At 49.3% G+C, this 121009-nt stretch overlaps 5 protein-coding genes and 1 long non-coding RNA gene across 9 annotated transcripts; 4 read left to right on the top strand and 2 right to left on the bottom strand.

Moving 5' to 3' along the window:
* Positions 1-11202: 11202 nt before the first annotated feature.
* Positions 11203-16728, top strand: FGF22 (fibroblast growth factor 22). The gene is made up of 3 exons (XM_077331926.1): positions 11203-11827; positions 15973-16076; positions 16436-16728. The coding sequence occupies exons 1-3, from the start codon at positions 11560-11562 to the stop codon at positions 16628-16630; spliced, it is 567 nt and encodes a 188-aa protein (XP_077188041.1). The 5' UTR covers positions 11203-11559; the 3' UTR covers positions 16631-16728.
* LOC143834948 (uncharacterized) lies at positions 16629-22991 on the bottom strand. 2 transcript variants are annotated; one of them, XR_013229935.1, is made up of 3 exons: positions 22853-22991; positions 17074-17180; positions 16629-16975 (listed from the first exon to the last, which is right to left on the bottom strand). It is a non-coding gene; the product is annotated as an uncharacterized LOC143834948 (long non-coding RNA). The 2 variants fall into 2 exon arrangements; XR_013229936.1 differs by lacking the exon at positions 22853-22991 and adding an exon at positions 20022-20095.
* A 6055-nt stretch (positions 22992-29046) lies between these two features.
* RNF126 (ring finger protein 126) lies at positions 29047-51663 on the bottom strand. Its single transcript, XM_077331925.1, has 9 exons — positions 51495-51663; positions 43537-43595; positions 42081-42144; positions 40166-40410; positions 36824-36892; positions 36659-36728; positions 33049-33142; positions 32366-32481; positions 29047-29920 (listed from the first exon to the last, which is right to left on the bottom strand). Exons 1-9 carry the CDS (start codon positions 51567-51569, stop codon positions 29762-29764), a joined length of 951 nt encoding a protein of 316 aa, XP_077188040.1. The 5' UTR covers positions 51570-51663; the 3' UTR covers positions 29047-29761.
* A 1933-nt stretch (positions 51664-53596) lies between these two features.
* On the top strand, positions 53597-87806 carry CARD9 (caspase recruitment domain family member 9). Of its 2 annotated transcripts, none has more exons than XM_077331923.1 (13): positions 53597-53614; positions 63527-63785; positions 67118-67255; positions 68845-69170; positions 70233-70412; positions 73842-73994; positions 75764-75889; positions 77890-78081; positions 81016-81057; positions 82475-82523; positions 83179-83249; positions 84119-84195; positions 85972-87806. In XM_077331923.1, exons 2-13 carry the CDS (start codon positions 63530-63532, stop codon positions 86066-86068), a joined length of 1707 nt encoding a protein of 568 aa, XP_077188038.1. In that variant the 5' UTR covers positions 53597-53614; positions 63527-63529; the 3' UTR covers positions 86069-87806. The 2 variants fall into 2 exon arrangements, with proteins under 2 accessions (XP_077188038.1, XP_077188037.1); XM_077331922.1 differs by lacking the exon at positions 53597-53614 and adding an exon at positions 56494-56665.
* A 4184-nt stretch (positions 87807-91990) lies between these two features.
* On the top strand, positions 91991-104148 carry EBI3 (Epstein-Barr virus induced 3). Of its 2 annotated transcripts, none has more exons than XM_077331921.1 (7): positions 91991-92197; positions 92791-92929; positions 93825-94070; positions 94907-95024; positions 97054-97226; positions 98411-98574; positions 100522-104148. In XM_077331921.1, the coding sequence occupies exons 2-7, from the start codon at positions 92845-92847 to the stop codon at positions 100672-100674; spliced, it is 939 nt and encodes a 312-aa protein (XP_077188036.1). In that variant the 5' UTR covers positions 91991-92197; positions 92791-92844; the 3' UTR covers positions 100675-104148. The 2 variants fall into 2 exon arrangements, with proteins under 2 accessions (XP_077188036.1, XP_077188035.1); XM_077331920.1 differs by having other exon boundaries at positions 91992-92197; positions 92733-92929.
* Positions 104149-104331: 183 nt separating this feature from the next.
* Positions 104332-118980, top strand: YJU2 (YJU2 splicing factor homolog). Its single transcript, XM_077331919.1, has 8 exons — positions 104332-105067; positions 106341-106441; positions 108534-108678; positions 109410-109544; positions 114108-114289; positions 115620-115740; positions 116833-116995; positions 118139-118980. The coding sequence occupies exons 1-8, from the start codon at positions 105044-105046 to the stop codon at positions 118261-118263; spliced, it is 996 nt and encodes a 331-aa protein (XP_077188034.1). The 5' UTR covers positions 104332-105043; the 3' UTR covers positions 118264-118980.
* The last annotated feature ends 2029 nt before the right edge of the window (positions 118981-121009 follow it).

Below are 121009 nucleotides of genomic sequence, written 5' to 3'. Positions count from 1 at the left end.
CCTCTGGGTCACCATAGGACGGGCCCTGCTGGCCCCTGCAGTGGGCTGAGGGGACGCAGAAACTTCCCCGTTCCCTTGGCCCAGGGCTTCTGGGGCCTGATCCGTGCCAGGCCCGGGACGAGGAGCACTGCTGTAGGAGCAAGGCGAAGTCTCTGTCAGGCGTGTGATTCACTCTCGGATGAAAACAGAGCCGGTAGGGAAGGGACTGCATCATGTGACTCAGAAAAGGCACGTGATCGGTACAGGCGCTTGGCCCTTGAGCTATCCCAGTGAGGCAACATCTGAGCCAGGCAGACAACCTGAGAAGGCAGATTTCAAAGTCCTCGTGCTTCGGAGCAATGCAATACAGGAAGAGGAAGCAAGGGACGAGGAGAGGACTGGTGCACTGGACAGCCCTGGAGCAAGATGAGAATCCCTTCAATGCTCATTGCAACCAAAACAAGGCAAACCAGCCTCATGCTTGTCCTGCCTCACAAGGCTGGCGTTACAGTCTGAACCTTCTGCCTGGAAGGAAATTGAACAGAGGCTGCCAGACAAAGACAATAGGTGGAAGCAGGCAGAGCAAGAGAGACTGAGGCCCAGGGTGCTGGGGGGGGGGGGGAGAGGAGTAGAAGGGATGGGGGTCTGACAAACGAGAGGAGGAAGGGAAGGAGGCACTTACTAAAGAAAAAACACTAGAGATTTAATGGAGGTTGAACTAATATAGGGGTCACACAGCCTCCCTCGCCGTGCCCTCTGCTGGCTGGCTGTGTTTGTGGGGTTTTTTTTGGGGGGGGGGGCTTATGAATCTGCATTGCCATGTGTAGGTTTTAATTTTTTTTTTAACTGCTAGCCCAACAAACCTCCAAATGGTTGCCTCCATTGATTGACAGATGGAGGAGCGGTGAGTTAAAGAGCATGTTGCTCTCTCTTTTGCTTTTTTTGCAGCTACAAGAAGAAGAAGAAGAAGAAGAAGAAGAAGAGTTGGTTCTTATATGCCGCTTTTCCCTACCCGAAGGAGGCTCAAAGCGGCTTACAGTCGCCTTCCCATTCCTCTCCCCACAAGCTAGTGAGGAGGGGGAAAGACAACATGCAGTGGCAGGAAGGCTTTAAGTGTGGAGGGGGAGAAATGGCGCAATTTACGATCCCGCTATTGCGGATAGGAGACATTGTGTGATTTGAACCTCTGTGCAGAAATGCCCACAAAGATGGTGTGGTGAAATAATGTATTCTAGTCCTGTTCATGAAACCTTGGCCCAGGCTTCAGCCCTGTGAATTTCTCAGTGGGCCACATTAGAAAGGTTTTGCTTCTTTTAGTGCACGAATAGAGTTGCACCTGTCCCCTTGAGAAGTCTAACACTGTCCGTGTATACTAAGGTGACCAGATTTTCAAGGAGGAGGGGGAGGGTCCTCTGGTGCCGCCTGCCCCCCTCGCAGTCAAATCTGTTCCTGCCTCCTCAGCAGCCCAAAACTACCACCAAACAAGTGCGCATGCACATGGGAAGAGGGAGGGGTTTGTTCTGCACATGCGTGGTGCCATGGGAAACCATGCCAAGGGGGAAGCGGGCGTGTTCAGGGTGAGCGTGTGAAGCGGCTGCCAATGCAGCTGTTCCTGCCCATTGCAGCCAGAGCAGGAATGGCTGTATCAGTGGCCGCTTCGCAAAAGTGGGATCCTTCGCAAAAGGACGCCTTGTGACAAATCTTGAAATTTCGGGATTGCCCCGCGGAACCCGGGACACCTGGTTACCTTAGTGTATACTGATAAGACTATTGGCTTTAATTGTTCCCAATTAGCCTGTTATGAAGAGCCTCTTGTGGCGCAGAGTGGTAAGGCAGCCGCCTGAAAGCTTTGCCCATGAGGCTGGGAGTTCAATCCCAGCAGCCGGCTCAAGGTTGACTCAGCCTTCCATCCTTCCGAGGTCGGTAAAATGAGTACCCAGCTTGCTGGCGGGTAAACGGTAATGACTGGGGAAGGCACTGGCAAACCACCCCATATTGAGTCTGCCATGAAAACGCTAGAGGGCGTCACCCCAAGGGTCAGACATGACTTGCTGCTTGCACAGGGGATACCTTTACCTTTACCTTTAGCCTGTTATGAGAACAGGCCTTGAGTTAGGTGAGTCAGCATTATATCACACGCCTTAGGATTGGCTCTTCTACTATGACCCTAGTAACTCCACTGGTTAATTAATAAATTGTTAATTTCTTTTTGATTGGTTTATGTACCCAAAGTACCCAAAGAACAAGCCATAAATGTTTTCAGTTGTAACATCACGTTGTTCAGATTTTGCCCTGTTCAGGTTTTTGTTCTGTTCAGATTTTGGGGAAACCCTTGTCTACAACCTTGTATACCTGCAACCTGTATTATGGACTTTGAAACTCTGTCTTTTAATTTTGCCATTCTTGTGAGAAAATATTGTACAATGTTCTTTTTTTTCTGCTAGTATATTACATACATATGTGTGCCTTAATAAATACAAAATAGTTCTTAAGTCCAAGCCTTGCCTGCCTTACTCATGGTATACTACCAGAAAAACCTTTTTGACTTATGCGTTTTGCCTCTGGATGGAGACAAGTTCCCTGTTAAACCCTGATAGGCCTCAAGACTACCTCTGAGTTTTGAATGTCTAGGGGTGGGCAAACTCTGGCCCTCCAGATGTCTTCTGGCAGGGGCTCATGGAATTGTAGTCCATCTGGAGGACCACAGTTTGCCCACCCCTGGTCTAGGGGACCATTCGGAGGTGTTGGCAGTACAAGGAGGTTGGGTTATCTGCTTCCTTGGGTTTTGTAATTGTTCTGACCCTTCTCCTGGGCCACCCTCTTTTCTGAGGTCTGTGTGGACCTGGCCTTGGGGAAGTGGGGTGTGACCTCAGATGGACATTGCACTTTTATTCTCATGTACTATTGAATAGGGAGCTCAATAAGGCACAGAGTTGCTTGTAGATGGAAACATCGTCTCTTTTTTAAGATCACACCATGGAACTGAACTTGATGGCCCACCACCTGAACTTCTTTACAGTTGGGGTTTCTTGCCAAAGCCCGTGATTGAGCCATGCAAGTCCCCCAGGTATTAATTGATTGGACCCAACGTGAGGACAGATCCTGGAAGCTGAACAATAACTTTAGGAGTCCCCTTCTGTTGATCTGTAGATGCAACATGTACCTTTGATGATTCTGGGTCAGGCAAGTGGACTATAAGCAGTGCGGCAGAGTGCCTCAAGAGAGCTGGAGAAATTAAGGAGCTAGGAGATATATCTTACTTTCTGGGCATACAAACTGGATGGGAGGAAGATGGTTGATTTCTCCTAAACTAGAAACAGAAAATAATTGAACTCTTATGGATGAGGTCTGGACAATGCCATCACAGTGGCAACACCTACGGAAATGGACTTTCTTAAGTCCAAGGGACCAAACCCTATGAAGATAGGTTGAGGGACCTGGGAATGTTCAGCCTGGAGAAAAGGAGGTTGAGAGGGGACATGATAGCCCTCTTTAAGTATTTGAAAGGTTGTCACTTGGAGGAGGGCAGGATGCTATTCCCATTGGCTGCAGAGGAGAGGACACGCAGTAATGGGTTTAAACTTCAAGTACAACGATATAGGCTAGATATCAGGAAAAAGTTTTTCACAGTCAGAGTAGTTCAGCAGTGGAATAGGCTGCCTAAGGAGGTGGTGAGCTCCCCCTCACTGGCAGTCTTCAAGCAAAGGTTGGATACACACTTTTCTTGGATGCTTTAGGATGCTTTGGGATGATCCTGTGTTGAGCAGGGGGTTGGACTAGATGGCCTGTGTGGCCCCTTCCAACTCTATGATTCTATGATTCTAACTGGAATAAGTGAGCCTTTTCATAAAGAGAATCAACACAGAAAGGCCAAAGAAAAACTTCTCTCTCTAAGCACCACTCGCACACTCAATACTGCGACTGGTCCCTGATAGAAAGACCAGTGCATCTTGCAAAAAAAAAAGAGTGGATTGCAGTTATAAAGGTGGCTAGATATCTAATAGGAACTTTTGCCACTAAAATTGCCATCCATCCGTCATCCAAAGCTGGTTAAAGTAAAGGTAAAGGTATCCCCTGTGCAAGCACCGAGTCATGCCTGACCCTTGGGGTGACGCCCTCTAGCGTTTTCATGGCAGACTCAATACGGGGTGGTTTGCCAGTGCCTTCCCCAGTCATAACCGTTTACCCCCCAGCAAGCAAGCCGGGTACTCATTTTACCGACCTCGGAAGGATGGAAGGCTGAGTCAACCCTGAGCCGTCTGCTGGGATCGAACTCCCAGCCTCATGGGCAAAGCTTTCAGACTGCATGACTGCTGCCTTACCACTCTGCGCCACAAGAGGCTCTCCAAAGCTGGTTACATGGCTCTAAACTGAGCAGGAGACAATCCCGACCAGGGGTGGCTAAGCTGTGGCTCTGCAGATGTCCATGGGCTACAGTTCCCATGAGTCTGGCAGGGGTTCATGGGAATTGTAGTCCACGGACATCTGGAGAGCCATCGTTTGGCCACCCTGGCCTAGATTCTGGCTCATTCCAGAATCTCACTGCACATTTTCAGAGCAGAAAACATTTAATCTTGAGTTTGGATTCTGTGCCTGCCTTACACACCATTCTTTTTCCGCCAGTGTTTTTCTTCTGCAGCTATAATTTTAAAAAATGCACTTGGGGTAGAACGTCACTTGTGGCATGTTTGATGTGGCATACAAAGTTTTTAAAAAATTACACAATTGCCCTATCACAGCTGCAGTGTAGCATCCAGAAAGCGCCTTCCATTTAAATCTTCATGCATGCATTATGGCCTTAGTTCGTTGAATTAAAGGGAGCAGAAAGGAACGCTAAAACAGACCAGATCTATTTTGAAACAGCCAAGCAGCTGCCAAGCCCTATTTCCCATATGTAGCTGAGCACTACAGATATTCTGCTGTGTCATCAGCCACTGTGAAAAATAGGAAAGAGTCACACAGTCTCATAATATAGGAACACCTGTTGAGTGTACAGAAGACATTGGCCCAGGCATTGCAAGCTGTGATCAAGCCAATTGCCTCCTCTCCAATGCCCCTTTCAAGTCAATATCAGCTGAGAACTAATCTCACACAGCTCCTTTTAAGTTTCCTTCCTGTCATTTTAATTTTTTTTAATTCAGCGATCTGAGACTAGCTGTAGACTCATATCAATAGACTCATCCTACTTGTAAAGAAAAATATAAAATTTAAAAAAATGAGGGCAAAGTGGAGTTTGCAGACTGATGAAGGGGTGTGTGAGGATCTTCAGTTGCCCAGGAAAGCCACCCTTTGACTTGAACCAAAAGATTTCTTTTATTAAGCAAGTACACTCAGGCATTGTTGAAACTCAGGCAAGTAGCATGAGATACAACATATAACTCCGGACCCCACCCCATGGGAACCTAGGAAAGCAGGAAGACATGAAACAGTCTCAACAATCAGGTAGGGGGATCCCAAGGTTGTATTCTGGAGGGGAATGAGGAGAGAGATACAATGCAGGAAGGAGCATCAGGGTAATAAATGAACATCAGGGCCAATCAGGTTCAGAGCAATTACAGATCTTACAGATCTTACCTAAATAAACAATCCAAAATCATGGCAGAAACTACAGGGTTCTGAAAGGAGGAGAATCATAATATTTTAATATATTCTTTCTGGTGAGTCAGGGCAGGTTACGACAATCAAGCTTACATAAATAAGATAAAATCAATATAGAAAATTAAATTAAATTAATTTAAATCATTAAGTCTTTCAAAAATATTGCCCAATTTTTAATAGAATCACCTTATAGAGTTGGAAGGGTTCATGAGGGTCATCTAGTCCAACCCCCTGCACAGTGCAGGAACTCACAACTACTGCCCACCCACGGTGACCCCAATTTCATGCCCAAATGATCCCTTCACCAAAAATCTCCAGAATCCAGCCTGGCCTGGAGGGAATTTACCTACCCACAGTGGCAATTAGCAATTCCCTGGGAATTCAAGGAAGGGCCACAAGAGACAAACTCTGGCACATCTCTTCCTGCCCACCCACTCACAGTCTGCCTAAGCTCATAAAATCAGTATTTATGTCAGATGACTATCTAGCCTCTGCTTAAAAATGTCCAAAGAAGGAGAACTCATCACCCGAAGAAGCCTTTTCCACTGACGAACCCCTCTAACTATTTTTCCCGATGTGCAGAAATGCCCTTAATATTTACAGCCTTCCACTCTAGCTGCTCAAGGACCAACTGTCAGATAGAGCAAAAGGAGGTCATAAGACTGTTTCGATATTTTGTGGATTTCAGTCGAGAGGTCAGCACTTCCACTTGCCGTTTTGGCCTCAACCAAAGGCATGGTGGAATAGCTCCATTTTACAAGCCCTGCAGAACTGATTAAGGTCTCACAGGGCACTGATCACATTCCAGGCTGGTGGAACTGATTGAGGCCTATTCAAACTTCTTGGATGGCAGAACGACCTTGACATGGGCAGGGAAGTGACTTTCAAAGGGTGACAAAAGGGCAGCAAGGGCAGGGGAAGTCTCTAGCCTTTTGAATCACCTGTGGCTTGGAAGTGAAACAAGAGAAAAATTGACACAATAGCACTCTCAGAAAACCTGGGGAAACAGCAACCAGAAAGTGAACTGAGTGCTGAAGGGCAGAAAATATATGCAGAATGACAAAGACGACGCAATGGACATGTTCAGTGAAAGCAAGGGAAAACATCGATGCGTAATAGGCCTACTATTCACAGGTGGGCAGTTGTTCCTGTTTGGAGGTGAACCAATCTTCTGGGCCTGCAGAAAGCAAGCTACAGTAACTTTGGCTTCCACAGAGTGTGAATCTATAGCAGGGTGGCAGGGTGGGAGCACCCCAGACTGGCTTTCCAGCTGCTGGCAGGGACTCACAGCAACTGTAGTCCATAGACATCTGGGGAGCCACAGTTTGGCCACCACTGCTAAATATAGCATTTGCTGAAGCATGTAGAGAACTGTTGTTGCCAGAGCAGTGACTAAGGGATTTTGGAGTCGATGAACAAAAGCCAACGCAACTTAAAAAGGACAACCAGAGCTGCATTAAGATGACTCAATCAGAAAAATGGCTGCCCACACTAAGCACACTGGGGTGAAATTTCACTTAGTGCAAGACTTGAAAAGAGCATAAGACAGGGCCCTGTTCAAGAGAAAAGATGTGGATAACATCAAACCAAGCCTCTACCAAGAGGCAGATCTGGAAAATTACGAGATAAGCTGGAAATTGAGGACTCTTGCATGCAATCTTAAAAAGGGGTGCTGGATTACCAAAACTCTCCACGCAGGAGGGAAGGGATTAAGAGAATTCTCCCTCTTGAGTAAACTTGGGCCCCCATCCTCTTATTGGTTAGGTGTGGATCCTCTTGGCTTGGTCATGGCTTGCCTTCTGTTTTTTCATCTTACGCAATACGATATACGATACGATAACATTCATTGTATATAGCCCAAGGCCATTACAAAGCACAATTAAAGCAATACAAAGTACAAATACAAATAAAACAATAATTCTCCAATATTACATACATAAAATTGTAAACATGGGCTACTGAGTTATAGTAAGGAAAAAAAAGTGTATCAAGGTGGAAACTCCTGTAAAAATGCTTTGGCTCAGATCTTCCTGGCGGCCAGAGCAAAAAGTGCCACCCGATATGAAATATAGGAGTCGGCATCTGATAACAGATAGGTGATTTTGTCAAAATCAGAAGTGGGGTATGATTTCAGTAATAACTTAGCAAGGAATTTGCCCCTGGGTTCGGAGTGCAGGGGACAAGCCAAAACATAGTGGGGCAGGTCCTCCACAGATGGATTTCCACATATACACAGTCATTGGGCTGTGGGTATTTGGAGATATCGCCCAAAGAGGCATTTTATGCAGAACCTCTCTTCTTCTCTCTTACCTGGGCTTGAAACTATAGCCAGCTAACCTTTGGGAAGTTAATCTGGTCACAATAAGTAAAATGTACCTCCATGACTATGCTGTGTAAGATGTGCTTCTCCTTTTGTAAGTCAAACTTCTTTCTCGTTACCCCCTGTTTGCACAGCATTTCCCCTTAACCGGGGAAGGGCCAGGATCAGGGATGCTGCATCAGGCTTCTGTGCATCCGGGAAGGTGAACTGCAGCGAGGAAGCCCAAAATAGGAGGTGAAATGACTGGTCTCAGCCATTGCCCCATAAAACGTACTCCCTGCTCCTTGGGACTTCAAAGGCACACCCTGCCCCCCTTTTGCCGTTCACTACGTAGAGCCTGATCCAAACCAGAGCGGTGCTTGCTAGAAAGCCAGGCCTGTGAGCTGCACCGCTTCACCCCCGAAACTCTGTCCAAGAAGAGGGAGGCACCCTGTCCACACCCTGTGCTCCTGGCAGTCGAGGAATGACGCTCATGCCAGGCTTTCGGGCACCAGATCCGGATGAGAGTTCAGGGTGGTGGACTGAAGGTTCAAGTCTCCACACCACTACAAAGCACACTAGACCTTACAGGGCTGTCGTGCAGACAGAGGAAGGAAAAAGCACGCTGCCCTGAGCAGTCTGGAGAGAAGGCAGGGGACAAAGAAGTGCCAGCCAAAGGAACTGTGACACTGAAAAAGTACACCAGGCCGAGCTGAAATTAAAAAGTCACAAAAATCCCGAGGCCATGAACAGCTGTTTTTCATACAACAGTTTGTGGGATATATAATTAAAGGTCAAACTGGTGTTATTTGTTTGTAGTTCTAAAAAGAGCCAGGTGCTGGTTTGGGCTAAACATTGGGGCCCGCCCTCCCCACTTTAGACACGAACAGATCCACCCCCTATCCTTTCTCAGGGATGTAGCTAAGCTGGCATCGAGAGAATCCATGGTAATGTGTCTGCAGGATCGCCAGGCTTCAGGTGGGGCAGGGGTGGGCAAACTGTGGCCCTCCAGATGCCCATGGACTACAATTCCCAAGAGCAAATGCTGGCAGGGGCTCATGGGAATTGTAGTCCATGGACATCTGGAGAGCCACAGTTTGCCCACCCCTGAGGTGGGGCCTGAGGATCTCCTGGAATCACAGCTGATCTCCATAGAGGGGTCAGTTCCCCAGGGCAGGAGGGACCAGCGGCTCATAGGGATTGCAGTTCATGGACATCTGGAGCTTCACAGTTTGGCCACCCCTGCTCTAGGGCATCACATCCCTTCCTTTCCCAGGCTCCGCTGCCAAATCTCAGGAACCCTAAAAAGGTGGCATTACTCAACAGATAAATGCCACTTGATATCCAAGCAACAATGGTGTGTGTGTGCTGGGGGATTATTCACAGTGGGAAAGAGAGATGCTCTTTGCGCATGCTCAAAAGACACGGTTGCCAGCACGAACTGCACCAAAGGGAAGTGGCTCTCTCCACCAATTTATGGCATACCAAGAGGAGCGTGGGCTCAGAAGGGTGAGCCAAGGAGACAGACTCATTCAAACCCAGCGGCAACATCCGCACTCCCGATCCTCACACAATATGGAATACATTTGAGGACTACAGTCCAACACCTACTTCCTTGGGATAATCCCCGCGGAAATGAAGAGTCACTTCCTGAATAAATATGCATCCAGTCTTCATTGCATGTGGGCAGGTTAGAGTCGTTCCTGGCACACATCTCTATAGCACGGGTCCCCAACTCTTCTAAGCCTGAAGGCACCATTGGAATTCGGATGCGGCAGGGAGGCAGCTTTGACCAAAGCAAGATTTTTAAAAATCTGCACAGCCAAATAAGCCTCCAGGAGTTCGTCAGACGTTGCACTGAGCAAAACCTTCCAACTTAGAATCATAGAATCACAGAATCATAGAGTTGGAAGGGGCCATTCAAGCCATCTTGTCCAATCCCCTGCCCTACGCAGGATCAGCCCTAAGCTTAGGTCCTCCCACTTTCTAAAAACACTTGGGTGTGTCCCAGGAAAGGCATTGCTGGGTGCTGCGGTGCCCCTTGGCACCCTGTTGGGGACCCCAGCCTATGGACACAGGCCTTGCAGTGAAAGAACCATCTGGGAAATATATATCAGTCTAAGCCACAGGAAATCACAAGGAGCTTTTAAAATATCCCGGTCCATTTTTAACACAAGAAGCCTACTATTCAGAGCGGGTTGGCCTCCTCTCAGCTTTGACGAACACTGAAATGGGCCTGCTGCACTGATACCGCAGGAGCTTCTATAAAAAGAACAGGATTGCGCCTAGTTGCATTTCTCAGTGTTTCTCCTCCCCATAACCAGGGAGGAGGAATGTTGCAAAACACACGGGGAGAGGCTTTCCCCGTGGCATCCTTCGGGGAGCAAACAGGTTCAAAGTTGCCTAAAAATGGCCAAGCGGACTGGAAGGGCCACATTCCAGGCAGGCCAGAGTTGCTGCATTGGACAGAGACTGGCACAGCAGGAAGAATTTCGCTAGGCACCGCTTGTCCGACCACTCCGGCTCTTAGAAGAGAAAAGCTTGTTCATTCAACCAGCAAAGCTCTAAGCTCCCTGACAGAGGAGGTGGCCCACTGTGCTTCTGCAAGATGCCCTTCCCATAGCTTCCTAACCTGCTGGGTAAATCCCACCTCTTCCCTCCATCCCCTCCATGCCAAGCAAGTCAATCACCTTGAAGTAGCAAATCAGCACAGCAATGCTCTCTCAAGGAGGGTGCCTGTTGCATCTCTGCAGATGCCTGATGCCTCATGTTCAAGTTTCACAGGTTGTGTTCAAGTTTCACAGGCTACTCTTTGGGCAAGCTTGCATTCTCCACCTTCCTTCCTCTCCTGGGGGAAACCTCATGACTTAGGAAGGCTTTGGTCTGCCCTCAAAGCAAATCCCCCCCCCTCCTCCCAGTTTGGTCCTCACAATCACAATTTGTGGAGGATAATTTCCCCGTGAGGCATACACACTGAAGAATACATTCCAGTGCACTGAGGGGGTTACATCTGAGTAAACAAGCAGAGTGTTAGGCCCTGAGTTGCCAAATACTACCCCCCCACACACACACACATACACACATACACACACAAACACATTCATTCTTTAGAACTGGAACATCTGATTGTTCAAATAGATTTATGAATGAGGGAGGAAAAAAACCCTTTAGCCCCACCTTTAGAAACCTGCAATTGGCTGAGAAGCAGACTTAGCCAGTCCCTCCCCTTGTGGGCAGGAGGTGAGGAAAAGTAATAAGCCGAGTATATAGCCCCATCTCAATGGCCAGGTCTGTGTGAGGCTGGTGTGTGTCTCTCTCCGGCAGGGCTAGTTCAACTGGCAGTGCTCTTTCATCCCGGCTTTGGCAGCTGCACCAAAGAGCCAGAACTGGAGACGGCCTTGCCGGCTTTGGGTCTGGGGCTGCAAGCGGTTTTGCTTTCACTTGGCTGGGCTGTGCAACACATCACTGGAGATCACTTCTTGGTCTATAGGAAGCTTTTCCACCATGGGACCACGAGCGGCACGTCCATCTCTCTCTGTCGACGGCTCCGCAGCCAGGAGCAAAAGCCACCCACTTTTGTAGGAAGGGGAACGGACTTGGCCAGGTGGCTCTTTGAAACACATGGTTGTCGCTGGGCTGGCTGGCAGCTGGAGGACAGGCTCGGCGTAGCAGCCCGGACTGCTATGGGTCGGCGAGAGCCGCTCTGTAGTTTAGCGGTTTGGTTCCCGCTGGTGCTCTTCCTGCTGGGTGGGTCGGCTCAGAGACACCGGGGCCCAGCCGTGCGTGTGGACAGCCATCGCTGGAAGGCCGGGGGCAACAGGCAGGCCCGGAGCTACCACCACCTGGAAGGGGACATCCGCTGGAGGCGGCTCTACTCCTCCACCCACTTCTTCCTACACATTGACAGCAACGGCAAAGTTGAAGGGACCCGTTGGAAGAAGTGCCCGTACAGTAAGTAGTGCTTGCTGCTCAAAGGGAAAGGCAAGTTTCTCGGCCTCGTTGTCACAAAGCTGTGACTGACAAGATGCCAGGAGAACAAGTAGGGACTCTACAGTTGGAGGGCCTCTTTGAGTCCTGGAAACTGGTGGCAGCAGCTGATTACAAGAGGGAACGAATGCATTCCTGCATGGGCGCATTTTTTGACAATGCCCTTTCACATTTCAGAGCTCAGCATCCCAAACAGATTTTGAAACTGAACGCTGAGTGCTGACCTATTACTTGGCAGCCTTAGGGCCCTAGCTCCCGCCAGCCCTTATGGGTTCCAATGCTACGGTGGAAAATATATCCTTTTCGAAAAAGGGAACTCAGATTCCAAGTAAAAAGAAATCTAAAATTAATCCCAGCCCCCTTCAGCTGATCTCGCTTATCCTGACTTTATGCAACATTTGGATCACATTGCTATGCCAACCTCTTGGCAGGAGAGTCAGCTGGGTGTTTTGCTTCTTCCTGGGCAGGCACAGTAGCCAGCCGTTGGTTCTGGCTCTGCTAATTCAAAAGAAAGAATTGGTAAGGCTAGCAAAATGGGGGGCAGGCTCAGGATGCCATGGAAACAGCCCCCCACCCTCACCCCGAGGCTGCTGTTTTCTCTATGTCTGTAGCCTGTTAGCCGGAATGCTGGGAGATCTTCAGGGCCCACCTGGAGGTTGGCAACCCTAGGGGGAACAGGGGCCCAAAATTCTGAGGTCCTACAAAAAGTCAGGCTTTGCAAAGGAGCCGGGAAGACCTGCCGGGTTCCACGGCTACCTCCCTCACAAGACCATATTGGAAGAAATGGGTGTGCCCACGGAAGCTGAGACCCAGGATGACACTTGGTTGGTCTTCCAGGGCCCCGCCTTGCTTCACAGTCCCAAGGAGCTACTCCTCTCTCTGACACAAGTTCCCTTCTCTTAAGAACTGGGCACTTTTGCAGTGTTACTTGTAGAAAATGAAGGTGCTCAATTTCACAAAGATGCTAAACTGTGTTGTCCAAGCAGTACAGCCCACGTTTGGTAAATAGATATACTTAATTTTTCTCCCAATTTTCAACCCCCTTCCCCAGAAACCCAAGAAAAATGGTGCCCCCTCCCCACAGCATACAAATTTCTAGCTTTACTCTTACTGACCTTTAAGGGTTGTTATTAAGATGACTGTAGAAGAAAGATGATAAGATAAAATGATGAGTGGCGTACAGAAGGCAGACAGAAATATCGCTCTTATAACAACGTAATTCATGGTCACCTCATGAAACTGATTAGTGGCAAATTCAGAACCAAGTTATTCCTTCCCACCTTATGCAAATAGATATTGCCACAGCATAAAGAGTAGCCACCAGTTTAGGGGGCTTTAAAAGAACAGAGGCTATTGGCTAAAAGGAACCTCCATGTTCAGAAGCAATATACCCCTCAATATCAGTGGCTGGTGAGAGTAATGGCTCCTTGACCTCTTGTAAGCTTTCCAGAGCCTGGACAGTGTAAGAAACAGGATGCTGGACTGATTGGACCTTTGGTCTGATCCGGAGAGACTCTCCTGACATTCTTCGTGGGTGATAAATAAACATTAAGATTTTTAATGTTGGTGTTATTAGCTCAGGTTACAAGAAGATGCAAATTTATTTCTCTATGGGACACAGCAGGGCATCTTTTGCGCATTTCTGTCAAGCAAAGGAGTGCCTTCTGCTGAATTTTAGTTTGCTTTTATAAATTTAAAGGGCAACGCTCAAACCTGCTTGAATGTGCGTTTGAAGGCCCCGTGCCTTCATTGCCCCAACTCCGAGCTAAACAAAAACAAAGCAATATAAGCACGCATCCTTAATTTGAATAATTTAGACATGAGTCAGAGTTTGCTTGTTTTGGCTTGAGTTACCATGGCAAGAATAAATGGAGCCTCCATTCACAGAGGCAGTATACCTGTGGACGCTTGGGATAATCTGCCCGGAGTCAGACCTGAACAGGAGCAAATACACCTGGACATGAATTAGGAAGTCTGGCAGCTAGCCTGAGCCCTGTTCTGCTGATTCTTGGCATTCCTCATGGACAACTCCTGGCAATTTTGGGGCAGAGGGATGGTATCGAGGGCATTTCAGCCAGGAGTCAAGGAAGTCAATGGCCACCTGGTGGGGGGTTACCCTCAACAGGCATAAAGGGACAGAGAAAGTGCTTTTCTCATGGAAGCAAAGCCTAGCCCTAAATTCCACCTTGCAAGCCATCAGGGATTGTCTCTAAAGTTGTCACTTCCAAACTGCACCCAGAGAAACATGCAAGAAATGAATGTGTTAAACAGATGAAAATGCCTGGGAGCTCAAAGCACTCATCGTCACCTAAGGGGTGACCGGTGCTTCTCTGCAGGAGTCTTTGCTCTGGACTTGCTTTCCAGACTCCTTGGGAGACAGGGTGCTGGTTCTGCCACGTTTCTGTATATAAGTGGACCATGCGTTAAGCCTATTGCTGTCAGCGGGCTCACAACAGAGTAACTCTGTTTAGGATTGCAGTGCCAAAGTAGATGTGGCAAGTCACCTGTTTTGGGAGGAAACTGTCCATTCGGTCTGAGCTTGACCCTCAGCCACCCACCCTGCCAAAACAGGACTGACTTCTTTTCAGTCCAGTGGCATCTCCAGAACAGTGCCTCATGCAGATCCACAACGGGCAGGCTCTTCCAAGGTCAGGCTGCTTTTGGCTGTGAAAGACCAGGGACCAGAGTCACAAGAAACGTCAGTTTTAATTCACAAAAGCCCTGGTGTCCCAGATAGCAGGCATTTGGGTGTTCTTGGGGTGGCTACACGGCTGACTTCCAAGCCAGGACTCAACTTGGATAACATGCACAAGCAAACCACAGAGAAGAAGTGAGATGGTTGTGGCACACAAGATGATGTGCCACACTGCCTATTGTTCTGACGTGATCAGACACCTCTGCCTAAGAAGTGTGTGTGGGGGGGGGGTCATGGAAGGTCCCAGTGGCACACCTTGGAGGTGCACATGACCTCTTGCTCCCTGTGCCCACAATAACGGGTAGCACATGCATTCAAAAGAAGCTTCCCATGCCCGTTTGAAGGGCATAAGCACCACAGAGGAACTTAAGCACAGCAATTCTAAAGGTCTACCGCAGGGATTCCTGACCTGGCGCCCACTGATTTATTTCTGGGTCCCCGGCAAAACGGGTTGGGGGTCATGCCCAGCAGGGCTTCTGATTGGCCACTGGAGAGACCAAAATAGCATTATTTCAGGGCTTTATCATCTTCTCCTCTTCCTTGTGCAATTTTAAAAACTGCCGCGCTTCTCCCCTGCACATGGGCTTCCTCTAGGCGGGTGGTTCCCCCTCCTGCAGCAGCTGTCTTGTTGTTCTGCCCCCCCCCCCCAAAAAAAAAGGTGCCCACAGTTTGCAAAGTGGATTTGAGCGATTCTTGGAGTAGTTACCAGCAATATCGACTCGGGGATCTAAACCTCTGTTTCTAGTTCTAGGAGGCAACATCAGGGGAAGGCCTCGGCCTCTCTTCCCTGTTGTTGGCTCTCCAGAGGAACCAGTTCGAACTCTATGTGAGAGAGGATGCTGGACTAGATGGACCCTCACTGGTCTGATCCAGCAGGACTCTGTATTTGTTCTTTTGAAGCCTTCTATCTTTATGTCCTATTATTGGCCCTCCAGAGGAACTGGTTGGCCACTGTGCGAAGCAGAAAGCTAGACTAGATGGACCCTCACTGGTCTGATCCAGCTGGGCTCTCCTGCGGTTCTTAATTTAAGAATCTTAAAGGCCACAGACCCCTGGACAGCAACACGGGTGGATGTTTCTTTTGGCCCTCAAAGTACAGAAAGAATCCACTCCTTATCCCCGAGGCCCCCAAACAAACAGGAGTGATTAGCCATTGAGGGCTTCTACCCAGCAATGCTGTGCTTTCCCATCCAAGTTTTAACCCGGTGTGACTGTGCTTAACAGCCAAAGATTAAGCTGGCCTGGGTGGTATTTCTAACAGATGCATATAAACCATATTTTGCTGCTAACAAACGTGATCCAATAAATCCTGCTCTGGGAGATTTTTGACCTGCTGTCCCACTGTCAAAGCTGGCTGAAGTGTCGGCAGAGTGTGGACTTCTTCTTCAGTGTCACTTTCCTCCCCCCTCCGCAGGCATCGTGGAGATCCGCTCGGTGCACGTGGGCGTCGTTGCGATCCGATCCGTCCACAGCGGCTTCTACTTGGCCATGAACAGAAAGGGCAAAATCTACGGGACGGTAACACGGCACCTTTATTCATGCCACTGGGAAGGGCCAGAGGGGCTGGGGGGGTTGGGTTGCCAAGTCTGGGTTGGGAAATTCCTGGAGACCTGAGAGGGTGGGGCTTGTGAAGGGGAGGGAACTTGGTGGGGTACACCTGACAGAGCCCACCCTCCAAAGAAGCCATGTCGTTTAGGGAAGCCTATGGCTGTATTCTGGAGGTCAGCTGCTGTTCTGGGAGATGGACAGCTTCTCCCGGGAGGGAGCCCCTTGTGAAATTTTCTTTTGGTTAGGAAAATATTATGTATTAACCGGCAAAAGGCCCTTGTGCGTTGACACCCCCCCTTTTTTCTCTGTTTTCCATGCCCCTCCTTTAGAAAGTATACAGCCCCAACTGCAAATTTATGGAGCGCATCGAAGAGAACGGCTTCAACACCTATGCCTCCCTGCGCTGGCACCACCAGGGGCGCCAGATGTTCCTCTCCCTCAACGGCAAGGGCGTCCCCCGGCTGGGCACGAAGACCTATCGGCAGCACCTCTCCACCCACTTCCTCCCCATGCTCGTCTCCTGACATGGTCGCTCCCCCATACTGGACTATTTTATGACATGCGTATTTAATTTTATTCCCCTATTTATTATTTTTGTAAAAAAAGAAAAGGAAAACAGGGTGTTAAGCATAAAGGAATAAAGCCAGTCCTGAACGGTACGACGCTGCATTTGCATACTTTCTTGGAGGCTGGTCTTAACGCCCAAATTTTCCCATCTCTGCGCTGAATCAGGATTGCCTGGTCACATGGGGAGATGGTCTCTGAAGCCAGACCCTTGACTTGGATTTTCCTTTCCTCGAGGACAAGCCGACGTCATAGCTGGAGCGTCCTCCGGGACTGATGGAAGGAAGTCCTGTTTGGTTTCATGGCTGAGTTTACAATGCAATGAAGGTTAGTTTTGGAACAACTGAAACATTTTCGGTTGTTACCTCTAATGAAAGCTGTATGTAAAACCCCAGCTCTTCACCTTTAGTCACTCTGTGTATCGCATGGAGAACTGGAATCCAAGATGGATCTCAGGGAGAGTCATCCTAGGGTGGTTTGCATCATAATTAAATATGGATCCACACATAGCTAAAAGAATAAAACCCAATTAAAACATTAAATTGAGAGATGCTCATAAATCATAACCCACCGTCATTGTTGGCCACCATTAGTTGACCAGTACAACTGCCTCTCACTTTCAGGGGAAGAGTTTGTGGAGTTTACAGAGGAGGAGCACCAATTCCCTGTTGTTCTGCTGATCGTTCATTCGTTGGCCCCAATCCAGCGCTTGGTGGAAGAGCTCTGTTTTGCAGGCCCTTCAGAACTGCAAGAGCTCCTGCAGGACCTGCAGCTCGTGCCACCAGGTTAGTGGAACCTTCCAAACCTCATGCCTCCTTCCACGTCCATCATAGCGAAGAGCCTCCCATTATAGGAAAACCCAGATGAATATTTATTACCCCATAGTACAGTGGCACTCCTGCTGGATCAACCACACAGAGCAGTCTTGAGCTTCTCTTGGGCCACGCCCTCCATCTGGGACAGTTGGGTTGGTGCCCTGTAGAGCATAGGCACCAGTCCCCCTGCCTTGGTGGCCAGGTAGGACCTCTGTTTTGAAGCAGAGGAGGTGATGGAACAGCCCCTGTGCTCCAGCCAGCAGGCCAGCAATTGTCTTCCCCAGCAGATTACAGGGACAGATTACAGGGGCAGATCAGATTACAGCTGTAATCAGGGGCAGATTACACCTGAGGAACTCCTAGGTGGAACAATGGGCAGCATGCACCATACTCTTGGAAGCACAGCTATGGGCAAAGACCTCAGACCTACACCAGAATTGAGGAGTGATTAGGCTAAAGTCGGACTTCAGGGGCACCTCCAAGACAACGAAGTTTTATTCTGGGCAGAAGCTTTTGTGTGCAGCCAAACTTCATCAGACACACGAAAGCTTATGCCTTAAATAGCCAGTTTGGTGTAGTGGTTAGGAGTGCGGACTTCTAATCTGGCATGCCAGGTTCGATTCTGCGCTCCCCCACATGCAGCCAGCTGGTCTTTGTTGGTCTTAGAGGTGCCCCTGGACTCAAACTGTGTTCTGCGGCGTCAGTCAAACGTGGTGACCCATCTGAATTAGGGTTGGGCTCTTCGGCAGTCGTAGTGGCCGTTCCAGCCCGAAGCAGCGAGCACCTCGGTGTGGGGGGGAGGCGGTGCTGGTGAGCTAGTTGGCACCCGCATGCAGGCACAGAGCTCTGTCCCGTGGTGCCCGCTGCTTTGGGCTGCAATGGCTGCTTCAGCAGCCGAAGTGCCGAACCCTAATCTGAATCTATCTTCGACGGTCACCTTTTTCAACTTTTTTACTGTTGAGAACGCCCGGAAACATCCTGCAGGCCTTGAGAAGTGGCATGATCATGCAGAATAGGGTTGGGAAGCAGAGCTGTGGACATGCCCAAGCGGGACCCCTCCCCTCCAAGCCCAGCAATGGTCATTTTGAAGGGGTTTTGTAAAAATCAAAATGACTATATATATATATATAGTTATATAACCCAACATTTAAAAAAAAATATATAAAAAACTAATTAACCCTCACTGATTTGGGAAACCCTTCCAGGACCATCAAGAGGCCGCAGGATTCCATGAAACCCTGCTTGAGAAAGCCTGGACTAGGGACTCAGGTTCGAATCCTCACTTTGCCATGGAACCTCGCCTGGTGGCATTGGGACAGTCTAACTCCCTCCGACCTACCTGACAGGGTTGTTGCGTGGATACAACGGAGGAGTCCCTTCTGGGGGAAAGAAGTCGGATAAAACTTCTCGCTTCTTTCTTCAGTATCCAGCATTCTAATCAATGTTTCAAGTCTTTCTGGTGCAGCCTGATTTTTAGGAATGGAAACCAACCGAGAATCTCAGGACAGCTGAGAGACAAATCAGGTTCTGGTGGTCCCAACCTTTGCTTGGGACTCAAAGCGCTCACTGTATCTGCACAACTACCCTGCCAGGTAGGTCAGGCGGAGGGGGATGACTGTCCTAAGGCAACCCAGCCAGCTTGCATGGCAGAGTGATGAGCTGAACCTCTGAGAACCTGGGGAAAACCAAGAGACCAATCAGCTGATGTTGGCCCAGCCTTTGCTATGCTGACAAACAGCCCAGAGGCCAAATGCCAGCTCCCTTTAATGGGTGGCTTAATGGGACACCATTTGCCAGGTGGTGTTATTTACCTCCATACCCTGGAAATATTTGGCTGCCCATTTCCACACGTGCAGCTTCTCTTAAAGGGACAGGAGACTTTTTTCACCCCCAGGCCTGCTGGCAACTCCACGTGCCGTGGGACCCTTTGTCGCCCAGATTTCGGAAGACTCCCATGGCACCTTCTTCAAGAATAGTTTACACCAGGGGTAGTCAAACTGCGGCCCTCCAGACGTCCATGGACTACAATTCCCAGAAGCCCCCTGCCAGCAAATGCTGGCAAATGCTGGCAGGGGGCTCATGGGAATTGTAGTCCATGGACATCTGGAGAGCCGCAGTTTGACTACCTCTGGTTTACACGGACTTCACCTACAGGCATGTGAGCACACACCCCTGGGGTGAAATCCTGTACCCTTTGATTCAGGTGGGTCACGGAGTTCAAGCAGCGTCAAGGAGCACCTCGAAGACCAACAAAGTTTAATTCCGGGTTGAAGCTTTCGTGTGCGTGCACGTTCTTTGAAAACTCCATCTTTGTTCCCAGGGCCTTGGAGTAAGCTGCTACTCTCAGCCTTCACCTGACACACGCCCTGCATCCTAGATACATCACTGGCCCACCTTACAGGGCTCTTGTTAGAGGCCCTTTGAACAACAGCCATGCAAACAGCATGATTACAACGCTGGTCTTCTAAAGCAGGTCAGACCCATTAGCCGGCTTATTATAGGAGCAACCCTAAAGCAGCCCGAGGAAGTGACTCACCCAGGGACGTTTCAGGCCGGCCTTCAGCCAGTCTTCCGTCCCTCACCGACCTCTGATAGAAGCTGCACCTAATGGCTGCCTCTGTGACCCACATAAAGGGCTGGTTCATTAAATCCATCCATCTTAAGTGCTCTTCCCTCCCCAAGCAGTTCCCCTCTTGAGGGCACATCCTGTTTGTTTACATCCAGGCTCCCCAGGAAATGCCCCAGCCCAAGAGCCTGCCTCTCTGGCCCAGCCCCAGTTTTCTCCACCCAGGCAGAGACCTGCCAACCTTTCGAGCTACCACCTGGCTGGAATTTGACCAGCCCCACCAGTTATTGCCTAGCGAGGGTCGAAAACCAGGAAAGGGACAACAGAGCCACAGGCAACTGGGGAGAGGGGTCAGGCGACAATTCCCTATGGGTCTCCTCCCGCTCCGGTTGCAGGGGTGCAATAGCGAGCCTTTGGGAGACACAACTATTGCTGCATTTCTTGTAGGGGAGGGGCATGAGCCCTCCAGTGCACTGGACACAGATGAAAACCGGCCTGTGAATAGGGTTGGCTGGAGAGTACCCAACCGAGGCCAGGCCTCAGAATTCAACTCACCTGGAGAAAATGGCTGCTTTGGAAGGGGGGACTCTGTGGCCCCCTCCCTCCTTAAACCCCGCCCTCAGGATCCAGCCCCTAAATCTTCAGCCATTTTCCAACCCAGAGCCGGCACCCCCACCTCCAGAAACGGGTTTGTTAGCCTTGCAGGCGCACTTAACCTGGTCTTTATTCTTGCCCCCTGATAGTAATTACGATCTAGTAATTATAACGCTCCTGGGACTATGTCTAGGGTTGATTTTTTTCTAAACATTCAAATGTGTGATAGATTGCCCAAAGGGGGCTCAACATGGTGTCCTGCGAGTGTTGGTTTCATTTTTCTCCCACTGCTCCTTCCTGTGCTTTTTATAAACTAAGCTGTTCTCTGTGTACATCTGTGTGTGACTCCGCCTCTTGTGGCAGCCATTTTGTGGTTGGGCCCACCACCCCTTTGTCAGAATTCCAGAGGCACCAACAATCTCCAAAATGTTGGGGACTGCTGGCCTAAATTTAAATTGGGGGCTCACTTCTCACGGGTGGCTTCAACATGGGCAAAACCAGAACCTGGATGACACAGGAGAATGACAGGATATTAGTGACTGAAGGTAGGCTTTACATTAAAAAAAAAAATACCACCCCTCCATTCTTGTTGTTCTGTTTTTCCTGTTTGCAGGAAATATTTGACCACAGGGGGGACGGGAGCACCGCGAAATGCGACCCTCCACATGCAGTTCAAAATGATACCCTCCATTCTCCCTCCTCGTTTCCTGGCATCTGTGATTCAGGAGTACCCGACTCCGGCAGAATGTTTAAGGATTTCAGCCATGCTGCTGGAATGGAGGCCAGCCCAGAGGAACTTTCTACAGGCGATTCCCTTCAAGCAGCCCTGCAGAATTCAATACAAAATAATTTTGCAGAATTGCCACTCTGGGGATGAGTGCCATCACCAATGCCAAGGGATTGTTGACCTTTCCTCAGCCTGCCTTTCCAAGTGGCACTTGGACACCACAAAGGAGGGATGTTCGCTACAAACTGAACTGCCTACCAACCAACCGTTTCAATGGAGACCAGCTGCTTGGGCCACTGTCTTTCCCTCGACACCTTATAGGAGCCCTTGTAGCTCCACTGTTGTTATACTTCCCCCCCTTTTCCTCCTTTGTGTCGCCTTTCCGGAGATGCCAGCCTCCAGGTTAGACCAGGGGATCCTCTGGAACAGACTTTCTCAACCCTTTTTACTGTTGAGAGACCCCTGAAACATTCAAAAACCTCATAGGAAAAGCATCTGGATTATGAGAAGAATCCAAACTACAGGCTCTGGTAGGTATAAAAGGGAAGCAGCAACAGCCTAAATCAGGGGTAGTCAAACTGCGGCCCTCCAGATGTCCATGGTCTACAATTCCCATGAGCCCCTGCCAGCAAATGCTGGCAGGGGCTCATGGGAATTGTAGTCCATGGACATCTGGAGGGCCGCAGTTTGACTACCTCTGGCCTAAAGGTTGTCCCCGCTACTTCTTTACAAATCCACAGTCCAGACATTAATATATTTCTGGCCAAAAATCAATGGTTACCTTTAAGCAAAGTTTGTACGATCCCATAAAGATAGTAAAGTTATTTCAAATTGCAACATACCCAATAACCTACCTTTTTCCTCCCCCAAAATATTTAACACAACAAATTCCCCCCCAAAGCAGCCCTCCATAAAGAAAACCAACCAGCTACAAAAGCTCTTTGCCACAGATCTTAAGAACCAAGAAGTGAAAATTAGCCCTAAGTGGAGTGTAGACATCCCATGAAAAGATAATAATCCCTTCAGCAGGCTGTCACGAGGTTCCTTCCCCAGAGATCATCCCAGCAGATAATTTCAAGAGGGGTTTGCTGTGGCTTCATGGGACACCTCAGCCCCCATTAAGTGAAAACCCCAGATGTGCACCCATGTCAGTCTGTAACAGAAAAGAAAAACACAGCCTCGTAGAACCTAAAGACTAACAGAATGTATTCTGGCATAAGTCTCCAGCAGAGCAATGATTGTGGGGTTTTAAAGCAGGGCCATTTGAAGCATGGCCCAATCTAGGAATCAATGCACTCAGAATGGGAGAGGCTCTCCCAACAGGTGCTGGCGGAAAGTGCTGTTAAGTGGCCACCAAATGGGGTGGCCAAACTGGGGCCCTGGGGGCTCATGGGAATTGTAGTCCATGGACATGTGGAGAGCCACAGTTCGACCATCCCTGCTAGGTTTTTTGAGACAGAGACTAACAGAGGTGGCTCACCATTGCCTTCCTCTGCACAAGAACCCCTGACTTCCTTGGTACTCTCCCCTCCAAGTATTCACTGCTTGGCTTCCAAAATCTGACAAGTTCAGACCACCCGGGTCAGGGCATCTAAATGTGGTTAGAAGAGCCGGAACTAGAACAGGGTGACATGAGGAAAGGAGATACAGCAGGCAATTAAGCCGGTATGGTGGAAGTAATTAACATCTGCAAAGACATGTGAATGCAATAAATAAGGAAGTATTGGTCTCAGCACAACAGCATGGATATATATATCTGACGTTATAAAAATGACAATGTTCCAAAAGGCAGCGGGAAAACATTTTAATCTTCCAGAACATTTGTTGATGATCTGAAAGTTACAGTTCCCTTACAAGTCTGAGGAGATCTGATAACCATCTTTAATTATTTAAAAAGGCTGCCATGTAGAGGATGGAGCAGAGTTGTTCTCTCTTGCCCCAAAGGGACAGACCAGAATGAATGGGATGAAATTAATGCAAAGGAAATTCTGTCTAAACCTCCAGAAGAAGCTCCTGACAGTCAGAGCGGTTTCTCAGTGGAACAGGCTTCCTCGGGAGGTGGTGGGTTCTCCATTTTGGAGATTTTTAAACAGAGGCTAGATAGCCATCTGACGGAGAGGCTGATTCTGTGAAGGTTCAAAGGCGTGGCAGGTTACAGTGGATGAGCGATAGGGTTGTGAGTGTCCTGCATAGTGCCAGGGGTTGGACTAGATGACCCATGAGGTCCCTTCCAACTCTATGATTCTAAATATACTTCAGATACACTTCAGACAGCTTGGGGGGTTAAGAGTGGCGGCTTCTATCTGGTGAGCTGGGTTTGCTCCTCCTCTTCCTGCAGCCAGCTGGGTGACCCTCTCAGCCCCACCTACCTTGCAGTGGGAAAGGAAGAACAGGGTATAAAAACCAGTTCTTCTTTGTCTCCCACTTGTACTAAAACACTCAAGACTATGAGCCAGGCTTAGTGGCCACCTGGGATTCCTAATTCACTAGAGGTGCTAACCTAGAGCTTGCATTTCCCACCCCTTGCCGAATGCGCCAATTTAGTTTATCTGCTTCTCATTCCATTCTGTACCAGGTTTCACATTATGCCTCTTTAACAAAACCTCCCACCCCAAAGTGGGTTCTCCTTCCAACTTTTCAGAGTGTCGCTGGACTCTTGGTTTTATTCTTTTAAACAGTCCTACACAACATGTCGAGACAAGGTTTAACCTCCAAGAAGTGTTCTAGAGCAAGGGTCCCCAAGCTTTTTGAGATTTGGGGTACATTTGCAGTTCCAATGCAGCATGGTGTCATGAACGCCAAATGGCTCCTGCAGCTTCCCTTCAGCAGAGAGCCTTATGTGGTGGTAGCAGCTGCTACGAAAAGGTTTTTAGAACTCTACACAACCAATCAAATCTCCACTGGCCAATCAGAAGCCTTGCTGGGCAAAAGCTCTACCTGATCCCCCCTACCTTCTGAAAACAGTTGGGGGGAGTCTGGAAAAGTGTGAGCCCCCCCCCCATTCTACAGGTTGACCGTAGATAACCTTCCCATGGAATCAACAGGTGGGAAGAGCGTTCCACTCAAAGGGGAGTAGGAGGAAGATCCACAAACTCCTCTGCTGTGCTTCATCTGCCATTCTTACTCCTGGCAAAACTCCTTCCCTTTCTGTTGCTGTAAGGGCGAAGAAGCAGAAGGCCCCCCCCTGAATGCCATTTATTGCTCTGGCTCACTTTGAGCAGCGCACTCCATGCTCCTGCAGAAGAATCCAGCGGGCTGCACCTTTCAGATGTTGAAACTGGTCAGAGAACGGGCTTTGAGAACACCAAGACAGCAGCAGCAAACTTGGCTTCCAGGCGCTGGACCTGCTTAAGCAATCCCAGCGACCCAGTTCCCTCGGCACCTGTACCTGCATGTGGGGAAAATGCTATGGGGACTTGAGATACGCTGTGCCAGATTGCTCATCAAGGCACGAAAGAAACAGGCTTTCCTGGCGGATGGTCAGCAGGCGCATTCCAGAGAATTCTGTGCCTCCCGATTGCTTCACAAACAATTTAGTTCAGTTTCTACAGATGAGTCACTGCACGGAGTGCCCAGACTGTGGCTCTCCAGATGTCCATGGCAGGGGCTCATGGGAAATGTAGCCCAAGGACATCTGGAGAGCCACAGTCTGGCCACTGCTGCCGTAGGGGAAGGCAGTATCTAGCCCCAAGACTGTGGGATCGGGCTAAGAGTGGTCTAGAATCAGACTCAGAAGACCTTTATTGGCATACCAGAGCCCGGCCCCATTTTTATCCCATTCTTTGAAAACCTCCCATCATAACCGCAAGCATTTCACTCATGGGGGAGGCTACAAAGGCTGACTCATCCAGGGTCACCCACAGTGGCATGGGGATTTGCCCCAGTATTTTTCCTCCTTTCACCACAGAGTACTCTGAAGCCCTTCCTCCCGATCCTGGAGACAGACAGATGGCCGCTGAATCTGGATGTTTCCTTGGGCCGCCAACCATTGCGATGACTTTCCGCTGTGCTCGCACCACTGCTGAAGCCGCCGGAGTTAGGGATGCTGGGCTGCATTGTGTGGCCCCAAATACAGTTAGTGAAGCAGCATCCTCCTGAAGCAGCCAGACCATAACTGTGCAGCTGATGCAGCCCTGCAAAGCAAGTCGAGCCACACGCTACTGCAGTGGCCGGAGAGTGGTGGCTTCATTCGCCCCTCCACCTCCACACAGCCAGCTGGGTGACCTTGGGCTTGTCTCAGCCCTGTTAGAAGCTGCTCTAACAGAGTATGAATCTCAGGGCTCTCTCAGGCTCACCTCCCTCACAGGGTGTCTGTTGTGGGGAGATGAAATTGAAGGCGAATGTAAGCCACTTGAAGAAGAAGAATTGGTTCTTATATGCTGCTTTTCTCTACCCGAAGGAGTCTCAAAGCAGCTTCCAATCTCCTTTCCTTTCCTCTCCCCACAAGAGACAACCTGTGAAGGAGGTGAGGCTGAGGGAGCCCTGATATTCCTGCTCGGTCAGAACAGTTTTATCAGTGCCGTGGCGAGCCCAAGGTCACCCAGCTGGCTGCATGTGGAGGAGGAGCGCAGAATCGAACCCGGCATGCCTGATTAGAAGTCCGCACTCCTAACCACTACACCAAACCGGCTCTCTGTTGCCTCAATAGGAAACAATAGCTCAGCCTGGAATATGTAGTATGTACTACTACTAGTCACACCCTTAGTAAATACTCTAGGTCAGGGAGTGGCCAAACTGTGGCTCTCCAAGTGTCGATGGACTACAATTCCCATGAGCCCCTGCCAGGATATCAGCAGGGGCTCATGGTGGTTGTAGTCCATGGACATCTGGAGAGCCTGTTTAGCCACCCCTGCCTAGGTACTGTAGCCAACCTGCATGGGAGCTATACTGAAAAGCCCGTCTGAAATATAAAAGCTTTCTGTGAGATTGGTAGATTAAAATATGAAAATAAGCATCTTTTAAATCGGGTATTACAAACCTCAGTCAGGGAAGAAAGCAAAACCATTCTGAACTCAAGCTTTTAAGATCCAAAATGCTATCATGGATCCTCTTTTTGTCTACTAAGGAAAATCTTGAGTGGAAACCATCAGAGCCCCTGGGATAGCCCCCCCCCCCCCCAGTGGTAACTAGGTGACAAGGGGCCGGGACCACAAACTCTAGCCTTGATCCTTTTTTTTGGGGGGGGGGGTCTCATCCACAGTGTACTCTTTTCTTTGGCAAACTGAAACGGTCACTAAAGGCCTGTGAAGGCCTGCTGGTGGAACCACCTCTGACCCCTACACCTATATAAAGAGTTGGAAGGGACCTCCAGGGTCATCTAGTCCAACCCCCTGGCACAATGCAGGAACTCAGAACTACCTGCCTACCCACAGTGACCCCAATTTCATGCCTAAATGATCCTGCCTCCCCCCCCCACACCATATGTGGAAATTAAGTGCAGAGGAAGAGTATAATTTTCCTGCCCTAAGTGTCCAATCAAGTGGCCCGCTCTCTCTATTGTGAGGTGTGTCTTGGAGGCTGGGTTTTGCCGTACCAGAGCTGCGAGGTCAGATAAGCCCTCCGAGATAGAAAATGCCGCTAAACCAGAGAGATGCTCAGCATGCGGTCTTCTGGACAGTTGTCCAAACTAGCTGTGTCAATATCAAGGGCTCCTGCCATTCCTCGTATTAGTGGCGGTCTCCATTTCGAGATACCATGGATTGCTTACCTTATCATCGTGCAATGGGGCTGAAATGCAATGAAGGGCTTTTTCTTCTGTTTTTCGGTACGAGATGTGGAACGGAACCATCGCAGAACGGCCCTCTGCGCAGCCCCTTGTACTGCGGGCGTGATATTCCACCAACTTAAGTAAGGTGGGGTGAAGTGATGGAGTGGGCCTGCTAGTTGCCATGTCAAAGGGACCCCCCCCCCCTTCCCCAAGTCCAATGGTAGAGGCTGTCTGGCAGGGATGCTAGGCTGGTCTTCATCTACCTCGGAGAAGGAAGCTGTAAATGAGGGTAAGGGACGGAATATGAGGAAGAACCAAAACAATATGGCGAGTTGGGAGCGGACTCTGTCTCGTCTGTGTTTTGACCTCTTGTGCTTCTCTGCAGGAGGTTCTGTGAGATAGGACCGTAGCAGAGATCCTGGGGAAGGTGAACACGGCCGTCTAGTGTCTCCAGGGTGATCGAACAAGCCTTCTTTGGAGGAAGCAGGGAAGCTGGTACCAAGCGGACTGAAGGGGTGCAGAATGCAGTTTGACAGGCGGAGCCGGAGGAGTCAGGCCCAAGCCCGTCGATCCTGAGCTTGGAAGCATTTGAGATGCAACAGGGGAGGACAGATGCAACAGGGGAAGATGCAACAGGGGAGGACAGATGCAACAGGGGAAGATGCAACAGGGGAGGAAGTTGAGATGCAACTTCCAGGGGGCAGTTTTTAGTCTAGAGCAGCTTTCTTCAACCTTTTGACCATGGAGGTGCACTGGCATTTTTTCAGGCTTTGAGGTACCAGGAAGTGATGTCAGCTGGCCACGCCTCCCTGCCACACCACCTGCAAGCGAGAGGAGCCTTGGCTGGAAAAGGCTTCAGTGGCGAGGGGCCCTTCGCTCCCCACCCCCTCCAGGCCCATCACTGACCACTCCGGGAGGGGCTGGGCTAACATGCCCAACTCAATAATAATAATAATAATAATAATGTTTTATAACCCGCTTTTCACTGCCCAATCTCAAAGTGGCTTACTATCACCTTCCCTTCCTCTCCCTACAGCAGACGTCCTGTGAGGAAGGGAGGGGCTCAGAGTGACTGGCCCAAGGTTACCTAGCTGGTTGCATGTGGAGGAGCGGGGAATCAAACCCAACTCTCCACATTAGAAGCTGCCGCACTTCACCACTCCATCTGACTGGCTCCAGACGGTAGTTTTGTTTTGTTAAAATCAAAACCTTTTTCTTTCCTTTTTGCTCAGGGCCAGAAATGGCAGGCCCAGGGTGGGAGGGCTCTTCTCAGACACCATTTGCACAATCCTCCGGCCGTGGGTACCACTGAGGGGCCTTGCAAGTACCATACGGTGCCGCGGCACTGCGGTTGGGAAACCCTGGTCTAGAAGCTCTACCTGATCAAGCCTTTGGGGTTAAGTGGTGGCAAATCAGACAAGCTCCAACATTATGGACTTCTGAACCTGAGCTACTGGATATCACAGCGAGCCGTCTTCGTTCCAGACTTGGAACACTTTGTGAATCATGCCTGGGACGCTATAATCAAGGACCATAAGCACAAACAGTCCAGGAAGGGGATGGAGGGGCTTTCCTCCCGACAAAGAGAGACTTCCAAAGCCTGCACAATCTATCTCTGAGGAACAGGAGTTAGTCCGTCTTTCCTTTTTCTGAAATGACGAATAAACAACGGCGCATGCTATAAACGTTTCCTACCTTTGCGGCAGCGAAAATGGAACGGTGGGAAGGGGGGGTGCCGGCTGTTGGAGCCCGTGAGGTGCTGGGGGGGGAATCCCATGGAAATGCCAGCTCTGAAACGGCCCTCAAAGCTCCTTTGGGAGTTTTGGGGGAGAAACAAAAACGCCTGTGGCCGGTCTGTGCAGGCGCAGCCCCAGTGGGAGGCTGCACAAGAAGGCGGAAGACAAAGGTCCCCTTCTCCAAGGATCTTGCTTTGCTTTGCCGGCATAAAACCAAGACATCACATTCACTGAGCTGAAACGTCCATTTCTTTAATAGCGGTAATAATTTAAAATTATAAAAAACCCTTTTCTCAGTATCGAATTACCCAAAGGATGGTGTTAACTGAAAAGGGGTGGGGGGAGGGGAAGGGGGGAGAAGAGAAGTCAACGCTCAACAGGGACAGGAAGCTGGGGAGGGGGCGGGGCAGATTCCTTCGAGCTCAGGTCTCTTTTCCTGTGGTGCCTTGCTAAAAGATTCAGCAGCCCCTCCCCGTGGGAAACCCGTAAGAGGAGGGAACAGGGCGGGGCTGGGTGACACCGCCGTTTTCAAGGCTTAGAAACATTGAAGCATAAAGAACTGAGGTGGAACAGAGGAAAGAAGGGACAGGGGGGAAGGGTTAAGACTTGCCAAAAACCCAACCCCATCCTTACGAACCACCTTCCGTTGGGAACTGTGGCCTCTCTCTGTGCCCAGCCACTCTGCACCAGGGCCGATCTCAGGCCTTCTCTGGGCCGGGCGTTCCCCCTTGCCCCGTTCTTGAGACTGTGACATCACTAAGCACCCGGGAGGCAAGAGGCCCTTCGTGTCACAATGGAAAAGTATCGGGGCTCCCGTTCTCCCCACCCCCGCTGCTTTGTTCTGGGGGGGAACCTTCCCCCATCGCCCCAGGGGGAAGTGGGGGAGGGCAGCGACATTAGAGAAGGGAATGAGGATGTCAACTTATATTGGTTTTTCTTAAAAGACTCATGAGTTGTTTGCAGAATTTTCGTTACTCGGTGAGCTGGAGGAAGAGGAGGACGAGGAGGACGAGGAAGAAGCAAAACTCATTGCCGAGAGTCCCGGGGGGTTTGTGGCCGTGTTCTGTCCGCTCAGGCTTTTCCGGCACACCGGGCAGGTGTCGTGCTTTGGAGAGAAAACAAGCAGATGGAGAACACAATCAAGATGGGCAAGTGAGGGGAGAAGAAAGCAGAAGGAAAGGCTCGTCTTCTGAACTGCAATGGAGACTTGCAACAGTAACCTGGCCAGCCAACTTATTGGAGAAGATTCACAGGTGGAGTGCTCAAAAGCAGCACAGAAAATATTATCAACTCAGTTTATCAGCTACCAGCTGTTCTCTCCAATCTGTTAATTAGTGGCATTCCTGAAGACAACTTATTTTGATCTGCGTCCTGCAGCCATATGCCAAAAGAAGTCAAAATGGAAAACCATGCCACCTGAACAATATTTGAAGCTCACACTGCTCCAGGATCTATCTACAAACATTAGCAGAATTTGCACCCCAAATGAATAAAGGTAAAGGTATCCCCTGTGCAAGCACCAAGTCACATCTGACCCTTGGGGTGATGCCCTCTAGCGTTTTCATGGCAGACTCAATACGGGGTGGTTTGCCAGTGCCTTCCCCAGTCATTACCCTTTACCCCCCAGCAAGCTGGGTACTCATTTTACCAACCTCGGAAGGCTGAGTCAACCTTGAGCCGGCTGCTGGGATCAAACTTCCAGCCTCATGGTCAGAGCTTCAGGCAGCATGTCGGCTGCCTTACCACCCTGCGCCACAAGAAGCTCATTCCCAAATGAGTACAACGTCGCTAAAAGGTCTAACTGCCCAAAGCTTCCCAGAAGAATGGAAATGTTTTCAACTACTTCATTAAGCAGGGACCACAGCAGCCTTTGGGGGATCCAAGTTAATGGAAACTATTGGTGAGACATTATTGACAGTTAGTTTAGGTTTCAGTGCCAAGCCAATCACAGGCAACTGGTGTACCTGCAGGGCTAGATCACAAGTTCTTCACAATTGGGAGACTCCAGTTAAGGGCAAGGGAACGAAACTGGGTGTCCTAAGTGAATAGCAGGGACAGCCAACAGCAGCGTCCTTCGGGGGGGGGGGGGTGACACACCATTCACAGACAGTGCCCTGTCGACTGTGGGATGGCACCTTGTGGCATGCAGCAAAGGGACCCCTTTGTGAGCAGTCTGGCTCCTAAAATAAGTGGTGGCATGTTGAGGCTAACAGCGTCCACACACTCAACAGGGTCTGGCTGAGGCACCAGGGTGGAAGCAGAGTGTCGCTCTGGGGCAGCCGGGAGAAAAAACACTTTGCTCTCTTTCCCATCACTATTGGAAGAAGGATCACATTTATTCTCTCGCAAAACACACCCGGATACTTTGACGTGTTCTCCTAAAACTGATTTTCTCCACCCGCAGTGATCTTCGTCCCTCTCCTACACACACATCCAATTTGCCTCCCCCCCCCCTCCAGAGAGCAGCATACAGACCGGGACAGAGCAAGCCAGAGGAGGTCTGACTAGCACAGAACTTTTCAGTTCTTGCAATTTGTACCCTTTAGGATTAACGCAGCTGAAGTGATGCAAGACGCCTTGGGAACGCTGGGTAGACTGCACACGGTTGCATAATGACTCTGGAGTTCCAAATGATATAATGTAGACTATACCATATTGTATAATCTTTCCCTCTTAATAAAGCAGTAAGAGGGATTGGGGTGGGCTGAGTCCATGATCAAAACTCACGGATTTGGGCCTTGCCCTCAGACTGACACATGGAGAGGCCAATTGGGAGGCGCTTTGCGCCTCCCAATTGGCCTCTCCGCGTGTCAGTCCACCCCTCGCTTCCCTATTGGACGGCGCGCAAAGTGCATCGCCCGAACCCACCCTTGCACTCACCGTTGGCGTGGAGCACCGCCTCCCCCGCCATCACCCCAAATGCGCGGCCGCCTCCCCCACGCCCCCCCCCACGGCCTGGCTCCCTCAAGGTGCCTCCCCACACGCCTAGTGGACCCTACCTTCTTCCGGGGATCGCCGCCACTGCTCCCTCTGGCCGTGTCCCTGCTTTCCTCACCGCCCCATTCTCGCACCCACCATCGTCGCGGAGCCCTGACGCGCCCAGCCACCAGCCCAAACGCACCGCCACCTGTGTGGCTGCCTCCCCTGTGCCCCCCCCATGGTCCTGCAGCGAAGACCCCACCTTAGTCCGGGGATCGCCCGAGGATTGCTGCCGCCCCGCTCGCAGCTCCCTCTGGCCGTGTCCCCGCCGCTCCAACATGCGGCCACACCTGGCCCCAACTTCGCCACCCCTGCCTGCCACCACCAGGACTTGTCAGGTACGCATCCAAGCTGCGCTACCATCCCTCTCCTCCCCAACGGCTTCCCTCTCCTCTCCGGCAGCAGCCCCTCACCGGGGGCTGGGGGGGGCTGCCTGCCCCGGCCCCTTTCATCCCCCTGCTAGCGCCCATTGCATTTCAAAGTGCAATGGGCTATATTTCGAGTGTAGATTATATTGTAGATTATCCCTTCACATTGTTAAAATCTGGATTTTTGCCCTTGGGTTACTCACCTGTTCCAGCCAGGGGACTATACAACCATCGTGGAATAAATGGTTGCAGGGCAACTGCCGCACACTCTCGCCAGCTTCGTAATCTTCCTTGCAGACAGGGCACTCCAGCCCAGAACCTGGCATTGCAGGAGACACAACTCAGAACGTGGGCGGACGCCTACCCCGCCCCACCCGCTGGTGGTGCCTGAGGCAAGATCTGTGACTCATGGGTGAGGGGAAAGCTCTGCCCTTCGCAGAACACATCCATGGACCCAACCAGGAAACTGCAAACGCTTTCCGAACAAAAAAATCCCAGATCCTGGCACAATTTCACCAGGCAGGGCTGCAGCAGGCAGCCTCCCCCTCCAATGGGGGATGTTAGGCTCTCAGAAACCGTGGGGGAATTCAGTTCTCACAAGGCACCACCAGTTCCCTCTCAGCACACAACCATCGCCAGGTACAAAGCCCGGAATCAGTGGCTCAGAGAAGCAAGCCAAAGGGTAGTCAAACTGCGGCCCTCCAGATGTCCATGAAGTGGTCACTGGCAGGGGCTCCTGGGAATTGTAGTCCATGGACATCTGGAGGGCCGCAGTTTGACTACCCCTGGACTACACGGACTGGATAAAATAAGATGCGGGCAGTGCCAGGAGGACTCAAGAGTCGCCTGGCTGGGGGGTGGGGCCAGATGCCAGCAAGAGTCTTACCTACGTGTTCTTCTGTTACGTGGATAGTCGGCAGGGCCTGGATCTTCTCTTTGTCTGCAGGAGGAGGCCCCGTGTTTTCAAACTGATTCAGTAGCTGAAAAGAGAAGCGGGTATCAGTGAGAGGGTTTGGCCGCGCCTCATGCCAAGGGCCAGGGTGGTGCAGTGGGGCAAGCAGACATGTGGAATTTTAAGCCCTCACCGATGGCAAAGTGCAGCCAGCAGCCCAAGGCAACTTGCTCCTGACGCTTGCCACAGATCAAACTGGTAACGCTCTGGTAATTCGCACCTTCATTTGGAACTCGTCAAATGAGACATACAAACCCAGAAGAATTGGGGCCTTTTAAAACCAGAAGGAGCAGTTCCACATCTCGAGGGTTTCTGCTTGGTAAGGTGTTTGTTATTCTATGGACAGGGTTCAATCATTGTGGCCAGTGGAAGGTGAGGTTATGAGGAAGGAGAAGGGAAGTAGATAATTCTCTGGCCTCTCACATTAGCACAGACTGTGCTTGCGGACGGGGAGAAAGTGTGTTTGTGTGTGGGGGCTGGACGGGACGGACCCTCACTGGCCTGATCCACCAGGGCTCTGCTCGTTTTTTTAATTACACAGCAGCAGGCATCCATTGCTTTATAGGGTAGTGGTGGTCTGGGGGTGTCTGAGGCCTGTGATGCTGGGAGAGTGACAGAAATGGAGCAACAGGCTCTTTCGGGGCTTCTTCGTTCAGCTGCAGGGAGCATGGGAAGCCACTGAAGTCGGAAACAGCCTACCAAAAAGGCAACATTTGAGGAAGAGCCTAGCCCCCACCCCCATCAAGGGGGGCTGAGGGAAGAATAATACTGAAAAGGCCTTGCTGTGCAGAGATCACCCCCCAGCCCCTGACTGCGAGGGCCTGGGACCCTCCTCCTCCCTGACCCTCCTGAGGCTGCATCGACACTTCTTAGGGACACCAGACCATTTCCTTGGCAAGTGTATTGCCCACCTTTCAGTTCATCATAATGGGAGAAGCTTCTCAAGACACATAATGCAACAGCAATAGAAGCTAGATTTTTTCTTTTTTGGAACAAAACTGCAGTGGCTGAAATCACAGTAAAAACTGAGTCCGACAGCACCTTTAAGACCCACAAGAATTATTGCTGTGCTTCTTCAGACCAGCACGGCTGCCCACTTGACTTTATCTTTATCATGGCTAAAAGCAGTTCAGGCCATAGATGCAAAGAAGCCTGCTTAAAGATTAGAAAAAGAGCTGGGTTTTATACCCCACTTTTCATTACCCAAAGGAGTCTCAAAGCGGCTTAAAATCGCCTTCCCTTCCTCTTCTCACAATAGAGAGGTAGGTGGGGCTGAGAGAACTGAACAGCTCTAACAGGACTGTGACTAGCCAAGGTCACCCAGCTGGCTGCATGTGGAGGAGTGGGAAAATTAAACCCAGCTCTCCAGATTAGAGGCTGCTTAACCACTTAACCACTACACCAATCTAGCTCTTGGCCCATAAGGTCCAAAATTTGCCAAATTTCAAAAAGACAACCCAATCTGCAATTTGGGCTACACTACCAAGAAAGCCAGGAGGCACGCATAAGAATCTGTTAAATCCAAATTAATCTTCCTGAACAAGACCACTACCAACTCTGGTTTCGTAGTCAGAATCACCACACCCATTTCAGAAGACCAAAGCCAGATGACCCCGGGTCACTTGCTGACATTGGAGTGTGTGTGTGTGTGTGTGTGTGTGTGTGTGTGTGTGTGTTATGAACTGGCCAGGGCACCCTGCCAGTCACAGCACCACCTTGTGGACTTTTGAAGTAACTACACCACAGAGCCAACACCAGTGGTGCATTCCCAAATCAGCCCCTGCAGACATTCTAAAAAGGCATCACATACTCGATTGTGTTGAAAGCTGAGAAGAGGCTCCCAGGAAATCAACAGGGTCCAATTAATCCTCCCCTTCTCCTGATAACCAATCAAAGTCAGTTCAGAATGGATTTGGAAAGCTGCCTTAGCCCTAGGAGTGCTTGGGACTCAACCACCTAGGCCTGCATTTTTCAATCTTTTGACAATAGAGTAACCCCTAAAATATTCTTCAGGCTTCGAGTAACCATGGAAGTAATGCCAGCTGGCCACAACTCCCTGCCACACCTCCAGATGTCATGTTTACAGTGCGCATGGCATCACTCATAATGTAAAATACTGATTAAAAAGAAGTTTCATTTGTGTGTGTGTAAGTGCAGTACCCTGCCTGAGCAAAACAAGGAAGCATTGATCTCCGCTGTCCTAAAGCTCACCATGCAAAGCAGCAGTTCTCCTCAGGGGAAAAGATCTGTGTGACTCAGAGATCCCCTGTAACTTTGGGAGAGCTCCAGGCACCACCAGGAGGTTGGCAGTCCTAGCAAGACCTGAGAATATATTTTCCCAGGGTTGGAAATGGTTGACAAGGCAAGGGGAAGTGAGGAATCCTTACGCAGGCTGTGCACAGTCCTTGCACTGGATCCAGGTGTAGTAGCTAAGGGTGCCAGCCTCCAGGTGGGAACTGGGGATCTCCAGGAATTCCAGCTCACCTCCAGACTACAGAGATCACTTCCCATGGAGATAACGGCTGCTTAGGAGGGTAGACTCTGTGGCATTTAGGCTTGTGCGATTCGGCTGCCGAAGCGCCCGGAGGGAACGGCCGCCGAAGCGGCCGAATCGCATAACCCTAGCGGCATTGGACCCAGCCCTCTCCAACTTGAATATCTGAATGCTGGCAACAGCCTTCCTGCAGCCCTTTTTTGTCAGCAGGGCTCTGAGAAGAAATCCTGAGAGGGGGGAAATGGGAGGGGCCAAAGGGGGGAGTGCAGTGCTTCTCTCCCATGCCTTTTCCATTGTGTGTGACCTCAACAAGGCCACCACAGGCTTGACAGATAAGCAGGAACACACTATCCCTCCCGACTCCTCCCTGAGTTAGTTAAGAAAAAAAATTAAGTATATGTTTTAAAAACCCCTCTGGAGCTCTGAAGTAACCCCAGGCTCACTAGTAACCCTGGTTGGGAATGACCTAGGCCAGGGGTAGTCAAACTGCGGCCCTCCAGATGTCCATGGACTACAATTCCCAGGAGCCCCTGCCAGCATTTGCTGGCGGGGGCTCCTGGGAATTGTAGTCCGTGGACATCTGGAGGGCCGCAGTTTGACTACCCCTGACCTAGGCTAAGAGCAGGAGACCAAAATGACCCCAGCAGTCGTCAAATCATGCAAAGCAGGGCTTTCGTTCTTACTTCGATTGCATTGTTCAGTTTCGCTAAATGCAGGGCATGAAGAAACCAGGCAGTTCCAAGGAAACTATGCGGAAATAGTGGGTGTGAGGGCTCCGTTGTCCAAGCACAATTCTGGGAACAGAGGATGGTATCTCTGGGGGCAGAAAAACCATGCCCCTTTGAGCTGCCTTAGGCTTAAAGGGAAGGACACTGGGGTTAACCAGAGTCAACCAGTCATCTTAAGGTCTACAAGGGATTCCTTCCCGTTTTGCAAAGGTGAGGTCTGGCTTGATTACAGCTGGACAGGAGGCTTTTCACACACAGCTCTAGCCTCTTCGTTCCCTCTCCTCCCCCAAGCAGAAGGCCTCGCAAGGCAGCCAAGCTTTACCTGAGTAATAATGGCGTCCAAGCCGTTGGCCCCCCAGGCATAGTCCATAGGATTTGAATGCAAGACTCCCCTTTAAGAATAAAGATAACAGGGGGGGGAGGAAGGGTTAAGTCTCCACCGGGACAGGCAAGCCTTCTGAAAGAGCCACGCCCAGCCCCAACTCACCAGGGGCCTACGCCGAGGTTGGGTATCGTGGTGGGAGCAATGATCCCATTGACCAGCTGCTGGATAATTCTGCAAAGGGACAAAGCAACAAGAGTGAGTTCGGTACAGGAAGGGAAAAGCCTGCAAACGTCCCCAAGCTGAAGGAGATCGAGGGTCCTGCATGAAACCACCTCTGGAACTCGGGCGACCCCTCAGTTCTGAACTTAGGGCTGGCCAGTTTTATTCAAGGACTCACTACCATCCTCAGACTCTGCCATCGAGAGCTAACCGGTCCTCACTCTTCATCCCCTACTCTTATTAGAGCTGGACGCAATCATTTCAAGGCTGTGGTTCAGCAATTAACTGAAGTGGGACTACACTTGCCAACCTCCCAGTGGGGCCCGGAGACATCCTGCAGTTGCAATTCATCCCCAGAGGACAAAGATCAGGTCCCCTGGAGAAAACAGCTACTTAGAGGTGGACTCCATGACACTGTGTTGCTGCTGAGCTCCCTCCTCAAATCTATGTTTTGAGACTGATCTGCCATGCGACTCCAGATGGTTTTCCTACTCCCAATTTAAACTGCAAACATCACATGAGTTACCAGTGAGCCAGGTTATACTTTGGGTTTTGCGCTCGGTATTTTTACAGTAGCAGTACTGCCGGTTGATGACTGCATTTCCTGGCCCTGTTGCATCTGATACAGCCAAAACCCAACATCTAACACAGAACCTCCCCAAAGCTGCCTCATCCCAGTCATTGTCTTTACATGGAAGAAAGAATTGGCCAGGAAATCCACCCTCCCTACCCTCAACCCCTGGAGCACTGCAGAGCAGTGGCATCAGCCCAGAGGTGGAAGGCAGGGGGGAAACTGGCACCACAGCAGGGCACCAAGGGAAGACCATGCTCCTGATCACAAAGCCGAAGAGACAGGGGGCTCTGGAGCAAGGAGAGGAAGGCCGAGGAAAGCAGCCTGGGCAGCACAGCAGAGAGTGGCCAGACAGGCCGTTAGAAATTACACTCTTCTGCCCCCTTGTGGCTGGCTGCTTGGCTGCATCTGAAAAAAAAGATTTCAGACCCCTTTTGACAGAGTGGGTAAGGGCAAATCCCCCTGCTGTGAGAACTGGAGGGGGGGTGGGAAATAATGAGGGTGGGTCCACACTAATCCAAGCTTTTGTAGTCTTGGGCTAGGGGTGTGCATTTTTTTAAAAATTCCCCTAAGGGTGCCAACTGCTTGGAGATCACTGGCCCGAGGGAAGTTTGCCTGGTCCCGGCCCAGGGGAATGAGCTCCCAGGAGAGCTGAGGGCCGTGACAGAGCTCTCGCAGTTCTGCAGGGCCTGCAAGACGGAGCTCTTCCGCCAGGTCTATGGTTGAGGCCAGAGCCATTAAGATCTGACCACTGATTACTCATCATGAATGGACCTTTTTCTGTGAGATCAGAAGGAGTCCTCAATGGGTGCTTCCTGCCATGGATTCTGGGAGGCAGGTCAAGTTTCCACTTCCTGTTTCCTCTATGGTGGGAGGTACCCTCCAGTCTGATTCTCCGAGCCTCAGGGGGGAGGTAAGAAGACCATAGTCTGACGAAGGGTGCTTGCACTCGAAAGCTCATGCCTTGAATAAATCTGTGTTGGTCTTAAAGGTGCCACTGGACTCTGGTTTTATTGTTCTTCTCAAAGAAACTTTTAACTCGTATGCATAACAGTATTTAGCAACACCTAGGAACCTCCAACTGAAGTACAGAGAAAACAGTGCCTATTTGACTCTTATGCTGACTACTTCTCTCTCTTCTATTTTGCATAAGATGTCCTTAATCCCCTTAACCTGTGTTGACAGAGTCCCCCCCCCCTCACCAGTTCAACTTCTGTCTGTGAATGCACATATACAAGTGCTGAGTAGCTGGGTGAGACTGGACGGGATGAGGTGTCCTCCTGATCTCTCAGAAGAAGAGTTGGTTCTTAGATGCTGCTTTTCTCTACCTGAAGGAGTCTCAAAGCAGCTTCCAGTCGCCTCCCCTTTCCCCTCCCCACAACAGACACCCTGCGAGGAAGGGGAGGCTGAGAGAGCCCTGATATTACTGAAGAAGGAGAGTTGGTTCTTATATGCTGCTTTTCTCTACCCGAAGGAGTCTCAAAGCGGCTTACATTTGCCTTCCCTTTCCTCTCCCCACAACAGACTCCCTGTGAGGGAGGTGAGGCTGAGAGAGCCTTGATATTCCTGCTCGGTCAAAATAGCTTTATCAGTCCTGTGGCGAGCCCAAGGTCACCCAGCTGGTTGCATGTGGAGGAGGAGCGGGGAATCAAACCCTGCTTGCCAGATTAGAAGTCCACACTCCTAACCACTACACCAAGCATTCATGGTGAGTAATCAATGGTCATTCTCTCTGCGACGTAGGAGGACACCTCAGTGGGACATGAAGGAGCAGTCCCAGAATGTTAAAAGTGGGGTCACCTCCCTTAGTCCTCGATCATGTGCTGTAGGTCAGGGTGGCCAAAGGATACCTGCTTCTGAGGCACCAAGCAGGTGCAGTTTATGGTGCTTCATGAATGTGTTAACAGTGGGCCATGTGGCCGCTCTACAAATCTGTTCAACTGACACTCTCCTTGCTAAGACCACTTTGCATGGAATGCGTTGTGATGCCTAGTGGGACATATGACCTGAGCCTCTATGATACAGGCTTCCAATGTGCGGCTGATGGAAGCTTTGGACATGCACTGTCCCACCTGTGGAGGGCAGACCTTAATGAAGAGAGACTCTGATTGCCCTCTGAACTTGTTCCAAGGCTTGGAGAATTAGAGGAAACAGGAAGCTGAAATTTGACCGGCCTCCCAGAATCTGTAGCAGGAAACACCCACTGAGATGGAGAGAAGGGGCTCCCCACCACCAAGTAAGATCTCGCTACCACCTATTAGCCCCAAGGTGCCTTTGCCTTCTCTGTGAATGGGGCTGGGGTTGGGATTTTAATCCACTAGCAATTGTTCTGGTTTCATTGTTTGGATTTCTGTTTTTTTTAGGGGGGTTTTACGTATTGTTAGCTACTGCAAGCTGGTTACGGGACTGGCAGAGTATGAATTAAATTATAAATAAACATCCATTGTTATGGTGGTGACAGAAACAGTCCCTGCCACACAGGAAAGCAGAAGGGAACTGATGGGAAGAAACCAGCAAAGGCAGGGAAGCTACTGGCTAATGAGGCGGAAGTGGGAGGGGCCTTTTGGTGCTGGCCTGGCCAATTCTTTACTTGGAATGATTGGAGAAGGGCCCCCGTTCAGGATCCTCAAAGGGAGCAGACACAGCTGTAAACTGCTTGGCAACATTCTCAGTAATTCTGAGCCTCTCTCAAGGCCACCCGAAACAGCACTCACCCTTCTAGCGTCGGGACTCCTTCGTGCCTGCCAGCAGTGCGCCGCGTGGTAAAGCGAGCCCGGGGTTGCCTGGCGCCGTATCTGTGCCGAGACTGGTGTTCCCTCTCTCGCCGGTTCTCGGCATCCCGGTTGTCTTCCGACTGTGCATTGGACCCGAAGGCTGGAAACTCAAAGGAGTCGTCGAATATCCCAAAGGCAAACTGGCCGTAGCCCTGCGGCAGGGTGAATAAATGCTGGTCCACGCTCTGGCAAGAGGAGGGGAAACACGGATGAAGCACCCCCAAGTCTAAGCACAGATTCTCCAGCAGGAGCGTTTTGGGCCTGCCAGAAACAGCTCCCTGGGACCCCAAGGCAGACAGGTGCCTTCCGCAGTCCCTGCTCTCCTGAAGTTAGCAAGGATCTAAGAGAGCCTCTTGTGGCACAGAGTGGTAAGGCAGCGATATGCTGTCTGAAGCTGTCTGCCCATGAGGCTGGGAGTTCAATCCCAGCAGCCGGCTCAAGGTTGACTCAGCCTTCCATCCTTCCGAGGTCGGTAAAATGAGTACCCAGCTTGCTTGCTGGGGGGTAAACGGTATTGACTGGGGAAGGCACTGGCAAACCACCCTGTATTGAGTCTGCCATGAAAATGCTAGAGGGCATCACCCCAAGGGTCAGACATGACCCAGTGCTTACACAGGGGAGACCTTTACTTTTTAAGCTTAGGACATTCTGCATGCAGGAGTAGGAAGAGTAGCCACTGCTTCCACTGACTGGTGGATTGCATTGTTTTCAAAGTGCCTGCCATTCTCGTTTCTAGGACCTGAACCTGGAACCTCTAGGCCCCCAGGTGTCTTCCCCCCCCCCTTTGAAGCCATTAGTTACTTTCCCAAAGTGATCTCTTTGAATCATCTGTCACACTGCAAGGGATTAAATGAATGGCCATCCATCATAAAAGCAGCCAACCTGATTTGGTAAGCAAATAGTGGGGGAGGACGGGGGGGGGGGAGGACAGGCAATGATGGAACTAACCGGGCCTTGCAAAGGAGGTTGTGCGGTGACAGGCACCACCCCCCAAAAGGCTCTGATCTAGTACTGTAGTCTGAAGCTGCCCGAACGTCTGACTGCTTAGGCACACTTCTCAGATTAAAACTGGAAGTCCAGGTCACACTCACGCTCAAAGAAAGTGCACTTTTGGAGTGTGACGGGTGACTCATGCTCAGAAGCGCCTGCCCACCTCCTGTTCTTCTGCATGAGTCACTGGTGCTACCCCATCCTCTGGCTTGCAAGGCAGAAGCCAAGGCAACAAGGCACAGCGAAGGTGGGTTTCTACTGATCATCCATGCAACTGACTCAGCCGAAGGAGAAAGGAGACGGAATTGCCAGGCCTGACGGGGAGGAGGCAAGGCCGGAACTGTCACACTTGCTCCAGGCAGCCAAGGAACTTGACAGTAGGCAACTTGTTGGTTTCTCTCAACAATGTTAGGCAGCTCGTTCTGGTATGTGTTCAGGAGTGCCTGCACTAGCACAGCTCACTGTGTTGAGGGACGCGTGTGTGGGATACAAATGGGAGAAGCAGTAATGATCAATATATCAGCACAGTGAAGCAGGTCAGAGCGGTGGACTCTAATCTGGAGAGGTGGGCGTGATCCCCCCACTCCTCCTCCACCTGAAGCCCGCTGCTGGGGGACCTTGGGCCACTCCCAGCTCTCTCTCTCTCTCTCTCTGCCCCACCTACCTCACAACCCGCCTGTTGTGAGCAGATGAATGGAAAGGCTTTGTAAGCCGCTTTGGGACTTCTTCGGGTCGAGAAAAGCCGGGCATAAAACCGAACTCGGCTAAGAATCAAGAGGTGGCTGGTCCTGCTGTCCGTTTGGCAGTGGCACTGGCCATCCAACCTGCAGCCGGCGGGTGTGGATAAGGGAAAAAGAGGGCTCACCTCGAATGGATGTCTGCCCTGATCACTGGTCGAGGCTGAGGAGCTGGAGCCGTTTTCAACATTCCTGGGGAGAGAAAAACCAAAGCTGCAGCCGAAGAGTGTGTACAATTTGGCCCGTAAAACAAACCCTACCAACCAGCTGCAATGATGAGGAATACCTGAGCTGGCTAGTGAGGCTCTCCTGAGACTGGAGAGTACTCAGCCTCCTTTCACGGATCACTAACACAAAGGAACGTTTGGAAAGGTGGGCTAGGTAAATGTTTGGGGGTGACAATTCCTTTTGTAGACATAGTTTTTCCAGCTGCCAAAAATGTCTCTCCAGCCAGGGTGTGCTTCATACAAAGTACACCGTACATTCACTGGAAGGCCTGACGTTTGTTGCCAAATTCCCGCATTAGAAATAAAGTAGTTTACTTTCAGTTTTCTGGGACTGTTCTGGAGGAGGAGTTACAACCAGAGCAGCCATAACCATTCTCAAACCGTGGGCCCACAACACACAATGACCCCAGCTTCCTTTTGTTTTGTCTTAAGCCTGTTCCTTCCTTGCCGGAGGATGCTGGCCAGGAAACCCCCGCCCTTTGCCATGAAGCAGCTTCTAGAAAGGAAGCCACTGGGGAATGCCAAGCACAGTTTAGTGGGGAGGCAGGTGAGCGACCTGAAAGCGCAACAAGCAAACACCAAAGCTAGGGGGCGAGCTAGCCTATTGCAGAAGCACGACGATGGGTTTTTATAATCTTACTCAGAGGTAGTCAAACTGCGGCCCTCCAGATGTCCATGGACTACACTTCCCAGGAGCCCCCTGCCATAAATGCTGGCAGGGGTTCCTGGGAATTGTAGTCCATGGACATCTGGAGGGCGCAGTTTGACTACCCCTGATCTTACTAGTCCAGTCCTTCGTATTCATGCTGGCAAGAATGAGTTGTCTTCCCTCAAGTGTCCCTGCAGGGAGATACCAGCATGTCCCAAGGAGGGAAAGATTGCGTCCGTGTTCTACGAACTGTCCCGATTCAACCTCACATATTATTTTAGATTGTGAACTTCATGTGAGTCTTCGCAGAAAACTTCTGGATCCTCTACTTTGTCCCAGAGTCTAGTAAATGATGAAGCTACACTCCAGTTTCTGCTTAAGGATCTTTCTGCAAAGACCACATTGTGTGTAGCTGAATTTTTAATGGCTGTTTATCGAGCTAGAATTAAGATGTTTTAATCAGCTGATTTTACTGTATTTTAGTCTATAACATTAGCTTATTTTACTCTATTATAATTTTACCCTGCTTGGCTGTACTTGCCTCTTATTGTTATGCCAATAAAGGTGTGTGTGTGTGTGTATAAAAACCTTTATTGACATTACAATAAGAGGCAAGTAGTGGGCATAACAATAAGAGGCAAGTATATATAACAAGCAAACACCACACACAATACACAAGATATTCCGAATCAGAAAGAGACTGGTTACCTGGGCTCTTCTGGAAGCTCTTCAATAAAACCAGATTCGCACCTTGGGCAAATGTAATCCTACAGAAATGGAAACAGCCTTTTAGCCAAGAAAATACCAGCATGGGTGGCATCTGTTCTTGGAGTCGGAGAAGGACTCCCCTGCGTCCTTTTAAGAGCCCATCCCTCCAAAGGGGGCTCCCACCAAACCTCTCCCAGCGGTGGAGTATCTGCCTTGCCTCACCCGTGCCCATCAGCCCTCTTGAGCCCTTCAACTATAGTGTACATTTGCAGTGAAAGAGGCCAGTGAACCCCAATTGCCTCTGTTTCGTATCCTAAGAAGGGAGAGTTATACAAATGATGCGCGAGATGCAATGCAAAAGGCTGGAAAAGGAGGATTACCGAAAAGGCATCTGAAAAGGGGCAATTCAGTCAAAACTCAGGAATTTAAACTTGAAAGGATTCAAGCCCTTCCCCACACTAGTTTCGCTCAGCCACCTGACCAGGGCCTAGTCTGCACACAATAGATAATGCACTTTAGAAGTAGATTTTCCTGTTCTGCACTGGAACATCCAGCTGCCAAAGCACATTGAAAGTGCATTATCCAATGTGTGCAGACTAGGCCCTGGTCACCCACAAAGCAGAATCCTGGCTTCAAAAGCTGAAAGCATGCTTTGCTCTCACAAAATGAACTTGGAGGTTAGTCCCCCACCCCCCGCCCCTTTCCAAGGGGAAGCAGCTCTGTACTGAAACAAAAAACATCTGGCTGCTTCGAACCTCAGAAAACCACACCCCCCAATGGTAACTGGTTCAAGTCTGGTTGTCTTGAGCCAAAGGATCGTCCTGGATTTCTCTTCCGCCGCGCTGTGTCTGCAGAGCTCTGGGGACCCACAGGGAACCCACTTCTGTGAGGCAAGGCTATAGTGCTTGAAACTTTAATTTGGGGGGGAAAGGTTTATAGCATTCTTAGCAGTATAGCTACAGTTGGAAAGCAAAATGCCTGACTCATAATGTTAGAATGCAGGGTAGCCACTGAAGTTGACAGCAGCAGATTCAGAAGAAAAAGAACTCACTGCCATGACTAGCTATTCCACTAGGCTGCTTGGTGTAGCCAGTTTGGTGTAGTGGTTAGGAGTGCAGACTTCTAATCTGGCGAGCCGGGTTTCTGCGCTCCTCCACATGCAGCCAGCTGGGTGACCTTGGGTTCGCCACAGCACTGAGAAAGCTGTTCTGATCAAGCAGCAATATCAGGGCTCTCTCAGTCTCACCTCCCTCACAAGGGTGTCTATTGTGGGGAAAGGAAGGGAAGGCGAATGTAAGCCGCTTTGAGACTCCTTCGGGTAGAGAAAAGCGGCATATAAGAACCAACGGGGAGCTCAGATGTCAAACTGCAGGGAGAAAGAGACCCATCGTAGTCAAAACAGCTGTACTTGTTTTATTCACAAGTTGAGTTGTTAATCACATGCAATTACAATTTTTTACATATAAATAACCCATAATATAATAAAATAGAAACATCGCAGACACCTCCACTGAAACCTGCCACTCAGATGAGAATCTCGGCTTCCATCCACAATCTAGTAGCTATCACCAGAAGCCTGCCTGGTATTGCCACGTATTAGCAAGGGTCCTACAATGAAGAGGGGCTTGATTCCTAACCCACAGGGAGGTTGTCCCATAACCAGCTATGGGAAAAGGCTGCTTCTTCTCTGAAACCAACCAAAAAGAAAGGCTAATTGGGAAAGATTGCTGGATTGACACAAGCAGGCACATGGGTCTAACCCAGGGTATTTGACGGCCTCAGACCATGAAGGGCTTCAAAGTAATAATTAGACCTTCAAAATGAACCTAAAACCAGACAGACGCTAGTATGACTGCTTTAAAGCTGACATTACCTGCTCATCTCAGGTTGTTTTCAAGGACAGTCCTGCAATAAACATGCTGCAGTAATCCAGCATGGGCTAAATGTACAGGTCTGTTACTTAAGGATTCTGTCTCCCCTCTCTTTTGTCCTCCTGGACTTTAGGTCAGCACAGGGCAAGCAGACTCAGCCTCCTACCTATTTCTGACAAGTCATTTTAAACAAACAGAATTCTGCTTGGAACACGAAGGAATGGGGAAGACAATCATGCAACACTAAGAGCACTCAGCCAGTGGGCTGCAGCTCCCTCAGATGGAGCTAAGGAAGGGCAGGGCACAGCAATTAGCATATCTCACATGCTTGTGCTTCATGGTGCAGCTGCCTGGATAAGATTGTAACCCGCCACGAGCTATTTGGGAGTGGATGGCTAAAAACCGAATGAATGAATGAAGATAGTGCTTATTTCTCTGCAGCTGCACCCCAAAGAAGGCCTCTCAGCTAGGCTTTAAGGTTCCACTTTTCGTTTCACTTTGCTGCAACAAATAACTTGGCTACTGCCTTTGGAATTCTTATCTCCTGTAGTACTGGGTATAGTCACAAGTGTGCTTACTGAAAACGGATTCACATGTCATGGTGCCTGCACATTTCATTCTACTGGCTAAGTATTTTCAGCAGTGCATTTACCCTCTGCTCTCATCAAGTGGATTATGAAGAAGAAGAAAAAGAAGAGTTGGTTCTTATATGCCGCTTTTCCCTACCCGAAGGAGGCTCAAAGTGGCTTACAATTGCCTTCCTACTCCTTTCCCCACAACAGACACCCTGTAGGGTGGGTGAGGATGAGAGAGCCCTGATATTACTGCAGAAGAAGAAGAGTTGGTTCTTATATGCCGCTTTTCTCTACCCGAAGGAGGCTCCAAGCGTCTTACAATCGCCTTCCTATTCCTCTCCCCACAACAGACACCCTGTGAGGTGGGTGAGGCTGAGAGAGCCCTGATATCACTGCTCGGTCAGAACAGCTTTATCAGTGCTGTGGTGAGCCCAAGGTCACGCAGCTGGTTGCATGTGGGGGAACGCAGAATCGAACCTGGCATGCCAGATTAGATGTCCGCACTCCTAACCACTACACCAAACTGGCATAATATGCATTTTACCTCTGCAGCCTTTACAACACCCTTTTCAATGTCTAACTGGGATAAAAAGTCTGTTGAATGGAGCTTTGAGAGCAAACTTGGTGTAGTCCAAAAAGAGCAGGTGGGTAATAAATGCAATATGTCATAATCATAATTAAGAATTGCAGCCTCTAATCTGGAGAACTGGGTTTGATTCCCCACTCCTCCACATACAGCCAGCTAGGTGAGCTTGGGCCAGGACTAGTTCTTTCATCCCCACCTACCTTCATTGGGTATCCATTGTGGGGAGAAGGACAGGCAATTTTAAGTCACTCTGAGACTCCGTCGGGTAGGAAAAAATGGCCTTCTCAAAGATTCAAACAAGGAACATTTTGTTGGGTCTCTGTGGTGCTACTGGACTCAAATTTAACTGATTTAATTATAGAGCAAGATGGGTAGCCATGGTCTATAGTAGTTGAAAACTGCAAGAGTCCAGTAGCTCCTTAAACACTGACAAAATTTGTGGCATAGGAGAATTAAACTTTGTCTCAAAAGTGCCACTGGACTCAAATTTTGTTCTGTTGTTTTAGACCAGGGGTAGTCAAACTGTGGTCCTCCAGATGTCCATGGACTACAAGTCCCAGAAGCCCCTGCCAGCAAATGCTGGCAGGGGCTTCTGGGACTTGTAGTCCATGGACATCTGGAGGACCGCAGTTTGACTATCCCTGTTTTAGACCAACATAGTGGCCCACCAGAATCCAAGATTAGTAATGGTCACCCATGAAACTCCTGTTGACTCACAATTTTTGGCAGAAATTATGCCCACAGAGCAGGCTTCTCAAAAAATTTCCTACAACATCTAAGTCTTAGGGGACTAATGTCCCTCTTCTCTCCCAGCTGGGTGCTGCTTACAAAGTTGCCCTTTCATTCTGCCATCAGATCTTACTCCATTCCTGGCTCTTATTTAGTTCTCTCTGGTTCAAATCCTCAGTTCCTGCTCTGATCAAACCAATGAGGTGAAAAGGGCAGAAATATCCTTAGAAGGTTGGACTCTCAGGATGGAAAAATACTGCAGGTAAGCTAAATATTAGTCACAAACATGGAAATATTCCACAAACAAATGCATAAAACTGCTTCAAGTCAACACTGTTTTAAAAAAATATATAAAACCACAAGTTTAACCATATCTGTCCTTACTAGGAAGAATCTACCTATCTATGTATTTTTATCCTGATTTTCTCCAAGGAGCTTTTGTTAGTCCGCAAGATTTCTCCCTCCTGATCCCTTTGATTTTTACAAAAATCCTGCCAGGTAAGTCAGTTGAGCAAGAGTGATTGATCAGCCCAAATTGGCTTAGGCCCAGGGTCCTTTCAGTCCTCCTAATGACAGCTCTGCAGTAACTCTTAGCGCCAAATTAAAGGATACTGATTGTGGAACAGAATTTACACGGTCTAGCAGGGCCCTGATCTCTCCTGCCAAAAAGGCCCTGGCCAATTTCACCTCCTTTGGGCCGGGGACCCTCAGCCAGTTTTGGTCCTAAGAGCTTAATGGCTAGCCTGCCACTGCAGGGGGGCCTTGGATTTGGTTCACCCGTGTCCTTTTATTGAAACATGTCAGTTCAGCCTAGCAAAATGCTGTCCAGGAGACCTTTTTGACCCATGGGCACCTTTAAAATTCTGATACAAGGTAGTGACCATAACCACAAAATGGCCAATGCTGGAAACAGAAATGCACACAGACACACAGAAGGAAGCCCCACTGGGGCTTGATGGGCTCCAGGAAAGGGGCCAGTGAATGTTATGGCACCCAGGCGCACCATGTTGGGGATTGCGGAGTTAGACCAACCTGTCACAGACTGCATGACTTGAGCAAGCCATTCTGCCTCAGGTCTCTTGCTATGAAATGGAACCTACTTCACTAGGCTGTTGTGGTTAAGGTGTCAAGAATTCCATGAGGGAAACCGAGGGTCAAAATTTGGACTTGTATGTCCTTGGACATCCCTCTGCTCCTAAACAACCTCACAAGGTTACTGGGATACTAAATTGCCATTCTGCACTCCAGAGAAATGGCAGAGCAAAAAATGTTAAATGCTTTTTCAAAATTCACTCATTCCCAGTACATCATGTTTAAGAGGACATAAGCTGAGTGTGCACTGAAAGATTTTACATGACAGCCCCAGCAAGCTACCCGAGCTAACTTTCAACAGGAGCTTGCTGTAGAGCCATTAGGTTAAAAGTAGGGACATCTTTTTTTGTTGTCAAGTTACAGCCTATGAGGTGTTCTGTGGGCATATTCTTGATTGATTTCCCCACCCAAGATGTTCAGAGGCGGTTTGCCATTGCCTGCCTCTATATAGTGACCACAGACTTCCTTGGTGTTCTCCTACCCTAGTACTGACCAGGACTGGCTTTGCCTACTTCCCAAGACCTGATGAGATAGGACGAGCCTGGGCTACTCAGATCAGGATGGGGACAGCTACCAAGGAGAAATTCTACATGAAAACCTATATATTTCCACCTGCACCAAGTTCGACCAGGTGATGCTAGGCTAGCCAGGAATGGGTGTGCTATAAAAATGTAAACCTTAGAACAGTGGTCCCCAACCTTTTTATTACTGGGGACCGGTCAACGCTTGACAATTTTACTGAGGCCTGGGGGGGGGGGTAGTCTTTTGCTGAGGGACATTGCTGCCGCCGCCTGAGCCCCTGCTCCACTTGCTTTCCTGCCGGCAACCCTGTCTTCCCACCACCCGCTGGGGGGCGCTGCCAGCAGCAACTGCGCAGTGCCATGCCGAGGGGGAGCCCCAGCCATGGCAGCTGCTGGAGAACACCAAAGGTGAGCCAGTGGCAGAGTGGCAGGGCAGCCCCCAAGACAACAGCTGGGGAGGACAAGGAGGAGCTGCGGCCCAGTACCGACTGATCCATGGACCGGTACCGGTCCCTGGACCGGGGGTTGGGGACCACTGCCTTAGAAAACAGAACTGTCCATTTTGGTCACCCTTGAAAAGACTGCTTGCTGCCCCTGGATTACAGGGCTCAAAAAGCTCCCAGGACAGATCAGATAAAAACTCTACCTCATGTTGAGCAGAATCCTGCAAACACAGAAGAAGCTCAAGAACCCTGGATTCATTTTCTTACAAAACAAGTTGTCATAATAGTCTGCTTTCTGCCTCAGCCTTGGCAATCCTACTGTTTGCATTGCTTTCACTTTGAGAGGGAGTATCACATTCTAAGCTGGGAAAGGTGAAACAGAAAGTCTTTGGTCTGATCCTCGTATCCATCTTGTGCTCATGGTATCACTTGAGTCACACCACCCTCTCTCAGGCTCACCCATATATTTCTCATAAGGTTACAAGATTACATAAAAGCTTTTAAAGCACTACGTGCATACTAAGCTCTGTATTCCTTTTATCCCCTTATGAACAGGCAAGGGAAGTTTACACAAGTTTGCTCTTTTTCTTCATAGTCTCAAACGGCTGACCCTAGTAATGTATGGGTAGGTGGGCTAGCAGAAATAGTTGCAGGCTAGTCATTATCGAAGACGAATCTGCAAAGCTAGCAACACATCTGTTTGTCTTACTTACGCGTAACTAAAGTTGTCATCTGGCTGGAACTCCCCTCTATTTTCTTAATTTTCTCTCTCTCCGCTGCTCTCCACATTCCTTTTCTGAACTCTTCCTCTACTACCTACACACCTCTTTGTTTCCCCTGTATTGCTTCCCTCTCTGTGCACCTGGATGGGGTGCCTGGAAGCACAAGCAGTATACCCGCTCTGCCACTATGAAACACCAGAATGGAAGAAGCAGCCAACCCCAGAAGCAGGTAGTAGAACAAGACAAAAGGGAGTGTGTGTGTATGTGGGGGGGGGGGGGCAGTGATATTGCTTGTCTGCTTAGATTGCAAGTTATGTGCTATAGATTCATTCACTCTTTTATTTGACTTAAACAATTTACTGTTTTGAATGTTATCTTAAGAGCCTGACAGATTCTTTGGTTGCTCTGCAGCTAGGTTCATTTTCTTGAGTGTTCTTTTTGTGTAGCTCTTGAGTTTTCTGCTCTAGTTTCTTTTTTTTGAACTTGTGTCTCAGTGTTCTTATAAAAATGAATGTTTTTCCAGAATATGTTCTAAATACTTAAGTCCCTTAATAATATACCGCATGTTATGAACATGACAAAATGTGTAAATTAAGGCTCTCTTACCTACTTGACTTACATGTCTTTCAAGTTCTTGCTTTGTACCCTGTAAGAATTTAGATTGCGGTAGATTTATCTGTGTTAACCTATTACCATGTATGATTGTATTCCTCGGTGGGGCAGCTAAGTACACGGAAGAGTGCAGCACCCTAGGCAGACGAACAATCCCTGTTAGCATCCACCCTCCTCAGTCCACCTGTTGATTATACCTGGCTCTGCCTTTCGATTACTAAATCTGCAAAATCATCATCATCATCACTGCTAATAAACTAATAGAAAACACAGCCTCCATCACTGAGAATGCTTTGGAGAAGATAAGCTATTCAAGGTGAGGGTTTTAGGGGAGGGGAAACTATCAAAGATAAACACTTTGGAGATGAGAATTAAAAAAAAAACAGGAAAGGGATATTTGAGCGTCGTCCCTATTCCCACCTACAGCCGAGGCTGCCCCCTTTCCTCCCTGCATGAACCACCGCTGGAGCTTGCTTCCCACCAGCCTCCACTTGAACCGGTCGACAAGGGCTGGCCCCCAATCCACACGCGTGGCCCAGCTCTACTCTGTCCTCCTCCCCCGGAAGGAAGGGCCCCGAGCCAACCCCCACCCCCACCCCCACCCCCACCCCCACCCCAACCCCCGACGACCACCTTCCAAATTGAACCCCCTCATAAAGGCAGTAGCGAAACTAGGGGGGGGGGACCCGGTCACTGACCCCTCCCTCGGACCTGCGGCGCCAGAGGCAGCCCCCCGTCCCTCGCCGCCAAGGAGCCCGCCCGGATCTCCGCCCGCGGCCGCTCCCTTCCCCCGCCCGCACTCCTCACCGGCAGCCGCGGGGCGATCTCGGCCGAGCAGTAGTGACAGAAGTAGCGCCCGGGCTGGGGAGACGCTTCGGCCATCTTGTTTCCCTCCCTCCCCCCGCGGGGAGGAGGAGGCCCCGCCCAAGAACGCCGTCGGGCTACGGCGGCCGATAGGGGCCAGGCGGCGGAGGAGGAGGGCGTGGGTGGGCGGGGCGTGCCACTTTCCTTTTTGCGGTGGCTCGTCCCGCCCAAGTCTAAAAAAAAACCCGCCCCCTCGGTGGCGGCAGCCCGCCCTCTCTCGGCCGCCGTAGCTCGTGGACGGGACTGGGCGGGGTCTGCTGCTAACGGCCTCTGCCCCGCGCGGCTTTCGAGGCTGTTTGGCTCCTGCCGGGTGCCGTAGCCGGGGAAAGATAAGGGGTGGGGGGAAGACGGGGGGGATCCGGGGGAAGGATTCCAGGGTCGGGACTGCCGGACAAAAGTGTCTGCTCGGGGTGCGGCCAACGCTGGGCTGGGGAGGGGGATAGTCCTGACTCAGGGGTAGTCAAACTGCGGCCCTCCAGATGTCCATGGACTACAGTTCCCATGAGCCCCTAGGGTTGGGGAGGGGGATAGTCCTGACTCAGGGGTAGTCAAACTGCGGACCTCCGGATGTCCATGGACTACAATTCCCATGAGTCCCTAGGGTTGGGGAGGGGGATAGTCCTGACTCAGGGGTAGTCAAACTGCGGCCCTCCGGATGTCCATGGACTACAATTCCCATGAGCCCCTAGGGTTGGGGATAGTCCTGATTCGGGTAGTCAAACTGTGGCCCTCCAGATGTCCATGGACTACAATTCCCATGAGCCCCAAGGGTTGGGGAGGGGGATAGTCCTGACTCAGGGGTAGTCAAACTGCGGCCCTCCAGATATCCATGGACTACAATTCCCATGAGCCCCTAGGGTTGGGGAGGGGGATAGTCCTGACTCAGGGGTAGTCAAACCTCGGCCCTCCAGATGTCCTAGGGACTCATGGGAATTGTAGTCCATGGACATCTGGAGGGCACAGCTTGACTACCCCTGGACTCTGACTGTTGTGTTAATTCAGCCTGTTAGGGAGGAAGTACATTCGTCCTAAGGCGCGTCCTGCAAAGATGCTTGGCTTCTTTCTCTGATCCCTCTTGCTTAATTTCTCCTTGGGCAAGTAGGCATTTGACTCTCAGATAGTTCGTGCTTGGTTTGTATCAGATAGTTCGTGCTTGGTTTGTATCTATACTGTAGTTCTTGAGGTGTCTTGCTGGCACCTTTGGCATTGGGTAACCTGTTCTGTAGATGGGTAGCAGTGTTAATCACTTCTGTCCAGTATTTTTCAGATTACTGTGCTTTTAGGAGCATGCTTCTGCACAGGGGATGATTCTTTCTGCTATGCTATTCTTTTCTCCAGAACACTGAGCACATGGAACACTGAGCTGATGCTCTATTCCTTCTTCATGTCATGTTCCACATATTCTCCTCCATTGTTTGTGTGATTGGCCAATGGCTTTCTGTGAAACCTGTTGCTTACTATTGCAACATATGCTTTGAGCCTTTCCAGTACTTGGCTCTTCTCCTTAGTTAAGAAGGTGACTGCATACTTTGCGAAATTAACTAAGGTCCAGAGTATATAATATCATTAACAGGAGCTAACTCCGTATATAACAAAATCTTTGTAATTCTTGTGTTTTATGTATGCTGTTTTTATTTCATGCCTGACTACTGATAAAGGCAGTAACACCAAAATGCATATGGTCAGTGGAGGTACTGGTATGTAGGTATGCACTGATTTTATTGAGGCTACATGAAGATAAACTTGGGTTTTTAATTTTAATATTAGTACTTAATTTTAAAGTTTTGATCTACCCTACACAGGCTTGAATTCATTCCCATTGTTTGGATTTGGGTTCTTTACTTTGAGAATCATCATAAAAGCTTAGCATAGATTTGAATAAATATATTTGTTCCCACTAGAGGTCTCTGTCTTTATTGGACTACATGCATCACACTCCAGAGGGCACTGTGTCTGGCTTATCTCATGAAGGTCATGTCCCTGTAGCATGAATACACTGATAACAGACTTTTCAATGTTACATTGGGTTATTTGTATGCCCTTGGTCAGGCTCTGACTCTCAGGTTAGGCAATAATATTTTCTCTATGTCTGTTTGTGCAAAACATCTATGCCATACCCAGGAACATTTCTTTTGCTTGCAATATGTACTCATGTTTGCATTTTCTACACATGTACCTACAGCAGGCTTTCTCTACCATGGTTCTGTTAAACAATGGGGTTTCTTGATGGTACTGGAAGGATTTGCTGAATGGGTGGAAGTTAATTTTTAATATATATATATTTTTAATTTTTAAAATATTTAACATTGAATCATAGAACTAGTTGGAAGGGACCTCCTGGGTCATCTAGTCCAACCCCCGGCACTATGCAGGACACTCACAACCATATTGCTCATCCACTGTGTCAGAATCAAGGTTCTGCCATGATTTAAAGTTGCGTGTTTGACGGTGTAACCATCTTGGAATGTTTCTTTTCTCACTGTGTACTGTCTCTTTTTGATTTCACTGTCTAGCTTGTAGAAGTAGCTACTGTACTCCAAGGTCAACATTGCCTCTGTTATCTAGTCTGATAGTCTCCCAGCTTGGCACCTGCGTTGGAGGGGGGTATTGTGTCTGAGGGGGCTGATACGAGGCCTGGGAAAGGTGGGTGAATTTAGTGGATAAGAACTGTTGCTTTGCTGTACTGCCCAGATTTGGCTATTTGAGTCCTGGGAGATCTGCTCTGAATAAACCATTCTACTTTTCCAAGATTGGTTTTTATTTCAGGCCTGTCGTACAGACACCACAGTGTTACCTGCCACTCCCTTGGACCTTCACAGAATAAGACTCTGTCAGTTGGCTATCCAGCCTCTGTTTAAAAATCTCCAAAGATGGAGAACCCACCACCTCCCGAGGAAGCCTGTTCCACTGAGAAACTGCTGACTGTCAGGAACTTCTTCCGGAGGTTTAGATGGAATTTCTTTAGAATTAATTTCATCCCTTTGATTCTGGTCCATCCCTCCAGGGCAAGAGAGAACAACTCTGCTCCATCCTCCATATGGCACCCTTTAAAATACTTAAAGATGGTTATCAGATCCCCTCTCAGTCATCTCCTCTAAACAACCATGCTCCCCCCCCAACCTTTCATTTGGCCACTGATGAGCCTGGAGGGGGGGAGGGGGGGCTCCAGGTGGGCATCTATACAGCTATGCTTCCCAACAATATTCTGCCTGATTGTGCTACTTCTGGGGTTCCTCAAAGCCTGAAGAATGTTTAGGTGGTTTCCCAATGGTAAAAAAGTTGACAAAGGCTGGTCTAAAGCATGCAAATCATCCTGCACTGTCCCAGTTGCAATCAATTCCTCTCTTTGATTGATGTATCATCTTTTTTTCCAATGCAAGTGCTCTTACTCAAATCAGGTTGTTTGCAATTTGTGGCACACATAAGCGGTCTTTAGTGAGAATCTCTCTATTTCAGCCATTTGAAAGCTTGTATTTTACAAATCAGGAGCCCCTTGTGGCGCAGAGTGGTAAGGCAGCAGAAATGTTGTCTGAAAGCTCTGCCCATAAGGCTGGGAGTTTGATCCCAGCAGCCGGCTCAAGGTTGACTCAGCCTTCCATCCTTCTGAGGTTGGTAAAATGAGTACCCAGCTTGCTAGGGGGTAAACGGTAATGACTGGGGAAGGCACTGGCAAACCACCCCGTATTGAGTCTGCCATGAAAATGCTAGAGGGTGTCACCCCAAGGGTCAGATGTGACTTAGTGCTTGCACAGGGGATACCTTTACCTTTACCTTATTTTACAAATCATGACCCTACCCCTTCTGCAACCATAGACCTTTTTAATCTTCATTTAGGGTTTCATAGAAGTCCCTGTGAGAGGACATGTGTTTTGTATAAAGGTAAAGGTATCCCCTGTGCAAGCACTGGGTCATGTCTGACCCTTGGGGTGACGCCCTGTAGCGTTTTCATGGCAGACTCAATACGGGGTGGTTTGCCAGTGCCTTCCCAGTCATTACCGTTTATGCACTGTCAAAATACCATGTATTACTTTTGGTTGCATTTTGAGTCAGTTCTTTAAGGGCGGCTGTTTAAAGTCCTCCCTTGTCTGTTTGGAAAAGTAACACTGCTTAGAAGGAATACTGTCCTCTTAAAAGTGCCCTTGTTTTCCACATGAGTGGTAAGTCACCTTGCTTTTGTTGCTTACATTTAAAGCTAAAGGTAAAGGTAAAGGTATCCCCTGTGCAAGCACCGAGTCATGTCTGACCCTTGGAGTGACGCCCTCCAGTGTTTTCATGGCAGACTCAATACGGGGTGGTTTGCCAGTGCCTTCCCCAGTCATGACCGTTTACCCCCCAGCAAGCTGGGTACTCATTTCACCGACCTCGGAAGGATGGAAGGCTGAGTCAACCTTGAGCCGGCTGCTGGGATCGAACTCCCAACCTCATGGGCAGACAGCTTCAGACAGCATATCGCTGCCTTACCACTCTGCGCCACAAGAGGCTCTTACATTTAAAGCTACTTGTTCTATATTTGCTTTATTTGCTTTATTTGCTTTATTATTGCATTCCTCAAACTGTTTATGCCTTTGTTATATCTCTTCCATTTGATTGATTACTTTGATAAGAGTCAGTTTGTCTTCTGCTTCAATTTGAGACAAGGATTTTCATAAGTCTTTGGCAAATTTATTACAATGAACACAACCGTGCTGAGATTTCTTTCCCAGAACATCTGAGCTGTTCAGTTAGATTAAGCACTTTTTCTAAGTGGTCATGCAAGTTTCCTTTCTCTGGCATTTTAATGATAAAGAAGTGGCCTAACAGATGGGTCAGAGAGGAAGCCAGAGCAGTCGTTTTCCAGAGGAGTGTCTGGAGGGGCCCTCTGCTCAACTCCCAAAAGAAGCCGAAACATGCCCTTGGCTCCCTTTTGGTGAAACCCACCCGGCCCCCTCCTGCTGTCTGCCTGAAGACTTCCTGTTTCCAAACCCTTCTAGTGCGTCTGTGTGGCTCGACGGGTTCCCCTTTTTCTCCTGGCTCACAGTGGTTTGCTCCTTTTCGTTCACAACGTTCAGGGGAAGACCAAGACTAGGAAAGAGCCACTGAGTCTCCAGAGGCCTTCCCTCAAAGCTCTCTCTCAGGTAAGGGGAGTCTCTTGTGGCCATGAACATCTCCCACTGTGCTCACAGAGGGTGGTGTGAGGGGACAGGATGGAATGGGTTCTTCTCCCTTGAGGGGCACCAAGAGCCCAGAAGAGGAGCCTTTGCCGGGTCCTTTGGGGTTCTTTTTCCTCATGAGCCAGATTCCTTGCTGCCCTGAGAACCGTGTATTTAAATCTCACCTCAAGTGCGGGCTGAACAGCCTAGATGATTTTTCTGATCTGAAAAGGCAGGCGTAATGTGGGTGTCTGTTTTCGGCATGGGATTGCACTGAATCTTTGGAACAGACTATTCAGTGGAGGCAGCAGAAGACAAGTTTTCCTAAAGTCCCCTCAAGTGCTGGATTATTCACCCCTTTTTCTATCGATGGTCAGTTTCCTTGAACAGATGCTGCCCTGGTGCCATGTCCCCCTCCCCTGTTCCTAGTTCTTCCTCCTAGCTCTGGGTTGGGAAATAGCTGAAGATTTGGGGGAGTGTGGAGCCTGAGGAGGGTCAGTTTTAAGAAAGGGAGGGACCTCAGTGGGGTATAATGCAAAAGATCCCCTCTTCCAAAGGAGTTGTTTTCTTCAGGAGAACTGATCTCTTGCCACTTGGAGATCAATTGTAATCCCACCTGGGCTTAGTCTGCATACAATATAATGCACTTTCAATACACTTTAGAAGTAGATTTTCCTGTTCTGCACTGGAAAATCCAGCTGCCAAAGCACATTGGAAGTGCATTATCCTTTGTGTGCAGACTAGGCCCTAGAGTCTGGTAACCCTGCTGGGAAGGATGGAGTGGGTGGGGGGTCTATGCCAAGGAAGGGCATGGCACTCTGAGCCCCTGGGAAACTTGAGTAGAAATCATTGCCAAACTGCTGAGTTCATAATGAGGGCAGTGAGTCTCCTCCTCTTTGCTGAGCTCACTTGGCCACAAACAAGAGGAAATAGATATTTTGCACAAGAGACCCAACCTTTGAGGTCAGAGACAACAGTAAAATGCCCAAGAGTGGTGTTTTTGGGCTCTTCTGCTGCTTACTGCTGGTGGGTGAAAAGTTTTAGCTTACTGGACAGTCTTGCAAGAACAGCATGGCTTTTAAATTGGCGTATTCCTTTCATCATTGATGAGAAAAGGGGGTGTTTGTTTGTTTATATACTGCCCTCCCGTGGCTCAGGATGGTTTACAGAAAACACGAACAGGTACAATATAAATTCAATAACAGAGAGGGCCATTCCACACTGATTCTTTGTAGCAGGAGTGTGGCAAATTGAAATCGCTAATAATTTGCAGTTATGCACAACGTCGTTGACAATCTGCCACACTCCTGAAACCGATCTGCAAAAAGCGCTTCATTGTAGCGCTTCCAGGGAAATCCCAAAAAGTGGATTCACCCTCCGGAAAGCGCTACACTCTTGCAACCAATCTGCAACACTAGCGGGAAAGTTCTGTGCGTTACCATTGTTGCGGTTTCTACAAAGTCCCTCCCCCTGGCTCTCTCCTCTGATCTTCCGGAGAAGTGATCGCCATTTTTTTTTCTCGGAGCGAGCGGAGATCAACGCACTGGCGAGCCTTCGTTTACCCAGGGAGGCTTCCCCGGCTGCAGTCCCTCCCCAGAGCTGTTTTAAGTCACCAAGCACCAAGCACCACAGAGCCCCGTTTGCTGGTTTATTTTCCCTTTATTTTTCCCTTTATTTTAGACCGAAAATCATGCCTGTGCGGGGGGAGGGGGTATTTTTTTTCACTCGGGGGGAGCGTGGCAACGATGAAACGGCAGCTCAAACACCACCTGCTAGATAGATGGGTCTCTCCGTTGCAACGAATCAACGCAGATTCGTTGCAACGTGTGTGTGTGTTTTTTTTAAACCTGCCTTAAAGGGAAAGGGGCTTTTCGGGAGCATGATAACGGCCACCCATTGGCTGCTCATTTGATTGATGGCCAGGTTATTGCTTCCTGGCTAGCAATTTTTGCCGAGATCGGAAACCTGTGGGGAACAATAGAAACGCAATTGGATTCCACTACAAAGGCAGGTATGCATAACGACGAATTCCGCTATTTAAAATGGCGTTTTTTCGTTCCACAACCAATTTGCTACATAGATCCTGGTGCGGAATGGCCCAGAGTAAAAGTAGCTGAACAGTAACAGTCGTAATAGTAACATTAGTTACAATAACAGCAGTAATAATAGAAATTATATAATAATAATAGAAATTATAAGTAATAATAGAAATAGAAGCAGTAATAATAGAAACATGCATCTCAACTGTAGCTGTAGCCACATTGCCCCTTGATGTCTTTAATGGGCATATCTGTATGGGGGGAGGGGTTCTGGGAGCCCAGTACGTGTTGCTGGTTCTCTTGACCTCAACCAAATGCCTGGCAGAAGAGCTCTATTTTGCAGGTCCTGCTAGTCCCAATAGTAAGGTGACCAGATTGCCCCACTTTTGGAGGGAAATCTGGGGGTACCTGGCAAATGGTACTCATGTTGAAATTAAAAAATATATATTACAATACTATTTTTGCGTTCTATGCTTTCTATGAAAATTTTTGTTGCTCCATATAGACCAGGCAGCTGACTAAGGCTTCTGGAGGTGAATCAGAGTGGCTATCTATCAGGAGGAAGAGCTGGGTGTCATCTGCATATTAATGACATCCCAGCCTGAACCTCCGCACTAGCTGGGGAAGTGGGCGCATGAAGATGTTAAAAGAGGATTGGAGATGATTGCTCCCTCTGGGACTCCACACATTAGCTGGTGGCGGCTTGATTGTCTCTCTCCAGTTGCTACTCCCAGAGGAAGGAGATCAGCTATTGGAGGGCTGTCCCCCATGTCCGGGTGTAGGCAAGGCGGTGAGCTAGAAGCTCATGGTCAACTATGTCAAATGTTGCTGTGAGGTCTAATAGCACAAGCAGCGCTGACCCACCTCAGTCCAGCTGGCGATGGAGGTCGTGCATCAGGATGACCATCACTGTTTCAACCTCATGGCCAGGCCAGAAATCTGACTGGGATGGGTCTAGGACTGAAGCTTCATCCAGGAATGCTGATATTTAGTCTGCCACAGCCCTTTCTACCATTTCCCCCAGAAACACTAGGTGCGAGACAGGTTGGTAGTTGGCAGGCTTTTGTTGGTCCAGAGAATATTTTTTTCAGCAATGGGCATGCCACTGCGTCCTTCAGTGCCTCTGGGAATTCTCCTGTTGAGAGGGAGAGGTTTTGTAATTATCTGTGATTCATATGAAAAGGAAACAAATTCCTTGTCTCTTTATATTCTCCCCAGCAGATTTCTACATTCTTCTCTTTTTAATTTTGTCCTCACAACTCCTGGGGGAGCTTGGTCTGTTTAGCCTGAAGTGACTGAGAGGGGATCTAATAATCATCTTCAAGTAAGACTGCCACGTAAAGGATGGAGCAGCGTTGTTCTCTCTTGCCCCAGAGGGACAGACCAAAACCAACGGGATGAAATTAATGCAAAAGAAATTCCACCTAAACATCCAGAAGAATTTCCTGACAGTTAGAGAGGGAATGACCCACCCCACCCAACTTCAAGATCTTATTCCAGCCATGTTGGGAGTGGGGAACGCCACTGCCAAGCCCCAGAGCAGGAACCCTGCTTCCAAACCCATCTGCATGGGAGAGGAGCCTCTGTCGGGTGCTTTGGGGCTTCTTTTCACTCACCCCCCAGATGGATTGTGGGGGATCTTGTTGGACCCCCTGTTGATAGTCCCGAGGACCAAGGAGTGTTACCCACACTGGATTGATTCTCTGTCCTCTCCTGCTCTTCTCCCAAGGGCGGTGGCAAGGGAACAGTGGTTTCGAGGGACAGGAGATGGGGCCACATGGGTGGGGGTTGTGGGAAGCAGGCAGAAGGTAAGGTAAGCTGAGCAGAAGGAGTTGAGGCACTGCTGTCCTCAGCTATAGGGTGGGAGATGCCTGATTTGGGGGTTGGAGCTTGGGGAGGCCAGCAACCTCAGTGGTATATAATAAATTGCACCATGGAAAGTAACCACTTCCTCCATGGGAATTGGTCTCTGTGGCCTGAAGGCCAGTTGTCAATCCAGGAGATCTCCAGGCCCCACCTGGAGGGGCCTTAGGGCCTTGTGGCAGGAACGGAGCAGTTAAGCTTTCTGTGGGCAAAACTGTCCACATGCTTCAATTTCTGCTTTTAGTCTTTGTGGGGCCTGAAGACAGTAAACTATGTGAGTGGGGTAATGAGTGAGATTAGTTCACCAATTTTTACAAAGAGAGTATCTGGTCAAATATCTTAGGCGGATTTATTAAAAATTAATAGAAAGGATTTTATAAAAGACAAATGAAAAGATCCCCTAACACAGGGGTAGTCAACCTGTGGTCCTCCAGATGTTCATGGGCTACAATTCCCATGAGCCCCTGCCAGCACTTGCATTTGTAGTCCATGAACATCTGGAGGACCACAAGTTGACTACCCCCTGCCCTAACATACAGACACACATTTAATACAATCATACAGATGAAAAACAAAGAGGTGATTGACTGTGACTGACTTCACACAGAGACAGCTTTTGGCTTATTTCTGTTACACAAGACAGGAATAAGGTTTTCTGGCAACATTGTCTTTAAAAAGAGAAGGGAACATGAGGTTTGTCTGCATTGGCGAGACTAATGTGGCAGCAGGAATGAGGAACTTGTGGGCAGGGCTTGGGCCTGCATTACGCACTGCAGCAGCCTCTTGTGCTTCATCTTGATGGGCACGGGAGGATCTGGACCCCCCAAGGGCTTTTGTGACCATTTTTGTAAAGAAATGGTTCTCGGTAAAGGTGAGGAGGGTAGTGTTTTCTTGCACATTCGCAGACAGAAGGGGGGGGGGTCAAAAGTGCTCAAAAGTCAAGCTGCAGCTACAGACAGAGGGTTGTATTGCATGGTGGGCTCAATGGGGCCCAGAGTCGCGCATGGAGTGAAACATCAGCTCTTTATTTAGATCACAACCGAGAACTGGGGAGTCGCAGCCCACCATCCAAACTTCTGTACTGCCATGGGGCCCCACCACAGCCTGTGATTGGCTCCTTGCAAGATCCCTGGCTGAACTCATTGGACCATTCAAATGATCCATTGGCAGGATTGATCCTGCACGCTTAACCAATAGCATAAAATGCTCCTGCTGTTTGAATCGTGGTCCCCACTCTGTGGGTCTACCTGGCTGCATACACAACAGGTCGGGAGGGGGGCAGGGAGGGAGGGGGCTTCCAATAGATCAGGGATCCTCAACCTGTGGTCCTCCAGATGTTCATGGACTACAATTCCCATGAGCCCCTGCCAGCATTTGCTGGCAGGGGCTCATGGGAATTGTAGTCCATGAACATCTGGAGGACCACAGGTTGAGGATCCCTGCAATAGATGACTGGGGCTCGCTGCCATACTCAACCAGAATTTTTTTCAAAAAAAAAATCCTGTTTTCATGGAAGAGAAAATGCCACCTCGTACAAGTTCACAGTTCCCATGAGCTGCTGACCACCGGAATGGTCTGCTTGCCTGAGCCAGCAAAGGGTCTTTTGGAGAAATAGGCAGCCTCCCCTGCCCAAGGCCCACTTGCAGCTTCCCTCCCCTTCCTCCACCTGCATGGAGACAGAGGTTTAAGGAGGTGTTGTTTAAAGCTTCAGCAGCCCCCTTCCACACTTTAGGCCTCTGCTAGAGTAGCTGTCCCCAACCCCCGGTCTGGAGACCAGTAGCGGTCTGTGGATTGGTCGATACCGGGCTGCGGCTCCTCCTCGTCCTCCTCCCCAGCTGCTGCCCTGCTACTCTGCCTCCGGCTCACCTTTGGTGCTCTCCAGCAGCGTTTGAGACTCAGGGTTCACATGAAACTCCGGGTTCACAGAGACTACAGTTCACATGAAACATGGGGAACAAGAACAATATAGCAAACTCAGTAGATATGTCAAATGGATATAATGCTAATAATAACAGCAACAAACAGGGAGAATAACATTCTAACAGAATAACCATCCAACAGTCCCATGGCTGATCATCATGAAATACGAAAGAGTATTCGTAGAAACCTTTACAGCTTAATCTTACTGCCCATGAGCTGCAGGTGGGCAAATGTCTTAATGCTCCCTAAAGAACTTCAAGGCAAGGAAAATTATATCTGGTTTCAAAGGTGTTGAGAGTTAATCAACGTGTAAGAGGTGAAACTGCACTGACCTTCATAATCACGTTGTTTTACAGTAATTCAGACAAGCATTAAACAATTAGAGATAGTATGACCAGTCCAGTTCATTTTTAATACACTGGAATGTAATCCTGATGTGAAAATTATTTCAACTTCTTTTCTTAGAAGTAATCTATTGTTGCCTGTCCTTTTAAATGCTGTTTTGAAGTAAAACCGCACAGCAAATTTAAAGCCTTTTGGGCTGTGATTTTCTGATAGAAAGTGAGACACTAAAGAAGTATCAACAACTTTATTCCGAATCCTTGATTTATATTCCTCAATACGAAATTTTATGGGCCTACTGCATTTTTCCAATGTAATATTTACCACATATGCATTTTAGAATATAGATAGTTTTTAGTATTACGGTTGGTATGTTCTGATACAGATAAATGAAAATTTATTTCAGGAGTATTTATCTCCTTTGTGACCCAAGCCTGATCACACACATTACATCCCTGACAATTTGTATGTCTACCTGGTCTATATGATGTGGGTTCTCAAGAAATTTCACAATCTGTGTGAATAAAATTGTGCTGTGCTGTGATCTGCACGACATGGAGCTTGCAGTCCTATGAAGAAAGTGGAGGCCTCTACCTTCGACAACCCCATCAGCTGTTCTCAGTGGATCTCCCTATTTCTTAAGCATAACATTGTTCGTGCGTGTGTGTGTTTTGCCTTCCAGCTGATGGCTACTTTTCCTACTACCTCGCCTTGCACTTCTCTAGAGGCAAAAGAGGCCAAGTCTTGCTGTTCACCATCTGAGCCGGATGATGACGACGAGTCTTGTTGGAACAACCTGGAGGACTTCCGGGTGAAGCTCATTTCAGTGATAGACCCATCCAAGATAACACCTTACCTCCGGCAGTGCAGGGTCATAAATAGTGACGATGAGGAACAAATCCTCAATGACCCCAACCTGGTGACTAGGAAGAGAAAGACGGGTAAGCACCCCTTGGACATGCCAAGTCTGGATTTAAAAAAGGGAATGGTACCTACAACTTCAAAGTTAATATGTACAATTCACAGGAACATCAGACGACCACTGCTGGATTAATTTAATGATTCACTTAGTATGGAGAACATGTCAATACAGACTGGTATCCCCATACCTATGTGAGCCTGTGGCCAGTATCATATTATTATTATTATATAAGGAATTGTGAGTGATTAAAGAATCTCATTGAAAATGGATATTACCTGGATTCCATTTTGGCAGAAGTCCTACAGAATAAAGAAATAAGGAAAACTACAAAAAAGGACACTTTTCTTTCTTTTATGAATATATTTATTGTATTGCCATTGGATAGGTCTGTTTCTCTCAGTTTGGTTTAATTATTAGACCGACCTTCTTATACTCTTGTATGAAGCAGCCACTGATAGACAAATCCTCCGTGAATCTGTCAAATCCCTTTTTAAAGCTCTCCGTATCACTACATCCTCTAGCAGCAAATTCCATGTTTTAATCACTCTCTGTATAAAGAAGTATTTTGTTTTATCTATCTTGAATCTGCTGCTCCCTGGCTTCATTGGATGCCCTCAAGGAGTATTTTAGCAGACGGAGATAAAGTTATCTGTGTCAGCACTCTATATCTGTAAACGCTCCACGGGAGCGATATCAATAAAACAGTAAGGGCCCTCATGAAGGGCCCTGTCCGGGATGGGGAAGGGTGGCCATTGGCCCCTTCCCCCGTAGTGACAAGCGGGGTGCCGATTGGGCCCTCCGCGTGTCACTCTGGCGACAAGGCACCAATCGCCAGCCGTGTGTTGCGCGGCTGGCGATTGGCCACTGGCCCCAGACCTGATGAGTCGCCCACTCCCTGCTGTGTGCCACATTCTCCCCACTGCCCCCATTCGCCGCCGTCCCGCCAACAAGCCAGGTTGTTGGTGGAGCTTGCAGGAGAGCAGCAGAGGGAGGTCTTTGGCACCAGGAAAGAATCAGGGCAGGCGCGTCGAAGATGCGCTGGCCCTGCTTCTTTCCCGCCTCCCAAGCCCCTGCCTTGGGTAGGGGGGGGGAAGCCTCGGGGGGGGGAGCACCCTTTCCCACCCCTGGGTCATGTCTTAACTGAAGAGTCCTCAACTCTTCAGCCTTTTCTCCTAGGGAAGAGGCTCCAACTTCCCAAACACCTTGGTTGCCCTCGTCTGTATGTTGTCCAGCTCTTCAATGTCCTTTTTGGGTTATGGTGACCAGAATTCTATACTGTATTCGACATGAGGCCACACCATAGATCTGTACAGGGGCAATATAATATCAGTGATTTCATTTTCAAACCCATAATAGTCCCTAATATAGGCCTGATAAATCTGAGAATAGACTCGCTGTCACAAAAAATGCAAATACATCCAAGCGTCATGAGGAGAGCTTTTGATGCGAGTCTTCAGTCCCCTGGGATAGGATTCCTGTGTGGCCCTTGAGCCTCCCTGTTACTGGGCCTATCTCTCTGCCCCCCTCCTGGATTTGCTGGTTTCTTTTCTTATGACTCACCCACAGACTCGTTAGCCAGATGTCTGGAAGCAGCGATGGGTTGGCTCAAGCAGAGCCATCTGAAACTCAATCTTTCAAAAATGGAGGTCCTGTGGTTTGGTAGAAAGGGACCTGGTGAGGAGTGTGACTGCCCTGCCTGAATGGGGTGCAGCTACTAGTAGAACACTCAGCTAAGAACCTGGGTGTGATCTTTGACACCGCCCTCTCCATGGAGGAACAGATCACGAGAGTAGCAGGGCTCCTTTTTTCCACCTACACCATGCTAAGCTATTAGTGCCCTACCTAGCCCCAGAACACCTAGCCACAGTGATCCTTGCAATGGTCACCTCTAGGCTAGACTGCTGCTCTACATGGGCCTACCCTTATCCCTGACCTGGAAACTACCACTGGTGCAGAATGCAGTCACTAGGGTCCTCACAGGGACACCTTGGAGCATGGGCACATCTGGCCCATGCTCAAACAGCTGCATTGATTACAGGTGAATGCCAGAGCAGTCTCAAGGTTCTGGTAATCACCTTCATGGCCATGGTCTGGGCCCTGAGTATCTGAGGGACCTCCTCCCTGCCTACACCCCCTAGACTCGAGAGTGCTTCGTTCCACAAACACCAACAAACTGGTGATCCCTGGCCCCAGAGAAGCACAGCTGGCCTCCACCAGAGCCAGGGCTTTTTCAGTCCTGATGGAAAGAAACTCACAGAAGATATTGTGCCAGAGCGCAAACGATTCCACAGGGGCTGCAAAATGGAGCTCTTCCACCAAGCCTTCGGTTGAGGCCAGGAAAATGAAAGCAAACCCAGGGGCCCCTCCCACCACCAGCCTGCACTCAGTGAAATGTTGATAAAAACTCCCAAAGTCTGGTAAACGTCAGTTGCTGCAGTCTAATCATTACGCAGATGCACAATCTGCACAGTTACGCCTTTAATGTCAAAAGGTTGCAAGTTATATATATGTTATGGGTTAATAAAATGCTTTTGTATTATGCCAAGAACTTGTATTATATTGCCTTTTCTCTATGTAAACTGCTCTGAGCCGAAAGGGTGGTATATAAATATAAACAAACAAATAACATTTATTTGGGAAATCTCTGTGCCTCTTGTGCAGAGAGCTTGCTGAGGCAACTTGGGCAGTAAAGCATAACAAGAGCATCATGCACCATACAAGGTACATCCATTAACTTACTAACCATTAAAATGCCCACAGAATAGCAGAAACAGGGAGCCTGGTGGCAGGAGTCTATTGAATAGTGGGTTTAATCAGGGGTAGTCAACCTGTGGTCCTCCAGATGTCCATGGACTACAATTCCCATGAGCCCCTGCCAGCCCCTGGGTTTAATAATGCACGGAGTCGCTCCTAGAATGCAACATCAGCTCTTTATTAAGATCACACCACGGAACTGAACTCAGTAGCCCACCACCTGAACTTATATACAGCTGAGGATTCCCACCAAAGGCTGTGATTGGCCCAGGACAAGACCGTCAGGTTTAAACCAATCGGTCCATTTAAACTAACAGGTAGAAGTTCGGATCCTACCCATTTGTCCAATACAATTAAAAGTCTCTGCTGTTTGAACTGCGGTTCCCAATTTGCGGATCTGATAGTCCGCATACACAACATTGCCCAAGTTGGGCTGGAAGTTCTCAGCCTCGGAGCAGACCTCAAAAGCCATGTTCAAAGGTGAACCCCCATGTGAAAAGAGATCTTTGGTCGGCATAGGAAGGGTGCCTCAAGGGGAAGGGCATTTTACAGTTTCTGAGATTCTGTTTCAAAAACTTCTTCCCTCTGTAATTGCAGGGCTTCTCCTGGATATTCTCCAAAGAACAGGTCGGAAAGGTTTTGTGGCGTTCCTCGAGAGCCTGGAATTGTACTACCCACATCTTTATAAGAAAATAACAGGCAACGAGCCCAGCAGGGTCTTCTCCATGATTATAGGTAACACGTTGCGTTGGTTGAGTTTGAGAAACCTTTTTCAGACTGTGCCTCAAGTGGTGGAGCTAAAGGATTGGGAAGAGGCTGTCTGCCTTTGTGGTCTCTTCCAGGGACACATTCTGATGGCAAAATGATAATTCCTTTGTGGCAGGAGTCCAGGGCAGAGTCTGCACTTACTTTGTTTATTCCATTGTCAATCCTGTTGAATTCAGATCGCTTTGAACTCGATTCTTCCTCCCCCCCCCATTGAAACAGGAAAGTCTTCGGTACGTGGTTAGGGAGGCTCAGAAGGGGGGGGGGGAGCCAAGCCTCTTTCTTTCTTTTCTTGAAGGGTGGGGGGAGAGGAGGCAGGCAGGGAGCCTCTTTCTTTTCTTGGAGGGGAGGGGGAGAGGATCAAAAAAGGCAGAGGAGGGAGGAAAAATCCAGGACCGACAGAAGTTGAGAGAAATTAGGGGCTTCTCCTTTAAGGCAAGCGTGTCACATGACCAGGTGTAGCCTATCAGAGGTTCTCTACCACGGAGCTTTCTTTCCCAAATGGATATTGAAGATTAAAAGCAGTCTGAGATATCGCACAATAAAGGTAGGGTCACTCCGGATCAATCCTTCTTGCTGCAGAAGGAAATTTTAAATCGCCCGAAATCCAAACTGAAATTGCATTCTGTGTAGAGGGCAGGGACTGAATTGACCTGGGGTTGGAATAAAAGCTCCATGCAGTTTACACCCAGTTCTTGTATTATTATTGTGGTTCCTGGTGAATTCGAGGCTTTGTAGACTGACTTAGGAGGACAACATCCCAACTCAAAAGTGATCATTTTCTCCAGAGGAGCTGATCTCTAGCCCAGAGCTCAGTTCTAATTCCAGCTCTCCTGACCCCACTCTGTCTGTAATCCTTAAAAAGTGTTTTGCTTGCCACCCCCCCAGTAGGCAGATACACAAACAAAGACAGTACAGAAGCTGCATTGATGAGAGAAAAACGGGAACAAAATCACTGCACCCTTAGAATTCCTTCATGTGTTTTAATGCTAGTAAGCAGGTGGAAGACTTGCCAGAGCATTCCCTGGCTCCACAAAGGCTTTCAGAAAACAATTTCTTCAGTCCTAGTGCAAATTATTCTATCCATGAAACAAGCGACTAAAGTTTCAATAACGGTTGAAGAAAAACGTGGAAAGATTCAGGTGGGTAGCCGTGTTGGTCTGAAGTTGCAGAATAAAATTTGAGTCCACAATTTGAGTCTTATTGTGGAGTTTGAGTCTTAAATTTGAGTCTTAAAGGTGCCGCTGGCCTCTAAATTTTGTTCAAAAATCTGGAAAGCTGTGGATGCCCTAGGACTATAGTTCCATTTTAGAGCTATTATAAAAGGAAAGTGTTTTCTGAAAGTGTTTATAGAACCGGGGAATGCTCTGGCAAGTCTTCTACGGGTTTACTGTCACCCACCCAAGGCATCAGTAACCATCTCAGGGTTCTCCTGCCAGCTGCTGCTAAGTAGTCTTTCCTACTACTAAGTAGTCTTGCTGACTTCCCACAGAGCTCTCCTGCTGCCCCGCCAGCTGCACGCTGGCTCCCTTTCCCACAGAGCCACCTCTGTCCCGCAGACGCTGCTGGGGAGTCCAGCCTGACAGATCTCTTGATGAAAGAGATGGCCAAGCTCCAAGGCGCCATCCGTGAGGAGAGACAGAATGCCCAGGAGCTCAATGCACTGCTGCGCACAAAGGATGGCCTTCTCAAGGAGATGCGGGTGCGGGACAGCGTCCTGCGCAAGTACCAGGAAAGAGCGCACAAGATGAAAGAGGAGAGAGACAACCTCAGCAAGGAGCTGAAGCAGTGCAAAGATGAGAACTACGAGCTGGCCATGAACTATGCCCGGCAAAGCGAGGAGAAAAATGTGACTCTGATGAAGAACCGGGACCTGCAACTGGAGGTTGGCTTTTTGGTCCTGCTGTGGGTAGGAGGGAGGGAGGGAGGGAGGGAGGGAGGGGGAGGGAGGGAGGGAGGGAGGAAGGAAGGAAGGAAGGAAGGAAGGCACGCCGGCAGGCAGGAAGGAAGGAAGGAAGGCAGGCAGGCAGGCAGGCAGGCAGGAAGGAAGGAAGGAAGGAAGGAAGGAAGGAAGGAAGGAAGGAAGGAAGGCAGGCAGGCAGGCAGGCAGGCAGGCAGGCAGGAAGGAAGGAAGGAAGGAAGGAAGGAAGGCAGGCAGGCAGGCAGGCAGGCAGGCAGGCAGGCAGGCAGGCAGGCAGGCAGGAAGGAAGGAAGGAAGGAAGGAAGGAAGGAAGGAAGGAAGGAAGGAAGGAAGGAAGGAAGGTGAGGCAGGACCAGGTGTTCACCTCTGGGTTTTGCCAGACTCAAGTGGAAAAACAGAACCACTGCAGCAGGAAACAGTTTGGCATGCCAGATAAGAGATATAAATAAGACAGGGTTAGATTCAGGTTTTGACGATGGTCCTTTTGCAGTGCCCGAGGTCTGGGGCTCTTTTTGAGCCAGTTTGGTGTAGAGCCAGTTTGGTGTAGTGGTTAGGAGTGTGGACTTCTCATCTGGCATGCCGGGTTCGATTCTGCACTCCCCCACATGCAGCCAGCTGGGTAATCTTGGGCTCACCACGGCACTGATAAAACTGTTCTGACCGGGCAGTGATATCAGGGCTCTCTCAGCCTCACCCACCCCACAGGGTGTCTGTTGTGGGGAGAGGAATGGGAAGGCGACTGTAAGCCGCTTTGAGCATCCTTCGGGTAGGGAAAAGCGGCATATAAGAACCAACTCTTCTTCTTCTTCTTCTTTTCTTTTTCTCAATGTGTATGTGTATGTGGGGGGGGGACCTTTCTGCCTCTTGAAAACCATCATGTTTGGAGGGCAGAGTTTGGAAATTCCGGCTGTCATGGCTGGACTGAAGCTGGGGCCAGAGTAGCAACACAGGCAGCCTCCTGAAGTTTAGTTGTGTTTTGTTCCTTCCCATCCCCCACCTCCTGGGACCCCGGCCCCTCCCATGAAGATCGACCTGCTCCGGCACAGCTTGTTGAAGGCTGAAGATGACTGCAAACTTCAGCGGAAGCACACCTTGAAGTTGAAACGCGCCATGGAGCAGCGGCCCAGCCACGAGGCTGTGTGGGAGATCCAGCGGGAGAAGGACCTGCTCTTGGCCAAGAACAAGGAGCTGGAAAGCACACTGCAGGTCTCTGGGAATCTTGTAGATTGGGTCGCCCCCTGCGGGTTGGGAAATGGAGCGTTGAGGGTGAAACGTGGGGAGGGAAGGCACCTCAACAGGGCATCAATTCAACCTGGCCAACTCTTGGATACGTATTCAGAGGCTGCAGCCTTGAGCAGACAAGACCGATCTTTTTGCAGATCTGAAAAACCAAGTTTGCAGGAAAATATGACATCTAAACAAATATGGGAGGGGGAAGTTAACCCCCACCTAAATAAAAGCAGCACCTGTTGTTTTAAGAAATGAAATGGTTATTTGGGGGATCACTAGGCAATCCACAACAATATTGGCAGCTTTCAAGCTTGGGTTTCTGTCAGTAAAAAGGTGGAGGAGGAGGCGGGGCCATTTCCAGGGCTTTTTTGGACCTCTGAGGACTGGCTCATTGAGCTAGGCATGGCGGCAGCTGGGCCTGGGTGCATGACTCACTCAGCCCAGCTGCTTACTATTGTTTAACATCAGTCACCCGATTAGGAGCACTTACTTCTAATCTGGCAAACCAGGGTGTAAACTGCACAGAGCTTTTATTCCAATCCCAGGTTGATTCAGTCCCTGCTGTCTACAAAGAATGCGATTTCCATTTTAATTTTCAGCGATTTAAAATTTCCCTCTGCAACCACCAAAATCATCCGGAGTCACCCTACCATTTCTTCGCGATATCCAAGAGTGCTTTTAATCCTCAATATTGGAAGATTCGAATTGAGAAAGCACTGGGTCCGTGGTAGAGAAGCGCTGATTGGCCAGCTGACTCCGTGGTAGAGCAGTTCTGATTGGCCAAGCCTGCCAAGGCTGTTAGCTTTTCTTAAAGAGGAAGCCCTAATTTTTTATTATTATTTCTTTTTCAATTTATTTCCTGCCACTACCTTGCGGCTCGTGGCAGGTCATAACGTCTTAAAACCCCATTAAAACGCAGCAAAAGATTTTATGCCAATAAAGGTACTCTGAATCTGAATCTGAACCCATTAAAAGACATAAAACATTCCCAACATGGCGGAAAGATCAATAAAAAACCCGACTCCCCCCTCCCCCCACTACTAGCAGGGTGGAGAAGGAGGTCCCGATGATGTTCACTTCAGATCACAGGGGGGGACGGCGTAGAAGCTGCAGAAGCCCTCATTTCTGTGGATAGAGATATGCCTCGTGTTTTTTTTTCTCCCTTCTCTGTTGTCTTTAATTCCCCCCCCCATTCAAGAAAATAAAATAAAGAGGCTCCATCTGGGCTTGGCTCCCCCCTCCCCTTCTGAGCTTCCCTAACTAGTGCAGAACACTTTTCTGTTTCAGGGGGGGAGGGTAAGAAGAAGACTGAGTTCAAATCGATCTGAATTCAACAGGATCCACACTGGAAAAAAATAAAGTAAGTGCAGAATCAGCCCTGGTTTGATTTCCCCCTTCTCCTCCACATGAAACCAGCAGGGTTCGCCACAGCACTGATTAAGCTGTTCTGATCAAGCAGTAATGTCAGGGCTCTCTCAACCTCACCTCCCTCACAGGGTGTCTGTTGTGGGGAGAGGAAAGGGAAGGCGACTGTAAGCCGCTTTGAGACTCCTGCGGGTAGAGAAAAGTGGCATCTAAGAACCAACTCTTCTTCTTCTTCAGTAATCTCAGGGCTCTCTCCTCACCCACCTCACAGGGTGTCTGTTGTGGGGATAGGAAAGGGAAGGCGACTGTAAGCTGCTTTGAGCCTCCTTCAGGTCGAGAAAAACGGCATATGAGAACCGACTCTTCTTCTTCAGAAGCTAGTGTGGTTACAGTTGTAGGGTAAGCTCTGGGAGATCCAGATCTGAATCCGCACTCTGCTGTGGGCACTCCATGGGTGACTTTGAGTCATTGACACATTAAGCGTGTAGCCTACCTCACAGAGCTGTTGTAAGGATAAAATGCGGGGGATAAAAAGGATGTAAGCTGCTTTGGATCCTCATTGAGGAGAAAGTCTGGATAAATGAATGAAATATATAACAAATATAGTAGAAGATGATGAGTAGATAAAAGTTTGGTGGGAAGGAGAGAAGGAAGCAGGGGAAACTGATACAAGGGTTGCCAGGAGGAGAGGAAGAGCACATAGTGTGGGGAGGGGGATACAAGGGCTTCTCCTGGATATTCTCCAAATAACAGGTCAGAAAGGATTTGTGGCGTTCCTTGAGAGCCTGGAATTGAAGAAGAAGCGTTGGTTCTTATATGCTACTTTTCTCTACCCGAAGGAGTCTCAAAGTGGCTTAAAATCACTTTCCCTTCCTCTCCCCACAACAGACACCCTGTGGGGTGGGTGAGGCTGAGAGAGCCCTGATATTCCTGCTTGGTCAGAACAGTTTTATCAGTGCTGTGGCCAGCCCAAAGTCACCCAGCTGGCTGCATGTGGGGGAGTGCAGAATTGAACCTGGTTTGCCAGCTTAGAAGTCTGCCCTCCTAATCACTACACCAAACTACCCACATCTTTATAAGAAAATAACAGCTGGGGGGTCTCTGGCCCCAAGGAGGTACATCTGGACTCAACTAGGGCCAGGACATTTTCCACCTGGTGGAACGAGCTCCTGGAACATATTTGGACCCTGTTGGAACTAGCACAGTTCTGCAGGGCCTGCTCTTCCGCCAGGCTTTTGGTTGGGGCCAGTGAAGTAGGAACATCTACTGGGCCCCTCCCTATTGAAAAGATACCCTCAGGCGATACTCCCTCTCCAGAAGAACAGAAGAAAAACTGACTGTTGATGCTGCTATTCTATTCTATGTTGACATTAGATGCTATTTTTAAATTGTGAATTTATCTTTTCAGATTCTATACCAGTTATAATGAGCTGTCTTACCTGTCGATGTTGCTTAACAGGCTGAACACTGCCCTGAGCTGCTTTGCTGTGTAGGGGGGGGGCATATAAATCTGATAAATAAACAAGCGGTGGCCCCCGCAGGTCTTTGCAGGTTACCCTCTGTGCAAATGGTTTGGGCCTGGTGCCGCGCAAACGTCATGAAGGGGAGGGAACCTGAAGACAAGGCGTTAGAGAAAGTCAGGATACAAACGCAGTAAACATATAATAAACAGACTGGAAGATGGAGGGTGGTGGTAGGTAAAAGATAGGTTGACGGATGAGTCCTGCTGGAGTAGCAGGTATGTTTGGGGCCAGCAGTGCATTTTACAGACCACGGTTTGCTCCTAAATTCTATCGGTTCCTCGGGACTGTCCTTTTGGCCACAGTGACCCACGCAGCAAGGCTTGAGCACTGGAATTTACTCTCCCTGGGATTACACGTAGAGACGATTCAGACCCTGCAGTTTCCAAATGCAGCAGCCCCTCTTTGATCAGGCGCATGGTCCGTGTGGAAGCCCCCTTGGAGCCCTGTGTGGGATTCGATGGGCTCTCATGGGTCAGACCTCGCGAGGCTTCTCATGTGCTCATTTCGCTCCTTGAAGGTCACCAAGAAAGGCAGTGCTGGGAAAGAGAGCGGCTCCAGCCCGGCTCTGGAGGCTGAGCGGGCACAGATGTTGGGAGAGCACCGGGAGCTGGTCAATACCATCTACGACTTGCGGCAGATGCTCCAAGCGGCTGAGGATGCCCGGGACAAAGTAAGGGAAGGGGGCGCTTGTGCTGTGACTGTGGGGTTGGAGCCTGACTGTGCCTTGATGGACTGTGACCCAGGCAGCGGGGTTACTGTGGGCAGGGAGGCCGAGGCAGCGGGGCTGGATGGAGGCATCAGAGTCCAAGTGTCAGGGGATTTCAAGCTGGACCTTTGAGGACAGAGGTCTGAGGTTTGCTCTGCAGATGGCGGGAAAGCCAAAATGAAAGCACTGGCAGCCGAACCAAAACCTGAAATCCTCCTCTCTTCCACCAGCACCTTTCCCCCAGTTTTTAAAAAAAATTCTAAATCATAGACCTATGGTATTCCCAATTGCAATGTATGGCTGCGAAAGTTGGACCATAAGGAAGGCTGAGCGTCAAAGAATTGAGGCTTTTGAACTCTGGTGCTGGAGAAGATTCTTGCGAGTCCCTTGGACTGCAAGGCGAACAAACCAGTCAGTCCTAGAGGAGATCAGCCCTGGCTGCTCCTTAGAAGGCCAGATCCTGAAGATGAAACTCAAATACTTTGGCCACCTCATGTGAAGGAAGGACTCCCTGGAGAAGAGCCTAATGCTGGGAGCGATCGAGGGCAAAAGAAGAAGGGGGCGACAGAGAATGAGGTGGCTGGATGAAGTCACTGAAGCAGTAGGTGCAAACTTAAATGGACTCCGGGGAATGGTAGAGGACAGGAAGGCCTGGAGGTTCATTGTCCATGGGGTCGCAATGGGTCGGACACGACTTCGCACCTAACAACAACAACAAAAATCATAGAATCATAGAATCAGAGAGTTGGAAGGGGCCATAGAGGCCATCTAGTCCAACCCCCTGCTCAATGCAGGATCAGCCCAGAGCATCCTAAAGCAAATCTCACATTGGATCCAGATTAATGCTTCTTCTGATGGGAGAGGAGGTGCCATTTCCGCCCATCCTCCACTCTCCCTGTCAGGGGCAGCTTTGGGGGGGAGATCAGGGTCAGAGGAGGGGGAATCACAAAAATTCTGTTCTACCTCCCATTAGCAGAAATTTTAGGCAGGATCTAACCCTTCCACTGCCATTTAGGCATTTTCTTTAAAAGTGGGGGAAATTTCTCTTTGACAGCAGATGTCTTGTTTTGAGACCATTTGCATTTCCGAATTGCCGTTAGTGGTCTTCCTCGTACTTCTGCTTCTGGGCTGGCTGTTTAAGACCAGCTGGCAAGTCCTTTCAGGTCTGCTTCAAATTGGTGGCATCTGGAGTGTGCATGATTCAAAGGCATCTGAAGATCGGCCTGCAGGGGGCTTCAGAGGAGATGTGTAGTTAGCAGAATTAGATCCGGAACTTCATGGTATTTTTCAGATACCCTCCTTCTAATTGGCTCATTTAGAGATTTCCTGCTCCTTTGAGCATACTTCCTCCCTGCTTGCCTCCAGAACAGAAAGAATGAATGCAGAACAACAGTTAGACTGTTAGCTAAGATTTTCCATCAATCTTTTCTTTGCAAAGTTGTTTCTTTTCGTAATATTTTATTCTTTTAAGCAATATCTGCCAAAAGGGTGCTGGGCACAAAGTGAGCGTGCAGGCTGCAAAACAAGAAACAAATGCAGGTGACAGACTGAATAAAGACAATATAACAGTTAACCAGTTAGTTAGGTCTCTCTCTCTCCTCTTTCTATACAAAGTCTGTCTTCACAATAGAACTGTTTTATTCTCTTGAGGAGCCTGGTGCTTTGTTCCTCTTTGCAAATTTAAACTCTGACAATACAAACATGTCCTTATGGGGATATGGTTGTATTCGTAGCTTACAGAAGAGAAGGAAATGCTGGACCTGAGGTGCCTGTCTCTGCGGAATGATACCCGGATTTACCAGGACCGCATGGAGGCTGTCTTGAAACAGATGGAAGAGGTCGCTGCTGAAAGGGATCAGGTAAGGACACCCTGCTGGATGAGAGCTTGGGAACCCCACAAATCCTGAAGGAAAAAGGACCCCCTTGACTGTAGACTTTCTCGCCTCGCTCCACATAATCTGATTATGATCAGTAGCATTTGTTAGAAGTGTAGATGCAGGGCCTCTGGCTAGGTTATTGCTTGGGCTGCTTCCCTTTGTTTTCTCACCTCCCCTGTCCCCATCCGTCTCCTCTTGTCTCTGGAATGCATTGCCTCAGCCTTTGGTGCCAGGCTATCGGGATTATTTGGTCTTTTGAAGGATTCCCACATTTCACAGGTTCTCACAGGAAGGGGGGGTTGGTTTGCTGTGCCTTAGTTCTGGCAAGGTATTGTCGGGTTAATTTGCTTGCTTCCATTAAACTCAGTCTTTTGCACCAAGTCAAAGATTTGTGTTTTGTAGGCAATCTGAAGAATCCTCACATGGACAAACGAAATCTTGTAATGATTCTTTTTGACAAGCCTGTGCCAGCCAACGGCTGGAAAATGCATCGGATGCACCCGAGAGCCAGTGTTTAAAAAGGCTTTCCTGGAAGACTGCTGAATTTCCTCCCCCAAAATTGAAGTATAGTGACACAGAATGTCTTTGTTTTTCTGCAGGAGACCTGGGCCCTGCAGACAAAATCTTGTTTTCTAGGTTTCAAGCTTCTTCACTTGATGCTCTTCATGAGGATGTATAGGAAGGCCCTCAGGGGGTCTCCTTAGTTTGATATCATTGTTGTTATAAAAGCTTTCCACTTCCTAAATTTCCGCCTTGGGCAATTGCAGTTCTTACTGAGATAGGCTCCTTAACATCAATATATGTCTACTTTCCTCTGGAGCAAGTGAAAAAGTCAACTATCACTTTTTGAAATCTCTTTGACAACGACATACATTATTTGACTTGCAGATATCCGAGGGCATTTTCTCTTTTTGTGGGTGATTTTAATGCACACACTGGCACTGCTCTTGAAGTCTTACATTTTGTGTCTCGGAGGAAATTAATGGAGGAAACAAGTTGTAATAACGTCAGCCTATAAAGGGACACATTTATAGACAGTAGAAAATGGATTATTTTAAATGATCTTAAGGAGAGACTCGACCATGGGGAGTTTATCTGTTTGATCAAGTTTGGGGAAAGTGTTAATATAGTGTCAGTTAATATAGTGTCTTGTCAACATGGTTCAATAACGGCTCTGCAGCGCTCACTGCGTCGGGAGCGAAGGGCCACTTCGGGCGCTGAAGCACCCAACCCAAACTCTCAAGTGAGCCATGCTTGGCTTGGTGGATCAAAAGCAGCGCTGCCCTCTACTGGATTAACACAATCAGAATCCAGTAGCATAGTGGTCTCCAACCACCGGGCCGCAAAGGCCCTGGGACCGGGCCACGGCTCCCTCTCCCCACCCACCCCCCGCAGTAAAAAACTTCCCAGGCCGTAAGCTTGCGGCCCGGGAAGCTTCTTACTGTGGGAGGGGGGGGAGAGGGAAGCAGGGCCGCGCACGCGCATATGCGCCATGCACGGCTGAAATCGCGCATGTGCGGCACTTTTGTGCATGCATGCATGTGTGATATCGGCTGCGCATGGCGCATGCGCTGCTTGCGCGGCTGGGCAATCGCCCTCCCTGCTGCCGCTGGTCCCCAGCCTCAAAAAGGTTGATGGACCACTGCAGTAGCACCTTTAAGACCAACAGAGTGCGCTTGCACTCGAAAGCTCACGCCTTGAATTAATCTTAAAGGTGCTACAAGGACTCTGATTTTGTTGTGCTACTCCTGACCAACATGGCGGCCCATTTGAATTGATCTCTACAGGGCCATCACTGGTCAGGCACCAGCCAGGAGCACATTTCTGTCTGGGTGGCCCACACTCATCCAATGGGTTGCTTGTGCTGTGTTGGCTTTCCAGTGCAAAAGCAGGAAACCCTTGGGCTCCACGGGGGGTGGGGGGGTGCTGTCACTCAGCCGGCGGATGGCTCTTCACAGTCCTTATCCTGCTTCCTCTGCCAGGCCCTCCTGAGCCAAGAGACCTTCCACAAGCAGTGCTGCAGGAGTCTGAGGGAGAAGGATGAATACCGAAAGCAGATCAGGGATCTCGGGGAGAGGTGTGATGAGCTACAGCTGCAGCTGTTCCAGCAAGAGGGGCAGCTGCTCGGTGCTGAAGCCAGAATGAGAAGACTGCAACTCGACCCTGCAGCACTGGTAGGTACTGGGCGGAAGGGCAGAGAGTCCCAGGTCCAGGAGAGACTTGGCGGTAGCGCTCAGACTGAGGGGTGGGACCCCAGAATGGGTGGCTCCTTGCTTCTGGGTGGGATGCCAGGCCAGGAGAGGAGAACTGGGCAAGGTGGCAAAGGAGTAGGCAAAGAGGACTTGGGAAACACACAGGGGATTGCCTCTGTGTCGTATGCAGAAGGCCCACAAGGATAAAACGTTGTGGTCACAAAATAAAATATTACCACTGAAGTGCCTGCCACCACAAGATCCCAGCAGGATGCTTAGGAAATGGCCCACCTTTCTTTTGTCTGAGAACCTGGAGAGAGAGTGCACTTCACCAGTCCACTTGGCTTGCTGATCTCTGGCTGGGATGAGCTGTATCTGGGACCATCCTTGAAGACTGTCCATCAATCAGCCATTGCCAGCAGCATAAGGGAGGGATCTTCAGATTCTGTCCAGAGGGCTCCTGTGATGATGAAACGGATCCCACAGGCACCTCCTTGTGCCACCTGGCAGGTCTCAAGCTGCTGGACACCAATAAGGGTTTCACCTCTCCGGCTTGGTTCTGTATTCCATCCCACCAGATGGCATTTGGTGCCACCATAAGAATATGAATTAGAGATACGATTGGCTCTTATTCTTGGAGAGACTGCAAATGAAGACTCACCATCCTACTCCAGTGAAACAGAAGCCCTGGAACTATCCCTGATTAGGGCACAGTCTGCACTTACTTTGTTTATTCCATTGTCAATCCTGTTGAATTCAGATCACTTTGAACTCGGGTCTTCCTCTCCCCCCCCATTGAAACAGGAGTCTTCTGCACATGGTTAGGGAGGCTCAAAAGCTGGGGGGGGGGGGAGCCAAGCCTCTTTCTTTCTTTTCTTGAAGGGGGGAGAGAGGAGGCAGGCAGGGAGCCTCTTTCTTTTCTTGGGGGGGGGGGGAGAGGATCGAAAAAGGCAGAGAAGGGAGAAAAAATCCAGGACCGACAGAAGTTGAGAGAAATTAGGAGCTTCTCCTTTAAGGCAAGCTTGTCACATGACCAGGTGTGACCTATCAGAGGTTGCTTTCCCAATCCGGATTTGAAAAATATTGAGCATTAAAAGCACTCTAAGATATCGCACAATAAAAGTAGGGTCACTCCGGATCAATCCTTCTTGCTGCAGAAGGAAAATTTAAATTGCCCAAAATCCAAATGGAAATTGCATTTTGTGTAGAGGGCAGGGACTGAATTGACCTGGGATTGGAATAAAAGCTCCGTGCAGTTTACACCTAGGTCAATGTAGGACCCCCCTCCCCCATCTGCCCCATTGTTCACTGCTCAGGATGAGTCAAGCTAGGCAGATCAGGGCAGAGTCTGCACTTACTTTTTTTATTCCATTGTCAATCCTGTTGAATCCAGATCGCTTTGAACTCGGGTCTTCCTCTTCCCCTCCCCTCCCCATTGAAACAGGAAAGTCTTCTGCACGTGGTTAGGGAGGCTCAGAAGAGGGGGGGAGGCAAATGGAGACTCTTTCTTTGTTTCCTTGAAGGGGGAGAGGATCAAAGAAGTCAGAGGAGGGAGGAAAAAATCCTTTCTTTTCTTGAAGGTGGGGGAGAACGAAGAAGGCACACAAAAAATCCAAGGCTGATAGAAGTTGAGAGAACTTAGGGGCTTCTCCTTTAAGGCAGGCTTGTCACATGACCATGTGTAGCCAATCACGGGTCCTTTACCACGGAGGAGAGCCCAGATTCAAAACAATGCGATTTTCTGAATATATTCAGGATTAAAAGCAGTCTAAAATATCACACAATAAAGTTAGGGTCACTCCGGATCAATCCTTCTTGCTGCAGAAGGAAAATTTAAATTGCCCAAGATTCAAACGGAAATCGCATTCTGTGTAGAGGGCAGGGACTTAATCGATCTGGGGTTGGAATAAAAGCTCCGTGCAGTTTACACCCAGGGTAGGCCGAGCTTCATTATATCATTTTTGGGGAGGGGGGAATTGCCTGTGAAAGGGGAAGAAAGCCTGTATATATGACCAAAATTATTCTGCAACATCTGAAAAAAGGCAAGTAAAACTCAACCCTCTAAGCCAGCAATCGCTGGCAGGGGCTCCTGGGAACTGGAGTCCATGGACATCTGGAGGGCCGCAGTTTGACTACCCCTGCTCTAAGCATCTAAAACTCCCAACAGTGAATCATGAGGTGGGCAAAAGAGTTTTGAAAGTCCAGATTTCTGCTTAGGCTCTGTTTATTTATCTTACTCTGTATTTACTCTGTATTTTGCTGATCTCTTTTCCCCTCTCCTCTCCAAAAGATGACCCTTTCCTTTCCTTTCCTTTCCTTTCCTTTCCTTTCCTTTCCTTTCCTTTCCTTTCCTTTCCTTTCCTTTCCTTTCCTTTCCTTTCCTTTCCTTTCCTTTCCTTTCCTGTCCTGTCCTGTCCTGTCCTGTCCTGTCCTGTCCTTTCCTGTCCTGTCCTGTCCTGTCCTGTCCTGTCCTGTCCTTTCCTTTCCTTTCCTTTCCTGTCCTGTCCTGTCCTGTCCTGTCCTGTCCTGTCCTTTCCTTTCCTTTCCTTTCCTTTCCTTTCCTTTCCTTTCCTTTCCTTTCCTTTCCGCCTTTCCTTTGTTACAAAGGATAGAGATTCTGCCATCTGACCTAATGGAAAATGCAGGCTTTCAGAAGGTCTCATTGCCTATCTCTAAATGTGGTTTTAGGATAACATCTACATTTTAACAAGGTGCAAATCTAACATTTATCAGGCAAAACTGTACACTTTTATACAGATTGTCTGCAATAATGTATTGTTTTGCACACATGCCTTCCAACTCATCGGTGGGATGGCTTTCAGCCAGTGTTCATCAGAGCAGGTTGGCATAGGGTTTGTTCTCTCCAGCATACCTTCAGCTCTTGATTTTGTAACATTTCCGTCCTTGGCATTCCAGACTTCAGACCTTGAAGAGACTTCATCCAGAAGCTCCCAAGAAGTGAGTTGTGGGTTACACATTTGTCCTGTTTTGGCTTCTTCTGGCAGCATCAGCAACTAGGGACAGGCATGAACTGGAAAATTTCAGTTTGGTTCAGGTTTCGGTGTTCCAAAACCAAATCCCAGAACCAAACTGAAAGCCCCCAAATGAACCAGCTGGTTTGGGCCAATCCATTTTACTACTCCCCATATCAAAGTGTGTGTGTGTGGGGGGGGAGCAAAACAGGCCACTAAAATGGCTGCTGGCTTGGTGTGTCTGCCTGTCCACCCCTAGCTTTAAATGACTGTCAGCCATTTAAACTGCCCATTTCATTCCCCTCACTTAGAAGCAGGGAGATGTGAAGTGGCTGCTAGCCATTTATTGAAGTGGCCTGTTTCACCTCCCCTGCTCCAAAGTGGGAGGCAGTGAAGCAAACAGTTTGAATGATCGCCAGCCTTTTCAGTGATCCCTTTTGCTTCCCCCTGCTTGGAGGGATGGAGTGAAATGGATGGTTTAAATGGCTTGCAGTCATTTATACCTAACAGCTGACGGGAGCTTAGCTACTAGATTTGAGTGACCTGAAACCCCAAGCCACACCAAAGCCTGGGAAATGTTCAGAGGAAGTGTCTCCCCCAAATCTCAGTTCAGGGGTCATGAACTTGGCCAAATTAGGATTGGACTTTGGCTTGTGAACAGGTTCTTGCCTTCCCTATCAGCCGCAGTGGCCCTTCCATTCCTCTCCTGGCTTTCATTCTAATTCCGATGGTTCTGACCACCATCAGTGTCATGAATATATCCAGGAGCTTTCAATTCTGGGAAGAGAAGGAAGGCAGGGGGCTGTGGGGAGAGGCCCCATGCGAGCTCTCATGGCTGGGCATCAAGCACAATCCCTGCAGGGGCACAGTTGGTGTAGTGGTTAGGAGTGCGGACTTCTAATCTGGCATGCCGGGTTCGATTCTGCACTTCTTCAAGAGCTTTACGGCTGAAAACAGTGATGGAGAGGAGAGGAGTGATTCTCTGGTCTGAATCTGACACGAGATAGGTAGGGAATTTCCTTGTAGAGAGGGCCACAACACTCGTTTCAAGTGAACTCTTTTATCTCCGATTCCTTCTGTCAGACAGAAAGCCCTGACTGCTGGGAACAGCATTCTTGTACACTAGGAAGCCATCCGCATCTCACAGTGGAGAGCTGCTTGAAAGAGGGATGGTCGCTGCATGCTGAGGTAGGATTCCCTTGCGGAATCCTGCACCTGCAGTTGCTCACAACATGTGCAGGCTGTTGGTTACGCTTGCAGAACTCCAGCTCCAAATGAGGGCTCATTTCTATTTACTGCAGAGGGATGGTCCCCACTAGGTAGTCACAGGATGCTCGCAGATGCTTGATAGAGACAGAGGTAAACCAGTAATGCTTCTTCACAAAATCCTTTCTTGCATGAAGCTTACTTCTTGTGGAAATCCAGAGGAGGACCTGAAAGGCAGTGACAAAAGTAAGTTCTTCTATTGGCTTTGCTTCTGGTTTCCAGAGTCATCTCTGGGGGGCTGTAGGCACAATTTGCTTGTGTTTCCCAAGAGGGAGGCGGCAAAGGCCTTTTTGTGCATGTTGCACTGTGTAGGAACCCCTTTGGGTGGTGTGGTCTATGTGGTTCTGCACGTGGTTAGGGGAGTTCAGAAGGGGAGGTAAGCTTCTTTCTTTCTTTTCTTGAAGGGGGGGAGAGAGGATCGAAGAAGGCAGAGGAGGGAGAAAAAATCCAAGACCGTCAGAAGTTGAGAGAAATTAGGGGCTTCTCCTCTAAGACAAGCTTGTCACATGAGCAGCTTTGGCCAATCAGGGGTTCTTTACCATGCAGCAGAGCCCAGAGTCAAAGCAGCCTGCTATCTCAATCCGATTCTTAAAATATTGAGGGTTAAAAGCACTCTAAGATATTGCACAATAAACGTAGGGTCACAGATCAATCCTGCTTGTTGCAGAAGGAAAATTTAAATCGCCCAAAATCAAAACGGAAATCACGTTCTGTGTAGACGGGAGGGACTGAATCGACCTGGGATTGCAATAAAAGCTCCGTGCAGTTTACACCCAGGTCTTAGTCAAGACCAAAAATCAGTCAAAAGGTCTGGAAGTTGTCTGTTTTTTCTGCCTCTCAGAAGAAAGCTCTGCCTGTCAGGATCCACATTTCAGTGCAGCAGGAAACCTTCAGATTCTCAACTCCTCCGTGGTAAGTAAATACAGTGTTTCTCGTGCTGCTTTTTCCTGTCCTTGCTGCATGGGGAGGGAGATGCTGCTAGAGCAGGGGTGGTTAAACTGTGGCCCTCCAGATGTCCATGGACTACAATTCCCATGAGCCCCTGCCAGCATTCGCTGGCAGGGGCTCAAGGAAATTGTAGCCCATGGACATCTGGAGGGCTGCCTTTTGACCACCCCTGTGCTAGAGGTTGGTTTTCCCCATTTCATGGACATCATTCTAGTCCTGTAAATGAGGTCAATGTGAACATGCTTCATGTGGTTCAATCCTGCCCAGTTCGATCACGGAGGCCTACGCTGCTTAGTGTCCACCTGCCGATTTTGAAACGCGTTTGCCTAGAAAACTCCTTCAACACTCCCCCAGTCTCTCAAGAAATCCCACCCTGGAACAAGAGCTTACACTCCTGCATGAGAGAATCAGGATTAAACCATTTCAAAGGGCTTGGGCTGTGCAACTGTTTAGCGGCAGGGTTCTCTGGGATTTCTCTAGTAAAGGGAAATTAGATTCATTGCGACCGCTGTGTTCCCACATGGGGTTGGACAGAAGATCCTGCCAACCATGTGCTGCAAATTTGAGCTGAGGTCTGACCATCATGCAAGAAGCTGCCTTCTGCTAAACCAGACCCCTCGTCCATTGAGGTTGGGTTGTCTACTCAGACCAACAGATGCTCTCCTCCCTAGGCTTTTTTAACTGGAGGTGCTGAGGATTGAACCTGGGACCTGTAGCATACTAAGCAGAGGCACTTCCACTGAACCACGGCCCTCCTTGCCTGTGTGATGTAGCTTTGTCCTCAGGCTGCAAGACACCTGGCCCTGTCGTAACCAACTTGCTTTTCCCCCTAGGAAGGAGGTCCCCTGGAGCAGGAGTTTCCTGAGAAAGGGCGCAGGCGGATGAAGGACAGTTTTGAGCACTACCGGAGGTGAGATCCCAGAGCCTTTTTAGTTCTACAGGTGGTTGACAGCAAACTTGGAGGTTGTGGGGCAGAAACTTCATTGTGTCATGAGGGAGCGTTGTTATGAGCCCTACTGGGAAACTGCAGTCTTAGTGCCCTCCAGAAATATCTGTCAGCTCCCAAGGATTAGCTCATGCAGGCTTTATCAGATGTGCTCTTAAAGGATGACACATGTTCAGGAGCATAAAAGAGCACTTCCTCACAGCCTGCACCGAAGTCCTTTTCAGCCTGCTTGGAACAGAGAGACAGAGATTCAAATGGGTAGCCGTGTTGGTCTGAAGTAGCACAATAAAATCAGAGTCCAGTGGCACCTTTAAGACCAACAAAGATTTATTCAGGGCGTGAGCTTTCGAGTGCAAGCACTCTTCGACTAAGAACTCCATACATGACCATGGGAATATATAGCAAAAATTAATTCTGTTACATTAGTTAACCGTGTCACACATCCAAATGCAGCCAATGATAATTCTTTGCCAGAAGAGTTTGATTGGCTGTTCTGACAAAGAATTATCACTGGCTGTATTTGGATGTGTGGAACAGTTTACTAATGTAACAGAATTAATTTTTGCTATGTATTTCCATGGTCATGTAAGGAGTTCTTAGTCTGAGGAAGAGTGCTTGCACTCGAAAGCTCACGCCCTGAATAAATCTTTGTTGGTCTTAAAGTTGCTACCAGACTCTGATTCTACAGAGAGAGAGAGATGGAATTCAGTATCTTTGTTGTGTTCACAGACAATAGGGATGTCATTAAAGGTAAAGGTAAAGGTATCCCCTGTGCAAGCACCGAGTCATGTCTAACCCTTGGGGTGACGCCCTCTAGCATTTTCATGGCAGAGTCAATACGGGGTGGTTTGCCAGTGCCTTCCCCAGTCGTTACCGTTTACCCCCCAGCAAGCAAGCTGGGTACTCATTTTACCGACCTCGGAAGGATGGAAGGCTGAGTTGACCTTGAGCCGGCTGCTGGGATGGAACTCCCAGCCTCATGGGCAGAGCTTTCAGATGGCTGCCTTACCACTCTGAGCCACAAGAGGCTCTGTCATTGGAATACCTCTAAGAGGGATGTCATTGGGATACCTCTAATGGCCCCCTGTCTGCAACCGTCCAACCCATGTAACAGACCATCACATGGAGTTTATTAGCTTAAGTCAATGGGGCCTGAAGAACTGTGGCCTTCCTCTGCTAAGTCACTGCAGAATTGTCAGGAATCAGGCTGAGCCCAGCCTGTGGAGTCCCAAGTGAAAGCACATCCGAAATCCAACAGCCGGTTGCAAATTTCCAAGAAGAGCTTTATTAGGCAAAGTCCACAGAAAGCTAAAGCAGACCAAGATCTTCCTAAGCAAAGATCTTGATAATAACAAAATACTAAGGGATCAGGTGGGGTAGTTATAGGGCTCACCAGATAGGGGAGGGGGTTTGAGGATATTTCGGCGGGAGAGCAGAAAGAGGTGACAAGAGAAAGTCTGTTCCCAAGCGGCCAGATGGCCAGAGGTCTTTTCAGGAGGTTGGCACATTGTTGAGACTTTGCTGTCTCCGCAAGGACACTTACAGTAAGATTGATACATATGGTTGGGAGTCTCACCCGCTGGGAAAGGAAGGGAGTGAAGTTCTCAAAGGACAGGTTTATTGCTTTACGGCCTTGGCTAGCTCTGGCCGGAGGGGGCATGAAAGTGTGAGAATATGCAGAGCTGGGAAGATTAAGGATGGCATGAATCGGGGGGCTCATGACAAGAATTTCCTTTGCAGGAAGAGGGCGCTAAGAAGGGCGCCGAAGGGGAGGTACCACGAAGTGGACTGGGAGAACACAACGGGCAGTGACAACACAGACACTGAAGGCTCCTGAGAGATCCTGTCTTGGACACGGCTCTGGCATCCAAACATCACTTCTCATTCCCTGGGCACATGGAGAACAATCCTTCGATTGGCCTGAGATGGAGTTTGTGAGCTTCTGAGCAGCACAGGGTTTCCTTGAGTTCAGGGGTGACACAGCCCCCCCATCTACCTTTATTGCTAAGATACAGGGAGGGGTTTGGAGTAGACATTTAGTATATAGTATTCTTCAGGATAGTCCAGTATGCATCATTCTTGAAAAGGCTACAGGTGTTCAGCCCCATGTACCCCTGGAAGGGAGTTGGGATTGGGTGAATAATAGATGCCTGTAAATGTTACATTATCAGCGTATACTCAGAGTGTGTGGTTCATCGATAATCTCCCGAGGAAGCCTGTTCCACTGAGAAACTGCTCTGTCAGGAACTTCTTCCGGATGTTTAGATGGAATTTCTGCTGAATTAATTTCATCCCATTGGTTCTGGTCCGTCCCTCTGGGGCAAGAGAGAACAATTCTGCTCCATCCTCCATATGGCACCCTTTTAAATACTTGGTTATCAGATCCCCTCTCAGTCATCTCCTCTCTAGGCTAAACAGACCAAGCTCTCCCAACCTTTCTTCATACGTGTTGGTCTCCAAACCCCTCACCAACTTTGTTGCCCTTCTCTGGACACGTTCCAGTTTGTCAATATTCCTCTTCAGTTGGGGTGCCCGGAACTGAACAAAGTACTCCAAGTGAGGCCGAACCAGAGCAGAGTAAAGCGGTACCATCACCTCCCGTGATCTGGACACGATAGTCCGTTTGATACAGCCCAAAATCCCATTTGCCTTTTTAGCCACTGAGTCACACTGCTGACTCATGTTCAATGTATGGTCTACTAAGACTCCTAGATCCTTTTCGCACATGCTACTGCCAACACAAGTCTCCCCCATCTTATATTGGTGTATTTGTTTTTTCCTACCTAAATGCAGAACTTTACATTTGTCCCTATTGAACTTCATTTTATTCAGTTTAGCCCACTTCTCGAGCCTATCAAGATCATCCTGTATTCTGTGGCTGTCTTCAGTTGTGTTTGCTACTCCTCCGTTTAGAATCATCTGCAATTTTAATAAGTATCCCCTCTAATCCCTCATCCGAATCATTTATAAATATGTTGAACAACACAGGCCCCAGGACAGATCCTTGGGGTACTCCACTTGTCACTCTTTTCCAAGAAGATGCTGAACCATTAACAAGTACCCTCTGGGTACGATTTATCAACCAGTTATTGATCCACCTGACAGAATTAGGATCCATACTGCATTTTACCAACTTTTGAACAAGAATATCACGTGAAACCTTATCAAAAGCTTTACTGAAATCCAGATAAACTATGTCCACGGCATTTCCCTGATCCAGCAAGGTAGTCACTTTCTCGAAAAGAGAGATAAGGTTGGTCTGACATGACTTGTTTTGCGAAACCCGTGCTGAGTCTTAGAAATCACAGCCCTCAGTTCCAGCTGCTCAAGGACCGAGTGTTTGATGACTTGTTCCAAAATTTTGCCAGCTACAGATGTCAAGCTGACGGGTCGATAATTACCCGGATCCTCCTATTCCCCTTTCTTGAAGATGGGGACAACATTTGCCCGCCACCAATCGTCTGGCACCTCACCTGTTCTCCAAGAAGTGTCAAAAATAATGGACAGAGGCTCAGAGACGACATCTGCAAGTTCTTTTAGTGCCTTTGGGTAAATAAATAAATAATAGATGTAAAGTTGCAGTGGGGCAGGCATATGAGGTGGCAGCGGCCGAGGATCGAGCAGAGAGGAAGACATGCAGCAGAAGGGACAGTTGGCCAGGGGTGGCACTGACCCTGCTCACTGTGCTGCCGCTGCTACCCCCAGCCGCTGCAACTGTTTGTCCTCTCCCTGTGCTCAGCATCCGCCTGAGGCCAAGCACCCTGCTCTTCTTCTCCGGCCTTCAGGCTGGGTTAAAGAAGTTTGCCACGGAGGTGGGGGCGGGTGTGGAAGATGAGCAGTGGTGGCATGAGGCAAATAGTGCCAGCCCTGCTCAGCCGCTGCTGCACCCTTTCGTCTTCCAGCCACCCTGGCCTCCACCTGTCATGTGCCTCAGCCATTCTCCCCCCCCCCTGCTCCCTTCTGGTGCCTCTGTGTTTTCCCTGGTTGCCAACTGCCTGCTCTCCTGTAGCTCACGCTTAAATAGGTTGGGGAATCCACTTTATGTGATTCCCCAGCTAGCGTTTTAAAATGAAGGATGCAGCCAGCTGGTTACTGCCCAGATGCTGGCGATGTCATATGGAGAGGTCAGAATATAATGACTACATAAGGTAAGTATTTTACTGCATTTATGGAAATGCGGAAATGCCCACAGAATCCTAGACTCATAGAGTTGAAAAGGACCTCCAGAGTCATCTAGTCCAACCCCCTGCAGAATGCAGGAAACTCACAACTACCTGCCCACCCAGAGGTGCCCCAATTCCATGCCCAGATGATGCCCCTCCCCCCCCCAAAAAAAAACCCAACCAGAATTGCCAGTCTGGCCTGGAGGAAATTTGCCTCCCGACCCCAAAGTGGTGATCAGCATTACCCTGAGCAATGGCCAGCAACAGGGCAGAGAGGCTGAGGCCTTCGCCTAAGAATGTAAGAATAGCGTTTCTGGATCAGACCAGGGGCCCCTCTATAAACAATTAGAATAAGGTTTTGCTCCGAAGGATTTGCACCAAAAGAAATGCCTATGCAAATAATGTTTGATGTATAATAATTTCTACAAATGCTGTTGTCCAAAGTTTCTTATTTCAATTTATTGCTTTGTTAACAGGAAATTCAAGATGAGCATTTCTGTCAATATGAGTTTTATCAATGGATAGTTCTACAAGACATACAGAAACATTAAAATTATAGCATAACTAGCTTCAAAGCCCATTTTAAAATCATGGGCTTTGAAAGGGGAGAAGGGGTAAGGGGAACGGATGGAGAAGGGAGCCCCCCCCCCCCCGCAGCTTACCTGAGTCTGGCGCCCCAGGCTTGTGGAGGCAGAGAGGCTTCTGGCCATGGCACTGAGCCACGCCTGGGTCCAGGAAGGGCTGTCAAAGCAGCAAGAGGCCTCGGTGGGCCCAGGGTCATCGGCAAGGCTGAGTGGGCCCCTGAAGGAGCAGGTGCGGCAGGAGCTTTGCTGGGCACATTCGGATTGGCTTGGTCAGCTCCTGGAGGCGGGCACTCCAGAGGGTGGCCCAATCCTGACATGCCCAGCTTTGTTGGGCGCATCCGGATTGGCCCGCTGACCCAGACACCACCCAGACAGGGCCGCCTACATGGCTCTTTCAACTATATAAGGGCCACTTATGGTAAGGATACCAAATCAAAGATCCAGTGTGGTGTAGTGGTTAGGAACTCCGGCCTCTTATCTGCCAAGCCACATTTCATTCCCTGTTCCGCCCCTGCATGCAGCCAGCTGGGTGACCCTGGGGCAGTCACAGCCCTAATAAAGCTGTTCTGACCGAGCAGAGATATCAGGGCTCTCTCATCCTCACCCACCTCACAGGGTGTCTGTTGTGGGGAGAGGAAAGGGAAGGCAAATGTAATCCGCTTTGAGACTCCTTCGGGTAGAGAAAAACAGCATATAAGAACCAGATCTTCTTTTCCAAATGAGCATGCACAAACAACTTATTGGGGTTTAATGGTAAAAATATTTAGGTTAATACTGGGATTTTGATTTCTCTCAATAGCTGAGGAAAAATAAAATGCGATGAAATCTTTTTGTGGAAGCTGATCAACTTACACTAATCTCCTAGTCAGAGTTTCTTCAGCCGAACTATATAAAAGCTCCCAGGTGATAACAGCAGGTTCTTAGTTATTTTCTTATTTCAAATAATAAGGTACATCATCTTCTGTAGTAAAGCTGAATATGTTTCCTTACATACTAAAGAACAGTCAAACACAATCTTTAACAGGTACCTTTTCTCTGAGGTAAAAATCTGGTCTTTAGATATACACTTTCTTTTTCCTTTGTTCACATAAAGTTAACAATCTGGTTATTACATTGTTTCATTTGATATCCACAATACAGACATAGAGATTGCTTTTCATTTTCTGACGGATAAACCTGAACATGAACAAAGAGAGTCTCATTCAGTCTTTCAATCTCTCTCACTCACAACAGTCAAAAGCTGTAAAATGGGAGAGTCTGACCATGCATCATTTCAGCCTCAGAATGTGCACGCAAGGTTGCCAAGCAAGAATTCCAACACAACTTCTCATATCAAACAAAGTTTTTATACACTCCAAAAAGAGCTTCCTAAAATACACAAAAAATTCTACCAAAAATTACATCATAAATACATAATTTAGTACATGCAATATTGTCAAAGAAAATAAAGCTTATACCCAAGATAGTATTTTTTCTTAGAAAGACATTCTTACCATTCACAGCTTAGTCTACACCCATCCTTCAGGCTTCTGTGACTATCAAGCTTTTACTTCTTTAAGGCGTGCTAGGTCCCCAAGTATAAATTTAAAAGGCTGAAAGTGCTCCAGGAGTCTCATCAGAATATTCTTTTAGGGGTGGCAGTCTCAGCTGTGTTGTTAATACAAAGTGTCAATGAATCACAGAAAACAGTTCTTAGTCTGACAAGGAGTGCTTGCCCTCGGAGTCTCACGCCTTGAATAAATCTTTGTTGGTCTTAAAGGTGCTTAAAGGTTTCTCTTATTGAGAAAACAGCTTAATTCAAGATGGGTATTCAAACCAAAAGGATAGACTTGCCTCCTCTTAGAATTTTGTGAACATCTGCAAAACTGACAATGCTAAAGATCCTAAGAATCTGATTACCTGCTCCTTTGAATATACTTATATGTTAGAGTCTATTACCAATATTGTTTGGAAGCACTGGTATATTGTGGCCGATTGTTTGGCTGGACTGGTATATTGTGGCAGATGCTATCAATGGTCTCACTCTTAAAGACTGGTTCCTTCCGACAGGCCTCCACAAACACATCTCCACTCCTGCAAAGGGCTTTTGAAAGTGCTGAAGTAGTGTGCAAATATCCCTTAGAGATGGATTCTTCTCAAACCCAGATGTAATTTTATTAGATCATTTGATTTTTTTGCTACATGTTCAACTGAACGTGTTGTATGTGCAATCGTGTGTCCTTGTTCCCTGATTTATTTAGGGATGACAGAGCGCACAGTCCACGACTGGGTTTAGATGCCATTACCAGTTCATAAAACAGAACATACTGAGGAGGATCTAAGATTCTTTGTTCTGTTTTTATTTAAACCTCGTAAATATAATTATGCAGATGTCTTTATAAGAAAGATACTATCTTGGGTATAAGCTCTTCGACATTGTTGCATGTACTAAGTGATGTATTTGTGATCTCTTTTTTGGTAGCGACTTTTCGTGTATTTTGCAAAAGCTCTTTTTTGGAGGGTATGAAAAACTTTGTTTTATATGGTGAGTTGTTCCTGGTAAATCTGTTTCCAATGCATGTTCATTTGATTTGGTATTTTATGCTGTTGTTTTAATGTTTCTGTATGGCTTATAGAATTCTCAGTTGAGAAAAATCATACTGACAGAAACGATCGCCTTGGTTTTCCTGCGAGCACTTCAAGAAATCAGTGGAAGTAAAGTCTCTGGACAACTGCATTTGTTGAAATTATTCCAGCCATGATGTGCACAGGCATTTCTTCCAGGGGCCCGTGCCGACTCTCACCCAGGGGCCAGCCAGCTCCTCTGGAGAGGCAGGGAAAAGGGCAGGGAGCCCCAGATAGGCCTATGGTTGCCAGCTCCAGGTTGGGCAATTCCTGGAGATTTGGGGGTGGATCCGGGGGAGGGGGGAGTTCAGCAGGAGGCAAAGCCTGCCCTCCGATTTCTCGAGGGGGATCGGTTGCTGGAGCCTGGGCAGGAGCCGCGGCCCTCGGCGGGCTCCTCCTCCCTCTCCCGCCCGGGAGGTCTGGGGCGCCGCGAACAGTCCGGCGAGGGGCGTTTCCCGGCGCTCCTCCTCCTCCTCCTCCGCGGGCGAGGGCGGCGCAGGGCCCTGCTGCCGGGAAGAGGCGGCGCTGCCGCTGGGTGGGCAGCCTCCGGGACGGCGGAGGGGTCCGGACGCCCTTCTCCCGGGCTGGGCGGGAGCGAAGGGGCTCTGCGCCTCGGTGAGTCTCTCTCTCTCTCTGCAGAGCAGCAGCAGGTCGTACCCTGGGAAGCCACCTCCCGGCGGGAGGGCAGACGGGGGGGCTCTCTGCTCCGGGGGAGTGGAGGAATGCCCAGGCTGCATCCACCCCTGGCCCCGGGTCACGCGCTTTTGGGTTGCCAGGAGAATACCTGGAGAGTTGGGAAGGGGGAAAGCGGCCGTTTTCCTCCAGGGGAACTAATCATGATAAGGATGGGTGATCTCCAGATATCGCCTGGAGGTTGGCAAGCCCCAATACACGTTGGTGCGCATTTAGGCACAGTTCTCCAGTCCCTGCCTCCGCCTTCTGCCTCTCTCGGATGTTCAGCTCAAAGTTCGGAGGATGCTGCCCCCCCCCCCCCGGGCTTGACAAGCTGGTTTTACTGGGACAGAGATCAATTCCCCTGGAGAAAATTGCTGCTTTGGAGGGGGGCCTTCCTATTAGCATTATACTCCCGCCCCGAATCCTGCCCACCCCCAGCTCCACCCCCAAAGTCTTCTGCTGCTTCCCTCTCCAGAGCTGGCAACTGTCCTTCCAAGGCAGCGGAGGATCATCCTGCATCTTTGGGCTTCCAGGTTCTCAGGGAGGGAATCCCGAGGGGCACGAGAGCCCTCCCCCTGGCACCGGGAATGCTGTGGCTCCTGACCCTCGCTCTGCTCCTGCCGGCTTTCGCGGCTTCCTACAAAGACCCCGCAGGGCTCAAACAGGAGGAAGGTAGGAGGATGGGAAAGAAGACCCCACTTTGCTTCTGGGTGGGGAAGACGGGCGTTTGGGGAATGGTTGGGGGGGCAAGGTTTGGCCCGTATGTGCTAGCCTACCCCGAGACTGAGCACTTCCTTTCCTGGGGCAACTTGTGTTATGTTCTCAGGGAACATCTCAGCCTGCACTGTGTAGACTGTGTGAATGTTGTGTGATCCCAAGAGCAACCCCGATTCCGGCGCTGCCCTTTCCAGCTTTCAGTGGCGTGACACAGCTAGGATGGGTGCTGCCTTTAGGATTGCACCAGTGTGAATACGGGATCTCCATGCATGTGCCTTCCAGTGCATAATGGAGCCCCAGTGGAAACCACTCTCTCTCTCTCTCTCTCTCTCCAAGGGTCTGGTCAGAATGCACTATAGTCAATGGGGTAGCACCCCTGTTCATTAAAATCCCTGCATGTTCCCCACATGGGAGGAGTCTTCTGCAGTTCTCCTGTCGGGCCTACTGACACAACACCGGTGACAGGATTTTTAAATTGGGGATTTGAACAAGGAGGAGTTGTTTTTTATACCCTGTTTTTCACTACCCAAAGGAGACTCAAATTAGCTTATAATTGCCTTCCCTTCCTCTCCCCCACAACAGACACCCTGTGAGGCGGGGGGGGGGGAGGGGAGGCTGAGAGAGCTCTCAGAGAACTGCTCTGTGAAAACTGCCCTAAGAGAACTGTGACTGGCCCAAGGTCACCCAGCTGGCTGCATGTGGAGGAGGAATGGGGAATCAAATCCAGCACCACACCATGCCGGCTCTCATTTAATAGCATGGAGTTAATTAATTTATTCTATATATATTAAAATTTGTTAAATGTGATCTGCAAGTCACATCCTAACTGCCTCCCTGCCTCCTGGCTTAGGTCTCGTAGCCCGGCACTATGCCCCCCTCGGGCTGGCTGAAGTGGTCTTGGAGTGCCCGGCCCCCAAAGGGGTATCCGTGGTGGAATGGCGAGTGAACCGCACCGCAGGGCCCATTTGGGAAGCGTCCGTGAGAGAAGACGGCAGCCTGGCCCTGTGGAATGCCAGCCTGGCCCAGGAGGCAGAGTACAGTTGTCACGATCCAAGGACAGGACAGGTGCTGCGTAGAGTCTACCTGAAGCTGGGCCGTGAGTAGGAAAACGTGCATTTGGGATCAGGTCTCCGTCTCTCGCACCTCTCTGACTGGTCCTGTTTTTATCCTGCCCTTTTTCCAGGGACATGACTCTTGAGGCTTCCCGGGTGGCATGCCACAGTGGGCGACCTCCCGTCCCACCAGCTTTCCTGCCCACTCTTGCAGCAAGAATGTGATGTCTTGGACACGGCTATGTCACTTCTGGTTGCTGTGTCTCTGACACTCTAGGAATTTCCCCATTGTCTATGGTCTTTATCACAATCATTGGGGGACTTCCTAGAGTGGTGATCCTGGGTGATCACTCAGAAGTGACCCTGCCATGCACCTCTCCACCCTTCCAAAGCTCTCGTGGGTTGCCAGAGGAACCCAGTGGTTCTCCCATCTCCATCTAAACCTCACAACAACCCTGCGGTGTATCTGAGAGGGAGAAAGAGTTGTCATTTATTTTCATAGCAGGGCGGAGGGCTGCAGAGAGTCTCCGAGGTTGTCATCAGAGCTTGATAGCTGAGGAGCAGGGATAGGAAGCTCAGGGCAGCATCCAGTTAAGATGGGGTGGAAAATGTACAATAACTCAGGGTTCCCAACTGCTCTGGGGTGGAGCTGGGCAACACAATTTCCAGACAACCTTCCCAATACCTCCCCTTCCAGGGAGGAGGAGCTGTTCAAGCCAGGCAATGTCAGATCCAGTCCTGGACACAAAGAGCTGAAGAATAGTGGGAGGGGTACAGAAATCAGACGGAAATGTAAACTTCTATAGGTTGCAAAGGGTCCGGCAGAGGCCCAAATGGCCCACACTGAGTGACGCCTTCCCTTTGCCTTCTTTTCCCACAGGTCCCCCCGGGAAGCCTTCCATCTGGTGCTCTGCCTCCAGCTATGGTGGTGCTGTCAGTTGCACCTGGAAACTGGAAACGGAGACTCACCTGGACACCTCGTTCATCACTACGGTTCGGTACAGAAAAGGATCCAGCCCTTGATGCCCCTGGTCTCCCAGCCACACCCATCCTCTCTTTCCCTGCACCTATTGGTCTGCTGGTCATGCACCTGTTGATCCTGTCCTTTCTTCAAGGTGCTGGGGCGGAGGAAGGCATCCCCCCCCCCCCAGTATCACAAGAGTCCTTCAGGACTGAGTTTCCCAGGCCCTACTCTGGCCCTTGCACCCATCCACCAGATTGGCCCTCCTCCCATCATTCTCCTGCATGTGCCGATCAGGCAGGCAGCATTCAAGCCCCTCCCCCCCCCCAAAAAAAAAAGAAAATTCAACCGACCACCCGCTCTCCTTCCGCTCTCACATACGAAATGTTTAAACTGTCTCCTCTGCAACATTCAAATGGGGCATTCTCTGCCAGAGCACCTTGTGATGGCTGCAGGAAGAGAGAGCTTTCCAAGGGGATGAAATAGATGAATGGAGGATAAGTCTGTCAGTGGCTACCAGGCAAGGTGACTGAGGGGAACCTCCACATTCAGAGGCACTACATCAGGGGAAGGCCTCAGCCTCTGGGCCCTACTTTTTTCCCTCCAGAGGAATTTGTTGGCAACCGTGAGAGACATGATGCTAGACTGGATGGGCCACTGGTCTAACCCACCAGGGCTCTTATGTTCTTATCAAGGAAGGCCTTGGCCTCTCTGCCCCGTGGCTGGACCTCTGGGGGAACTGGCTGGCCCCTGTGTGTGAGGGGAGGCTGGACTGGATGGACCCTCCATGGTCTGACCCAGCAGGGCTCTTCTTATATTCTCATCAGGGAAGACCTCGGCCTCTCTGCCCTGTGGCTGGACCTCTGGGGGAACTGGCTGGCCCCTGTGTGAGACGGGAGGCTGGACTGGATGGACCCTCCCTGGTCTGGCCCAGCAGGGCTCTTCTTACATTCTTATCAGGGAAGGCCTCGGCCTCTCTGCCCTGTGGCTGGACCTGCAGAGGAACTGTCTGGCCCCTGTGTGAGACGGGAGGCTGGACTGGATGGATCATCCCTGGTCTGATCCAGCAGGGCTGTTCTGAGGTTCTTATGATATCACAGTCAAGAGAGAGACTTCCATCCGTTGGGAGTCTTCCCTCAGTACAACCATATCCCTTCTTTAAAGAATCCAAGTGTTGTGCTGTTCCCTTGCCCTCGTGTAATGACGGCACAGTGTGTCGTCCTCCCCCTGCTTCCTTCCTTCCTAGGCCAGCCGCAGGGTTCCCCCTGGGACCCAGCACCTTTCTTCTTCAGCACCGTGGACTGCATTCTGGGGAAACCATCAAAATTGTTCTTTCGTGGTTTTTAGTGCCACAAGACGTTCCGCAGCTCCTCCACACCCACCTGGTCCCAATCTTCTGAAGTCTCCTAAAAGGAAAAGGTCCCAAGCCACTTGGCTGGTTCCAAAACAGGACTGCTCTTGCAGACTGACCAAACCAGGGCCAGTGGCCCTTGGCAATGGCAGGCCTGGCCACAGAAATGTGCAAAGCAGATGAGGAGTCAGGCCTATAAAGGTAAAGGTAAAGATATCCCCTGTGCAAGCACCAGGTCATGCCTGACCCTTGGGGTGACGCCCTCTAGCGTTTTCATGGCAGACTCAATACGGGGTGGCTTGCCAGGGCCTTCCCCAGTCATTACCGTTTACCCCCCAGCAAGCAAGCTGGGTACTCATTTTACCGACCTCGGAAGGATGGAAGGCTGAGTCATCCTTGAGGCGGCTGCTGGGATTCAACTCCCAGCCTCATGGGCAGAGCTTCAGACTGCACGTCTGCTGCCTTACCACTCTGCGCCACAAGAGGCTCATAGCTATAAGTAATTACCTGCCTCCAGCAAAGTCATAAAATCATAGAATGATAGAGTTGGAAGGGACCTCCTGGGTCATCTAGTCCAACCCCTTGCGCTATGCGGGACACTCACATCCCATTCGTTCGTCTACTGCCACCCCTTTGCCTACAAAGAATCCCTGCACGTATGCATCATGAACCTGCTCCTGAGGAGATGCTGAGCTCCAGTCTCTTCGCGCCTTAGGCACGGCATGGGCATGGAGGAACAGGAGTGCCTGCGAGCAAGTTCAGGAGCTGATAGCTGCACCATCGCAGATGTGTCGCTCTTCTCAGTCGTCCCCTACATATTCAATGTGACAGCGGTGAACCCTCTGGGGACTAGGAGCGGCCTCTTCCCTTTCCTCATAAACCAGATCAGTGAGTATGTGCAGGATTGTGGCTTCCACCCTTCCCTCTTGCCATAGATAGCCTTTCCCTTTGGATTAGAGCAGGGGTAGTCAATCTGCGGCCCTCCAGATGTCCATGGACTACAATTCCCAGGAGCCCCCTGCCAGCATTCGCTGGCAGGGGGCTCCTGGGAATTGTAGTCCATGGACATCTGGAGGGCCGCAGTTTGACTACCCCTGGATTAGAGGAAGGGGGTGGTTTATTGTGAGGGCTGCCTGCTCTCTAAAGAAGTCACCCATCATCTCTCTGCTCAGGGCTCCAAGGTGATCCAAGTGAGCCAGTTTGGTGTAGTGGTTAGGAGTGCGGACTTCTAATCTGGCATGCCAGGTTCGATTCTGCGCTCCCCCACATGCAGCCAGCCTGGGTGACCTTGGGCTCGCCACAGCACTGATAAAGTTGTTCTGACCGGGCAGTGATATCAGCGCTCTCTCAGCCTCACCCACCCCACAGGGTGTCTGTTGTGGGGAGAGGAAAGGGAAGGCGACTGTAAGCCACTTTGAGCCTCCTTCGGGTAGGGAAAAGCGGCATATAAGAACCAACTCTTCTTCTTCTTCTTCAAGTGGGAAGTTTGCCCTCTGTCAGGGTATCACTGCATCTGGGATATGTTCCTTAGCCAACCGGAACAACCGCTTTACTGAGCCTGTGGGCTCCTTGGGAATTCTGGCACTGGGTGGTGGACATGGTCACAAAATGGCTGCCACAGGAGGTGGAGCCAGACACAAAATGGCTGCCACGACTTCCCTTCAGTCGCATAACATAGATCCTTCAGCTTCGCTAGCAACTGCTGCTAGCAAAAATCTCTACAGCCAATGAATTCTCCAGTGAGAGCCAGTTTGGTGTACTGGTTAGGAGTGCACACGTCTAATCTGGCATGCCGGGTTCGAATCTGCGCTCCCCCACATGCATCCAGCTGGGTGACCTTGGGCTCCCCACAGCACTGATAAAACTGTTTTGACTGGGCAGTGATATCAGGGCTCTCTCAGCCTCACCCACCCCACAGGGGAGAGGAAAGGGAAGGCGACTGTACGCCGCTTTGAGCCTCCTTTGGGTAGAGAAAAGCGGCATATAAGAACCAACTTTTCTTCTTCTTCAGCTTTGTACAACTGAGGGCTACCTTGTGTTTGATTACTGTTTCCATTGTGGGTTTTTGTCAGTCAGGCCGGATCCTCCGGAAGACCTGAAGGTTTCTGCGATCCCAGGAGTTAGTCGGAAGCTACGTTTGGACTGGAAGCCCCCCAGTTCCTGGCTGTTTCTTGAGTACTTCCCCCTCAAGTATGTGATCCGTTACTCGAGGGACGGGACCAACAGCAGCAAAATGGTGAGAGAGATCGGTTGGCCATCCTCCATAGATAGAGGGTCTCAAAGGCCACCTGCTGTTCTTACAGACGTACAGCAAGCTGTGCTGAAAAACTGCTCCTCTTGCTCCAAGCCCTGGCAAGGATCCGGGGCCAATGCGCTGACCAAATGACCGCTTGGGACATCCCAATGAAGGAAGGGTGCAGAGGTGCCCCTGGGGCTCAGCTGGCTTATGGCTGGGGTGATGGGGAAGGTGGCAACGGGCAGGGATGGAGCCTGTCATTGCTTTCCAGTCAAGGTCAAGGCAAACCCCTGAGACGCCAACTTGCTCCTGCAGCTGCAGGATCCACCCCTTGGAAGGTATACATCTGGCAGGGGGAAGGCACCTTCTGGACCCCTCAAAGGGTGGTGCTCAGTAGGGGCCGGGATGTAGCCAGGGGGAGAGCTGGCAGGTCACGGGGCAGAGCCCAGAGGGAAAGTTACTTCATTTCGGGTACCCGGCTCTTCCTGTCTGTCTTTCTCGACTTCTTTACCATCAAGAACCCCCTAAAACATTCTTCTGGCTTCGAGGAACCCTGGAAGTGGTACAATTGCGCAGAATGTGGTTGGGTAGCATAGGGCCCCTCCCCTTCCCACCAGGCCCAGCATTGGCCATTTCGCAGGGGGCGGATCACCATGACCATATATGGTCATATCACCAGATAAATGTTTAACCAATTTAAAAATATATATTAAAAGTCAATCAACTGCCACCCATTTGGAAGCCCCTCCTCCAGGGCCATGAAGAAATCCTAAAAGATAAAGGTAAAGGGATCCCCTGTGCAAGCACCGAGTCACGTCTGACCCTTGGGGTGACGTCCTCTAGTGTTTTCATGGCAGACTCAATACGGGGTGGTTTGCCAGTGCCTTCCCCAGTCATTACCGTCTACCCCCCAGCAAGCAAGCTGGGTACTCATTTTACCGACCTCGGAAGGATGGAAGGCTGAGTCAACCTTGAGCCGGCTTCTGGGATCGAACTCCCAACCTCATGGGCAGACAGCTTCAGACAGCATTTCTGCTGCCTTACCACTCTGCACCACAAGAGGCTCTTTAAATCCTAGGGATAGCAAGAAAACCCTGCTTGAGGAAGCCTGCTCTGCCCTCTCATTCTGACTTTCAGATTAGACGAGACTGCCAGAAAAGGCAGTCAAACAGCTGTCATGTTTATGGAAGTTCCTTTCGGGGCACAGAAAAGCTTCTGCTGAAAATGAAAGTAAAACTTAAACTTTCATAAAGCAGCCATTTCCAACTTTTTTTACTATGGAGAAACCCCCGAAACATTCTTCTGTCTCCGAGAAACCCCAGAAGGGGTGCAATCGTGCAGAACTTGGTTGGGAAGCCAAGCTGTGTACAGGCCCATCTGGGGCCCCTCCCCTTCCCACCTTCCCCTGGCCCATCATTGGCTGTTTTGGGAGGGGTGATCACGTGATAAATGTTTAACAAATTTAATAAATATCTTAAAAATCAATCCACTCCCAGTCATTTGGGAAACTCTTCTAAGGCTGTTTCATGAAACCCTGGTTGAGAAAGCCTGGCTTAGTGTGTGGCACTGCAAATCACTGGCCTTAAGAAGCACTAAGTAGTTGGTTTTTTCAGTGCCCCTCCCCTATTCCCTTTGTTCTGAGAAGGAAACCTCATCTAGAAACTGGCAAGAAGAGAGGAGAAGTTGTGCCTGTGGGAACTGTTCATCTGGCAACCCTAGCTGGTGGCTGGCTTTCTCCTGGTTGGTGGTGGGGAGGGGAGGAGATGATTGGCATCCCAGGTTCAGTCCCTGACATCCCTGTTTAAAGGGATCAGATACCAGGTGAAAAGATGGACCTTTCCCACAAATCTTGTCCTGAGGGCCATGCTGACCCTGAGAGATGAATGGGTTGACTCAGAATAGGGCAGGGCTAATGAATGCTGTCTGAGGCTCTGTTACCTCTTTCAGACCAGGTCTTCTGAGCAAAGCTCCTTCGTTCTGACTGGGATCCATCCAGGAGCCACGTACCATGTCCAAGTGGCTGCTAAAGACTACCTCGACAACGGCGAATACAGCGCCTGGAGTTCTGCAGCATCCGGAACAGCCTGGATACCAGGGTGATGTGTCTCAGAGCTTCCATGGCTGCCTGCTCTGCGGTTCTGTCCACACAAAGTCTGACCTGAGAAGATCCAAGATCAGTTTTCACAGTGAAACCGTTGTGCTTGTGGATCTGCTGAGGACCAGGCTTGAGGCCTGAGGCAGGTTCTCAACAGACCTATAATGGACCAATGCACCACTAGATCCCATCTGCCGGATTCTGACCAATAGCGTGCACTGGCGGGAAGATCCTTTGTCTGCATTGTGTATATATGTTGGGGTATCTTGGGAGGGGGGTAGCTCAGTTCATTCGCTGCTGTACCTTGTTGAGATCAGAGGACTTGATCTGGTCCAAGGTGGCCATGGCTTCCGTGGTTGCTGCGTCTGCTCACTTGGCAGCACGTTCAGTGGGACGGACGGTCCCTTCCCTGGAGGTTGGGCAACGAACGGAAGGAGATTTCAGCTGGTCGTTTTTCTCTCCTTGGTGGCAGGGCCCCGCACCAGAGATTCAGCAGGAGGGGATCACTTACCAGGGTTCCATAGCTAGCATCACAATCCCCTCCTTGTCACCAGTGTTAAATCCGTGGGTTCAGAGGAAGCCAGGACACTTGGAGTGGAAGGAACAGCTCTTTTACTGTGATCTCAACATGGTAGAGCAATTAATAAACTGAACTAACTCCGCCCCCCCCCAAACCTCAAGTATATACACAGTGCAGACAAAGGATCTTCCTGCCAATGTGTATCATTGGTCAGTTTCCAGGGTTGAACCAATTGGATCTTGCAGACGGGATCTAGCGGCACATTGGTCAATTACACACCTGCTCGGATCCTGCCTTCGACCTCAAGCTTGGTCCTCACAGATCCCCTAACACAACAAAAACTCTTCTTTCCATCTAACAAGCTTCTAGTCCTTTTGTTCCCAGGGTTACAGTTTTCTGCATGGGAAAGCAACATTCAGAATTCAGGGGCAAGTGCCATGTGTGGAACCTGTAGATTTAGCAGTATGTGTGTCATCTTTTACTGACTGCAGTAGAACTGCTTCAGCAGCTTTGAGTAAAAGTGCCTTGGCTTTGGCTGGCCTGAGCCGAAGGCTCACGATCTGCTTCCGCCTGGAACGGCTGCTTTTGGCGGCGGAAGCACACAACCTTCCCTCTGACCCATTCAGCCCCCAAGAAAGACAGATACAAATTCACGGCTGAAGCACAGTTTATTATTATAATTATTATTTTATTTTTTGTATTCCGCTCTTCCCTGGTTGGCTCTGGGTGGATCACATCAGGTTTTAAAACAATACAAATACTTGACATATATACCATATAAATAAAGCATTAAACCAATTATAAATTTAAGCTTAGGCTTTAAAAACATTTTAAAAGCTGCCTCTTCTTTACAAATTTGTTGTGCTACTTCAGAACAACACAGCTACCCGCTTAAATCTACATTTAGAATAGGTTGTCAACTGCCAAGGAGTTCCGACTTGAAGCTCATGGGTTCCTCAGGCAATCTACCTGAGGGGGGCTAGTCAGTGCTTGGAGGATTTATTTGGTCGGATGGGTTAGAATCATAGAATCATAAGAGTTGTAAGGGTCATCTAGTCCCACCCCCTGCATAATGCAGGAACTCACAACTACCTGCCTACCCATGGTGACCCCAATTTCATGCCAAAGTGATCCCTCCACCAAACATTTCCAGAATCCAGCCTGACCTGGAGGAAATTCATCTACCATCCCACAGTAGCAATTAGCTCACCAGTTGTTTGGAAGCAGTGGAGGCTTGGGTCAAGCAAAGCCACCTGACACTCAACCCCACAAAGACGGAGGTCCTGTGGCTCGGTAGGAATGGATTGGGAGAGTAAGCTGCCCAGGTGGTGTGCAACTGGAAGCTACACAAACCACTAGGAATTTGTAAGGTAAAGGTAAAGGTATCCCCTGTGCAAGCACTGGGTCATGTCTGACCCTTGGGGTGACGCCCTCCAGCGTTTTCATGGCAGACTCAATACGGGGTGGTTTGCCAGTGCCTTCCCCAGGCATTACCGGTTACCCCCCAGCAAGCTGGGTATTCATTTTACCGAGTCGACCTTGAGTCAGCTGCTGCAATCGAACTCCCAGCCTCATGGGCAGACCTTTCAGACTGCATGTCTGCTGCCTGCAATTTACTTAGTTTAATTTAATTGAACTCACAGTGGGACTTACTTCCAAGTAGGCACCCATACAATTGATCAGCAAACATATGTGCCATCAGATCATATCTTAGATCTTTTAAAAATATATATATTTCCTGTAAAACGAATCAGGCTGTTAAGGAGCACCTCGTTTATGTTTTAAAAGGATAATTTCTCACTGGAGTTAAAAAGCTCCATATATGCATTGAGGAATTTCATCTTCATCTGCTTTTTTGAAAAACCTAGAAATAATTCCCTGCATGAGTTGTTTCTGAAAAGAATATTTCCCTTCTTGGGAGAAAAGAACTCTATGATCAAAGCCATGCAATTCTTAGATTTAAAAACAAATGGGAGGAGAAGAAACATATGCCAGGCAAAGCAACTTCAGTGTCTCCTCCCAAGGATTAAAGGGTCTAGTATTGATGTTCCATCTCACATCTGTTCCCAGTTGGGCCTAACTGCTCAGGAGCTTTTTTGTTGTTTTCATGGCTAAAGCAGGGAATAATTACTTGAGAACAGAGAGCTTCAGAATGGGAGGGGGAGAGTCAGAGCACTGAGACAATTTTTCCAGAGGGTTCTAACAGGGACATGTTCTGATTTAGTATCATCGCATGGCCCAGGTAGGGAAAAAACTGTAATTGACCTACGAATGAGAGAGACTAATTTGGATGCCTAGAGACCATGGACTGCTGCAGCTGCATAGAAAGAACACTTGAGCCATGGACTGCAATTGCAAGAAATTGCAATTGCAATTAGACTCCTCAGAGAGCCCGCTTGACCTCAACCAGGGCCAGAGCTTTTTCCATTCTGGCCCCCACCTGGTGGAACGAGCTCCCAGAGGAGATCAGGGCCCTGACAGAACCTAAATAGTTCCACAGGGCCTGCAAAAGGGAACTCCTCTGCCAAGCATTTGTTTGAGGTGGATCAAACCACCGCTTCCAGTTGGCCCTCAAGCTCCCACCCTCTACGACCAACATTAATCAGTTTCCCACAGGGTCCAGTAAGAGTTGAGCTGAAGCTCTTAAAATTTCTATTTTATGTATCATTGTTATTATGATGTTAAATTATTATTGTTATAATATTACTGCTGTTACTGTTACCTGTTACCATGTGTTAATTGTATCCTCCCTGTTTTCTGTAAACCGCCCTGAGCCCTCGGGGAGGGTGGTATATAAAACAAACAAACAAATATTGTGCAACTAAATGCAGTCTTTAAGGTTTTAGGTAATAAGCTAGCTGATTTTTTCTGAGTTGCTTGTTTTAGATATTTGTGCTGTGACTAATATATATCAATTGTTTTTTATTCTTTTAATAAATTAAATATATATATTACAGAAGTCTGTTTATTTGCACATGCTTGCCTGAGGAACCCATGAGCTTCAAGTCGGAACTCCTTGGCAGTTGACAACCTATTCTAAATGTAGATTTAAGCGGGTAGCTGTGTTGTTCTGAAGTAGCACAACAAAATCAGAGCCCAGTAGCACCTTTAAGACCAACAAAGTTTTATTCAAGGCGTGAGTTTTCGATTGCATGCACTCTTCCTCAAACTAATGAACAACCATCATAACAGTGGAAATTTAAGTCAAAAGCTAATTATAGTAAATTAGTAAACTATGCTGTCAGAGCTACTCAGCCTCTGTTGCCAACCTCCAGGTGAGGCCTGGAGGTAGGTCAGAATGATGAATGCTCTCAAGATTACGGGAATCAGAACTCTCCCCTTTAGAGAATAACATTCCCACCAAGTAGGCTATATGGCAGGGGTGGTCTATAAACCGTGCCCTCTTCAGGTTCCACCTCCAAATCCACGAATTTCCCGACCCAGAGTTGGTAGCCCTAACTCAGCCAACAATATTTCTGTCTGCACGACAGAGCCACTCCTCGCCATTTCATAACAGCGCTCGTGTTTCAGAGGAACATCTCCATGCTGAGCCCCGCGACGCGTTTTGCTCGGTTAGCCATCCGCCCCCAATTTCTCCAGCCGGAACCTTCCTTCCATAGGCTCCTGTTGCATCATCGGACTACTTTTAGGCATGGACGCACGCACGTCCCGGAAAGGTCATGGGGCGGGGCTCACTTTTAACAGACGGCCGAAGAAGCCAATAGAAGTGCAGATCTCACACCCGGTAGCCAATAGCAGCGGAGAAGCGGGAAGTGCTGGGAATTCCCGGAAGCGCCGAGATTTTGCGAAGGATTTTTATGTATTTGGATTCTGAACTGCAGTGAATAGACAAGATGTCGGAGAGGAAAGTGTTAAATGTAAGTGAAGGGAGCCTGAAAGGGGGGGGGGGCTGACATTGCGGGGGTCGTGGGCCCCTTGGGGTGGCACATCGATAGAGTTGCCAACCTCTAGTTGGGGACTGGAGATCTCCCGGAATCCCAGCCGATCTCCAGTGCAAAATGGCTGCGTTGGAGGGTGGGCTCTCCCGGTGGCATTATTACCCCCCCCCCCAGGGAGGTCCCTCCCTTTCCCAAAGGGCCACTACGAGTCTGGCATTTGGGGAGGGTGGATAAGGAGGCCTGGGGGCAAAGAGAAATTCTCTGGGGCTGGCTCTTAACCAGGGGTAGTCAAACTGCGGCCCTCCAGATGTCCGTGGACTACAATTCCCAGGAGCCCCTGCCAGCGAATTGTAGTCCACGGACATCTGGAGGGCCGCAGTTTGACTACCCCTGCTCTTAACCATGGAGAAGCTCTTCTTGCAGCTTCACTGGGGAATGGGAGGCCGTCGTGGGTCAGACATCAAGGCCTCAGGACGGCCGTTTAGAGACAGGCATGGAGTTCACACTGGGTTGCGGGATGAGACTTAGGAAGGACTGGTAAGAATAAGTCTCTGTTCCCTGCTTGGGCAGGGGAGAGAGCAGCTTCTCCATTCCATTGTTTGGACCTTTTTGTATTGGTATGAAGATGTGCTGTGGTGTGTCTGGAAAGCCATTCCTTTCCCCCTCCCTGCCTCTTTCCTGCTCCGAGAAAGAAAGAAAAAACTTTTAAAACAAAAAGTGAGGGTTTTGCTCATTTCAAGCCTCGAAAAAATGCTGAGACAACTTTTGAGGAGGGAAGAAAGGGCTGCAAGTTGGGATGGATCTGGGTTTTATATGGCGGTGGGCGACACCACATTATGAAGTGGAGATGTACCAGGTTAAAATTCCAGATTCTTCAGTTTAAAAAATTGGTAGAGGGTAGAGTCATCACTCAAACAGTACCTGGGCTAGATGAGTTGAATCAGTAGTGGACACATTAGTGTGTTCCTATGAATTATACAGGATAGGGAGTCATTGGAACACGCATGATTGGTTGAGAAAGATATTTGGCACAGACAAATTTACAAGCTGTTTTTTGGGACTGTGGGGAGGTTGACAACATTATGGAAATGGGGAGGAAAGCTGCTGGGATGTGGTGTGGGGTTTGTGGGACATCTGGTGCTTGTGGACTTTTCATTGGGTGTGTTTCTGTCCAGTGATAGGGGTTGTCTTTCTGTAGGTTCATTCTCCAAATCCCATACCCTCACCTAATGCTCCTTTCCTTTCCTTCTAGAAATACTACCCACCAGACTTTGATCCATCGAAGATCCCCAAGCTTAAACTTCCAAAGGACCGGCAATATGTGGTGCGGCTGATGGCCCCCTTTAACATGCGGTAAGAGAAAGATCTGCTTTCCTCTTGAGAATTGTTGACACACCTTTGACTACCGGCCTCTGGACTCATTCTGTATTTTTTTAGTGCAAGGAAGGTTGAAGGTTTATAAATTTCGTTTATTTGTAGGAGATTATAGACTCCTTCTTCCCTTTGGAAATATTAAATCCCTTCATTGGCCCTTTACAGGTCTCATTTCCTAAAGCTTGTGAAAGTTATTGGCTGGATGGTCTTTCATTTTACCATCCCCTATTTTGTGTGTGTTTTTTTTAAGGTGACAGTACTCATAAGGTTGCACTTATTTACACTAATTCTTCTCTCAGGACTTGGGAGAGCCCCCTAAAACAGTGGTCCCCAAGCTTTTTATCACCGGAGACCGGTCAACGCTTTGACAATTTTACTGAGGCCCAGGGGAGTAGTCTTTTGCCAAGGGATGTTGCTGCCGCCGCCTGAGCTCCTGCTCCACTGCCACCAACCCTGACTTCCCACCGCCTGCTGGGGGGCGCTGCCAGCAGCAGCTGTGCGGTGCCATGCCGAGGGGGAGCCCCAGCCATGGCAGCCTCTGGAGAGCACCAAAGGTGAGCCAGCGGCAGAGTGGCAGGGCAGCTCCTGAGACAGCAGCCGGGGAGGAGCCCCAGCCCTGTACTGACTGGTTCATGGACCAGTTCCGGTCTCTGGACCAGGGGTTGGGGACTACTGCTCTAAAAGGTACTGGTACTTGATATTGGTGAGTACCATCACAAAAGGAAAAAAAGCTTGCCTTTTGATACAAGCTTTTAGGGAACTTTTTGATTTGAAAACTTGTTTTACGGCATGTGTCAAAGAAAAGGCTTGCCAGGGCTCTGGGTCCTTGGGGCAAAGTGTGCAAACAAATCAGGCTTTGGTTGAGATTTTTATAGATTTTATTATAGGGAATTAGAAAAAGGGATAGGAAGCAATTTTATTCAGCACAGCATAGAATCCAAAAGGCATGCAATGCACAAAATAGCAAAGATTAGCTTGCAGCCTGACATTTAGCCTGGCCACTCTTTGAGTCAGACAGTTCTACCTTCAGTCCCTTTATATGAAATCAACTTCTAGTCTCATCCTCTCCTGCACAGTCCTTAGGTGTTAAGCCTACCCTTTGGGCCCACCCCTTACACCCTACAGATTCAACCTGAGCATCACGGGAAAGACTTTTCCATTTTCAGGGGTGAGAAATTTCCCTCACCCCACCTTCTTCAGCATCTGTGTCCAAAAGGGTCTGCATGACTAACTTTCTGCATTCAATGCAGCTGTAGTGTAGTGGCAAACAGACTGAAGAACAGGGTTTGTTGTGTTGGTTAGAAGCAGGGTTCCTGGTCTTTTTGAACTTGTGTGCAGCTGCAGAATTCTAGTGCAGGGTGGTAGGCACAGCCACAAAATGGTTACTGCGGAAGATAGAGCCACAAGGGCAGAGTGGGGAAGAGGGATAAGTTAAAAATGTACTGGGAAGAGAGATGAGAAAGAATCAAATAAAAACTGAGTTGGCTGCTACCACTGAGCATTTAAAAAAATCTGTATAGCCAATCAGAAGCCCAGATGTGTGAGAGCCCCAACTGGCACCACCTACTTTCTAAAAAAGCGGTGGGCATCCACGGGCACCATATTGGGAACCCCTGGTTTAGCGTGTTATTACTAGGCTTGGAGATCCCAATTCTGCCATAAAGCTGACTAGGTGACCAGTCATTCACTCTTAACCTAGGATACCAGCTCCCTGTCCTGTTCTAAGAGACAGACTTTCAAATTTGTAACCTGCCATGAGCCTTCAGGGAGTGGCGGGAAATAAATCACACAAAAAATAAATAGTTCAAGAGAGCAATCCTGTGCCGTCCCCCCCCCCCCCATCTGCAGACTGAGCATTCCTATGTCCCTCAGCCTTTCCTTGTAGGACTTGATTGCAGGTCAGTTTGAATCTCACCTCTGCCAAAAATGAGCCAGGTGACTCTGATCTAACAGCCTCACTTTTTCCATCTGCAGTATGGAAATTGCAACACTGGCCTGCCTTACTGGACTTCTACGAGGACTGCGGCAGGACTCTAACACCAGGCCTGATTTTTCCTTTTGTTGCAATTAGGTGCAAGACATGTGGAGAGTACATCTACAAAGGCAAGAAGTTCAATGCTCGGAAGGAGACCGTCCAAAATGAAGTCTACCTGGGGCTTCCCATCTTCCGTTTTTATATCAAGTGCACCCGCTGCCTTGCGGAAATCACTTTCAAGGTAATGATACTTCTGCTCACAATCTTCCCCCTGTGCTCAACTGGGCTTATCTCATTTGGCTTGGTCCTTTTTTTTGTGGTGCATGTGGTTCTAGTCGCTGTAACAGTCCAGCACTATGTGCTTTATGCCAATATGGTGAAGTGGGTACAGTATTGGACTGCTGCCCAGAGAAACCAATACAGCTCTCAGCCTTTTCTGTCAGTAGAAAAGCCCTTGTATGCTGCCTTCTACGCCATAGTTGGCAAATATTGGCTATGTTTCTTAGGCAGCTTCTTTTTTGGTTGCCACCAGTTCCCCTTCTAGTCCTTTGGCACATGCAGAAGATGTTTTGTGAGGGGAAAAGGTTGGAATTTGGGCTAGGATTTACAAGGTTTAAAGAAGAGCGCGCAAGAGAGAGAGAACAAAAGTTCCCTATTTCAGTTTAGAGGGCCAGTGCATTTGCTGTTGAATCTCCTGCACCCCATACAGCTTGATCAAGAAGGGTTGCTGGAGAAAATAGCAAGAGTCTAATAGCAACTTAGTCAAACAAAATTGGTGGCCGGGTATGAAAACTCATCCCCTGCTACAAATGTTGTTAGTCTTTTAAGTGCCACTGGACTTGCTTTCCCCCATGCAGTTAGGGAAGCTTGCTTTGTGATAAAGTGGCTTTCAGACTACAAATTAACTGAAGTAGAAGCGTCTCCTAACCCGGCTTGTGTAATGCTGAAATTGTTTTCTCCTGTGTTGCGCAGACAGACCCTGAGAACACTGATTACGCTATGGAGCATGGGGCCACACGGAACTTCCAAGCGGAGAAGTTGCTAGAGGAAGAGGAGAAGCGGTTGCAGAAGGAGAGAGAAGATGAAGAGCTCAATAACCCCATGAAGGTATTTCACGGGACCGAACCAACAGGGCTTTTCAGACGAGCATTCTGCTTCCTAGACCTCTTTGTTCCAGAAGCATGGCGCTCTTTTTCACTAATAGGGAGCCAGCATGGTGTAGTGCTTGAAGAGTTGGACTGGGGTCTGAGAGACTCGGGTTCTAGTTCCCACTCTGCCATGGAAACTTGCTGGGTGACTTTGGGCCAGTCGTTCACGCTAACCTACCTTACAGGGCTGTTGTGAGGATAAAATGGAGGGAGAAAGATTGCTGTCAACCACGTTGGGGTCCTAGTGGGGAGAAAGGCAGGATATAAATAAATAAATGTAGACCAAATAACGATTACTTGATTTGTTTAGCATAGGCCATAGCAAAGTAACCATGTAAAATAAAACAGTTCTAAAATCATAAATCTGTTAAATGATTAAGGCAGGCTTCTTGAAGTCAGCTTTCCCCAGACAGCATCTCCTGCAGGAGCACCCAGGACGTTTTGCAGGATCTGAAGCAAAGCGTTCTGGATCTGCTTTTACAACCGCCTGCAAGAGGATGGTTGTGCTTGCAGAGAGCCAAGAAGCCAAGAAGGGGGTTCCCACTGGATGCCAGATTGCTCTGCTTGCTCTGAGGGATGGGGTGTCCCAGGACAGGGTGAGGAACATCCTTCTTGTGCTTCCAACACAATACTTTTATCAGATTCAGATTTAGTTTATTAGTCGGCCATTGGCCATTTCCAGCAAATTGACTGTACAGTACAGTCGGTTAAAATCAGTTAAAATTACAGTATAGTCAGTTAAGTCAGTTAAAATTAAGACATCAAACTGATAAAATCACAGGGAGTAATAAAATCACAGGGAGTAATAAAATCACAGGGAGTAATAAAAGTAATAAAAAGTTACACAGATAAAAGGAACCATAGTGATTAGGGTTTTAATCCTAATTGCACAAGTTGGACCTGATTTTCCTGGCTGCGAGAGCAAACAGTGCAACTTTTGTCAGCAAAAAAAAGGACTTTTGCTGCCAAAATGCCAGAGGGCAGATTTTAAATGGGATGATTTATTTATTTGTTACATTTCTATACTGTCATCCTTTTCAACTCAGGGTGGTTTACAATAAACACTTTGTAAGGCGCGAATTCAGGAGGCATTTAGTCCGCACCCTCTGCCATCCCAGGCAGTAAATTTCCATCCCCTACTATGTGAACCAAGATCGATAAGGGAGAGCTCTTCACAGCAGGGGAGATAGACTGTACCAGTCATAAACCATGGGATGGAGGAGGGGAGGGAAACTACAGGAAAAAAACAGGAATGTGGGGTTAGGGATGGGTGATGGACCCGCAGGTCCGTTGAACCTCTAAGTTAACACTTCCGAGGAGACCGAGAGGGCAATTATGACAGTAATCAGTTTGGGTTAGATTGGAAGTAGAGGTACTGGGGAAGGCACTGGCAAACCACCCCATATTGAGTCTGCCATGAAAACGCTAGAGGGCGTCACCCCAAGGGTCAGACATGACTCGGTGCTTGCACAGGGGAGACCTTTACCTTTAGAGGTATATAGGTTGGATTATTGGAGGGTGGTTTGGGTTGAGTCAATTGAGAGCAACGATTTTGATTAGATTGGTGGGTGTTGGATGCGTGCCTTCCCCCCCTTCCCCTCTCCCCCTGTGAACACTCATGTTAGGGTAGGGGAGAGTGGTATTTTCTGCCGTGTTGGGTATTTTTATAGTCTTTTAATGAGGGTTTTAATGGGGGATTTTAAGACTATTGTTACCCGCCACAAGCCTGTAGGGAGTGGCGGGAAATAAATTGAATAATAATAATAATAATAATAATAATAATGTTTTCTGCTGGAATGTTTCCCCCTACATTTGTGGTCTGGTGGTCAACTTGGCCTAGTTCTTTCAAGTGAACCTTCCTGGCAGATTGAACCCCTCTCCCCCAAAGTAAAGCTTTTGACCAAGTTCTCTGATAGCCTTCCCCCTGCTCCCTTTATCGTCTTGTGTACTTCTCCTTGTGGACTTTTCTTCCTTAATACTTTTTGTTCCTCTTCATTCCCTTCACCAGTGAGTGAGCTGTTTTGGTACCTGCACGGGCTCTCGGGCGGCGGTAGTGCTGGGTCCCAGGGTGGCAAGATGTGGGAGCGGCGGGCCTGGTGCAGCTTGGGACAGTGGCTGGGTCCTGCAGGTCTGGGGCAGTGATGTTCGAGGTGGGGGGGGGGCAGAGACCTGGTGAGGTTGGGGCAGCAACATGCCCTGGGGCAGTGGCCTTTACGATGCAGGGATTGAACCCCCCACAGCCTGGCTGATGGAGGCCCTGGTGGCTCTGGGGCAGTAGAGTACTGAGCCCAGCGCAATCCGAGGCCTTTACGGTTGAGGTGACTCATGGGTGGGCTTCCAGGCAGCAGCAGTGTTGGTGGCTCCCGGGGCTGTGTGGATCACTGCCATGGCATTAATGCTTCAGCGTTGTTGATGGTGGCCTGGCGCAGTCCTGGGCGACACTGGAACAGAGAGCTTCCAGCACAGCGCGAGTCAATGGCAGCGCCAGCTAGCCTTTGATGGTGTCTCTAGGGAGCCCTGGTGGGGTTTGGTGGCAGCTGGTGGGTTTGCCTTTCTCTTTTGTTTTGTTCTTGGTTTCAGTCTTTCTTGGTTAGTTTTCTTTCTGTTTCTTTCCTTCACTTTCTTCTAGTTTGATTTTTGTTTTTGTCTGTAGTGGAGTAGCTTTGTCCTGTAGATTTAGCTTCCGATCTGTTGGGTTCCTTCTGGGGTTTATTTTTTTCCATAGTTTAATTTGGTTTGGTGTCTAGTTTATCGTTTTTGGGTCGGTTTAGCCAGATTTTGGTGCTTTGTGGTGGCTTTTACTGGGCTGGGCTGATCTAATTTAGGGAACAGTCTGATTCCTATAGCTTGCAACTCACTGTACGTAGAACACAGAACGCAAGAGCACGTTGACAGTTTGGATTTGTAACACTTTGAACATAACAATATAGAAAATATCGTTTTGGCTTATAACATTTCCGAACTTAACCACAATTCATAATGTGCAGTGGCCAGTTAGGCGTCATCTTATGTTGTCCCCGGGGGGCATAGCTGGTGACTGGTAGGGGGCTTCTGGGTTGCTGTTATTCTGCTCTCCACCAAATGCCTGGTGGAAGAGCTCCATTTTGCAGGCCTTGCGGAACTCTTTTAGCTCCTGCAGGGCCCTGATCGCGTCTGGCAGCTCATTCCACCAAGGGGGGTGGGGGGGCCAGGACAGAGAAGGCCCTGGTTCTGGTTGAGGTCAGGCATGCCTCTTTGGGGCCAGGGATCACCAGCTTGTGATGCTTGAAGAGCATAGAGCTCTGTGGGGGGTGTAAGCAGAGAGGAGATTTTGCTTGCAGGGGCTCACGGGAATTGTAGTTCATGGGCATCTGGAGAGCCACAGTTGGCCGCCCGTGGATTAGACACCTACAGTATTTGCTGGCGTATAAGACTACTTTCCCCCCCTGAAAAACATGCCTCCAAGTGGGGGGGGGGTCGTCCTATATGCCAGGTGCACCAGTTGGGATAGACATAGTGGCCCATAGTACTGTATTTTGAGTGGAAATGTCTGGGCATCATCTTATACGCCCAGTCGTCTTAAAGGTAAAGGTATCCCCTGTGCAAGCACCGAGTCATGTCTGACCCTTGGGGTGACGCCCTCTAACGTTTTCATGGCAGACTCAATACAGGGTGGTTTGCCAGTGCCTTCCCCAGTCATGACCGTTTACCCCCCAGCAAGCTGGGTACTCATTTTACCGACCTCGGAAGGATGGAAGGCTGAGTCAACCTTGAGCCGGCTGCTAGGATTGAACTCCCAGCCTTATGGGCAAAGCTTTCAGATGGCTGCCTTACCACTCTGCGCCACAAGAGGCTCTTAGTCGTCTCATACGCCGGCAAATACGGTAATATTATAAAGAATAGTTTTCTAGACTCTTCAGGCTTAAGATGGCCTTTAAAGTGCTTGCTCCCTGGAGCCAGTGTGGTGTAGTGACTGGGATCTGGAAGACCCAGGTTCAAACCCCCACTCTGCTACTGAAGATCACTGGCCAGTCACCTATTCTCAGAAGAAGAAGAAGAGTTGGTTCTTATATGCCGCTTTCCCCTACCCGAAGGAGGCTCAAAGCGGCTTACAGTCGCCTTCCCATTCCTCTCCCCACAACAGACACCCTGTAGGTGAGGCTGAGAGAGCCCAGATATCACTGCCTGGTCAGAACAATTCTATCAGTGCCGTGGCGAGCCCAAGGTCACCCAGCTGGATGCATGTGGGGGAGCGCAGAATCGAACCTGGCATGCCAGATTAGAAGTCTGCACTCCCTCTACCTCACAGCTTTGCTAGGAAGATAAATTGGAGGAGAGGAAAATGCTATAAGATTGTTTTGGGACCCTGTTGGGAAGTAAGGTGGGATATAAATAAAGTGTGTGCATGGTTGTTTGTTAGTTTGTTTTGAGGCCAGGCAGAACAGGCTGTGTCGGTCAGAGACATCACATCTCTTGTTGCCCCTAAATGCCCCTTTGCTTCCCCAGCCAAACTCTGAGTAGGCCTCTCTGCTTTCCTCACTAGGTTCTGGAGAACAGAACCAAAGACTCCAAGCTGGAGATGGAGGTTCTGGAGAACCTGCAGGAGCTGAAGGATCTCAACCAGCGCCAGGCCCACGTGGACTTTGAATCCATGCTGCAGCAGTACAAGGATTTTGAAGAAGAGCAGAAGCGGCTGGCCGTGGAGGAGGACGAGCGGGAGATGAGGTGAGAAGGAGTCCCTTTCACCCGGGCGTGGGTTGTCTAGCCGCCCCACCGCTGCCCAAAATACTGACCTTCCCGTCTCTCACCATTCCCTCCCAAGAGCTCAGGGATACGTTCCGCTTTCTTTGGTTTGTCAGTTGCACATGTACACATGAGGATGAAAAGTGCCATCAGGTCACAGCCAACCAAAGAGACTGTAGAAAGTTTCCCAAGGCAAGTAATCTCCCGAGTTAGCTTGTTCCAAAACAGGGAAAAAAGATAAAAAGTTAGCAAAAGCCAATAGAAATAGAATATATATATATATATATATACAGCTAAAAGATAAAAGGGAAAGAAAATCAGTAGCCTCCTCTTTATATATTCTTATATCACAAATATAGGTAAAATTACAAACTTATCGCTTACTGTAGAATTACCTGGTTAAGAGCAGCAGCCTTTAATTTGGAGAACCGAGTTTCATTCCCACTCCTCCACATAAAGCCAGACCGAGCAGTAATATCAGGACTCTCTTAGCCTCACCCACCTCACAGGGTGTCTTTTGTTGGGAGAGGAAAGGGAAGGTTAAATGTAAGCTGCTCTGAGTCTCCTTTGGGTAGAGAAAAGCAGCATACAAGAACCAACTCTTCTTCTTCAGTACTATCAGGGCTCTCTCAGCCTCACCACCCTCAGGAGGTGTCTGTTATGGGCAGAGGAAAGGGAACGCGATTGGAAGCCATTTTGAGACTCCTTCGGGTAGAGAAAAGCAGCATATAAGAACCAACTCTTTTTCTTCTTCTTCAGTAATCTCAGGGCTCTCTCAGCCTCACCTCCCTCACAGGGTGTCTGTTGTGGGGAGAGGAACAGGAAGGCGATTGGAAGCCACTTTGAGACTCCTTCCAGTAGTGAAAAGTGGGGTACAAAGAACCTAGCTGTTCTTTTTTTCCTGTTATCTAAAATCCTCCCTTTAATCCCCACCATCACAAATTGTCCATCCCCCCTCCCCCCATTTCATGTAAAAAGTCTGCCAGGGGTTCAGGAGTGGCTTGTGTTTGCCTGCCTTCTTCCTGCCTTCCTCCTATGATTCTATGATTCTTTTTCTTCTACTAACCAGGGCCAACTCTGCTTGGCTTCTAAGATCTAACAACATTGGGCTCCCTGCAGTTTTCCACGGTTTACATACACACAAACATAAAACAGAGATCTAGAACAAAAGCGGTCTCCTGGAATGCCATAGATGAAAGAAGCTGGAAGGGAAAGAGAGTAAAAGGCAGCGGCTCCCCCAGGAAGGGGGAGTCATCCCAGGACAGTTCCTGACCCTACATGTGCCTCATACTGTCCCCTTCTCTGTTGGCAGAGCTATGTTGGACCAAGCCCAGGCCAGGCGGCTGCTGGAAGACTCAGATTCTGACGAAGATCCCGCTCAAGCCCCTGCAAAGACATTTCCAAAGGCAAAACCTACGGACATCTTGCAGGAGGTAGGCAGGGAGGGTCCCACGTCCTCCCTGACAGTGGTGGTGCCGGGGGGGGGGGGCTTTTTGCTTGGCTGGGGGTGGGGTGGGAGGACTTCTAAGATGTCTCTTTGGGGTCTTGTGTCAGGCACAAGCCATAACCAAACTCAGGGCCATCACCTAGTTCAACACAATGCTCAAAGAGGGAGCTTGGAGACCCCAGCAAGGGAGAGCCCACCCGCACTCCCAAGACAGTTGGTTCCATGGCTGTGTCCACCACTGGGAAAATTTCTCCAAATACCAAGCTGAAATCTACCTTGTAATAACATAAGCTCTATGGAGCAGCAGAGAATCCTCCTTTGCCCTGTTCATTGTCCAAGCCCTTCAGGTATTGGCGAGTGGGATCATTCTCCCCACCCCCACCCCCCTAGTTCCCCACAGCTCAACACACCCAGTTCCTTCAACTTCCCCTCCTGGGATTTGTTTTACTGACCCCTGACCATCTTGGTGCTTTCCTCTGAATCCATTCCAGTTTGTCCTTCTTAAAATGAGGCCTCCAGAACTGGACTCTAGATTTCCAGATGATGTCTAGCACCCGACAGAATGGGACCATTCCTCTGCCTGACTATAGAATAAAGTGTGAGTTCAGAGGACCCCTTAAGGCCAACGATGTTTAATTCTGGTCATCAGCTAGTTGGGGCATCTTGCGTTGAGTATCCAGCGAGGCGGTTTCAGAGGATTCGCCACTTTGGGCTTCAGTAGCACTAAGTCCAGGAGCACCGTGGAGATCATCTGCTGAAGGGAGCTTTGACTCTTGAAAACTCATCTGCTGCAAAATCTTGGACTCGAGTCTCACTGAGCAGCCAGTAGTGTCAGTTCTGGCTGACAGCCGCGCTCAAAAGCCTTGGGCAGGAGGGTCACCTGTTCTGTCTGCTTTCCGTGCGGATTTCAGGATCGAACCCCGGCCCTTCTGCATGCAGAGCAAGCTCCCTCCTCTGTTTCCCAATGTCTGCAAAACTTCCCTTCCTTGTGCAGCTCTTTAGCTGCTGATTCATGTTAGCAGCTCTTGCAGGAACCTTGAGGTGGGTGTGTGCTGACTGTTCCTGTCCCCCACCCCAGGTGTCTGAGCCCCAGGCCAAAAAGCTGAAGGTGGAATGCTGGGAGAAGAGCATCGGCAAGCTGTCCAGCAAGTCTGGGCTCTCGGGACTGGTGGCGGCTAAGAGGAAGGTGGATTACAACCCCACCAATGGTGCTGAGGCTCAGAACAGGCCAGGAGGCTCAGGTGAGGATGAAAACTCGAGGGAGGGAGGGAGGGAGGGAGGGAGGGAGGGAGGGAGGGAGGGAGGGAGGGAAGGAAGGGGGAGGGCTGACCGCTTAGCCTTCCAGAAGGAGGAGCAGAGTTCTTAGAAGGCAGGCCAACGCCAGTTGCCATGCCTGGTGCTCTGATTGGATACCCCCCTGTAGTGCCCACAGTCAAGGCGTCAGGCAGGCCCTGAATCCACCTCCGAAAACTGGCTCAGAGATGTTCTTTTCCCGAAACAGAACCCAGTTTAAAGGATGTGTGTGGAATCTCTTGATTGCTTTGAACCTGAGCTATTCACGGACCACGACACATCAGAGTGCAGGTGTGGAAAGTCTCTGTCTTCCTTTTTTATTCCATTAGGAACCCAGGGTGGCATAGATAGTTCTCCCTTTCTATCCACACAACCCAGTGAGGTAGGTTAGGCTAAGAGCAAGGGAATTTCCACATTCAGGGGCCAGTGCCAGAAAACAACATTGGGAGAAGGCCTTGGCCTCCTTGCCCTGCTGATGGACATCCCGAGGGATTCGTTGGCCACTACATGAGGCAGGAGCCTCATGGACCACTGATCTGATCCAGCAGGCCTCTCTGCCCTGTTGTTGGCCTCTGTGAGAGACAAGGAGCTGGACAAGATGAACCCTCCCTGGTCAGACCCAGCAGGGCACTTCTTATATTCTTATCAGGGGAAGGCCTCGGCCTCTGTGCCCTGTTGCTGGCCCTGCAGAGAAACTGGCTGGCCCCTGTGTGAGACCGGAGGCTGGACGGGATGGACCCTCCCTGATCTGATCCAGCAGGGCTCTTCTGAGGTTCTTATGGAAGCAACACTGCAAGCTTGAAGCTGGTTCTCCCAGCTTCATCTGATTTCTTGGACATTTTACTACACTGGTTGAAATGTTTCCTTTGCATAAAGTGGTTCTAGCTCCTTTCTGTTCTACTGTGTGGATAGGGTAGCCTTACAAATGTGATGCTTCAGCAAGAAGCAGTAAAGTCTGTTTCACTGACTCCAAACCCTCCTGCCTCCTTCTGCTGTAGAAGTTCTCTTGGACAATCAGTCTCGGTCTTCTGGTGTGGAGGAGAGGTGCCCTCTTTCCAGGTTGTGATTATCCCCTTCCCTTTGGTTTCCAGGTGCTGGGAGTCAGAGCACAGAGGCCAGCCATGCTCCACAGGCGTCAGGGACAAGAACATCGGGCTCCTCTTCATTAAGTCTGCTGGGAGCCTACTCAGACAGTGAGGACAGCCAGAGCGATTGACTATCCCCAGATCGGAGGCAGAGGGGCTGAGCCTGTGGCAGATCAATCCACTGGCAGATGAAGAAAGGGGAAAGAAAACTTGCTGGCCACTCACCTGTGGCGTGTTTGTTTTTTGCTTTCTCGGATACTTCTGCCATGAAAATGGGCTCACAGCCTTTTCCTTAACTTACCCTGTGGGACATTCATCGATTGACACCTTCCACTCCTGCTTCACCTCTCTGTTGTGTTGACACCAGCAAATCTTTTGGTGGGCGACTGACTGACAACCACAGGGGGGTGCTTGTGATGTGTTCAACCAAGTTCCCTTTGGAATTTTAGAGAGAAGATTGAGTGACCGGTGTGGAGCCCTGCAGGCCTGAAGTGAGGTTGGAGATCTCTGGTTGGCAAAGGGAGAAGATTGGCTTCTCACGAGTATAACACTTCCCAGCCAGCAGCCACACAAAGAGCAGTAAAGGGCCATTTCATCAGCAAAATAGCCACGGTTTTTTGAGAGGGATTCTGAAGGAAATGGGGAAAATCTGCACGTTCCCATAAACAAGTTGCACAGGCAAGCCATCAAGGTCAGCCGGGATGTGTTAGAGAGACAAACAGAGCGTGTGGTGCAGGACAGCTCTCCATCTGTGCATACAAGGTTGATGCTTTTTCTGTCACACGTTTCTCGCCTGTGTATTGCATATGTGAATTTTAACAAGTAAATAGATCAATCATTCCGCCCTCTTTAAGCCCCTGTGCAATTTCTATATTGTCTCCTGCCACTTATCGAAAAGCTCCAGTCATTGGTTAGGCTGGTGTGATGTCAAGGCATTCTCAGGAACATTCCAAACGGTGCTGGCGGTGAAGGTGCTGGGAGTGTTTGTTGGGCAGAAAGGGGAAATTTTGTCAGTTTGGCTGCACTCAAAACTACAGACCAGCCTTCACAAGAGAAGTGGGGTGAGACAGAGGACCAGGAAAGATGTTACCCAAGGTATCCCTGTGCAAGCACTGAGTCATGTCTGACCCTTGCAGTGACTCCCTCTAGCGTTTTCATGGCAGACTCAATACGGGGTGGTTTGCCAGTGCCTTCCCCAGTCATGACCGTTTACCCCCCAGCAAGCAAGCTGGGTACTCATTTTACCGACCTCAGAAGGATGGAAGGCTGAGTCAACCTTGAGCCAGCTGCTGGGATTGAACTCCCAGCCTCATGGGCAAAGCTTTCAGGCGGCTGCCTTACCACTCTGCGCCACAAGAGGCTCTTTTGATGTTACCCAAAACGCTCATCAAATATTAATTGGGGGGGGGGATTAGCTTAGCAAGAAGAGGGGTAACTCAGAGTTTTCACCATGTGCGCATGTCGCTCTTCGGGGGGGTATAGACAATCAAATGCTCCTTGAGGTATGCAGGACCTGGACCGCGTGTGACCTTGAAGGTGAGTGCCAGCACCTTAAACCTGATCTGGTACTCAGTTGGTAGCCAATGCAGCTGCTGGAGGATTGGCGTAATGTGATCTCTCCACAGAGTTGAGGTGAGAATTCTGGCAGCTGTGTTTTGGACCAACTAGTTTCCGGAGGAAAGGCCTTCCTAGAGTAAGTTGCAGTCTAGAGGCGACTGCCGCATGGATCACTGTGGCAAGGTGTTCTGGGGCCAGGTGGGGCGCTAGGAGCCTGGCTTGGCAGAGGTGGCCTGAGCTTCCATACTTAAGGAAGTTTTGAGGATCACGCCCAAGTTCCTGACCCGTTGTGCTGTTTTAAGTGCACAATTCACGTCTGGGAGGCTCAACGCATACATCAGAGCCCAGGCTGCGACAGATGGAGGGTTTGAAATTCCTGGCTCAGCCTGTGGGGCTGTACTGTGTGATGCAGGAAAGTGGTGATTGTCTTAGGGCTACAGGTATCCCTGACAGGTGAGCTAGAATATGATGGAACACGGTGAGGAGGTGCAAGTTAAGACTCAAAACGAGAAAGGATGAGCTTAATGGTAGGGAAAAGGGTGAACAATAACTAGGCTGGATGGAGGCTGATGGGAGTAGCTCTCGCCTTTGTCTACTCAGTGGCTGAGGTGGGAAGTAGAAGTCAGGAGAAACACTATTTATTGATTAGATTTCTCTACCGCCCTTCCATACGGCTCAGGGCAGTTCGCATACAACATTGCAGGGGTGGTACATAGAACAGTCTGAGCATATAACACAGTCACAAAATGACACACAACATGATTCTCCCCAAGTTCAGTCTGGGCTTGGCATCCCCTGTTTAAAAAGGGCCAGGCAGGAGGGGGTGGAAAAGACCTTTCTCTGCCCGAGAGCTGCCAGCCTGAGTAGACCCAACTGGCCATGATGCTCTAAGGGGCTTCCTGTGGGGATGTGGCTTCGGGGAAAGGGAGAGCAGAGGATTCCAAAGACCCCTCCCTGACAAGGTCCAGGGGAGCTGCAGGGGCCTATAGGGCTACAGGAGGGGCGGCAGCAACAATCCTTTTGCAATGCACTGGAGCGATTGCTTAAAAGTACTTCATGAAGCAAAATCCAGTTGCAAAGTGGGCTGCAACTGTACTACTCAGTGTGCACACAGGTGCCCTGACAGCTAGAGATTGGGGGCCTGGTGCCTGCATTGGTCATGTGGCCAGGCTAAGTGGGGGTCACTGCCACCACCTTGAGCTGCATGGACAGAGACTTCGGTCAGCTGCAGCTTGACTCATCTCACAGGCAGGTGAGGCCAAACTCACCTGGGCCAAGAAGAAAAGAGTTGGTTCTTCTATGCCGCTTTTCTCTACCCGA

The sequence above is a fragment of the Paroedura picta genome, chromosome 4, assembly GCF_049243985.1.
Source record: "Paroedura picta isolate Pp20150507F chromosome 4, Ppicta_v3.0, whole genome shotgun sequence".
Taxonomy (NCBI): Eukaryota; Metazoa; Chordata; class Lepidosauria; order Squamata; family Gekkonidae; genus Paroedura; species Paroedura picta.
This window is presented reverse-complemented; position numbering and strand designations above follow the sequence as displayed.

Coding starts and splice junctions, on each gene's coding strand:
- FGF22 (XM_077331926.1), top strand. CDS start 11,560: ATGGGTCGGCGAGAGCCGCTCTGTAGTTTAGCGGTTTGGTTCCCGCTG. Junction 11,828..15,972: donor TTGGAAGAAGTGCCCGTACA/GTAAGTAGTGCT, acceptor CCCCCTCCGCAG/GCATCGTGGAGATCCGCTCG. Junction 16,077..16,435: donor AGGGCAAAATCTACGGGACG/GTAACACGGCAC, acceptor CCCCTCCTTTAG/AAAGTATACAGCCCCAACTG.
- RNF126 (XM_077331925.1), bottom strand. CDS start 51,569: ATGGCCGAAGCGTCTCCCCAGCCCGGGCGCTACTTCTGTCACTACTGC. Junction 40,411..42,080: donor AGGGCAGACATCCATTCGAG/GTGAGCCCTCTT, acceptor TCCTCTTGCCAG/AGCGTGGACCAGCATTTATT. Junction 36,729..36,823: donor AACCTCGGCGTAGGCCCCTG/GTGAGTTGGGGC, acceptor TTATTCTTAAAG/GGGAGTCTTGCATTCAAATC.
- CARD9 (XM_077331923.1), top strand. CDS start 63,530: ATGGCTACTTTTCCTACTACCTCGCCTTGCACTTCTCTAGAGGCAAAA. Junction 82,524..83,178: donor CCTGAAAGGCAGTGACAAAA/GTAAGTTCTTCT, acceptor TCTGCCTCTCAG/AAGAAAGCTCTGCCTGTCAG. Junction 84,196..85,971: donor AGTTTTGAGCACTACCGGAG/GTGAGATCCCAG, acceptor TTTCCTTTGCAG/GAAGAGGGCGCTAAGAAGGG.
- EBI3 (XM_077331921.1), top strand. CDS start 92,845: ATGCTGTGGCTCCTGACCCTCGCTCTGCTCCTGCCGGCTTTCGCGGCT. Junction 92,930..93,824: donor AGGGCTCAAACAGGAGGAAG/GTAGGAGGATGG, acceptor CTCCTGGCTTAG/GTCTCGTAGCCCGGCACTAT. Junction 95,025..97,053: donor TCGTTCATCACTACGGTTCG/GTACAGAAAAGG, acceptor TTCGCGCCTTAG/GCACGGCATGGGCATGGAGG.
- YJU2 (XM_077331919.1), top strand. CDS start 105,044: ATGTCGGAGAGGAAAGTGTTAAAT. Junction 108,679..109,409: donor TTGCGGAAATCACTTTCAAG/GTAATGATACTT, acceptor TGTGTTGCGCAG/ACAGACCCTGAGAACACTGA. Junction 109,545..114,107: donor AGCTCAATAACCCCATGAAG/GTATTTCACGGG, acceptor TTTCCTCACTAG/GTTCTGGAGAACAGAACCAA.